A 133,386-nucleotide genomic window follows, 5' to 3' on the forward strand; every position below is an offset into this window, starting at 1 on the left:
AGCAGGGGATAAATGTTTTGAAAATGTTAGCAAATGATTAAATGATGCGTTAATTGCAAAAAAAAACAGAAGCAGAACTGCACATTCATAGGCAGCTTGCCTTGTCCCATGGTGCACAGTCCCATGGGAACACAGGAGATCTGAGTGCTCTTGCAGACTCTGTTGCCATCTTCCTCTGTAACCTTGGAAAAATCAGAGTTTCAAAGTCTAGCACCAATCTGAAGGTCAGTTTTTAAGAGCAGTTTGGCACCAAATTTTCTAATCCATGTGCATCTTTTGGACTTGCTGATCCACAATAGACCCTTGTGATTAATAGCCTCAATGGACTTTTCTCCCTTTAATCTCTCTAACCACTTTTTGAAGAACTTTTTTCTTGAGGATGTACAGTAAAGTCTACAGTTTAAAGCCTGACCTTGTAAGGAACAGGGGTTTTGTTTGAAAACTGTTACTGAAGAAAACAGAGTTAAATCTTAGGACCTCAAGCTCTCAATTGACAAGGAAAAAGGTGGATAATTTTGTTCACCATTACACCTTCTCTACTGCACTTATGACATTGCAGCTTCAACCACAGACCCTTTCAACCAACCCTCTCCCTACTCAGTAAAGTCTTATGAGAAGAGGTCCTGTTCCTATTACTATTCCTGTTGCTTTCTCCACATTTTTTCTACTTTATTTTGGGTTTTTTTTTTTCAGCAAGGAAGTCAAGAACAGCTCTGGGTGTGCAGCTTCCCACCCAGCTGTGAGTGCAAAACATTTCTAGAGTAGCTTGTTATGTTTCTCTTTTTTTTTTTTTTTTTTTTTTTGTGCACTTTCCTATTTGAACAATACCTAACATCTGGTTTGCCACCTTCTAATTTCTGAGCATTGAATTGACATTTTCATGGGGTTATACATGATGAGCTGAAGTTCTTCCTGAGTGGCAATAGCTAATTTTAGACCTTACTGCTGTGCATGGTTAGGATTGTCTTGTTTGCCTTAAGTAAATGAATTGCATCTGCTATTATCCCATTCATCCAATAACCTTGTGAGATCCTTCTGTTAATCTTTACTGTAAGTTTTCATTTTTATTATTCTCAGTTAACCCTGTATCATCCGGAACTGCTGTCACTTCTTTTTTCACTTGTGAATATGTAAGAAAAGCAACACAAGATAAATCTCTACAGCAGTCTGCTAGAAACCTATAATATCCTGAGCTGGAAGAGACCCACAAGGATCTTCAAGTCCAACTCTTGGCCCTGCACAGACACCCCAAAAATCATACCATATGCCTGAGAGCATTGTCCAAATTCTTCTTGAAGTGTCCCTTCAGTCTCCTCCAGGTTGAGCCAAATGGAAGTCCACTTTTTTTTTTTTTTTTTTTTTTTGCTACATATGCCTTAACCAGTCATTAACCCATGGAAGTGGCTTCATATTTACCCCTTTGATTACTACTTCAATCCTCTGTTTTTCTTTTCTACCAATTTTCCAAAGACAATCTGAAGTTCTCTCACATATTTTTCCTGGACCCTTTAGATATTAAGATCTCCAGAAAATCTGCTCTTTCATCACTATGTGTCTTAAAATATTTGAGGAGTGGAAACAATAAATGCTAATAAAAAAGGTCCGTTTATAGGAATGTCACAAATTGTCATGGTAATTGCCGATGATAATCAAGTGCTTCTGTATTTAGAGGCAATTCCATGTACTGAGTCATACATTTCATCAGCTCTTCTGCTGAAACAGATCTCTGTGTTCCTGGCCTAAATATTAAAACGAACACAAAGGTTTTGACATTATTAGAAAAACATTGCTGTGTGTTATGCCATGTGATGTTATGGCATAGGAGACCATTCATGCCAGGCTCTGACAACTGTTGCTGCACAGACTTTTGCCTAATGCTCATCAATGAACCAAATGGGATAAAAATGTCCAAGTAAAAATTGTTTTATCCAGTAAAACAACTGATGGTTAGGCAAGACTCTCACTATGGTTGCTTTGTTTTCCAGTTACAATTATATAAACAAGGTCCCAAATGTTTACATTACAAACACAGTGTCTTAGGCCAGTGGTTTGCTATGTTTCCAGAGAAACAACCCAAATTTTCCTTGCATTATGAGCATAACCACAAAATGCGCTGAGCAAATATGTTTCATTCCCAACAAATTTTGTGGACAATTTATAAAAAACTATCACGAATCTGCATATTACCACTGCTTTATGTGCTTGAGCAGAAGACTATTGTATTGTAGAAATACCTCAAGCATCCAAGGATAGGTTTTGGAAGTTATGTCTTCCTCTTTTTTACATATGAGATACAGAAGTGGAGAGTTAGTCTAAACAGAATATAATTTACCATAGCATGAGCCTCAAGTTATCTGGAAGACCCAAGTTCTCCTTGGCCTATTTATTTGTTGGCCATGAATTCAGCCAAGAAACGGTTCTTAATAAAACAGAAGTTACAGGGATTAGAGAAAGAAATGGTGAACCAATTTGGCACCAATAAAATGGTGGTAAAACCTTTTGTGTCTTTGTTACTTGGCTTTAAACTGAGACCCTTTGGCCTTGGTGGCAAGATGGACATCCTTCATCCAAGAGAAGGCAGAGATACAAAATCAGCATTTCCTTGAAACCAGAGTGGTAAGGGGAACAGGCTGGCTTTATCCTCACAGTGGATCAAACCATGGCCCTATTTATTTACAGCCAGGCATGATATATGCATGTACAAACAAATCAAATATCCCAAGCTACTGTTGAGTAGAGATTACGGGGTCAGCCTTTGTTCTGCTGCACGGACCAGCCTTGAAAGAGAGCCTTTGTGGAAGAAAATGGCCTGCTGTTCATATCAGTTTCCCTCCCCAAAATGAATTCTGCATTTCTCCCAACGACATACACTAGGCTTAAGTTTTGCTCTCACAAAGGGGCTTTGTCTGGGTGCCTTTGCTTAGAACACAGATTTTATTTATCAAAACCGCACATGAAATTTGGTGCCATGTTGATACTTAACATGCAGAACATGCTGCTTCTCTGGAGGCAAGGGCAGTGAAAATGGTGATCTTAGAGGAGAAGGAACCATGCCTGGTCCTGCCATGGTAATTCCATCTGTCCACCACCTTAGGCTGAATCACTGGTAGCTTAGCACTAAGCTGTCTCTGGAAACAAAATCCCATGCCTTGCTCAAAACCACAACAAAGACCTTCTGGGGAAGACCTGACAGCTTTTTGCAGCTATCATATTTTTAATCAGTCTATTTCTAAGCCCCTTAGTTAAAATTTTCATAGGCATTTATTCAAGGAGTGGGCAGTGAACTGTGCTCTGCAGGTGGTGGAGGGCTACCTCTTCCTATGAGGAGCAGGCTGGAAGAAACCCCAAAATATAAAATAAGCTCTACTGGGCCACACCAAAGCTTCCATCCAACTAGACCCACATCTGTTGTCTGTAAGTGGCCAAACAAGATGTTTCATAGTTGCTAGTCCTGTCTAACAATTACTAATACCAACATAATAACAAATAATTATGCTATAATTAATTACAGCATATAGTCATATCCACACCTCCTCTGTCTCCAGCATTTTGCAACTCAAGAACTTCCAGAGACAAAAATATTATCTCCATAGCCCTCAGTCTACTTTTCTTCCACAAACTGGTCTTCACTGATTTTTACTGCTATTAACATCCTGCAGCAGGGAGTTTCCCAATTTATATCACCTAGTGTGAGGAATCATGTCTTGTTATTTGCCTCAAACTTGTCTTCTGCTAGTTGGATGAGGTTTTTTTCTGAAGTTCTAAATCTTTACTGGACAAGGCACAAAATAGGTGGATTCTGTTCTCTGCTGGATCAAATCACAGGATCCAAGTGCTTGCAAAAATTCTTTCCCAGAAATGTGGTGGTTTTTTTCTTTCTTTCTTTTTTTTTTTTTTTTTTTTTTTTTTTTTTTTTGCCATATCTGCATATCTAATATTCTGGGAAGGGTAAAGAGGCAGGAGCTGTGCCATTAATGAGGTAATTTTGTTATAACCAGTTACATGCATCTTAAGCTAAGCTGTAAGCTGTTTGGTCCTTCTTTCTGTGGCAGTGGATTGGTGATCCAAAAGCTGATGGAGGGAGTTTCCATTACAAGAGACAGGCAAACCTACAGAGAAGTTCCTGCCTCAAAGTGCATAAAATACTGCAAGCTCCAGGATGCAAAAGGAGAAGGGAAGCCAACAGTGAACCACAACCAAGGCAAGAGAGGTAGGCTGAGCCTGACATGAGTATTTGAGGAACAAGGAGGGAGTCAAAGGAGGGGTGACCTATCTGAAAGAACCCCTAAGTTGTGAGAGCAGCTGTCCTTGATAACTACCCAAAATAGGAGGGCAAACCATGTACCACAGCTTTTCTTCATTCCTTCAAGCTATAAACAGATGCTTAAGTAAAGGGAAAGGAGAATTTAGGATCAAACACCTTTGTGGTCACTGAAATTGGCATCTGCTGTTGCACACAAATCTGTCTTTAATCACTTTCCATAAAGAAATGAAGCTCCCTTTTAACTCAGCCTAGAATTCTGGCCTTTCATCTCCTGACAGAGATAATACCCTTCTGACCATTAAAACCCTTCTTCTCTTCCTCAGTGTAAATGGTTTTATTTCTTATTAATACCCATTTGTTCTTGTGCTAGCACAGTTCACACACTTGAATAACCAGGGGGTATTTTGCTCCTGCATGGCACAGACACCTTTCCTGAGATATTCAGAGATGCTCACATGCCCTCTCAACCCTCGTTTTGTTATGCTTTATCAGCCAAAAGTCTTTTAATCTAATGCTGTTAAACCCCAATAGCATCCCCCTTCTCAGCATCTGTCCCACTTAAAAGTCACCATTCTGGGAATTATCAAGAATTACACAGGGTTTCAAAGGATGCTCCTAGGTGAGTTATTAGCAATGGGAACCTGAACTCCAGCAATTTCAGCATAAAAGCAGAAGGCTTTCCTGACAGAAGTGGAAATATTTCCAAGCTCTGGAAGAATTAGAAATCTTTATATCACCTGGATAAGAGAAAGGAGGAGGGAGCCAGACATCTCCTGTCTGCCCAGTCTGGCTGACAGATGTGTATCCCACCAGTGAATGGGATACCTGGATAAATACTGTCTCCCGAGTTTGTAATCAATTCCCTCATCCATAGCAAGTGACAGCAAGTGTGGCTTTGCTGTGTACCTGGAAGGATACCAGGAAGAACAAAAAGGAAGAGATTTATAAGAAAACCACAGTACTGATTTAGTAAAAAATTACATCCCGTTAGTCTGTGCTTTGAGTGTGCCTGAATAATCAGTGCCAAAATCACAGTGCTTTAAAAATCCATTACATAAGAAATACAGCCATTAATCCTAAATTGCAATGAGGGGAAGAAGGGAAGGGAAGAAGACTTCAGTCTCTGCTGTGGATGCTCATTCTGAAAGCCTTTAATCTCTACGAAGTCATGTTTGAGATGCAGTTGCTGGGGAAATAAACGTGATGGCACACAAAGGAAAAAACACTGTCAAGTGAGGAAGAGACAAGAGTAGCAGGTGAGCCCTGATGAAACAAAGGACTCTTGCTCTCCAAGTGAAGCCTCTAACAAAACAAAACATGAGGCAGAGTGACTGAAAACATCTTAGAAAAATTGACTGTGCTTAGGTGAGTAGGACATCTGTGAGACTTTATCTAAATTACACAATCTGAGGCATTTCGCCCATTCAGTGTCTCTAGGCTTCTTAAATGAGAGGGGAGGTTTATCTTCTTCCCATTACAACTGCAAATGTGTGTCTAAATCCTCGTGTATGTATGCACCATTACTGACTTACAAATACCACATTGCTTCTCAGCAGTTCTTACTCAATCTCCTGTGGTTCAGGGAACACTAAAACACAAAGATTATTTTGCGCTTGGTATTATAGATAATATCTTTTTCTTTAAGGTTCTCAACTCTCTTGGGGCCTCTTCCTCAGGAAAATTCAACTCTTTGACAACAAAGCAGTGACTCAAAATGAAAAAACACTTTTCTTCTGTGCTCTGACCTTCGCTGTAAGCATTGCAAAGGGCTTAAGTGAAGAAACAAAAGATCAGGAATCCTTCTGTGCAGTACATGCTCTTAACCTTCATCACTGCTGGAAATTAGTCCCACTTTAATCTGAACAGGGACAAACACAAAACCAACTCTCGTCATCAGACCTTGGGACAACAATTCCTGCAGCTGTGCAGAAATTACATTCTCGGCATGGCAGATCTCTGTCTAAAAGTCTGCTGCTTAGAAGGAAAAGGAATGTCTGCACAAACACTCACATCTTTACATTCCTGAGCTCTACTGTAGCCCTGCCTTCATGTCAAAAACACCAAATAAATGTTTCAGCCCTCCTGAAGGGCAGGGCACAACTGCAGGTAAAATATCAGGAACCTGACAGAGGTCTGTGGACAGCAAGGGAAAAAAAAGAGATCAGAAGAAAAAAAACTTTGATTCATATTTTTGGCATTTAGACTAGATGGTCATTTTAGGTCCCCTCCAAATGAAATTTTTCTACTGTCTTCTAATCTATTTAATATTAGCGTAAGTAGTGAGAACACAAAGCATTACAAGCTAAGAACGATTTGAAAGTAGCTTGCTCCACTGAAAAAGTTGCTTTTTAGGACCTCAATCCAGCCAGGGCAACAATTCCCCTGAGCTTCAAAGCCCCATATTCCAGATGCTGTGGTATTTCTTTCCAGCCCTTTCACTGTGGAACCGAGCAGCCAAGTATGCGGATGCTGTTGAATAAAAATGAATTTGCTATCAGCTCTTTTGCCCAAACCAAAGAAAAAAAATGGCCAGCTGGAGGTTAGAAGAGCAAATAGTGGCTCATGGTGTAACCAAAGAAGAATGTGGTCCATGTGGTGGAGTTCTATGTACACATTTCTTTACATAATTGGCAGTGATTACACCAAATAGAAATGGCAATTCAGACCATCCAACAACAAATCAGTGATCACAGCCCCTCCAGGCAGACAGATGGAGAGCCCAGGGGGAGTTCAGCCTGATTATTTGTTCCAAAGTGCAAAGAACACTGCAGACATAGGTCTGGGAAAGCACACCAGCTGCTGCACTCCCTCGGCCATAGCACATGTGGACCAGCTCTGGACATGGATGCACAGCGTGGCTTTGTCCCAACAAAGGAGCACTTGTGTGCTCACTGCTCACCCCCACAGTCATATCTGCTTAGGTCAAAAGGGATTTGGGTGAAAATGAGGGGTATTTACACAGAGCTTCATTTTTTTCTCTTTGCCTTGTCTTTTCTGAGCTTTGCCCCTCGTTCCTACACGATGAAAGCCCTTATGGCCCAGCAGTTAAAATTTGTCCTCCATAAGCAATTTTTACAGCCATGTGTACTGTTCTTCTACTTCCAAGCAGGACAGAGAAGTACTGAGCATTAGAGTAAGAATGAATAAAGCAATGAAACATGGAGGAGGAATAGCTCCCTTGCTCTTCTCCTTGTCTCTCACCTGTCCCAAGTACAAGGTCACTGTGAGCTGCAGGTGTCCTGTGTGTGAGCCAGCTGCCCCATGGCCACACTCCCTGCTCCTATGGACATAACAGGGAAGTGGATTAACAACTGCCCCAACAGTTACAGTCACCACGAGGGACAGAGGCCACAAACCTGATGCTGAAAATGCCTGAAATGAGCATATGAATGAGGCAGCAGGAGGGGAAGTCCCATGGGCCACATCAAGGTGTCCCACCTGTCTGACTTCCATATGATGAACCCTGGCAGGACTCCTCCAGAATACAAAGGCAGCAGACAAACACAAAGAAGAAGAAAAATACTCTCAAGCAGGAAAGATTTACGTTCCCTGTTCTTCTTTATATACCAAAGTAGCAAAAACTTGCAGAGAATGGAAAAAAGGCTAAAGCAAGAACAGCAGCAGCAGCCAAAGACAATTTCTATTTCCTAAAAAACAAATAGTTCTTTCAAAACCAATTTTATACCCAAAAGAGAAAGATTGCAGGGGACACATCCATTTTTCCCACTGTGTAGATTTGTAAAGCTAAGTATGTACCACCTGAGTACTGCATAAAATACCAATTAGAAACATTTGTTTTGGGCAAAAGAAGAAACTATGAGCCACTCTGGTTAACTGCCATCTCTGAGAGCAGCAGACTTTTTCCATTTGTCTTCTCTTCCACTAAAAACAGAGGAGTGTTTTATGAGCAAACAGTGAAAGCTCAGGTCTCATTTTCCAATTTGAAGTCTCAGAAGTACTCAGCCCTGTGTTCTTACCCTGTAACTATCCTCCAGTCACCTGTAATCATACTCAGTGGTCTCAGCTCGGCTCTCAGTGTCTTGCAGCTGCCCTTTATCAGTTATTTCCCCCCCTCCATTATTTTCCCTGACAGGTTTTCTCTGGATGGCAAAGCTGAGTGGCTCTGCCTGAAATCAGAACTGACTCATGCCCCTAATGCCTATAGGAGATAGCACTTCTGACCCACGAAGGGAAACAATTTTCCACCAAATTGTCTCCACTTGGTTGTCAATATTTAGCTTAACTCCACCTGCCTTATTGCTTATCTCTAGATCTGATGTGTTTTACTAATGGAAAAGGCATCCTTCTCTTCTGCTGGGTTGGGTGGCCCACTGTGCCCACCAGAAGTACCACATGCTAAACTTGTACTGACTTTAGTTTTAGGCTAGTCTCTAGTTTTAATATCTAATATCTTGTACTGACTTTAGTTTTAGGCGAGTATCTGACTAGATGTTTACATGGTGATACACTCAAAATCTGTGCAAAATGCTCAAATATTAGCTTTACTAGCCCAGTGCAAAGTACAACATTCAAGCATTGGAACAGGCTATCCCGGGAAGGGGTTGAGTCACCATCCCTGGAGGTATTTAAAAGACACGTCGATGTGTCACTTGGGGATGTGGTTTAGTGGTGGGCTTGGCAATGATGGGTTAACGCTTGGACTCGACGACCTTAAAGGTATTTTCCAACGAGATCGACGCGATGATTCCATGCTAGAAGTGAAGCGCTTACATTGCAGAGACCAGGGTGCCGGGTCCCTAGAGGAGGGTGCGGGATCCCTTGGGTCTCTGACCGCCTGGGCAGCCTGTCCCCATCTTTCGTGATCCCCCCGTAGCTCGCAGCCCCGGGCGGCGGATCGGAACCCCAGGGCAGGACTGAGAGGTCCCAGCGCCGGGCGGGGCTGCGCCGCTCACACCGGGGCAGCGCTCTCCTCCAGGATGCCCACGGGGCACAGGAGGAAGGGGCACACTGGGGAGCCCTCCGGGGTGGGCAGCACCCCTCTGCAGCGAGGGGGACGGGCAGCTCTTCTCCCGGGGACGATCTGCCAGGGCGAGACCAGGACTCGGCAGCGGGGCCGACAAGGGAATACGCCGAGCAGCACGGAGGTTTGGGGCGGCGCGGCGGAACCCCCGGCCGGGAGGAGACAAAACTTCCCCGGCGGGGCCGGTCCGGACCCCCGCCCCGCCCGCGCCCCGCCCCGGAACCGGGCGCGGCTCCCGCGGGCGGCGGAGCCCGGCGGCTGCGGGCGCGGCGCTCGGGGTCCCTGCCCGTCGGGGTCCCTGCCCGCAGCAGGGTCGCTGGCACTGAGGGTCCCTGCCCGCAGCAGGGTCTGTGCCGTCCCCGCCGCAGGAAAGCCGCCGCGGTAAGGCCGAGCTCCGCCGGGGGCGATCGCGGGAGCGGCATCGGGAGAAGTTGGGCTGAAGCCCTCCGGGGGCTGCAGCCCGGGCCGGCCGTGCCCCGCTGCCGCCCGCTGGGACGGGCCGGTGGGACGGGCCGGCGGCCGCCGAGGAAGGAGCTCCGGGCGGCTCGGAGCCGCAGGAGGGATGGCAGAGCGCAGGGGGATGGAGGCGCGACAGCAGCCGGGAAGTGTAGGTGGGACCCAGTTTGGGCTGCAGGTGCGGCAGCATCGCTGGGACGGGGCCCCGCTGCCGCTTTGAGGGTACACGGGAGAGGTGGGAGCCGGTCCGGGCTGCGGATGCAGCAGCGCGGTGTGAATGTGAGTGGGATGGAGCCGGGATTGCAGGTGCGAGAGTGGAGCGCACACAGGTGGGAGGCGGTCCGGGCTGCATCGCTGGCACACGCTGCGGGGTTCGGACACGCTGCGGGGTTCGGACACGCTGCGGGGTTCGGACACGCTGCGGGATGTGGTTCGGGTCGCCGCTGCGGGATGTGGTTCGGGTCGCAGGTGCGGCCGCGCGGTGCACGGGCGTGAGGCGGGCCGCACTGCACGTGTGGGTGCAACGTGTGCGGCTTGCAGGTGGGATGTGCGGGCGGGATGTGGTCCTCTGTGCCTAGGGCTGGCAGAGCATCTCCCAGCGCGGAGTGGATGGATGCTGTGCCTGCGTCTGCGCTGGGCCACTTTCAGGCTTTTATTTGGTAGAATTCTTTTCTGTTCTTCAGTGGTTTTCAGGCGAGGTTTCCCAAGTCCTGCCCGGTTTTCCCACATAGTTCTCTCCAGCCTCTTCCTCCCCTCTGCTCAATAACTCTGCAGTGATTAAATAGCTTCTTGCAACATCAGTATACAGAGCTGAATTCCAGAGCTCGTGGGTGGGGAAGGAGTGCTCAGACATACTGATTTTAGAAGAAATACCCCAAAACGGTGCTTGTGGTTGTCCCTCCCTGTACCAGATCAGCACTGTGGAACTGTACGTTCTTTTTTTGGATTCTTAAGACTGAAGAATTTCTCTGGGTAAACACAGTGCAAAACACCCCAAGCTCCCTAGTAGACTGCAACTCAAATTTCTGGCTTGAGTTAGTTGAAAAGGAAAGTTGGAGTCAGCAGAGTTACAGTAAGGTTGCCATTGTCCTACTGAACTTGCTCAGAATTTGGGCTGTCTGGCCACTAATCTAATTCCTCTTCCATCCACTTAAGCTTATTTTTCCACGAAACAGAGGCTGCCAATACCAGAGGGCAGGGGGGAAGGGATAGCAAGAATCTGAGGATATGAGATTTTTTTTTTTTTTGTCCTGTTATAAGTTAATAATCCCATTCTAGGCTGTCATCCAAAAATATTGCTGAAAAAATGCAAGCAGTGTACAAGACCCATTGTATAAAAGATAATCTATATGTAGGACAGGAAGAGACCTGGCAGGTCAGCAAATCTAAACACAGAATGATATTATGCCTTATTGCACACCACTGTAATTCATTTGTTGCCAGCCTTCTGGGAAGGGGAAATTTCACACCTTAATTGAACTTATATTATAATCCTTTCTCTGATATATGGCTTTCTCTTACTTTGTATTTGCACTATGTCTGCTTCATTCTCCCCGTCCGGTGCTTTTCTCTTATCTGTGTAGAAATAGGAGTTGCATGCTTTTCTCTTTACTGTGCAATGCCAAACAAGCTACAACTCGCTGTCTGCTTTAATGAAGCAAGCTCCAGCTTCTGCTGATCCCTGGCAATTTTGAGCTGGGCTTCTTAATCTCCGAGTTCCCTGTGGATGAGCAGAGCTGCAGGACTCAGAGGTCCTGTGCTTCTCATGTTTTGACACCTCACCTAGAAATAAATCCCTCACCAGGTAGGTGCTGCAATTAACCTCCTCCTCAGGCTCCTCCTGTCCTGTGATGGGGGGTGGGAAGCTGAGATTTTCCTCTCCAGGTGTCCATCTGACATTTGTTTTCTGCTGTCAGCTCTCATTGTATTCCAGTCATTCTGTTGATCCCATTTTTATTGCATATCCCCATGTTCTGTGCTGGTTCAGTATTCCCTCAGCTTTCTCCCACTTGCTCTGTCATGAAGGGAGAAGTTAAGTAGGATGGAATCTCCCTCACTTGCAGTAGTGACCCCTGCTAGACTCAGACTGACTCCTTCCATTTCAATGTCTGTCTGATCCTTCTAGGTCTGTACTCTGTTTATTACAAATCTTTATCTTTTGTTTGCAAACTTCTGATTTCACTGGACTGGATAGAAAATGGCTTCAAATGTGTTGTAAGCTGAACTTTATCCCTGTCTTGTGTGCCAGGTATGCTGGACAGTTTTCCCAGAGTAGCTGAGCAGAAAATTTTTCTTACCAAAGCAAGCTAAGTTTGCTTTTGTCCTTCTTTCCACCCAATTCACTTCCATGGCATCAGTTATTAGATGTGGGGTTTTTCTGCAGTGATTATTCTGTTGATGAGGATGTTTAACCCCACCATTGTACTGTAACCATGAGTAGAAGATGGGTGTAATTCAGCAGTGGGTTGCAGCACAGTAATGCAGGTTGGGCAGTGAGCTAAGCATTCATCAAGCTGAAACAGCTGAAGGAACTTCAGGCAAACTCAGTGCTCATGTCTGAGCTTGGGTTAAGCTCCCACTTGAATATCCTTGCTCTTAATATTTGCAGGAAGGTCTATCAATAATGATTCAAAGAAAATACCACTGAACCAACAAACTCAGGTCATGGGGTCACACAGTGACACTGGACAAATCCAGCTCTGCTCAGTCCAAAATACTGCAGTTGGTAAGTGCTGATAAACATAAGGAGTTATCCCTACTCCATTCATTAACATTGTTGCTTTTTATATAACTAGGTGAAAAATATCTAAATATTTTGCAGAAGGTAGACTGCAGCATGATACCCCTCATGTTCAGTGCATGACTACCTGCTTCTGACCTAATATATCATAATCCCTTTGGCATTATCCACCAAGCCCAGGTTTATTCCAGTGTTTCTCAGCATTGCCTGTGAGCAGTTTATCATGCAGTGTTCATGAGCTTGGTCTTGCAGAGGTTGCCTTCCCCTCCCAATGGCTAGAAAAAGCTCTGAGAGCACCAAGTGCTGCAACAGGATGGGCAAACAATCTCTGTTTTAATTTTACTGAGATTTCTCCAGTCCTGTGCTGCCAACCAAAATGCTAAGAACAAATTTGGGGACAGAAACAAGTCACATCAAATTTTGTGTTTTGACTGTCTCCTTCTAAAGAAGGGCAGCTTCATGCTCACAGGTCTGGTGTGGGGCTGTCACACCATTCCAGTGGTTCCAGTTCTGCAGGCATGCTTTAAGGACTGGAGTGAAGTACAAATTGGGAATGCTTAAAAAAAGCATTTGAGTGACTTTTCAGTGCCTAGCAGATTCCTTGTCAAGGGCAAGTATCCTCTGGCTCCTTTTTCCTAGGAAAAAATAATAATGAGCAACAGATAAGTTTTATGACTGCTACCAGATAATGCCAGTGGTAGATAAGGTGATTTTATGAAACTGAATACAGAAGAAAATAGGGTGTGGGGTTCAAGCATGAGGCCTTGAGTCATTGCCTGGCATCTACAGGAGTGCCCAAAATTAAAAGTGATTGTGTGATGTGGCAGATGAACATTTGTTGCTGCTTTGTCAGTCAGCCTTTCACATCTGCAGAAAGCATCAGGAGGGCATCTAACAGCATGGTGGGTTTTCTGTTTGATGTAATGAACACATATTGTTAATGGATTCAGCTGTTTCTACTATTTTAATACCTGAGCTGACATTTCAAAGTACTAGGAATGCTGGAGCCACAGATCAATGAGAATCTTAAGTAAGCAGTAGTGTTTGCAAAAAGCTCTGTAGCATTTGATGGTGTATTTCAAGGTCTCTGAAAAACCAGCTGAGCTGATACAGGACACCAGACAAAGCCAGAAAGGACTGAGAGACAGTGGATGAAGTCCTCATTCCAGCATTGGAGTCACTCAGCTGACTCCAAAATGTTTAATGACCACAAAAGAAACAGATTGCTTCAGAAGGGACATTGCTCCAGCACTGTGTCCAGTGTCACAAGAACAGACAAATGAAGACCTGCCAAATGCTGTAGTTGGTAAGGCCTGATGTTGAACTTGGCATGGTTGTAGTAATTATCACCAGATGGTGCTACTTGGCATTGACTTCCCTCTTGTTATTTTTACCAGACCTTTATTCAGCTGAGGTGTGAACAGTATTCATTTTGTGGAATGTTAGAGGCCAGAGCAGGGATTTGCTCTTTGCACTGCTGTTCCATCAGTTTGTGAGCAGGTGTCCTCAGTCACTCCTCGGTGCTGAGGACTTCCCCACAAGGTACACAAGGAAAGTTTCAGCTGGTGGTTTGCATTGCTGCTCACAGAGTACCTGCAGACTCTCTGACACTGATTTTACCCCAAACCCAATTTGCAAAGCCATCGTTGCCTCTGCTGCTCCCAGGCTGATGGCTAGTGCTAACATAGGACATCACTTGTGGCAGCTGGCCACCTTGAAACTATGTGGGTCTCCACTTTTCCAGATGGGAAAGCTGAGTCACATTTTAACAAGCAAGGACATCAGAGAAATGTGGAGATTGCTCCAGGAAAGTGTGGGAAAGAAGGCATCCTGCAACCATAGAACCTCTATATTTAGTGGTACTTTAAAATGGAAAGTGTTGGTGATTTTGCCATTGCAGAGGTCAAATGAGCTCCAGTCCCATTTGCTCTGCACAGGGAGCCATAGCCACCTGTCCCACCCCTTCCCTGTGTTCCCGAGGGAGGGAGGGACACTGGCCCCACTGCTGTCCTGGGGATTGCAAGGGGAGCCCTTCCCTTGCTGGGGGCACAGCCCCTCCCCAGCACACCCCGGCTGGCAGAGGGGATGAAGGGAGGGAAGCAGCAGTAGCCCCCAGGGCAGCAGCAGCTGCAGAGCCCCTTTCCTTTCTCCAGATCAATGAATGAGGTTTGCATCATCTTGATTGATTTATTTATTTAGTAATTTATAGTTTTGGTGAGCAGCTCTGCTTTTGTCAGTGCAGCTAAGGCATCGCTGTTAGGCTCAGCTCCGTGGGTTAAGTTGCATTATTTTTAATGAGGCAGCTATCTCCGTGCTGCTTGTGTTCTGCTGGCTTCCCCTTTCTGGGAGCTGTCTGCTCTTTGCTTGTCCTGCTTTTCTGTTAAGTCATTGCTGAGCATTGGCTGGAAGCAGTGAGCTGAGCATTAGCTTTATTTTCTGACAGAGGCTCCAGCTGGAAACAGAAGTTCCCATAGCACAGGACAGCAGCTTTTGTGAGAAGTGCTTTTCTTCCCACAGCCTACTGAGAAGTCAAACCGTGGCAAATGAACTCATCCCACCGTCTGGCCCAGATCAAGGTGCTTCACCTAAATAAAAGGATGGCCCCTGCTGCCAAAGGATTTACTGCCAGGAGTGGGTGCAGGCTGGATGTGCCACGCAGGGGCTGCAGGAGGAGAGGCAAAGCCACACAGCCCTCCCTGGACCACTCCTTGTGCACTGGCTCATCTCTTCCATCAGCACTGCAGTGCTGAGCCCATTCCCTCTGTCCCAGCGGGTCCCCTGGGGGCACGGGGTGGCACTGGGGGGTTCTGGGGTGCAGCTCTGGGGTTTGTCCCCCTCACAGCCCACAGCTGTGTGAGCAAGCTTCCCTCCTGCCCCAGAAACAGCCACAATCTCCTCTGTGTGTTTCTAGCTCAGAAAAGGCTGATTCATTCTCTGAAGCAGATTAATTACTTCTGCTATTTAGAAAAGAAAAAAAAGATAAATCCTTTAGAATTGGTCGGCTTAACTTTCAACTGGGTGCACAATGCAGTGAAGCAAATCTGCTCTGAGCCAGAGCAAAGAAGTTCACACGGAGTAAGAAACTGTAAGAATGCAATATTTACCTGTCATGTCAGCAGTGGGCTCTGCAATTTAGAAAGTATTTGTGAATGTGTCTTCTTCTTGACTTATACGACAAATGGCGCAAATGTGAGCCTGCCATGAAGATGAACAGGGGAACAAATGTTTTTATTCCCTGATACATTTTATAACTTGCTTCCTTTCTGGTTTGTGTCATGCCGATGTGGCAGCAGGCTCCCTGAGTAGCTCTCATCTGAAAACTGGCTGAGCTGCTCCATTTCCCCCTTGGAAGGCTGCTTTCCAAGCCTGCCTGGCTGTGCTCACTTGTTTATGCACTGATGGGCTGTAGTTTCCCATTTCAGAACAAGCTGTCCAATATTCATGAGTTATTTTATATTTATCCAGTTCTGAAGCTTCTTTTATAAGCCTGGGGATAAATTTTGGGTTTTGTTGTTTCCATTACTGGAAATGGACTGAACCTCCATAAACATTAGCAAGCCTTAAATAAGGCCTCTATTTATCTAAAAAGGAAGGGAAAAGACTAACACAAAGCTGAATTGATTTACAAGCCTGTAATTCCCAAACCCCTGTTCTGATAACACGTGTAAGAAAGCAAGCCATATGTGAAGAGATGAATCACTTATAAATTTATATCCTAATATTCATTGTATATTAACTTATCAGACAAATATAGTGATTTTCCTCTTGAAGATTAATGACAGCCACATGTTCAGCTGGCATAAAGCACTGCAACTCTTTGGACTATGCAAACCTGAGGATGTGATTGAAGAACCGATTTGTTTGCAAAGAACAAAACAGTATCTAAAGTGATAAGGAGAAACTGAAAAGGATCAAAATGATAATCATTAAGTATCCTGCCTGTGTAGTAAGGTTATTTTGACCAAGCATGAGACCTTTCCCATGATCCCCAGTTGGTTGGGCCGTACTAAAATCTCTTCACATTAATACAAAGACTTAGCTGGAACTGGAAAGTTAGTATCTAAGGGGACAATTTTAAGCCCTCTCAAAACAGCTGGAATTAGTAGTGCAGCAAAATGAAAGGTTAAACCCGTTAATGTTTTAGGATTACTGTGTTATAAAATAGGCTCTTCAAACTTCTTTACCCAGCAGCAGAGAAAATACTCTGAAGGCATCTCTGGGATTGGATTAATGTTGAAATCATGCTAAGCCAACCTTTTTCAAGGATTTGTTTTAAACAGCTCAAATGCTTAATTTTTTGAATTAGCAGCTGAGCAGGTTCTCTCATTACCCTTGGTAATGTTCATATTCACACAAGCAAGCAGAAAAGTACCTGGCAGTACCTGGCTGTTCTTAATGTGTGCAATACTTGCTTTGCCCATGCCATTAGGAATCCTGGCTGTGGTCAGCCTTATCTGAACAAAAACACTCAGGATGTTTGCATTTGGGCTGTTCACCAGATGAGATACCAACCCCTGTGATTCAGCAGCAGCTGAATGGAAAAGCTGATCCCATAGGAGGGAATCGCATTTGCAACCTGTTTGGAGAACAGCTGGGAAAACACTTCCTCCTTCTGCACCATTCTGGTGTCTTGGTAGCTTTGTTCAGAAGGGATGTCAGTGGGTAGCTCTTTGGCTTAGTGATGCCCTCAACCCTTTCCTCTGTGGGCCTTCAGCATCAAACTGGTTCCTAGGGAAGAGCTCCTGCCTGCCTGAAGATCTTCACCCTTGTGCAGGTGGGGAGGGTTTGTGCTTGTGCTGGAAGGACACAGCTAAACCCTGGACAGGAGCTGCCTGCCTCTCTCCTCTGGGGCAGGGCTCAGAAGGTCTTTTTTCTGTAATTACATCTTTTTGCTGTTGCAGCACCAGGATGTGTACCAAGGAGCAGAGTTCAGCTGCCGTGGCACCCTTTATCCTGGCAGTGCCTAAGCTGTTCCCCTGCAGGCTTAGCACGGGTGCACTACACGTATGCAGGATAAATAAACAAATATTAGGCACCTTACCTATGCTTAGGAGCACATACATCCTTTGGAAACCTGGCTCTGTGCTCTGGGCAGAACTGCTGGTGCAGTTTGGGGTTTTGGCAGAGATTTTTGTCAACACCTTTCCAAATTAAGCTCCAGGTTCCTCACAGCTCATGGTTTAATCTCCTCAGGTGGAAGCACCCTCCCCAAAACACCCTCCCCATGTTTCTTTCTTGCAGAATATTCCTATCAAAAGAATTGCAGAGCAAATGTTATGGATGTTTTAAGCAGATCAGCCCCATTCAATACAGTTCCCAGAAATATGCTACTGGCAGTTGCAGAGTCCTTTATTTTTGTTATCGGAAGTATTCATCAGATAAAGACTACTTCAGAAGGCTTTTTTCCCCCCTCCTTTTAACATCCTCTAAAGTGAATGCATTCAGCCACAAAGCAATCAGAGAGCTGGAGAGATGTCAGTCTTCAAGGAGAGTAGAGAAATTCAGTAAGAGCCAGCAGCAGTCAGCTCTGCAGTTCCTGTCTCGCTCCCGTGGTTTCCTGGGGATGCTCAGATGTCTCTGCTCCCCACAAGGCAGCAAACTGGCTGCTGTCACTGTTGTCACTATGCTGTCCCAATACCTGGGAAGGTCATTATTAGTTCACCCCATTTACATCCCAGTAGCTCTTCTGGCATTTCCTGCTGTACGCAGTGCATAAGGTCGTGTTGCAAAAGTCAGAGGTCCTGTGGGCAGGGGTAGGATTTAACTCTTCCCTTAAATTTTATTTTGTTCTCTCCCTAAATTTGTATGTCTTCATCCATGCCTAATTCCCCTTCAGTGCCATTTTAACACTTTGTTTGACTCTGGTCCTTCTGCTTACTTAACTCAGAGTTCAGTTCTCAAATGAACAGAGAAATTGCATTATCCAAGTTTATTTCCCTAATTTTTCCCCTGTAGACATATAGTTATCACTGGTCCCATAGATGCCAGAATACCCAACAAAATCCATCACAGAGATGCAGAAGTGAATACTGCACCTTGCATTCTTGAATAACATCTGTGCTGATGTTTAGTGAGAAGAGGGATTTTAGACATGATCACCTAGAAAGAGCCATTGCAGCAGACCTCTGGCTGGCACAGGTCTCTGCCAGCCCAAAATGAGCTGGGTGTTCCCTTTCCAAAACCCTTGACATGACTTCCTTGAAAAGACACTGGCACGGGAATAAATTTGTCACAGAAATGTAGAACAGCGAGAAGACACTGATTGCTGTAATTAGGAATAATCCAATTCCTTAAGGCAAATGGGTTGTATTTATGTCTGTTTAATTGGATTTCTGAATTTTGTGGACTGGCCATGTGGGCAGTCAAGCCAGTGCACTGTGATTCAGAGGCAGCAGAGTGATACTCAAAAACTAGAGGATCTCTGCTATACTTGACCTAGCATGGAAATAAATTCTTAATTCTTGATGTAATCTATTTGATTTTGGTGTAGTTACTATTCAGAGGAACCATCAAATCGTCTGCTAGAATATTGGAGTAAAATTGGGCTGATTTACTGGGGGAAAACCATTTAGCCCTCTTTCTGAGCAACTTGAAAGCTCATGTTCATGTGGCCTGCAGAGGAGCAGTGCAGCCTGAGAGCTGGTTTTCCTGCTTTTCAGCCCAATTTCTCCACTTCTGCTTTTTTACTTTTGGGGTTTTTGGTTTTTTTTTTTTGGTTTTTTTTTTGTGGGATTTTGTTGGGTGGGGTTTTTTCATGTCAGAAATGATGGAACCTTTCTAAAAGGAGAAACATTTCTGTAATATTTCTCAGATCCAGGCTTCAGATGAAACGTAATGGGACCTGATTAATAACCTTTCATGTTGCTTCCATGGTTTTCAAGGACGAATTTGCACCATCACAATCCTTTCTTTGCAGGATTTTTTCCTCTTAATTTTTTTCCCCTAAAACCTGCTGTGAGACTGGTCCTGCTCTCAAGAGCCAGATTAGTGACTAATCTTTTGAACACGGGGATTACACTTCAGGAGTGCATGAAATGTAAAGGGACATTCATTTGCTGTTGTAAAACCCATCCTGAATTAACAATAGCCTTGGATTGTATGGGCACACCCCCAGAGTGTTTCCTATGGCAGGATGGGGAATTATGCAGAGTCATTTCCCTGGACATTACATTGTTATGACAAAACTGTTTTAATTAGAAAGCATGGGGGCAATTTGGTTCTCTTAAAGGCCAGCTGAATTTGGACTTAAGGGTAGACAGATCAATGTATTTCTAATATTGGTGGAGTCATGCTCATGCACACAAGGCTGGAGTTTCCCACCTAAGGCAGGAAGACTCTTGATGTGGGTTCCAACTTTTGATCTGGGAGGTTCAGTTCAGGGTAGAACCTCACAGAGTAAGAAATAAACATATGAAGCCTAACTGCTACCCCTGAGCTACACAGGAGGCTTATACTGAAATAGGCCATGTTGAAATATTCACAATTTAATAATGACTGGGTTTCAGTTAACACTTCCCAAGAGGCTGAGTGGATGCATTTTGCAGCTGTGGCTCACAAACTAGTTTTACATGAAATATCAACCAGAAAGGCACAGAGATATCTTCTGTAGAAAAGAGCTTTTAATGTCTTCAGAGCCTGCTCAGCCCATAAAAGCTGGGCTGGAGCTCAGCAGGACCTTAGTGGTGCCCAATGAGAGCAGAATTCTTGTGACTGAGTGAGCTCGGTCCAGAGGACACTGCCTGAGCTCCCAGCTCCCATCCTTTGCCATGTGGCCCCTCTCCTAGGGTAGCAGCCTTGGGTTAGACATCCTCAGTATTTTAGGCTGCCCTGGTTCTTCCAGCATTGCAAAGACCCCTGAGGTCTTGCCCTGTTTAAAGCTCTGGTGCCACAAAGCTGGAAAACCCAGCACAGCTTATGCAAGAGGCAAGGGGCTGTCCCCACCCACACCCGTGCTCTCCATCCCACCACCCTGACCACCCTGCATTCTCTTTTTTCCTTGTCATTGTTTTTCCTTTCCTTTGCCAGATCATTGCCCTGCTTTGGTGATTTCCCTGCTTTGGGTCACCCCATGGCAGGAGTGCTTTTTCATATTGGGACTCGGACATGGAGTGGGGGCAAGGCTCCCACCTTCCCAGCCCACTGGGAAGTGACACCCACAGGGTGAATGAGGGTGACAAATGACATGCAAATGCCTTCCCTGGAGGTTACAGAAAAGTCACTTCTTGGACCTTACTGGAGGGTGGTATTTGCATGCTATCAGACACTGACATCCTGTTGAACTTTCTTAGAGGGTGTGAATTATAAAGACACTCATTTGGGGATTTACAGTATCTTGACTAAAGGTTGCTTGATGAGAGAAGGAGAAAAGGAGCTGGCTGGGGAAGGGAAGGATCACACAACTTGTTGAGAAGTATCCTTCCATGTGGGAGAGGCAATGGAATCATTTGGCTTCAGCTCTGAGGTAGGAATTCTTCCTTCTGACAGTTTTCTCTGTCCTCTTGGCATCCTGGGGAGATTTTTTAAAACATCAACAACAACAAAAAAAAGGCAATAAAAGGATTTTGGCTCTCATATCTGCTTGTGTGACAGCTTCCCACAGAGCAGAAGCCAAGAGTCTTAGAAAGTTACCATTGCATTGTCCGTGTTGCTGGGTAACAGTTTCTGCTCCTCACATGGCCCCAAATGATAATAATAAATTGCATCCCAAAATGCTGAATGGTGCTGAAATCACTGGTAGATGGAGCTGCTGCTCCTGCCTGAGCATGTGGACAATGGAGCAGGGGATTGATGGGACTCCAGACCCACCTTACTCCCATCAGAGTTTTCATGGGATCTGGACCCAAGTCCATTCATTTCTGGCTGGAGTCAGGATGTGTCTCTGGCTCCCAGCAGTGGGGAAGGACTGGGGTGAAGCACTGGTGGCCCCATTTGGTGCAGCCCAGCTGGGGGCTGGCCACCACTCACATCCCTCCAGCGTGGAGCCTGCTGTGCCTGCCAAGGGCTGTGGTGGCACATCAGGGTGCCCAGGCTTCATACCCACCATGGGAAGCTTCTGATACTGGTCTGACTGGGCACTCACACAGTTTCCCTCCCCCACAACTGGCAGTGGCCATTACAGAAACAAAATCTGACAGCTGCACCAGTCTGGTTTAAAGCTGGCTCACCACGTTAAGGGAAGTGATTATTGTATCTTCACACTTATAGTAACAAAGAGTGGTTTCAAACTCATTTGAAGCTAAGCTCATGGAACCTCTGCTATAAATAAGGGTTTAGAGGCCATTGAAGATCCTGACATAAATGTCCTTGAGCATCTCACTTGAGCTGGATTTGTTTGTGGTCCTTCAGCAGCCCAATGAGAAATTTGTTTATTTACTGAGGAAGAAGGCACCGGCAATTTTTTTTTTTTTTTTTTTTTTTTTTTTTGTATGGTTGGGTTAAACCTGGTGCAACTCCAGTGCTACCAATACATATTGAATGGACACATTTACCCATTTTGTGAGACATCACACAATAGTGTAGTCTGTAGTTGCCCAGGAGAGAAAAGCTGTGCTGGCACGTGGCATCCTAATAGTGGTGAACGGGACAGAATCAGAACCATGTTTTTCCTTTATTTGTGAAAGAATAAGCTATACTGGCAAAATACATACAAATTTATACCAGTGTGGCCACTGTTTGTCAATGCACTGAAGTTCTTTTCTGGGAATTTGCTGCCAGCAGAAGCCACTGCCAGCCCAGTGCCAGGCCCAGTCGGAGTGTGGATGGCACAGTTCCTGCCCACCAGCTGCAGCAGGGTGTGTGTCCATGCTCCCTCATTTCCTAAAGATAAAATATTCCCCATAATGGTTTGCAGCACTGCTGAGGCCACAGTTGACCTGGGTTGTGTTGTGAGAGCTCCTGTAGGCTGTGCCAAAGCACAGCACAGCGTGCCAGAGACCTTCTTCAGTACTGAAGAGCAAGAGTGGGCACTCATTCCAAAACCTTTCATTTTTTGATCATAAATCACACATTCTGGCCTCTGATACAGAATATGTAGATCTAAAGACTACTGAGGCCGCTGGCCATGGCAGCAGGAGGATGGAGCAGCACTTGGTTAGCATGCTGGGGCAAGGTCTGTTGTGCAAACCATACTTTTGCTTTGCTTGCCTAAATTTCCCACCATGCTGCCCTGGGAGACTGAAAATGCTGCTGGTTCCTACAAACACTGATGGGGGTCAGGTTGGTGTCTAAAATAGAGATCTGTGGTTTTCCCCAACTCATCTTGGTGCATGGGAGGGTGGTTTGTTGGCCTTGATGTGGGTGAGCTCTTCCGACGCTGCACAGGAAAACAACAGCACAAATGAAAGCAAAACGTGAGGTGAAGGAAGCACATCACACTTCCAGAAGTGATTTTGGAAAGCACAAAGCCAGGATGTTGTTTCTTTTTAGGGACTGAGTAGTCTGACATGTTGCAAAATACAAAGGCTTGGCATATTCCCAGCAGCAGAGGGAAAACTGGAGCTCCCCAGAAGTGAAACCTGTCATTAGCAGTCAGCCAGGCAGAACAGGCTCCTGAGTGCCAGGAACAGGCATGGAAGGGAGGCAGGACTGAGCAGCATAAAGGAGCTTTTCTCACCCTGGCAGTCTTGTGGAGGGGGGCAGAGGGCTGTGAGGGCAGCATGTGGGATTGGGATGCTCCCAGAGTTCTTCAAAGGGCAGCAAGGAGCTGCTGTTCCCCCTTACACACACCAGCCCCCAAGTCCTATTCTTCTACATAGGCAATGGATCTGATCCCCAAAAAATCAGGATAGTTTGACCTGCAGTTTTCCTCCCTTTTGTTTTCACTCAATTATGCTTAGCTGCCCTGAGAAATCTCTTTTTACATGTCCTCCCCAGTCCTTGCTGTGATCCGTGTCATCCTGGAGGCATGTAATAATTTAGACTGAAAGCTGTGCTGTGCAGCTCTGTTCTCCACAGCTTCACAGGATGGAGGAAGTATTGATGTACCCTGATTTATCTCCCACAGATGTCATCTCCCTAGGAGTGGACTTGAAGGACAGAGAGGCACAGAAAACTGAATCTGGGAAGCACCTGATTTAGAAAGAAAGGAGGAGAAAATTTTACAGACCAGGTTGGATGGATGCAGGGAACATTATAACTCTACAAACGCAGTGATCCAAAGAGTTGGCACCATGAATTGTGATGTTGCTGTTGCCATGTGCAAGAACACAAGCTCTCAGGATATCTTTATGTTTCCCAAAGGAACCTCCTAAAATTAAGAGTACTTTTACACTGATGCTCATTTAGACCTTGCAGCAACCTTCCAGTATGTGCAGGGGGCCTACAGGGAAGCCAGAGAGAGACTCTCTATCAGGAACTGTACTGACAGGACAAGGAGTAACGACTGCAGATTCAAAGAGGGGAAACTTTTTTACTGTGAGGGTAGCTAGGACTGTCACAGGTTGCCCAGAGAGGTCGTGGATGCCACAGCCCTGGCATCCAGGCCAGGCTGGATGGGGCTTTGAGCAGCCTGGTCTGGTGGGAGATGTCCCTGCCCATGGGAGGAGGAATGGGACTAGGTGATCTTTAGGGTGCATTCTAACCCCTTAACATTCTGTGATTCCCCATCAGGGCCAACCAGCTTCTGAGGGTAAGAAGATGAGGAGAGGGTTGTATTTAAGGAACGTAGATGTGGCACTTGGGAACGTGGTTTAGTGGTGGGCTTGGCAGTGCTGGGTTAATGGTTGGAGTCAATGATCTTAAAGGTTTTTAATCTAATCTAAAGTACTCTGTGACTCTTTGCTGTGGCTGTGAGTGTCCCCACAGCAGCAAGCACAGACACGCTGTCAGGCTGTGCCCCAGGGAGCAGCACCCAGCCCCAGTGCTGAGCAGGCAGCTGTGGAGGCAGAGCGTGGGTGCTGCAGGCACGGTCAGACACAGGCACTGGGGACACTGCTTCCATCACCACAGCCCCCTCTCTGCCCTGGGAAACCAAAAGCAAAGCACCCCTTCTTCTGGCAAAAGGTGAGGTGTATTCAGCTGTCCTGTCTGGTTTTGTCAGGACACTTTCCTTCCCTTGGCCAACACAGTCTAAATATCCTCTGTGAGCCAGCCAGATAGATGTGTTCCATTTCAATCCTTGTCTGTCTCACTCTGCTGAGATCATTTACCTGCTAACAAGCTCCTGTGGGCAGAGATAAAAGGCAAAACCAGCAGCCCTTTAAGGATGTATCTGAACATCTTTGCAACACTTTGCTTTGTGGAAAATATGGAAAGATGTTGCATTCACAATATATCACTCTCATCTGTGTTTGTAAACAGATTTATCACACCATCTGCAAAGTCGTATTGCCATCTCCATATTCATTTCCTTTCCATTTATATCATGCAGCTCCTGTTTATTTTATTCCCTTTTTACAATTAGATACATTAGCTACCTTTATGCTTTCCTACAAAAAGGGTGTGCTCTCTGTTGGGAAGAATATTTAACCAATCCAATTTGTTCATTTTGGTGCATAAAAACACAAGCCAGGACTGTTTGGAGAGGTGCTTCCCGGTTCTCTTTCTCATCTCTTCACATCTGTGCAGAGCAGGTGGGAGGGAAGGATAATTCAGAACAAATCTGCTGGTAAACAGGATGCTCTCTCAGTATTTCCTGTCTCCTGTTGCACTGGTGAAGCTTAATTTTCAGGAATCAGCTAAGCCTGAGGTCAATAACGCTGTTGTAATTTCACTGACTTGCTGTAGCTGATACAGTATCATACAAATACAATTAATGAGGCATTCATACATCTGGGAGAAAAAAGTCAGCCTGTCTTGTTATCTGGCTGGATAAGAAATGTTTATTCATGTTCAAATGAAAAAAGTGATTTGCTGAGTATAAAAAGAAGTCACACAAGAGAAGAGGAGCTTGCAGTTGGCAGATGCTTCTGCAGCCCCACGGGCTGACCAGCACCCAGGTCAGATGGTCCTCAGTACTGCCCTACACTGGAGGTCCAGCTTGACCCCAGTTCTGGAAAGAGATGGCTGGGCTCCATGCACAGCCTGGAGGAGAATTTGACTGCAGGTGGACCTCTCCAGCCCCTTGAGTGTAGATTTGCAGTCCTCATGACTGGTGAGAGGTGTAGGATGCTGCTCCATCCCCAGGGCTGTGAACCTGGGGCTTTAAACTTTTGCTTCTCTCCCTCCAGTGAGGAAGGATTTCTCTTCTTTGCATCAAGCCTAACCCAGATTCCTGGGCTTGAATACAGGGGTGGGACTGGAGTTGACTAATCCCAAAAAGAATTTTACCAAGAGTGAGTAAGGGCTCTGGACTGCAGGGAGTGATGACAAATCTTGGAAACTCAAGCCTGTGCTTTGGCAGGGAGGTTTGTTTGGGGATTGGTTTGGTTGGTTTTTTTATGGTCCTTTTTATCACTTTTCAGCTGTACAGTGTGTTCTCAGATGGTATATTTGCCACTTCATGTTTTTGGATCGTGACCATCATTTTTTCAGTTAACAGAACAGGGAGCAACTGGGTGCTTGGCCAGCTTCTTTCCCACTGAAGCAAAAGAAAACTCTGCAAGAGAGTTTCTCCAGAGCTCTCTAAATGGATTTTCTGTCACCAAACCCTGCTAACTCTTCCACCCCTTTGACCTCTGAGTGCAGACTTTGATGCTGTGACCTGCCAGAAAGTCCCACCATCACATTTTCTCAGAGAAATTTTTCAGGTGTCCTACCCCATCACACTTTGCATCTTTCCAAGAGGCATATTTAGGCCTATAATATCATGCCTGTCACTAATCAGTGAGCAAATTTTTTGGCTGTATATTTGCCAAGGGGAGATTGCCAGAATGATTCTTTGGGTAAAACAGAAGCCATGCAGCTCTGCTGCAGGGAAGGAGCCAGGACCTTTCTCAATGGCACAGTCTCCAGGAAAAATCACAAGCAGGCTTTAAAATGAGATTTTTTTCCAACCAGTGTAAAGGGTCCATCCTTTATCTTAGGTTTTTGGGGAAAAAAAAAAAACAAAACAACCTTCTGGAGATTACTTAGTTTAGATATTTCAAGCATTTTTTTCTAGTCATTGTTGGCCTAGAAAGCCTTGTGCTTGAGCTATGGAGGGAAAATAAGAGTCTCCTATAATCTCTTCAGTCCCCTAAGTGCTGAGTTTTGGGGCCAACTGGCCCCAGGATATTTTGAGCTCTTTGCAGGCTGAGCAGCCATGGGGAACAGAGGTATTGGTGGTGTGGTAGGATGGTAGCATCAATTTCTGTGGGGCAACCTGTCATCTGTGGGAGTAATTCAGCTTTAAAACAGAATCACAGATTCATAGAATATTCTGAGTTGGAAGGGACCCACAAGGATCATCAAATCCAACTCTTAAGTGAACAGCCTATATGGGGATCAAATCCACAGCCTTGGCATTATTAGCATGGTGCTGTGACCAACTGAGCTAATCTCAGTGGCCAGAGCCATTGCATGCAGCTTTGAAAAGGACCTGCATTGTATGACTTGATCCCTCCTGCCTAAAACCATAAAATCTGGCACCAAGAGTTACACTTGGCTTTGCAGTTTCTCTGTGCTGAATCAGTTCCTGGCCTTCCTTGCTGCTGATGGCCTGGCTGGACAGGCCATGTTCTCCAGGGGGGCAGGCCATCGCTCCCCATCTCCAGAAAAGTGCTCTGCTGATTTTGTAGCCAGCCTCCTGCTGCTGTACCTGCACTCACAGCCTGTCAGGCTCTCACACTATCAGGCATAAACACCATGTGTACAAACATATTTGCAATTGCAGCAGGCAGGAAGGGATTGAGTGCTATAAAATCAACCTCAACATCAGTCCCAAGAAAACAAAGTGAAAAAGGAACACGGTAATCAGATGCTCTTATGTGCAGGATATGCTCAAAATGATTTCTCCATCCCATTACAAATTCTTAGAAACTGCACAGCCTCTCCAGCACAGTGAGATTTTGAAGTGGTTTAATGGGCATTAGGAGATCAGAGCTGATAATGCTGCTTCCAACCTTTTCCTTTCACTGCATGAAAATAGGTAGTGGCAATTGACTGCTGCAAATTGGCTACTTTTAAAGCTGTATTTGCTGGCCTGGATGTGCTAAAAGTCTCTCCACAGAGTCTTGAGAGGCTGAATGTAATGTGTGTGGTTGAAGTGGGGATATAGTGAGTTTCTTCAACACAGGACTGGTTCCAGTGTATGCCCTACATGCTGGAGAGCTGGGACCTGCTGTAGTTGGGATTTACATTCCAATTACTGGATAAAAAGCAAGTCTACTGGATCGTTTTTGGTATTCCAGACAAACTTCTCACTTTGTCTTTTCTTTCAGAACAAGCCAGTCACAATGTCAGCCAAAAAGGAAGGTGCCCACAAGAAGTGGGCTGCCCTGAAGGAGAAACTCGGACCCCAGGAGACCGACCAGTCAGAGGCCAACCTGGAAAATGCAGAGCCAGAGCTGTGCATCCGCCTCCTGCAAATGCCCTCAGTGGTGAACTACTCTGGGCTGAGGAAGAGGCTGGAGAACAGCGACGATGCCTGGATGGTTCAGTTCCTGGAGCTGTCCGGGCTGGATCTCCTCCTGGAGGCCCTGGACAGGCTGTCGGGGCGAGGAGTGGCCAGGATATCTGATGCCTTGCTTCAGCTCACCTGCATTAGCTGTGTGCGAGCGGTCATGAACTCCCACAAAGGCATAGAATACATTGTGAGCAACGAGGGCTACGTCAGAAAACTCTTCCAAGGTGAGGAGACGCCTTCCTGCTTCATCCATCACATGCAGCACTGGGAGGGGGGCATTTTCCTGTTGCTTATCCTCCTGCCCTGCACCAGGCTAGTTGGAAATGGTTGGTCACAAGTGATTAATGAGATGATTTTCTTCTTTAAAATAAAACTGCTATGAAATCCCATTGCCTTTGCCACCCAGTGCTGTTTCCACACAATTATTGTCATAGTTTACTGAGAAGCTGGTAATAAGCCCAGCCTTATCTGTATACAGGCATGAGAAATCTTCAACCCTTTGCTTGTCAGCAGACATTTGCTATTCAGTCTTCGAGAGCCCCAAGGGCAGAGGAAAGGAACTGAAAGGGCTTAAAGTCTTGTAGCCTGTAAAGAGGAGGGAAAGTGGCATGTTTGCATTCAAGAGAGCCTGCTCTCTGTGCTGCTCACTCTGCTCCTCTTGCAACATTGTGGGTAACACCACTTACATTCTCCTGCCATTCACTTGGCTCATTGTTAGCTTTGAAATTCATCAGGCATCTTATGTAGGACTTATTATACAGCACTTAATGGTGCTGGAAGAATAACTTCTGTACCCAGAAACCATTATTAATAGCTTTTGAAAATGCATTTAGTCTGAAAGCTGACTTGCTTCCCTCTTCAGTTTTGAAGTCCCCTTCTTTCCTCTTCAGCCTGTGTTTTCTTACCTTATATAAAATATGAACCTGGCATTTTTGTACTGTGAAAACCGGGGGGTATCCTGGATTTTCAGTGTTGGAGCTTCTTTGTGCTCTAATATAGGAAAAACACAACAGCTCCCAGGGCTCACAGAGAAAGAGTAATGCGAAAAGGGAATGCATGGGACCCCTTGGAACAATTGCTCTAACTCATATGCATATTGAGCTTTTCTGCACAAAAAATAAGAGTCATTAATCAAAGAAAATTGTTTATCTGCTGTTCTAGAAGATAGCCATATGTGAAAATGGGAAATAAATTTTGTGAGTGCTGAAAAATCTTGGCTGTTGTTGCAGCATGTCGCTGGGACATGGAAAAGATTAATAACTACAAGCTGCACCAAAATGCCAATGGGATACCTGTAGCATTTACTGTTCCCACTAGAATTTACCATCACATAATGCTATTGGGATGAGATATCTGTACATTAAGATATTTCTCTTCCTATCTTCCACTGTAATGCGTCCCCTCTTTCAGTCTCTTTTCTACTACTGCTCATAATTCGTGTAGCAGAAGACACTGAGATTCAGAATATTAATGTCAATATAAATTCTGCTTTGTTTTGTTCTGTTTTTCCTACAGCACTTGACACAACTAATGTCATGGTCAAAAAGCAAATATTTGAGCTCCTGGCTGCACTGTGCATTTACTCATCAGATGGCCACTCTTTGGCTCTGGATGCTTTGGACCATTACAAGGCAAGTGTTTGGTTGGAGTAGGAGGAATGGCTCGGCTTTGATCCATGCAGACACATCCATGTACCACAGAAAAGGGTGGAAATAAAGTTTATTTTGGTAACAGAAAGTAGGGGTACCATTGTTTTGGTAAGAGAAGTAGGGGTTTATAAGGTGAAAGCTGTAGGAATTTTTTCGTGGTCAGTGTAGGTCTGCGGTGCTGTTCTGTGACTCGTGTGGACAGATGACTGCCAACCACAAGGTGCTTTCTGGCAGCAAAAGCACCACCAGATCACCAGAATAAATGGTGCCACATCCACAGGTTTCACTGCCCACGAGCTCAGGTACATGCATCAGTTACCAGAAAGCAGAAAGGGATCCAGGAGGTGTTTCCAAGGACTTTCTGTGCCAGCCAGCCCCTGCTCCATAATGCAGGAGTGCTGCTTTTACCCATGTCTTCGTGTCCTGTTGACAGTGGAATAAACTGAGGATTCCAGATGCTAATTCCATCTGAGAGCCTGCCCCACAGTCATGGGATTTAGGTGTGTATAGACCATCCTTGTGATAGTATCAGTTGTGTTACCCACAGAGTGTGAAGAACCAGCAGTATCGATTCAGCATCATAATGAACGAGCTGTCCAACACAGACAACGTGCCATACATGGTGACACTGCTGAGTGCTATCAATGCCATCATCCTGGGGAAAGAAGAGCTGAGAACGAGGACACAAATCAGGAATGAGTTCATAGGTAAGGATGTTTGTTACACCCTTCCCTGGAGAAAGTCAGTGACCAAGTGGGGTTTTTTCAGATGTATCCATAAGGTGTCTGGAGAGGCTGGGGAGCAAAACTGCAAATACTAATTTTCTTCTGTGTTTTGACCTTTATTATCAACAGCCTTTCTGTCAACAGATTTTTTTTTTTACTTTGCTGCTTTTCCATAGCTTTGATCTTTTCTGGAATCCCAGCAGCACTGTATCACTTGAGCTTCTTCAGAGCATTTCTATAACCAACCATCACATCTCTATATATTGCAACTACTTGTAAGAGTTGATAAAATTTCTTCACTCTGTGTCTACTCAGTTGAGCCACAGAGGCTTTCCCATGGTTCAGAACTTTCCAGCTGCTAGAATCCCAGGCTCCTAGGTACCATTGTTGGTATTCACCTCACATGCTGGGTGCATCTGAGTTGATGAGCCTGGGCTCCATTTCTCTCCATGGAGATCAAGGGACATTTGATGGTATCAGACTGATTTTAAATATCTAATTTGGGCTGAGGTCACATGCCTCAAAAGTGCCCGTGTCACTCAGTAACCCCAGGGGGATTGTGCAGTGGTTCACACAGGTGCTGCAGATATGGTGTCTCATCATTTACCAGATGACTCTACCCATTTTGATAGAGCCATCTGAAGATATTTTCACTTTTTCTCTCTACAAAAAGTTTTTATGAGCATAACATATATAAAGATCATAACAAATAAGTACTAAGTGGGCCATAATGCAACTATATATTTTTTTTTACACCTACCAGGGCTTCAGCTGTTGGATGTTTTAGACAAGCTAAGGTAAGGGTCTCTACTTAAATTTTCTTTAAAATTAGATTCACAGTGAAGTAGCTTTGGAAACTTAATACTTACCCAACCTTCTGTTGTGTGAAGTGCAGTGTTCTTGGGTGGAGTGGACCATGCCTGTGTGCACCCATTTCATGGGAGCTACAGGCACTTGGCCAGTGTTGAGATGCTCTTGCCAACCACAGTGTCACAGGGACAGCTGTTGGCACAGATGGCATGCACAGAGCTCTGGGCACAGATGGAGCAGCAATGTCCTCATTGAGGCTGCTTCAGACTGAATCTGAAGCAGTGCTGTGGGTTCACTGAGCAGCTTGCTGTGTTCAACACCACTGCTGCTGTTGGTCCCAAAAGCATCCAGCTAAAACAATTTACTAATGTATATCTGAATGTAATTTAAAAATTATGTTCTATCAGAAACATCTGTGATAAATTCTAAAATGCAGTTTATGTGAGTTGCATTTATTCATGTAACTGGAATTGCTCAATCCAACACCATAAAAAATTAGGGAAGAGAAAATATTTTATTAGAGCAGAAGCTGTAAAATTCTAACACTGTGTGGTCTTGAGAGTACTGAAAAAGTCAGATTTACAGTGTCTGTGCTTTTTAAAATCCAGTTTTGAATAACAGAGAAGGAGGCTTTTCAAAAAAAAACATCACTGAAATATTTTCCATTAGTCTTGACTTTAAAAAAATGAAGGTGGCAGCCTGGTTGCAAAAGGGTCAGAATGCCACTCTGATGTTACAGCTCCAAGGAGAATTCCATAGCAAGCCTGTGCTGGGCCAAGTTATGCCATGAGAAGTCTCATTCCTTTGTATGTATTGATTGTAGGAAGAGGTACATTCTGTTCAGGAAGGGATGCACTGGTGGCATCTCATCCTTTATAAATCATGCAGAGCTGGGTACTTTCAACACCAACTGGCTGAGTCCAAGAGGCAAAGAGATAAAAGCCACTTAACAAAAACAGTAATCTGAAAATTAGTGAAGGGCTCTCCAATGAAAACAAATGCTATAATATTGCAGAGACATCGAGGAGGAGGATCTGCTTATCCAGTGTGACACATTTGAGGAGTTCAAAATAGAGGATGATGAGGAATTATTAAGGATATGTGATGGCATAAACATGAATGATCATCATGAGGTCTTTTCATCTCTCTTCAACAAAGTAAGTCGCCCCTCGCATGGGGTGTGAGGCCCCACAATGGCCAAGTTAATTTTTTTTTAAACTTTGCTGGGAGCCAGCCTTGCTGTGACAGAAGCTGCTCTGTCTTCCAGGTGAGCCGCTCTCCAGTCTCTGTCCAGCTGCTGTCCATCCTGCAGAGCCTGCTGCACCTGGAGCCCTCTCATCACTCCAGCCTCCTGCTCTGGGAGTCCTTGGATGCCGTAGTGAACAGAGCCCTTTTACTCGCCAATGACAGTAAGAATGACGTATCCATCCAGCCTTGCACACTCCTCTTGTTTTCCCTTGTCCCATAAAAGTCTTTCCCCCAGTGTGCAGGAAATAATCTGTGGGACTTGGTGAAAGGTGAACAGAAGTGAGACAAAGCTCTGCCTTCTGTATAAGGTCAAGTGAAGGTTCATCCATGTGGGTGGCCACATTAGCAGTAGTTTGGGATTCCCAGTCTTCTTTTAATGGTAAATCCCTGAGCTTTGGCTCATGGGAGTCAGTGGGAATCTGTCCTCACTGGCATCCTGCCACTGGTGCTGACCTGTCTTGTTGGCAGGCACACTATGAAGTGTTTGTGGGCTGGGCACATAGGAAGGAAATTGCCTAGAAGTGAAAAGTGTAACTGTGTAAAGTGACACCAGGAAATGGACTCGCCATGGCTCCAGATCTACTGCTTGGTGAGGGTTGAATAGCATGAAGCAGCCTGTGGATCTCGTTCCCTTCCCTGACCCTGACTCGTTTCTCCAGTCCAAGGGAACACAGTTGAAGAAGTCATTGAGAGGCTGCTGTCTATCAAAAAACATCCAAACAAGCAAAAGCGAGCTGAGAACCGCCTGTCTGGGAGCGCAGCTGGAGCTGTCCAGGCTGAACCAGAGCCATGTGCACGTGCAGCTCGGTGTCCAGCGGGATCATCAAACCCCACCAGGGCACCAGCAACATCCTCAGGGCCACTGGACAACGAAAAGATCTCATCCTGCCAGTTCACAGCCTGCTGTGCCCTGCCAGAGAAATCCAACCCTCCCTCCAACACTGCTCCCAACCCGGCACCTCCAGCCCCACCACCTCTACCCTCTGGCACAGCAGCCATGACCCCCACATCCCCCCTGACAAGTGCACCTCCAGCCCCTCCACTCCCTGGCATTCCTCCCCCTCCACCCCCATTGCCTGGCATGGGTATTCCTCCTCCTCCTCCTCCTCCTCCTCCTCCTCCTCCTCCTCCACCATTGCCTGGCATGGGGAGTATTCCTCCACCTCCACCTCCATTACCTGGCATGGGTGGTATCCCTCCTCCTCCACCCCCACTGCCTGGCATGGGTGGTATCCCTCCTCCTCCACCCCCACTGCCTGGCATGGGTGGTATCCCTCCTCCTCCACCCCCACTGCCTGGCATGGTTGGTATCCCACCCCCTCCACCTCCGTTGCCTGGCATGGGTGGCATCCCTCCTCCTCCACCCCTCCTTCCTGGCATGGCAGGAGATTACATAGAAGCCGTGGTGGCCTCCCAGTTCAGCTGCCCCCTGGGCTTGGGCAGGCCTCCCCACAAGACAGTGAAGACACCAACGCTGAGAATGAAGAAGCTGAACTGGCAGAAGCTGCCCTCCAACGTGGTGAGAGGTGGGTGCTTCTGGCATAGTCACTAAAGCTGCTTTAGGGGTGCTTTACATGGCTGCTTTTGCTTCCCAGGGGAAGAAATACTATCTTAAAGTTTGTCAGATGTGGTTGGCTCTGTTTACAAAGCTGATATAAAAGTAACATGAAACTACCAATGTAATAGTAGCTATTCCAACTGAATTAGTACTTTGGAATAGCTTGTTTATTACTAAAATACTTTGAACTTAAAACAAGAGAAAGGGAGGGGAATGTTTTCCTGTTCACTATGACATGCCTTAGATCCAGCTGTGATCTGAGTTCCCCAAATTTTTATTACCCAGCTCAATTATGCTTGTATCTGGGTGTATTAAAGTCATGATTAAGAGTGCATGTGAGGATCACATCACATCTCTCTTGATTTTTGGGTTACATTTCCCTCTACTAGTGGATTCAAAGTGGAACATGAAATGTGAGAAGAAACTTTGACAAGCTGTGTCAGCTTTGTCCTAGACAAGCAAGGCATGAAAGTAGGCAGAGGTGAAATCTAAATAAGGCATGTCTGCAATCACAAGAGCAGTAAAATGTTTGGATTATTTCAGTAGAGGCTTCTACAGGCATGTTAGTGTGATTTCTTTTTTAAGATATAAGAAATTTAAGTAGAAGTTAATTCAAGCAGTCCTGTAGCCAGGAGGCTTGAGCATAAAAATGAAAAATTGAGAAGGACACAGTCAGAAAATGTCCAAATTGTGCCCAGTCCCTCTGTTAGGATGCAAGGGAGCAAAAAATATATCAACCAGGGAACTAGAAACAAAATGTCTGAGGTCCTTGTCATGCTGATCCAGTTTGCCCATCATGGAGGAAAACAGTTTTACAGGGAGGGATGGGGCAGTACAGCCTCTGTGTGCCCAGTGCTGCGTCCTCCTAGCAGGTTTAATTGCCCTTCAGCCCCTTTGGATCCCACCTGTGGCACTTGCCCCTCCTCAGTAATGACCATTTATCCAGGACTAATATGTTTCTTATTTCATTCATGTCCTGAAGAGTGTCCCTGCTGGCAGCTCACCTTGTCCCAGGCAGCAGGAGCTTTCAGCTGTGCCTGCAGCCAGTCTGAACACTTTTTCTTTCTTTCAGAGAGCCACTCCATGTGGGCTTCTGTGAGCAGCAGTGGCGAGGAAACGATAGAGCCCAACTACAGCAGCATCGAGCAGCTGTTCTGCTTCCCACAGCCAGCCCCCAAGGAGAAGGCAGCAGCACCAGTGAAGGCAGAGCCGAAGGAGGTGAGGAGACCCCCTCGTTTTTCCGAGTAAAGATCCCCGCAGACAGCTCATCTAATATGAGATATCTTCTTTTTCTTTAATGAAGATCACATTTTTGGACTCCAAGAAAAGTCTCAATTTGAACATATTTTTGAAGCAGTTTAAATGGTAAGATATGGCCAGTTTTCGTGACAGTTGACAAAACTTTGGGCAGGTTTTGCAGTATCTGGAAGGTCCTCAGGAAATCTGTTCTAGCCAATGTGCTTTGGTGGTCTATGCTAGTAAACATTGCACATTTTTTCCTACACTGTCCTTAAAATACTGAGTTTAGGGGTTTATGTTTTTACATACAACTTTCCCTTATGTTGGCAAAGGAGTTACATCTCCATTTTCAGATGAAGTTGGGGCACAGACTCTTAGGGTGACATAGACTATGACACACACCTGGAGGTAAAATCCCTCCTCAAATCAGGGCCAGTGGACAAATGAAGAGTTCCATTTTCTTTTAAGATAAAAAAAGACAGGATCTCAGTTGTAGGATTCATCTCTGGCCTTGAGTCATTTGATCAGGGTCAGAAATAAGATTTGGGTGATAGCAGGGATCTGGGTCCTGATTCTAGGTTAACTGTGGGGAGATACCTTTCCTTTTGGATTATTGTGACTCTTTACTAGGGAAAGCAGAGTGCTTACACAGATAAATCTCTTGGTAGTGTGTGATAGTTGAAAAGTGGTCTTTGGTTGATGGCTGGCTCTGCTCCTCCTCCCTGCAGCTCCAATGAAGAGGTGACTGCCATGATCCAGAATGGGGACCGGACGAAGTTTGATGTTGAGGTTCTGAAGCAGTTGCTGAAGCTGCTGCCTGAAAAGCATGAGGTCAGGAGGAAAACACTACTCTAGGTTCACAAAGCTGAACACATAGAGCAGCCCTGCAGTCTTGATTCTTTATTTCTCATTAGATAGAAAACCTGAAGGCCTTCAAAGAAGAGAAATCAAAGCTAGCAAATGCAGATCAGTTCTATCTTCTCCTCCTTCAGATTCCCAGGTAAGGTTGTTAGTCATAAACTTCAGTCCAGTCTGTTTCTTGATTTACCTCTGGGAAGTTTAAGTTTCTTTATAGGAGCCTCACAGACTGATGGATATAACTGGTGGATTTCCCCTTCCACCTTGGAGCTATCCCATTCCCTGTTACCCTTAGATGAAGGGCTCTTCCTGATCTAGCACATCCTCACCCTCTGAACCAGCTGAAGCTGACCCAGACTCAGGGTCAGATGTGCCCAAGGAGGCTCCATAACTTGGTGAAAGGCAGTACCAAATGCAGTGCCAAGAAGGGGAAACCCTTCTCTTTGCTGATCACAATGCACCAGCAGAATCCCAATGCACCAGCATCCCTGCTGGTCCTCAGGGCCAGCAGCAGCCCCTTGCCTCCCTGCACAGGCCACAGCAGTGGTTTGTGTGGATGTGGCTGACAGCAGTGCTGTGGGGTGGCAAGGGCTTGCTGGTGATGTGGGAAAGGAGCTGCTGTGCTGGCTGAGATCTCAGTGCCTTTATGCTGAGAATCCATCTCCACCCTTAGCTACCAGCTGCGCATCGAGTGTATGCTGATGTGTGAAGAGACCACCGTCGTGCTCGACATGATCCAGCCCAAAGCTGAAGCCATCCGGAGAGCCTGTGAAGGTATAGATCACCTGAGCTTATTTGTAGGTCTGATTTAAGACTGGAAATTTTAACCCCCACAAAACTTCCCTGGAGCTCTGCAGTATTACTACCCAAACCTCAAAGAACTCCTGTGTGGTCTGTTCACTGGTTTACTGCAAATGGGATGCAGCTTTAGGTATTTTCATTATGGTCAAAGCCTGTAACAGAACCAAAGGTTCTTTTCTCTCGTTCTCATCCATTTTTTTCTGCTGCAGATGTATTCCTCTGAAACACTTTGAATGGTGAAGTGCTGGAAGTTCATCAGCCCTTTCAAAGGAGCTGAATTTAGACAGCAGAGCTGGCCCTGCTGCAGCTAATTCATCCATCCAGCATTATTTCCCAAATTAAGAACTTCATACAGCAATTTTCTCTGCTGCCAGAAAACTTCCCCTAAAAGTAGCAATGCTTTAGTATTTCCCTGCCTAGAAATGGAACCAGAAGAAAGAGTTTGTTATTTTGGGTTATATATTGCTGATGCTGCAATATGGTGAGTACACAAAAAGTTTATGCAATAGATTTTGGCTTCCTTAGGCAGAAACCTTTGGTCCCACTCCTCTGAGAGCAGTATGCTCTTCTTAGCACTGTCAAGTGTTGCCTGTCCTACAGAGCCAGTTCCCCTAACTCCTGCTGGGGGTTTCTCCAGCTGGCATTACAGCTGTCTGCTGGCATAAATTGAAGCTTCCCCCAGAGTGACTTCCCAGCAGCCCAGTTGTTCTTTTGGAGCTGTTCCTACCTCAAAGCTGAGTGCTTCAGAAAGCACAGCACTGCAGCACCCTGTCACAAGAGCAAGGACAGGGACTGTACTCTTCACCCCTGCTCGATAATCACCTTTACCATGAGAGACCCAGGAACAGGGTGAGTATGTCTGGTTTTAGCAGGTGATCATAGTGCAGTCAGAACTGGCTTCACAGCACAGCTAAATGAAGTTGGCAAGATTCAATTTGCAGCCCAGTTACCCTTGCCCACACTGGGAAACTTGCAAGGAAGGCAGGACCTTGGTTGCTGTTAGTGGGGAGGGTCCAACTGCAGGTTATTTGCCATTAGGAAATGAGAGACCAGATGTAAAGAAAGAAACATAAGTCAACAAGGACTTTGACAACCCATGGAACTGAATCTGCATGGAGTCAGTTTCTCTGCTGGTTGGGCATTGGGCTGCAAAGCCAGAATACCAAATTTGATTTAGTAGAATTCAGAATCCAAATTTCAGTGCAGTTTGGAAAATGTTCTGGTGTAACAGAGGCTTTTGCTTAAAAGCCCCTTATGTTTTTCAGATCTTCTGACCAGTCATCGCCTGCCAATCTTTTGTCAACTGATTCTCAAAGTTGGAAACTTCCTGAACTATGTAAGGACTTTTTTTGTCTTCTCCTCCCCCCATTACAGTCTGTGAATGATCTCCTTTAGGGTTGTAATTTGGATGAACATAGGAGTTACATCTGCTTTTTTTTCTCTCTTGTAGGGAAGTCACACAGGCGATGCTGATGGGTTTAAAATCAGCACTTTACTCAAACTAACAGAAACCAAAGCCAACCAAACCCGCATTACACTGCTCCACCATATTCTAGAGGTACCACTGCCAAGTCCTGCACAGTAGGGAAGAGGGAGGGTTTTATCACAGATGAAGCATTTCTTTTGCTGGCTAATGCTGCATGCTCATACTCACGTCCTCCCTGGCAAGCCCCGGAGTGTCACAAGTCAGGAGAATTTGAATCACTTTGGTGACTCTGGTGGAGGCTGCTTGTGGGCACTAGTCCTTATTTTAAGACTTGCTCTGCTTCCCTCCAGCATCTTTTCCACAGTGTCTGCAACTTCCTTTCATATTTGTGCAATCTGCACATCAGCAGCTGCAAACCACAGAGCACAAAGCTGTCCTGCCTCATCTGTACCCATTCAGTCTTTTTGCCTTTCCATGAACTTTCCCTTTGCCTCCAGACTGTGCTCAGGCTTTTCATGCTTCTCTCTAAGTCCCCGTGACTTTCCTACTCCCTGCAATGCTGTTTATATCTTTTTTTCTCCATGCTCTGCTCTGCCACCTTCATTCATCAATGTCCCTCATTTCAGTTACTCATGTTCAAGCCCCACTTTAGCTGGTAGTAGCTTCAGTAAGGACAGCTATGAAAGTAAAAAATGCAAGACTCAAGGCCTTTTAGTACCTTTCTGGTACTGTGGGAAGTGTCAGATTGCATCAAACCACGGTCCTACCTCCCTCTATGCTCAAGAAGAGCTCTGCTTTGCTTTGAACTATGAGTATTTCTGAGGGTTTAGTACTCTTCTATGTTTCTACAGCAGGGGAAACACCTTTCCTCTCTGAATGTGCAAACTACAGAAAGGGGGGCAGCAGCAGAACACAGCACAGTCATCCTTCCTGGACACTTCTGTCCCTGTGTCTTCCCCTCAGCTTCCCCTCGGCTCCTGCCACACACCAAATAACATTTCTTTCTCTCTTCCTCTTCAGGAAGTAGAAAACAGCCACAAGGACCTCCTGGAACTGCCAAAGGATCTTGAATATGTTTCAAAAGCAGCAGGGTAAAATTGTGTGTCACTTCCTTTGAATTAAAAACAAAAATAAATCCCATGCACATCAACAATGTACCAGAAATTAGGACACACACAGCTGGTATAGATATTAACAAGATGGCATCTTACATAGTTTTAACTGAAGATTTGGTTGATGAATGTTGAAAGCCCTTTAATATATAATAATTCTACTACAGCTGTCAACACTTAGGACCGAAATTTGCAGAGCAGTCATTTAAAACTGCCTCCCAGGCCCTTCTGAAATGTACTCTGCCTTTGTGGTGGCAGGAGCTGGTGAAGGTCAGCTACCAGAAGCATTTCTGAAGTACCTCCAGGCAGGGAAAGTGAGCTAATACTGAGCATGGGTGGAGAAGAGCCTTTTGAACGGGTGGACCTTTTTTGGCATTCATCTACCCAGTGCACAGAACTGTAGGTAGGCCTGGCAGCCTTTCCATAAGTACTGTGTAGGGAAGCTGTTTTCCCTGGGCTTGGACTGTATACAGAGTTCAGAGCACAGGGTTCAGTTCACTGAAGTGGTGGGAAGCAGAGGGGTGACCAAACCACCAGTTCAGACTTGTCCACTCCTTGGTCAGCTCAAGATGCTGGAGTGTCAAACTAATGGCAGGGTTCTGTGTGATTTCAGAATTAATCTTGATATTATCCGCACGGAGTCCGGTGCCAATTTAAAGAAGTTGCTGGAGCTTCAGCGGAAAGTCTTATCATCAAATGAGGATGTGAAACAGCAGTATGAGAAACCCATCCAGGTCAGTAATGGAGCTGCCTTAGATCTCCCCATTACACACAGAGAGGTGGTGCATGGTACATCTGCAGCAGAGGAGCCTCATGAGAGGGGAGAAAATACTGCCACAAGACATGCTGTCAAATTTGGAAATACGATGCAATGCTGCACAACCCAAATACACATTGGCCAGCTGCACCCCAAACCTAGATACCTTTGGTGAGGCCATTTCTTAGGGTGTGTGCCCCAACTGCTCTGTCCATGCTGCTGTGTGACTCCTCACTTCAAGAGAGGATGGTCACCTTCTGTGTGGATCACCACAGTGAAGCCCTTCACGTGGGATTAAGCTTTGCATGCAGTTTTCCATGTCTTGCTCAAGACACCCCTGTAAACTGGCACAGTGCAGTTGCCAAGAGTAAAGATCATCTGCAAATCTTAATTTCTTCCCACCTACTTTCCAAAAGCTGCAGTTAAAAGCCAGGACCTAGAGTCCTGCTTTAAGCTTTAATCCTTTCTCTGCGAGTGCACTTCACTCATCTTCTGGATGGTGTTTTACTCTGTGCATTTAATGCATTTCAGGACAGCATTGATGCATCCAGAAAGCTGGAAGAAGAATTTGAAACCATTGAAAAGAAGAGAGAAGAACTTGCAAATTATCTCTGTGAAGATCCAAGCAAGTTGTCCTTAGAGGACATATTTAGCATCATGAAGACCTTCAGAGATCTCTTCATCCGAGCCTTGAAGGTTGGCATCTGCACACAGGATGCTGAGCATCCCTAGTGCTGGATGCTGCCTCCACTCCAATGGACAGGATGGGATGGGCACCCCAAATCCCGGGGGGGATCTGGTTACAGCCTTCTCCTTTTGGCACTTGGCATGAGGTCTCCCAGGGAAGTGCTGTCTGATCCCTCCTCCACTGCATCTTCATGCAGTTCTGGTGCTGCTGGGCCTGGCCCAAAGGATTTATGATTTTGTTGCAGCTTCAGCTGCAGAGTCAAGTTTTGGACCAAGTGTGCAAGTTTTAGAGAAAGGGGCTTACAAAACTTAACCCTTTGCTCCAACCTGAGCAAACAGTCTCAGAAGGGGGATGTGTAATATAAAAGCCACCTGTGTGGAAAAAACTGTGGCTTCAGTAGCTCCCAGGTGAGCACACTGCAGGTGGCTGTGTGAGGCATATCACCACTGCCACCTCCGACTGGGACGTGGCAGAGTCCTGGCCAAGTCCTGGTTCCCCCTCATCATTTTCATAAGACAGCCCTTATTGCCAATGCCCATTTTATTTTTTTGCACAGGATGAAGTCAGAATTTCTCTTCCTTCATCTGTAGATCTCCTTTCTCTTAATCAGCTTCTTTAGCAGACATTTACCCAACTTTGTCATGCCACTGTTACCTCCCTGCAGGAAAACAAGGACAGAAAGGAGCAAGCTGCCAAAGCAGAGAAGAGGAAAAAACAGCTAGAAGAGGAAGAGGGGAAGAGACAGAAGGGAGAAAATGGAAAAGTCAGTGAGTATCTGAAATGGCTTAAAAAAATAGAGATAGGAGCTGTTTGGTCGTCCTGTTTTAATGGACCAGTACTAGTAATTTACTTTGTAGGTTTCGAGGTGCTGACTGACTGAAGGCTTTTAGGTGTCTTACAGCCATAGCTAAGAATTGATTTTCCACAGTTGCATCTGGGCAGAGAAGTTAATTTTAGGTTTGCTGACTGAACAGTCAAGAAGAAAGAAAATCACCACAAATTAAATATTTCAGTTAACTTTTCCAGTTTCTAAACATAACTTTTGAATCCCAAACCTAAAAAGAAACATTTGACTTATCCATCATCCAAGGTCTCCATATACACTTAAATAGTCTTTCTTTACCACAGTTGTCCCAAAAATCTTGCATGTTGTTTAAATATGCCTTATTTTGGATGAAAATGAAAGACTGAAAAATGCAATTGGAAGAAGCTGAGAGAAAAGAAAAAACAAATTATTTTTTTTTCCAATAAAAAGGGCTCCTACCAACATTGATAACAAACAGGAAATATTCCACAGTCATGGGACAACCAGGGACATGTCCAGGAGAGCTGGTGCCACTGGTGCCAGGCTGTAGCACCAGGACATGGGAGCAAATCCCTTGTCTTCAGCCAGGATGGGCTGGTGTGGGATCACAGAGCACTGGCTGCTCCTAAGCCTGGTGTAGGTGCCTTGCTCCTGCCCAGTGGCTGCTTGTGCTGGGACAGCAGTGGCATCACTGCAGGCTCCTCCTGGCTTGTCTCAGGGCAGGTATAACATCCATCTCTCTCTCTCCCCAGTCAAGAAGGGGTTGATGAAGCAGGAGGAGGTGTGTGTCATCGACGCCCTGCTCGCCGACATAAGGAAAGGGTTCACGCTGAGGAAGACGAAGAACAGACACGAGGCAGAGGCAGTTCCTAAACCCTTGTCTGCAGAGAGCCCTGAGGAAAGCCAGTCTGGTAAGGACACAGACCTGACTGTACCTGCAGCTAATCATTCCCATCTGCCTCTGAGCCTGAGCCAAGCAGGCACCAGCGAGAAGCCTTTGTCTTTGCATTTGGGGCATATTTAAGAAGGCTTTGCAGCCAGTGCCAAGGAGAAGAGGAGCAGAGAGCCTTGAGCTGTTGCTAGCCAGGTCTGTCCCAGAATTAGCAGGAATTTGGAGCAGCATGGCCCTGCATCTGTGTTGATAAACCCTCTGAGGTGCCTGACCCATGTGTCAGCCATGGCACCATGCTGATGGGGCACTGCTGTGATCCCCACACAAGTCCCCTCCATGCTCTCAAGTCTCAGTAGCTCAGTGTGCTTCTGTCTTGGAGACTGCTGCATCCCGTCTTAGTCTACACTTGGGAGACTGAAGAAGCCCTTTAAAAAACATAAGATACCCTATTTGCAGAAGTACCCAAGTGCTTTAGGTGCTTGTGAGGAGACAGCCCATGGATTTAGCTTTTCTTTGGTCTCTTGACCTCAGTGCCAGTGCAGTTAGGCAAGTCCAAGGACATTGGTCTGTCCATGGCTCTCCTGGACCTGCTCTGCAAGGGCAGGTTAAGGCTGGCTAGTGGACAGCCTTGAAGTCCTCACACAGCCAAGTCGAGCCTAGTCCAGGACCTCACAGGCAGGTTCTCTCTTCTGCTGTAGACTTTCAGGCTTCCTTGCAAGTCCTGGAGCCTCCATGGAAATCAGCCATTTTGTAGCAAAGGCACATTAACAGCTGCTGGAAACAAATCAGGGGCTTTGCTGAGCTGCAGCTTGGAGTCCAGCTGGGCTGACCACATGGGTATAAGAAGGGGAGGTACAGGGAGGATAAACTGGTGCTGCCTCTGCTTAGCTGCTTTAGGGTCAGTGCTCCCTCCACAGAGAGTTGCTAACCTGTAACCTCTGCAGGGTAGGTGCATCTTAGGTGATTCCTGGTAAAACTGCAGCTGTGGCTGACTGTGTATTTTCTGTTTAAAGGACAGAGCATGAAGGATCCACAAGCAGCAGGGAAGCAGACTGATGACAAGACCAAGCAAAACAAGGATGATCATCCCTCAGAAAGCACTCCTCCCTCAACCAAGATGGAGGCAGGTGGAGGTGTTACAAATGCTTCAGCTCCAGGCCAGGTATTGTCTACAAACAGTGCTGGAGGAAGTCTGCCACTGGAGTCCCAGACCAGAAGCCCCTCAGTGAGCATGGGGGAAGCTGATGGAGCCAGTCAGACCATGCTGGGCCCCGGAATGGAGCAGGCAAACAACGTGGAAAGCCTCCAGCCCAGCACAAAGAGCGGCTCCATTGCCTTCTCTGTGGCTGACATAGGCACAAGGATAAGCTTTGTGAGCAGCAGTTCAGCCTCTGCTCTGAGAGACCAGCTCAGCTGGACTAAGGGGTCCATGTCAGCAGGGCAGGACAAGGAATGCCCAGCTGATGGCTCAGAGAGTGCTCAGTCTGCTCCCTGCAACGAGGCTCAGAAGGCAGAATCAAAAGAAATGACAAAGGAAAACGAAGACCCTGGAACAGACTCGCTGTTGGACACGTCTCAAGACAAATCCTTCTCAGAGGAGCCGGCCACCGACTCCTCTTGCTCAGCAACACTTCCCCCAGAGCAAACTCACAGTGACAGGGAAAAGCAGAGGCCATCAGGGAAACGGAAGAAGAAGAAGAGGCACAGCAAAAGCTACTCAGGTAGCCTATTTTATAAATAACCCTCGGGGACTGACTTAAATGTGGGAACCTTCCTGATATATTTGTATATTTCTTTCCACTTCAAAGCCCAATGCCCCTACCCCTAGAGTCACACTGTTTTGTACAGCTATTATATTTTTCAAACCTGAAAGAGCTTTAAAAAGGAAAACAAAAGCATAGTTCATTCTGGTGACATGTATAAGTAGTTTATAAAGGAGTAATGATGAATCAATAATTCAAAAGCCCATTACAGATATGCAGTAAAGATGGCAATAAGCACATCTGTCAAGTGTGCTAAAGACAGCTGCAAGGCACGGTTATGTGCAAACATGAGCTCCATTAGGCTCCAGAGCAGTGATTAAGAGCAGTTAATACTTGGTACTTAATCAGCAATCACCCCTCTGAACTACTTATAAACACATAAAAGCAGCAACATCAATGCTGCCTTGGGGTTGTTTGGTTTTTCCCCCTCATTGCCACAGCACTTTGCCTGACAACCTGCCCCAGGGGTACTTTAGGTGGCTTCTAAACATCAGGCCCTCAAACCATTGCTGCAGAGGGAGGGGGAAAGGTCAGTCACTGAAAAAGAGCATTTGCTGATGCTTCCACCAAGGATCCATCCTCCAGCTGGGCTGCCCTGCTGGGGCTGGGAGGGAGCTCAGCTCCTGGAGCCACACAGGCCTCCCTCTTCCTACCAAAAGTCCTCAGCCAGTCCCAAACCTGAGAACAGTGTCCAAGTTCTTCAGAGCCTACCACCCTTACTCCCAAATTGGAGATGCCTTGTAGTGAAGGCAGATGGGTCTGTCAGCCTTTAGAACTTACAATATGTTTTCCAAAACCTGTTTCCTGCAGGATCCTGAGGTCAAACAAATGGACAGGCAAATGGGAAAGTCTCTTTTTACCAATGCTTGATGTTTTTTCTTTTAAGGAGGGTGGAGGAGAAAGGAAAGCGGGGTTTGAATACCCATTAGACAGCATAGGTTGAGCATCTACCTCAGAGGGACTTAACCTTTTAGTGCAGCATGCCCCAGGGTTGTGGTAATTTACATTTCTAAACGTGTCGCTTTCCCCTTGTTAAAAACAAGCCACAAATGAGAAGTTGTTTCCTGTAATGTTGGCTCCTGACTTTGCTTTATCTGAGGAGCAAAAGCTGCAGCAGTGGGAGCATCCTGTGCTCCCAGCCCTGCAATGCTTTCCTGACACCTGAAATTCTGTCTTAAGAACTGACCCCAGCCTGCAAAAGACACAGGGTTCCCTGGGCATCCAGGGATGGCATCAAGAGGGCTGGAACTGGATGATCTTTAAGGTCCCTTCCAACCCAAACCATTCAAAGATTCTATATTCTTAGAGACCTCTCTGCTACTAGACAGTATTTTCATCATAAAAAGTTCCCTGTTGTTACCTTGGCCTTGCCATGATCTGATATATTTAGTGTCTCTCTTTTGTTCAAAAGCAGAGGTTGAGACTGATACTGGAGATAATAAAACAAAAAAAGATTGTGTGGCACAATGAGGTATGTAAACTCACAAAGATTTTTTTTGTGAACTAACCACAGCACTGGGACTTCACAGACCTAATCAGTATTCAGCATATCACCTAAGCTTTTTGTCTCTGTGTCTAATCACAAACACATCTGAAATAAATTTGTTACTCTGATTTTTACTCTCCAGGGTGTTGATCTTGCGTTGAGTGGAGTCAGTGCTGATCTCCATTCGACACAGGGTCACAGCCCACATGTTTGTCCTCTGTGTCAGCAGCAGCCAAACTGCTTCTCCCTGCAGATAATTAAAAGCCATTATTCTAACCAAACAATCAGACTTCATGTGATGAACAAAGTCCTTGCTTTGATCACATTATTTTCTCAAAAACTGTAAAAATGCAATTTCAGTACCTACCTCCAGCAAAGAACATTTGGTTTGCTTGTGGGTAGCCATTTTCTATAGCACTGTTTAAATATGGGAAAGGGAATAATTTATTCCTGGAAAAGGGGAATAAAGGGAATAAAACACTGGACCCAGGGACAAATACTAGTTGGGGCAAGATACCAGCTCCCACTAAAAGCTAAATTCAACTCCAGAGTTGCACACAAGTTCCCTGCACCCTTCACTAATGCTGGCAACATACGGTTGCCCCTCAAAAGGAGTTCTAGGATGAGACTTTTATTTGCAAAACTTCCCCTGTTTTTACAGCAAGTGGAAAGAAAAACAAGAAAAATAAACAACTTAAACACCCACTGTACTGAAATTGCATAGTTACGCATTGTCCTTTCCATGCTGATGAGCATCTCTTATGAACTAAATCAATATTATCAAATCTCTTTGTCTTGTTTCCTGAAAGGAATGTATTTATTGTCCAGCATCCCCAGTTCCCTGGGGCTGGGAGCCCAGCTGGGAGCCCTGCTCCTGCACAGAGACAGGAGGGATCTGTGCAGGGTTTCTCCACAGGACTGCTTTTGTTCCTGCACATGGAGCATCACTGCTAGCAAGAGAAAATGGGATATGCATTGGGTAGTTACAGTCCTCACTACTCCTGCCCTCCTTTTGGCTCTTTACTTGCTGTACCATAGGATTACATGAAGGTAGCTCTGTTGGTTTAAAAATCCTAAGGAAGATTTCCTGCTGGAACAGAAAACAGTAACAAGGAAGCATAGGTGAGAAGTATGCCACCACCAGAGGACACGCTGCTGAAGGGCAGCTGGAACTATGAGTTAACTCAATTTTTTCTTTTAAGCATACAGGCTTTTAAAAAGTCATATTTGAAAAAAAAAATATACAAACCATAGTTTTGCTTTGTCCTAGGAAGACGTAGAAATTCAGCACAGATAAATGCATGGGCATACAGTACCTTTATGGAGTCGGGCAGGAGTTTCACTGCATCCTTGGAATGCAGTGCCTGGCATTGCATCAGCAGAGCTTGCCTGAGCTTTGATGCCAGGAGGGCAGCAATGAGCTACACCTTGAAACCTGCACTTCTCTTTTTCCTTTTCTTCTTCTGTACGTCACACAGCAAGGAAAGCAGAAGCAAAAACCCGTTTGCTTGTCTTAGTTTCCTGCTGGAGAGCTTCCTCTCCCAAACCCAGCTCGTGTCTTGATGAGACAGATAGGACAGAACTTCTTGATAAGACAGATTCAGCAAGCCTAGAGTGTTGCCAATTAGTATTTTTTCCTAAGATCTCCCACATGATTTTTTTTTTTTTAATTTTATGTTTTCTTCCAAGCATAGATGGTCTGTTCAGGTTCCCACTAGTTCTCTTTTGGTACAGGATATTTCTTTGTCTGGTGGATTTGGTGATGTGGAAGTTAATGGGTCTCAGTGAAGGCACAGAAATCTTCCTTCTTGTGCAGATCCAGCTACAGGGATCAAGACTCAAACCTCTTAGGAGTTTTTAGAGCTTCTCTGACATCAGCAGAGGGCAGGAACAGCCTGAGACTGTGATAATATTTCAGAGCAGTAAAAGACTGTAATCAGCTACTGAGTTCTTGCCTCACCTTAACCATATCTTGTTATGCAGCAATTTCTGTAATAATGTTAATGTCTTTAAATGTCAGCTTTTACATCTAAAAAGTGGTATTCCACATTATCTTCATGTTCTTGAAAGAAATGGTTTAGCCTTTTTTTCTCTGGAATCAAGGCACTGGTGGTGACACTGTTTGTGTGCACCCTGTTAACATCTCAACTAATTTCCAACCAAGTGCAGAAAGAGCTTAAATAATTATTTTATAAAGATGACAGTAAAAGAGAGACATTAAAAACACCTGAACTCAAATGAGCTGCTCTTTGAGTGTGTCTGCCTTAAACCCTAGAGAATTCCTACAGACAAATGTTCACATCTGTCTGTGCAGCTCCCCTTTTCCTCCCCTGTGTACATCACTTGGAATGGTTAGGGGAAGGAAAAGCCTTGAAAGCACAAGTCCATAAGCAACTGAGCTTTGGCAACTGGGCTTTAGTAATTTCCCTGCTCAGAAATCTATTTGATTTATTCCCTAGAAAACAAAAGGAAAACCAAACCAGGAGGACAGACCAACTCAGAGACCACAGCCTGGTGAGGAGTGAGGGCACGTGCAGAAGGGCAGAAATTACTTGCACATGGCACAGTGGCACATCAACCTTCCCCTGCAAAGACACAGAAGGGATTGAAGAGTTGAGGTTTTCCTTTAATTCTTGAGGGAGAGATGCTTCACCTCCCCTTCTGCAGACCCAGTATTGTCTGTGAGCAGTTTTTAAATAGACTGTGAGAATGTCATCAATCTAATGCTCATCTTCCTGCTAGTCCTTTGCCTTCGTGTCTGCCTTCAGAAATGGCATTTGATTCAGTTATGGAGTGAGACAGGCCAATATGCTGCCCCATCCTTCTGACAGACCTGCTAAATCCTGTAGATTTAGTTGGTTCAGCAATTTAATACCTAGAAGGATATATGTTATTGGACTAAACTTAAAAGCAATGTTGCCCAAACTCAGGAGCATCAAGATTGGTTCTGGAAACATGAGGTTTTCATTAAGTACACCAAACTACATGTTTTTAGGTTATCTGAGGAACAGATGAAACCAATTCCCTAGTAGCACCTCAACCATTAGATAATACATGCATGCAAAACCACATCACTTTTGTTCATAGTTGCAAATAATTTGCATTTCCCCCTCTTCCTGCAGGTGTCGTGGCAAGGCAGAAGGTATGAGAGAACCTCTCGTGTGTCCCTGGAGTGCTGCCAGCTTCTGAGACTCCAGGATCTGCATCAATGAAATGCCACCATGGACATCTTCTGCCCCATGAAGACCCACAGCTTCTCCTCATGCAGCCTTTCACTCCCCTCCCCAGGACCTCAAGAGCCTCCCCAGAGACTTTGGACCCCTCAGCCTGTGCCTTGCACTGGGCACCCGTGGGGCAGGGGATGGTTCAGTGCACAGTGGCAGTGAAAGGGTCAGACCTGTCATCCGCTGTCCTGGAAGCCAAGGCTTTCAACCTGCTCTTAGGCCAAACTCCTCTTGAAATGACAGCTGAGTGTGGCCCAAGAGCAGACTGCACTGTTCAGCCCTTGAAGAAGTGTTAAAAACAGCAGTGCCTCGACTAAATTAAGGGTATAAATTAAGCAGTGGCTGTACCATCACAGGTGGAGGTGTGTTAAATCCCTCTGCTCACTGCCCACTGACGACTCATATATTGGGCCAGGTCCAAGACCCAGATTAGACAAATATATTTTTACTCTCAGTCACTTAAATTGGTTACAGGGGGAAAAGCAAGTAAAAGGAAAAGTATGTATTTTAATAAATATATGGCCATATAAACAGTGTCTGGTTCCTACAGGATGCTTATGTGCAATTAAGTTGAAGCACATCAGTAGAGTCTTAAGTAGTCTTGTCACACCCGCTGGTGCATCCATCAACTTTTGGAGAACCAGGGTCCTGGCTTCTCTTTCTAAAGCAAAAGGAAGAGGTTTTCCAGAGTGTTCTATTGGACATGTTTTCAGCTTATCCTGTAGTAAATCTCTGGGTTTTACTTCCATTGTCAGCTGCTTGTACTCAAGACTCTGCATCCAAGCTGCAGAACGTGTGGAATCATGTTACTTTGGCTTTAAAACTGGGACTGTGCAGTACTGTGTTTTCAAAATTCAGAGCTTTATTTCTTAAGTTTTGTAATAACACTGTATAATAATTTTGTACATAGCTGTCCATTTAAAATTATCTATGTTTGTTGAATCTATGGTGTGATATGTGCTGAAACATAAATCCAGTGGAAGAACTGGGTACATTTCAGAACTGTTGATTTAAATGGTAACTCACTGTGGCTAAACTAATGTGCAGACTAAAGCTTATTTTGCTCTGCTTAATAGGATTTGTAATGTCCTTGTAATACTGAAAACTTAAAAAGTGAAACCAAGAATTAAATCACTGGTTTGCTTTAACCAAGGCATCACTATGAGCATATTGAGAACTGGTCAACAGAAGCAGAGATGAGTTGAGAACAGACACGTGGTCAGGTTCAGTGCAGGAGCCACAGCAGAGCAGCACAGCCCTGTTGCAACAGAAAACTCATTCCTGCTGGCTGAAGCAAGGATTCCCCCAGCATTCCCTGTAGAACTGTGCCACCCAGGTTTGATTTGCAGGACTGTCTCTATCATATCTACAGCTATCTCCCCTTTTTCCCCCTTTTCCAGTCTCAGAGCACATCACCCAAGCCATATTTTTGCTCTTCAGTGTAGCTCTGCTGCTCTCAGATTAGACTCCAAGCTGCAAAAACCTGAGTATTAAACAACTTCTCCCAGCTCTGTGTTTCCAGAAGAGCCTGAGCCCAGGCTAGCAGTGCACAGCCAGCTTCCTCCTCACCACCCCACTGATTGATCAATATCATCATCATCATCATTTGGAGATGCAGGAGTGAGGAACAAACAGGTTCTCTGGGTGTTACCTGGGGAACCTTTCCTGCTGATGCTCCACTGGCTGCTCAATTCAGATGCTACATCATGTGTCCATTTCTCCATCTGGATCTTTCAGCTTCCCTCATTTCCACCCAGAGAGAGCAGCTCATTTCCACAGCCAGAGTTTTTATTGCTCTATGTGCTTACCTTGGCCTTAAAAGAGAGGTTTTTTTGGCATTATTTTTCCCCTGCTTTCAAGAGTTTACAAAGAAATGGGTTATTTTGAGCCACCAGAGGCTCTTTGTTCAATAATCATCTGTAAATTATCTATTCAATCACATCCCAATCAGCAGACTCAAGCACAACATTTATAATTTATTTCTCCAGAGCAGCTCTGCTTCCATTACAGTGATTTCAGAAGAACAGAAGAAAAGAATCAGAGCAGGTCAAAAACTGAAACTCAGCTGGGATGTGCAGTTTTGTTCCATTTATGAGCTTGAAATAAAGCTCATAAAGGAGCTGAAGATTTTTCAGTGGCTGCAAGACCAAATTAATTCTTGGTAAAAAGAATATCATGGCCAGTTCAACAGAGCTGTGATCTTCTAAGTCAATCATGAGTACAGACCTCAAAATAGAATTTTTGTGGTATATTACAGCAACTGCACATGAAGTCTGGTATGTAAACCAGGCTGTGACCACCACAAGCTTCTTGCTGCCAAATAAATACATCTTCTGTAATTAAGCATTGGCTATGTGATAAAATGAAAATACAAGAGAAATCAGAAGTCTTTTCTAAATATTTCACATCAAAAATCATATATGTTTAATGAGATGGATTTTCACGGTTTTTGGGGAGTTTTGGTTGTTTTTTTTTTTTTCCAATACTGAAAATATTTCAAAGTTTAGAATAAAAATAAATACTTGGTGAGTTTCCTTTCTCTCGTAGGGATGGAGAAGACCTATAATTCATGAGAATTCATCCATCAAAGTCCTATATTTTCCACATAGGATATAAAGCATAATTGTCATATATGCTTAGTAATTACAAATTGTTTTGCTCTTCTGCCAGTTCCCTCAGTACCTTTGGGTGGATCCCATCCAGCCCCATGGATTTATGAGTGCCCAGGTGGCACAGCAGGTCACTGACCATTTCCTCAAGGATTGTGGGGGACCTATTCTCTTTTCTGTCCCTGTCTGCCAGTTCAGGGGACTGGTTGCTCTGAGGATAACCAGTTTTACTGTTAAAGACTGAGGCAAAGGCAGCCTTTTCCTCATCTGTGGTGATAATGTTCCCCTCCACATCCTATAGAGAATGGGGATTTTCCGTGTCCCTCTTTTATTGGCAGTATATTTATAAAAAAAACTTTTTATCATCTTTAACAGCAGTGGCCAGATTGAATTCTAGCTGAACTTTTGCCTTCTTAATTTTCTCTCTGCATGACATCTCACCATCCCTATAAATGTTCAAGAAACATCTTGATGTGACACTTAGTGCTGTGGTTTAGTTGGCACAGCGGTGTTCAGTCAAAGGTCGGACCTGATGATCTTGGAGGTCCTTCTCCAGTATTAATGATTCTTTGAAAAGAAGGAGATATATAAATGGAGCTGTATCTAGTTCATGAGCACCACCACAGCTTTGCATTCTACTTGGAGCATGGCCGAAATTTCCAAGCTATGCCAGTGTCTCTTGGGCTGAGTGTACCATTTGGTCCTCTCCTACATTCCACACAGCCATGGGGGCTGAGAAATACCTTCTGTTCCTGTTAGAAAGAGGCAGGATAAATTGAAATTAAAATGCATAAGCCTGTTTTAGGAAAACTAACCAGTTTCCATTCCATCTCAATGTAAAGCCTGGATCTAGGGCTTCATATTTCTGGTACACAGTGATCAACCAAGTACAACATGCAAGCCTACCAATGCTAAACATTAGCTCTGTAGAAACCCTGGCTCATTCTGTCTGTGCGCTAATAGTCATGGCCATGAAATATGAGTGAACATGTTAGTCATGAGGTTGTGTCCCCGTAATGAGTCTGAAAGCAAATACAGTCATGAGCCAACTTCATCAGAAACCACATTTTGTTTGGTCACCTCACAATCAAAACTGGGCAGGATATGATAAACAGCTTTCCCATTACTGGAAGTGTGACTACAGAGGGTTAAAAATGGGGCAGTGATAGTGACAGGACCTCTCTAGATGTTTGCAATTACTGCATGGTGTCAATCTTGCAAAATAACCACATGATTTGCAGGATTTGCAATGGAAATGAGGTCCATAATAAAGAAAAATGTTTCCAATTCCTTAGTTCAGAGCAGGTACTAGACCTTAAATATCAGGGGAGAATTTGATCACTGCAAGTTAATCAACATATTCAGCAGCTCTGGAAGTAACTCACCCCTTCATCCGTGCTGTGCTAGCACTTAATTCACATTAGGAGCTCTCTAATGCTCTCTTTGCTGCAGCATCCACAACTCCTGCAAGAGTTGTGTGTGACAATTCACACAGAGCCAGGTGTTGGTAGGAATTAGCAGGAGTCCTCTGCTTCCCTAATGGAGACTTTAGGCAGGCTCAGCTTGCATTATTCAAAGTCAGAAGACAAGAATCACCCTGTGGCAGTCAGTTCCTATCAAGTCAGTTTAGATACACTCCCAAGCCTGTCAAAGTAGGTTTTTTCTCAGATCAGCAGTCTTTGCTGATGGCACGTACATTATTATGGTTATGGTTGGTTTGCCCTGCTCAGGGCATGCAGAACCTGATGTGTTTGTCTGGTACTTATGTGGCTTCATACAGCATAATCTGCTGTAAGTTTAGTCATGAATTAGTGACAATTAATGACCAAATCCATCAGTCAGAATAGATGAAGAAAGAGGAGAAGCAGAATCAGCACAGGCAAAAAGGGAAACAAGTCTATGAAGTCTGGTCCTGTAATCCTTTGAAACCCACAATTTGATTTTGTAATCTAAATGAAACCCTCAGTAGCACACAATTCCCACAATTCATCCTTTGAGACCAACAGTTTTTTTATACACTTTGCCATGTTTTGTACCTCCATTTGTTCAGATATTCACAGCTCAGACAAAACCAGAGCAGTGATGATAATTCTCTGAAAGGGAGCTTGGACAAAATCATTTCTGGTGAACTTTCCAACCAATGTTTTTATGATTCTCTGTTCAGCAAGAAGCAGATACAAGAGAAGTAGAAAAGGTAGGAGTAATAGGAGTCCAGAAACCCTTTCAGGTCTCTGTGTTAATCCTCTTTGGTGGACCAGTGTTATACACAGAAGAATATGCCCCTGGGGTAGTGACTGCATTCACCATACCAACAGTCTACAAACCCATCCTGAATCACAGACAAATATTTTTTTTTTCTGAAACACCCCCTGAATTGGAGAGACCCCAGGGAAAACAGCACAAGAAGAGGTTTTCCCCCTCCAAATATTTTCAACTGCTCTACCTTGGTAGAGGTCTAGAGGACGGAGAACAGACCCTGATCTCCACAAGGCATGTTTTGTGACACACACAGCTGCCTGCAGAGGTCCAGATGCAAACCATAGCACAAATGTGTGTAGATCAAATGAGAGCAAACAGCAATCTCTTCAAACCATGACTTAACTCAAACCTAGCAATTATCCAAAGATTAAAGCTGTTATGTCCTGTCTTCAATCCCTTTAGCTATACAAGGCCCAACTGAAGTAACTGTTGACATTTATTTCAATTTTGAAGAGTTCATCCCTATTCTCTCAAATTTCACTGCTGATCCTACACATCTTCTCCCAGCCTCCTGCTTCTCAGAGTCTGTCCCCATATTTTACAGACACCTTTCCATGGTTCCTTGAACTGCCTCATCACTGCTGCAGGGCCCAGAGACCAGCAAAGTCTTAGCAGCAGGTGCTTCCTAACATCTGCCACCCCCAGCTGCTGCTGCTGCTGCTGGCCCAGGCTCCTTCTGCAGCACATCCCAAGGGTCCTGCCTTACCACCAGCTGCCAAAAAGTGGAGCCAGCTCCCTTGGAGGACTTTTTCATTAACTCCATCCCTAGGGCAGAGTCCACATACTTTTCACAGCCACATTCCTGCCAGCAGCAGGGGCAGTTGCAGAGTGAAAAATGAGTTCTTTCACTTTGTTTCCAACATTTTCCAATTGCTTCCAGCTTTCTGATAAGAGGAAATGGAGGCACAGCAGTAGCTGGATCTTAATGAGAGGTGGACTGCAAGACTAAAGAGGCTTTTGACAGACAGAGCACTGAAATGAAATGCCAGCAACTTGTGCTACTGAGAGAACTCATTTTCTGCCTAAGAGGCAGTTGGCAAGCACATAAGCTTTGCCTCGGTTTCCCCATCTCTAAACTGGGGGCAATGACTTCATTTGAAACACTTGGACAAACACTGATGAAAAATACCACAACAGAAATATTGTTAGCAATAAGAAAAAGAAAATTCCTTTTTTCTCTTTAATGTTTGTAGCTATACTAGAATCAAAACAAAAGGCAGAGGGGAACTTGCAAGGAATTACTATTTCCCAAAGGCCTCTCTGACCCTAGATTGCAGAAAAACCTTGAAAACCCCTAGGAATTTATCTGAAAGAAAAAGAGTGAATCTTATAGTGAGAAGATTGCTTGTGCAAGAAAGGTTTGAGATTTCTATTATCACCTTCTTCTTATTTTTATCCTCCTAAGAATCATAATCATCACAAATAAATTGCACAAGTTGCAAAGTCAACAGTGAGGAATATTACACCAGGAGCATCTTAATGCAAGTCAGTGCCTGAATCCAAAACAGAGCAAGTGGAGCCCATTGGGAGCTAATGAACAACAGCTTTGTTCTAGTAAGGGAGCAGCTGTCTGCATAAACAAGTGACTAACCCTGTCCCCAGGTGGGTTGTACCTTCTCCTGCTCAGCTCCAGCCATTTGGTAAGAAGTACATCTTCATATCCTCAAAACTATCTTACCCTGCAGGTGTACACTCTGTGCTTACCTTGAATGTGTGTGGGGTACAGTTCCTAAACAACTTCCCCCTCAAGAGAAACATTTTATGTATTTATATTCAAGAGGAAATGTCAGGTCTTCTGAAACATTCATTGAAATCCCCATTAATAGTATAATAGTGACCAATGGATGAAATTCCCCATTACAAAGAAAATCAAGTTTTACAAAACAAGGTAGCCCCACATCAGTCCATTAGCAACACAAGCAGTAAAATATTGGAGTGTTTACATAATCAAAATTACAGATGTAAGATATTTATTTAATTTGACTTAAAATTCTAAACCCTCTGTTGTCAAAATACAGCTTCTCTTTCAAGGCTAATGAAAAATGTGCCTATTTTTAGCATGTCAGTAGTCAGATAAAAAAGTGGAACTGAAACCCTGTATTGTTGTGGTCCTCAAGCATCATCAGGTTTCCCCATAAAACAAAAGGTGGAGTAGTAGAGCACTGAAAATATCTTCACAGGTAATTGCAAGTTAACTGATTCAACAGGGTCATCAGAATTGGGCTGATTTATTGAGTCAATCTCTGTCCCCTGCCCTGCATAAGTAGCACAAGTGTAAGTGCTTGTCTGGCTGCATTGAGATGTGTGTCTATTAATTTATATATTTCACCAGGGAGGGGAGGTTGAACTTTCTAAGGGGAAATTTCACACAGAGATTTCTTTTTAATATATACCCACAAGCTCATTTGAACATTATCAGCAATGTAAGTTACAGCTGCCTTGAAGTTAAACCAAAGCTTTAATCTTTTTAAAAGCATGGGTTTCTCTACATAGTCTCTAAAGTATAATCTTTGGAGATCCATTATTATAAGCCTATTTATCATTCAAAGCATATTAGCTGTTCCTTGCATAGTACTACTTGTTAGTAGGATTTTTAAAAATAAGACTTTTCTTTACACAAACCCTGTAGCAATTTAGATGAGCACTCTGATTAAAAGAAAAAGAGCTTCCTAATTAATAGTCTTGCTGATTCTCCCTATAGCTTAATTAAAATAAACAAGCAGCAGAATTTTAATATGAGCATTTCTAATAAGATTTTTTTTTTAATCAGCTCATTTTACTCCTAATACTTTTAGCAGAAAGTGGCTTATTTCTCATTAGGCTTTCTCATTTCTCATTAGGCTTTTTCATAGGGCTGAATCCTTCACTTGTCCTGTTAGGGTAATTACAGACATATGTACAAGTTTACCACAAAGATTTTGAAGTCCTAAAGGGGATACATTAAATTGTTTACTTAAATTAAATGTAAGCCTGCTTTACCTTTGGGGAAACTATTTATTTTTGCAAAAAGAAATATGGAAAACAACGACAAATTAATTCAAGTAAACCGCAAATATGGTTAATATTAATTTTCTGTTATAGGCCTTTGACTTAGTTATTTTAACTGGTACCATTTAGTATGTAAATCAAATGTTATTTACTGGCTGATTTAACATTTAATGTTTCTAATGTAAGCCATTCTTACTAAATTAAGACTGAAAAAAGATATCAAATTTTTATTGCTTTCTTTTGCTTTAGATGCATTGGTTTACAATTGCACTGGGGCTGTAAGAGCTGGAGATTGTCATCACTATGAAGTGCTAGTTTTCAAAGACAAACTATTACAAATTATAGAAGATGCTTTACAGATGTGCTATGGACTAGAGATGCATCAATGGCAGGTTTTAATGCAGCTCACCTAATGAGTTTTTTCTGTGTTAGTAACTGCCCAAAATTGCTGTGTCAGGAGGAAAATGGTTCATAAGGATTATCCTATATAACAATATATCATCATTAGTAAGTATTAACCTAGCTCTTTGAGAACATAAATGTGGTGTATGTACCAAAAAAATCTCTCATGCTGCACTGGAAGTGAAAGTCCCCACATAGTTAAAACTGCTGATGCTATTCACGTGTGTTTTGCTCAAGAATGGGATGTTTCTGCCTACATATATCCTAAAAATGCTGCACCTACTGTGTCATTGATAGTTTGTTCACTGCTCCCCTATTAGCACGTGCTCCTCCTGCCATTTTTGATGGCCATTGCTGTAGAGGTTATAAAGAGAAAAATCACACAGCAGCTCCAGCTACTGAGATTAAGTGTCCCAGGACATTGCTCAGCCACAAGAAATGCAATTGTTTGCAAAGGTTTGCTCAGTCAAGCAAGCAAAGCCAAGTCCTAAAACAGCAAATACTTTACTAACTTTTGTAGGACTGTCTCCATGTTTTAAACTGGGCATACATACAAGATAGGAACTCCTGCAGTCTTTTGCAAGAAGCTCTGAAAGAAACTGTATTGTCTCAAGACAAATATAAAGATTTTTCCCTAGATTAAAATTTGTTTTAAGGGCAAAATAGGTAAGATAATCTTACTTACTGAAATGCTTACAAGTCACTTCCATGTGTAGTCACAAGTACCTAAGCAGCTCACCCTGAATCCTCCTCCTCCTCCTCAGCTGTAGCTTGTTTACTTTATTAGGCTATTTTGAGAGCTTCTCTTTAAATCCCCTGCACCCTTCTGCACTCGAGGCAAATTGTGGCAACATGGTTTTTCAGGGCTGTGTCCCTGCTGTTTGAGATGTCCCTTCTGTAGAACAACTGTAGTAAGTTCTCCAGGAGGCATCTCTCCACCCCACCAAACAGCTGTCAACAGGGGAAAAAACAACCAGGTAAGGGTTTACTATGCTGATAGCATTTGCTCTTTTTTTATGCATTATAACAAGAATGTAGAAGGATCAAGAGAAGTCAAAAATGAACTTTATGGCCTGAAGGACTGCTTTACTCCCCACTCAGCAAGGTGAAACTGCTACAAACTATCACTTGTAAAGCAGTTAGACATATTCCTGTTGCTTACCTTAATGTGAAAGCCACTGTTATTTCTGCATCTCTGTAGGAATTGCAAGTAGAGAGCAGTCGTGAGGAACTTTGCTAATCCATGCACCTCCTTGTTGTCTTGTAGAGCAGGAAAATGGGACCAGGGCAAGCCATGGAGGACCTGCTAAAAAGCATGTGCTGCTCAAATCCCCACAAAACAGTGCCTAGAAGATCTGTTCCAAAGGTGAACAAATGCACTCAAGTTAATATGGATTTGGAAGAGGAGTACCCCAGTTCAGACCTGAGCCTTTCTCCAGCAGCTGGCCTTTCTGGGAAGTCAGAGCATTGTCCAGGGAGCGCATCACCTTCCCAGAAAGATGTTTCCTCTTCTTCCCAAAAGCAGTCTATCATACCAGCTCTGCTACCACAGCTGCCAGCACCTCCACCCCTACCTCCTGGGTGCAAGGTGCCTCCTCCCCCTGTTTCCATGCCTGGCATAAATGCCCCATCACTCCCATCTCCTCAACCATGCAGCAGTCCTGGGTGCAGTCATCTTACCTGTGGACGTGGGGAGCAGCCCCACAGTAAGAAGACACCAACATTGAGGATGAAGTTGCTCCACTGGCAGAAGCTCCCCTCTGACGTGGTGAGACGTACGTGCTTGTTTGTAATGCTGGGCTGATGGGTTCACTCAAAAGTCAGGTCACACGTGTGGTCCCTTTGCTTGCTCTCAATAATAATCCCAAAATTAATATGGAAAGGGAGTCCTCTGCCAATTAGTGGAGGAAACAGTAGTTTGGAAGAAGCTCTGGGCTGAGACTCTGTGGCTACTGGAGTTACCTTCTCTTAATCTCTCAATCTCTGTTATTTTTAAAGGAGTGTTGTGAGTCTGTGCTGATTAAGGTTTGCAAAATACTCTGTGTGGAGTGGAAAGATCCTTTGAATAGTCATGTTCTGTGGTTCTTCTTAATGAACTGCTAGCACATCACCACTGAGTGAACTCTTAGCTGAAGGTTTTGCTTTGCTTTTTATGTTCTTGCACAGCCAAAAGGTGTATCAGCCAAGATCTGAGGCTGAAAGCTCTTGTCAGTAGGGCTGGGGAATGTGTACCCTCAGGGTAGCCCCCAGCTTCATTTCATACTGACCACAGGCATGTGATTTGTGTGGTGTTTCACACACACACACACAAAATAACCCTGAGTCTGTGGTTAGCATGAGCCAAAGGGGCTTAAAAGTCTTGTTCCAGCAAAGAGGCTGGAAACACATCTCCAGTTTTGCTGTAGTTTTTAATATTCAGCTCAGACAACACAGATCTCAGTTGTTCTTCCTTGCTTATCTCCAGGACCAGGAGACCTAGAGGACAAAAAGTTGCTGCTGTGATAAAATATATAAACACAGATGTAAAAACTGAGCCATGGACCTCTCTCTTGTGCAGAAAGACAAACTGAGATTCATCCCCAATGCATTTAATGTCATTGTTGCAATCTCTCCTAAAGCAAAAGGTGATCTTGTCTTAAAGGCTCCCATGTTGTACAAAATCTTGTTTGAAAGTTCTATTTGTTTTTTGCATAGGTCCTGAGGAGTCTGCTAATAATATTGGGCTTGGGAGTCTTGGTCTCTTGCAAGAAGAGTTGTTTACCTAAGTGGATGCAGCATCCCCTGTTTTGGTACCACAGTCCTCTAATGTGTAGCTGGTCAGCAATAGCAAAAACAATTTGAAGCAGCCCATTAAGTTCATCTGTTGCCTTCAGCTCAGTGAATTGAATGTGGCACTAATCCTCCAGGTTTAATTAGGCTTCAAACCTTTGGGATACTCTCTGTGGGAGCTGTCACTCTTAAATAATTCACATTTGTCCAGGGCTAATGAACATCATATTTCATTCATCCTTGGAAGAGTTTTCCCTCTTACAAATCACACTACCTTAAAAGTGTTCCTCAACCTCTGTGGTCCATCTTGAGCTTTTATTCTCTTCCAGAAAGCCACTCCATATGGGCTGTGATGCCAAGCAGCAGCAAGCAGCTTGTGGAACCTGACTACGCAAGCTTGGAGCTTCTTTTCTCTGTCCCACCAACATTCCCTACAGAGAAAACAGAGCCAAAAAGAAAGAAAAAAAATGAGGTACTTGGACTGCCCACTTTTTGTAGAAAATGGCAAGGTTCTTGGAAGTTAAAAGCTTATTCATTCTTTATTGTTGGCAATCGTTTATAATAAGAAAGTTTGAAATATTTTGAGATCCACTGCCTGAGGCTGCCTTAAAAAAAACACAGGGGAGGTTTGGAATGAAAGAAGTTGAAATAACTCTCCTGAGGGATAGGTCTTCATCTGAGGCAGGAGGATGTGGGAATTTCAATATTAATTCTCATAAACTGGAATAAGCAAATCAATTTCCTTCTCTCTGCCTTTGCCTCTTTCTCAAATACATCTAAAAACCTGCATTGTTGTCAATTACTTGGGATTTGATCAATTAAGGTTATTGATAATATTATTACCAAAAAAGAATTAATCACAGCCAATAAACAAACAAAAGCCCTAGAAAATCTGTTGAATCTAAGGTAAATGTATTTCTGGCTGACCAATTTTTTTCCCTTTTTACAGATCACATTCATAGGTGCAAAGAAAAGCCTCCTCCTGAATATATTTCTGAAGCAATTTAAGTGGTAAGATTTGGAGAATAACATCTGAATGACTGATTTGATGTATCTATGGGTTTATTCAGATATTAAATTAATTTAGCAGAAATACTTTTCAAGTACTATCTTTCTTTAACAAAAAGTCAACTTTTCTTCCCCTTTTTTTTTTAATAATGAGAGGTGGCAATCTCTTTCCAGACAAAAAATATCATTCTTCAAACTGGTATTAAACCTAGAATGCACTACAGATTCCTAAAGAGACAATATTCATCAATAACAGTACAGTTATGTAGAAACATGTTTTTCTTTGGTATTATTGTCATAAATATCAAATTCTGGCAGGAGCTGTTAGGGAAGACTGTTGACTGGAAGTTTCAAGTCACTTTGTTACATTTAAAGTGGCATTTCCAGGGGTTCAGATCCAAAATCATACATAGACTTTATGTGCAGTTTTTCTATAAATAGGAAACAGTTTGAAAAACTGAAGAAATGGAAATTTACCAAGTCACAGCCCTCATGGAGGGCTGGGGGAGGAAAGGAATTTGTACTAGTTTTTGGGAAAATATCTTTGCTCTTAGATTTCCTAAAACTATCGTAGGATAATGATGGATGTTCTGCTCTCTTTCTGCCCTTTGTGTCATGGCCCATGTTAAAAGGGTTTCAAGAAGAAAACTCAGCCAAGAAATCCCTTTTCATTAAGAATAAATCAGGATCAGTCAGAGGGATGTTTTTAATTATTATTATTCTTTTTCCATGACAAACTGCTTCTCAGTGGGGGAGAACGGTGCACAGCCTAATGCAGATGCTATTTCCTCTCCTGCAAGATTCCCTGGGCAGTGGTTGAAGCTCTCCTGGGAGCAGCTGGTGACTGTGGGATCAAAGAGCTGAGCCCCACTGCACTTGTGAGGGATGAGGCTGCTCTGAGCTGGGTGATGCCTCTGTTAGTGCTGGTGGCCGAGGGAGCCCAGCTCTCCAGAGCCCAAACCACAGCAAATGATGGAGGAATTCAAATGTAAATGCCTTCTCAGTGACACTGGACATCCACAGTAAAAGCAGAGCTTTGGGTTTCTTGTGTAAATATGAACAAAGGCCAAAAAGCAAACCTAAATTATAAGGAATATTGCTTTAGGCTTAAAAGAAAAACCTTTGCATTTTCATATCTCCATGTATTTTTGAGGACTAAGATCCAAATATTATGGGAGGCAGGTATAGTATGTGTGCCAGCAGAGAGATTGAGGTCTTTACTCCCCCAGTGCTCCCCACCATTTCTCTCTTTCTTGCAGCTCCAATGAAGACATTGCTGCCATGATTCAGAAAGGGGATAGATCCAAGCTGGATGCTGACATACTGAGACAGCTACTTAAACTGCTGCCTGAAGAACAGGAGGTATCCCTTAACATGTCATTCTGGTGGAGTTCAGTGTGTTGTGTGCTCAGCTTGAAATACTTGCACTGCTAGAACAGGAAGCTATGCCTGGATCCCACATCCTTTTGCTGTATCTAGGTCAATGAAATTCCAAGGCAGAGTGATGGGAAGTCCATCCCAGCAACAGTCTGACCTCTTCACACAAAATTGAGTAAAAACATTTTGGGAGACTCAACAGGTGTAGACAAAGTGCTGCTCTCTATCCTGTTATTTTAATTAAGTGGATGAAACACAGTAGGATTTGTAGACTTAGGTGAATAGAGAGCCTTTCAGAGCAAGTTTCAAAAAGGAGGACGGGAAAGGACCCATCTTTTTAAAGGGATTCTGGGTGTCTGTGCATTATAGCTTCCTGAATCTCTGCCTACAGATCAGGAATTCATCCTAGGAGATGCTGTACTAAGGCAAAAGACCTTCCAGTAAAAAAAAAGCCCTACATTTTTGCCCTTGCAAACCAGTTCATACCGAGAATTTATTGTTCACCTGCTTCATTCCCATTGCCTGTGCACACAAAGTTTAGAAAAGCAAGTTTCATGCCTGTAAAAAGAGAATGAAATTATTGTGTGTTTTTTTCCCTGTTAAATGTGTGGTTATTTTGCTCTTTGATTCCCTGTTAGATAAATGGCCTGAAATCTTACAAAGACAAAAAATCACAGCTGGCAAATGCTGATCAGTTTTATCTCTATCTTTTGGCAGTTCCCAGGTAAGCAAAATTTTCCTCATCTCTTTCCATGAGTGTGGTTCTTTCAAGACTTGTCCATAAAAATTAAGGCCTCTGTTTCTTGTGCTAGAGGGATGTTCTTGACATCCAGTCTTCAGGATAAATCATCTCACTGCTATTTGCAGACCTTGTATGAGAATATTTTTTTTTTCCTTCCAAAAGGCCAGAGAGACTTTCAGACACCTTTGGCAAACTACAGTTAAAATAACCTTGGTATGAAAGAACCCTTGACTGTTGAACAGCTATTCCTGTGTGGCGTGAAGCTGCAGACTGAATCCTGTCACCAGGCTGCTGATTCACTCCACCCCTGGGCTACAGATCCCAGTTCACCCACTGGAGAGCTCACAAATCCAAGAGTGAATCACAGCAGAGCCTGTGCTTTCACCACCTCCCCAGTTTTTACCAAGTCAAATGAGGTGCACGCAGAGAACTCTTTCTGCTGTTCACAAAAAGATGGTGATACATTATAAGTAATAGCAATAGCCCTCCATAAATCTGATCAGTTGCCATGCCACAACCAGAGACACGTTTTTGAAAATGTGGTGGTGAAATTGGGGCTTTTAATTTTCTCAAACTTCTAGCTATATTTAAAAGTACTTTAGAAAAAAAATTCCTTTCACAATATTAATCTGTGATGAAGTTAAATGTCATTAAAGGACATCACTGCCAAAATATTTCAGATTTGTTTGTGTACTTAAAAAGAACTAAAATCCTGGCTAGTGTTGCCCAGGAATTGTAAAAATTATGGCCTCATTATGCAAGGTAGTCACTGCCAGATGTCAGTCCAGCATCGCACTCTGAAAGAAGAGATGATAATAGTTTCTAGGACATCTTTGGAAATATCTGTGTTTGATTTATTTATAATGCAGTTCTCATGTCAGAGCATTAAGGAGGCCATAAGAATGTTGGTACTGCACTTTGCCTAAAATGGATGATGCTCTTGCTGAACACAAGTCAATTAATCAGGCCTGTGGGGTTTGTTTTTTGTGGTGTTTGTTGTGGTTTTTTCCACTGATCTCTTTTTAGCTACCAGCTGAGGATTGAATGTATGCTGATTTGTGAGGAAACAAGAATTCTGCTGGAGTGTCTGTGGCCAAAAGTACAAGCCATCAGGACAGCCTGTGAAAGTAAGTACATCAGTGCTGCACCAGTGCCCAGGTTCAGCCACTTTCTTCTACTTGATTAGCATCAGTGGTAGTCTATGCCATAATCTAATCAAAATTAACCTTTTAATTGTTGAGTGTGTAGTGAACATCAAAATTATTCTGCAAATTCCTGCTCCTAGAATACATTCTGAAGAATTGCAGTTTGTTTTGTTCTGCTCTGAAGTAGTAGTTCTGAAGAGAAATAAGAAAATTTCCTTCATCAGAGAATCACAGAATGGTTTGTTTTGGAAAGGGCCTTAAAGATGATCCTGTTCCAACCTCCCTGCCATGGGCAGGAACACTTTGCACTAGACCAGCTTGCTCAGAGCCCTACCCAGCCTGGCCTTGAACACTTCAGGGTTCACAGAATCATTTAGGCTGGAAAAGATCTCTAAGATCACTGGGTCCAACCTTTGACCCATCAACACCTTATCAACTAGACCTTAGCACTAAGTGCCGAGTTGTTTCTTGAACACCTTCAGGAGTGGTGACTCTGCCTCCCTGGGCAGTTCATTCCACTGCTTAACAACTCTTTCTGTGAATAAATTCCTCCTGATGTCCAACCTGAACCTTGCCTGGTGCAGCTTGAGGTTGTGCTCTCTCATCCTGCCACTGGAAGAAGAGGCTGAGCTCCCTCTGACAACCTTTCAGGGACCTGTAGACAGCAGTACGGTCTCTCCTGAGATGGAGATGTCAGTGACAGATCCTGTATTTGTTACATTCTTGTGTGCAGATGAGATTTTTTTTTTCCATAACAATGAATCAAGCCCAGTTTTTCCTGTAGTGTGCGCTGATGCAGTCCAGATTAGTTCTGTGGTGGAGCAGGACATAGTGGCATACCAGAATCTGATGTGGCTGCCAGAAAAAGGCATCCCAGATGATGTTCACCAATATTTCAGGAGACTCTTCCACCCAAAATTAGCTCTGGTTTTAGTTTGAAGTTGTCTCTTTATTGAAGATGCTCTTGCACTCCGGCTTCACTTCAATGGTTTTAGAGAGTTATTGATCTCCTGTTAAACACTTAAACTGCAAACTTTTATGTTTACATACAAAACAGGACTATACCTGGTGTCTGATGTCAATACTATGGTTGCTCTTTATTGGGGTGCAATCAACACCTCTCTGTAGTCCCACCCTGGCAACTCTGTTCCCCCTCCATCCCATTCTGAAGGTCAGCATTTCTGTTCTAATTCTGCCAGAAATGTTATTAAAATGTGCATCTTTTTATTATTGCTCTTGGTAATAATGATAATGAGGCACAAAGCCCTTTGCTTCTCTTAACTAGAATAATATGTACTGGGAATGAGAGCTATAGACTTTCACAAGTTTATACACTTTCTTGTATGTGGTTCTCTTTCATAAGGCAGCTGCAGGGTTGACACATCTATACTCCAAACTTGATGGAAAAACTGTTTTTCCATTCACTTGTAAAGAAGAGATCACAACAGAATGTTACTCATTCCACTTCCATTCAGCTAATTTATTTCTGTACTGGTATTTTTCCAAATACATAATAATGACTTCACATAATCTTGGATGGAAGTTTTGTTACCATCACTGTCAAACCTAATGAAAATCCTACTGACTTATTGAAAATGTCTGTCTTCTTATTCTTTAGCAATTCTTACCAGTCACCAACTGCCAGTTTTCTGCCAATTAATTCTTAAAGTTGGAAACTTTCTGAACTATGTAAGTAAAATTATTTCTTTATTTGTTGTATTCTAAAGATAACAGAAAATAATGCAAGACTTGAAAACTGAAGGAAGGAAATTTTTTCTGTATCTTCTAGGGGCGTCACACTGGAGATGCTGGAGGTTTTAAAATTAATGCCTTGCTCAAACTAACAGATACAAAAGCAAACCAAAACAACATTACTCTGCTTCACCATATTTTGGAGGTACAACAAAACTGAGAAACTAATCCTGTGTGCATTATTCTCAAATATTAATTCCCCAGAAGCTAAGGGGCTTTTACCTCAGTAATACCCCACTATAGGTACCCAGAGGGTGAGTCTCTGTGCTGGAAATACCATGAAAACTTTTCCACAGCTCTCTGTGCAGATGAGATCACATCCACACCCAGTAATATTTAGAGAGGTAACACTAGGTTTCCTTCTTCAAGTTCACTTGACTTGTCTGCTTGTTGTTTTCTTTCACTTCTTCAAGTGCTCCCTTGTGTTGACACATATCCCAAATGTATCTGTCAAATGAAATTTATTTTTATGGTATGAAGACAAAATCTCAGGTCAGCCTGCACACTGTGGCAGCCCATGGGATGTCAGCCTGAGCACTTAAAATGAGTCTTTTCCTTTCTTTTTAACTCCCTGTAGATGCCAACATAAGAAAAAGAATGAACAAGACTAAATTTATCCCTACACTTATAAGAGCAAAACTGAAGTGTTAATTTTTCAGCCCTGATGTTGTCCAGCTGAAAAACTTACATGCTCTTTGACAGCCTGTATAAGATAACAATTTTTTCTCTTCAATTTTAGGAGGTTGAAAAAAACCACAGAGATCTCCTGCAGCTTCCCAGAGATCTTGACTTGGTTTCCAAGGCAGTGGGGTAGGACATCATTGTTTGTTTTTGTCATGTATGAGTTGCCAACCTTTTTAAAGCCAGCAAGGAGCTGACTCATTTTATGGTGGTGTAATAGGGTCACAGGATTTCTCTGCTGTAGAAGAGAGTGGTTCTCTTCAACACCAAACAGTGTTGAAATTTTTATAGTTCAACCTGGTTAAGACTTTTAGTTGTGGCTCAGTGTGATTTTTTTTTTTTCCTGTGGATCCAGTACTACTTTAGAAGAAAACTGTATAGATAGTGAATTTCCCTCATTTTCAAGGACCAGAGTTGTCTTCCACATATTGCAATATAAACATATATTCCCTGAGGTTTCTCAGTCAGTTCAAGAAGTGTTTGGACAATATATTTGGGGCACACAATGTGACTTTTGGGGATGGTCCTGTGCAGGGCCTGGAGTTGGACTTGTTGGTCCTGGTGGGTCCCTTCCAATTCAGCACATTCTGTGATTTTTAGGTGAAAGCCCATTTGAAGGTACAAAGCTTATGTAAGAAGGGAATGACTGGGGTGATTTACTGGCAACTGGGGAGGACCTCCCAGAATTGACCATCAGCATACGTTTGTAATATATGTGGGCAGAAAGAAAAAACCTGTTTCTGGAGACTTTTGACTTTCTCCCATGAAAGCCTCATGTGTCTCTTGCCAGCCTTTTAACTCAATGGAATTACATGGAGATATGTTCAATACACCAATCAGAATTCACATTTGTAGCATCAGGATTAGCATTTTTAATCCTGTTACGAATTCAGAGGATTCACAGGAATCTTGTAGTGATTTAGACTTTATTGTAACTCAAGAAAGGAGTAACTTTTAAATCTATCAATAGATTGACATTTATTATGTACCTGACAAATAATTTTTTGAAAGTATTTTAATTCCATAATTAAACAGAAAAATGCTGTGGCTGTTGTGAGTTAGCTTTGCAGAAGCTAAACAAAATGCTGTTTTCAACCATAAATTTCTGTTTGGATTGTGTCATAAATACTTTTCTTGACTGAAACTAGATCTTTCTGGCCAATGATATAAATGCATTCTTTGTATAAAGAAATTGTCCTCTACTTTAACTGAACTCTCAAACTTACAAAATTGATTTGCTAATCAACCTGTGGAGAACTGTGCATGGTGCAAATCCTGCAAGGGACTCTCCTAATGCTGTCACATCTGGATGCACCATGAAACCAAGTCAGGTTTTCCTGATTCAGTAAATTTTGTCTGGCCCAGAGAGTAACTCAGAACTACAGATGATGTTGGTTTGGCAGTGATTGTTTGGATCTCCACACAAGCTAAAGCAGCACAGAGAGGAGATACAATTTTGGACTATAAATAGATTGGGGAGAAAAGACAAAGAGGGAAAAGAACCAGATAAATAAGGACAGCATTGGCACAGGGGAGATGAGCTTGTGTTGCTTATGAATAGAAATAGGCTGGAAATTTTTTGGAGTTTTTTGAATACCAGGACAGTGAAACTCTTCCACAGTCCACCCAGGGAGGTAGTGAGGGCAAAAGCACAGAGTCTTTCTTAGATGAGGGCTTGTTCACATGGAAAATAATTTACACAGAAAAGAACTACCTGCAAAAGCAGGGTCTGGGCTGGACAATTAATTCCATGTTCACTTGCAGAGATGATAATGTTTATAATAACATTTTAAGTTAATGCAAACAAAAGATTTATCCCTTCAATGTACTGTCCCTCTTGTGGACTTTTCAGAATCCACGTTGACGCCATGCAGGCTGAGGCAGGTGCCAATTTGAAGAAACTGTTGGAAATAGAGAAGCATTTATTTTTGTCGACAGATGATTTAAAAATACAGCATGGAAAATCTGTGCAAGTAGGTAATGTGAGTGTGACATGTTTCCCATCTTTCTTCCTAAATACTTTCTTCTTAAAGGCAGTGTAATTCAGGTTACAACTGGATATCCCAAGCCCTGTGGGAAAGGGGTCATTATTACCCTCCCGCTGTGCCCTGATGGGAGGAGTATCTCAGATTTTCCTCCATTTCTGTGACGTGGTCCTGGGATATGGAAACAGCTGAGGACCAGACAGATTTTTCTGTGGGTGAAAGAGAGGAAGGCCCAAAAAATGGAATGTAGGCTGCAGCTATAAATGTGTACAGTGCAGCACAGAAATATGTTTTGTGTCACTGTGCTTTATGGGGAAAAAGTGGATAGATTGCAATATGTTTTCCCCTCGCCTCCCCCCCAGCTCTCAATCATATTTTCTAACATTCTAGATTTTTGTTTTCTCAGAGCATATCAGTTAACTAAAGCTATAAGATAGAAATCCTGGTGCTGCAAGTCCTTTACTCAGTCATCCCAGGTTGTGCCACGTTTCCACATGGTTGTACAAAGAAATGAGGGAAAATGCAGATGATTCAATTCAGAAATAAATATCACACATTGTAAACCAATCTTAGCTGTTAGTTTTGAAAAAAACTGACCTCTCTCTGTTAAGTGGCTGAAGTCTTCTGGGCAGCTCAGAATATGCTACTTTTTGATATGCATAAATTATGTTACAAAATGTGTCTCAGGACAGCCTGAATGCTTCAAAGGACCTGCAGAAGGAATTTGCCACCATTGAAAAGAAGAAGGAAGAACTTGCAGATTATCTTTGTGAAGACCGAAAAAAACTGTCTTTGGAAGATGTATTCAGCACAATGAAAACCTTCAGAGAGATCTTCCTCAAGACCTTACAGGTGGTGTGCCCTTGTGACTGTTTAGAAATAGGTTTAGAATTTTTTTTTTAATCAAGCAATAATTTCTATTTTCTTCTACTCTAACTTGGGGTACGTAACCCTGGTTGCAGAAGTAAATGAAAGTAAATTTATGTGCTTGCAAACTGCAGCAGAAAATGAGTATGTGGGCAAATATAAAATCTGGGGCTTTTTTTTCTGTTTGTTCATGGGGTTTTGTTTTGTTGCTTGGGTTGTTTTTTCTTTTGGATGGGGCAGGGGGGTGGATCTTTTTTTAGCTGTGGAGAACAGTTTAAGTAATTTTTTCCCACTGAAAATTATTAACCAGACCTCAATGTAATAGGACCTTTGTGGCATGTGAAAGAATGAACAAGCTGACATGCTTTATAGACTTTGCTGTTAGACAAAAGGTAAATTTTCAAATTGGCAAAGCCTAACTGGAAGGTGTGATTATGTGTTGGAATTTCATTGTACTAGTTAGCTCCAAAGTGTGTTTTATGTGTTCCAAAAAACCCTTCAAAATCTCCCAATGGATTATATTTCTTAATTTATAGGACTTCACTCCTTGCAATAAGGAGTAAGAGAACAACAACTTCACCATAAAAGTTGTGTAGAGCACCTTCCAGTTCGTAAACTCTCTAGTAAACCTCTATTTAATTTCCCTTACTGCACACACTTCATACCTGGACTAATGTACTTCCTTTAGGGTTTTCTTAGTGCCAGGTGACAGTGGCTTCACACTCATACACATCTTAGCAAGAATCACCATTTCTTGTGCTGACTCCAGGAGAGCCCCAGCCTGGATCAACCTTCTGTAGAGAACCATCTGTATTATAAGAACTGCAAGAATACAGATGGCTCTGCTGCCAAGAGAGACTGGAGGAGTGCTTCAGGGCAGATCATAGATTCAGATGAAAACAATGATGTTTCTGAGGAAGTTATAGAAGATGAAAGACAAAAAATATATCCTCTACTGTTCTCACTAGCTGCTTCTCCAGTCAATTTCAGCTCCACTGAGCTGAAATTTTTGGAGAAATGCAGCTACCTAGGCTCTGAAATGATGTGATAATGCCACAGACAAAAATTAACTGGAAAATTAACCCTAATAACTACAGATTGTTTGGCAATATGTTTGATCCTTAAAGTTCCCAAAACTCTAGGCACAAAGGAAAGAACTAAGACAGTCAAGAACATAATGGCTCAGCATCTGCGGAGAGCTATACTGGAAATTTACTGTGAAGGGTAATTCCAGCAACTGCAGTTCTTTCAAGAAACAGTCCCAGTAAATGTTATGGAGTGTCTTAGCATAGCTGCAGGAGATTCACACTATGTTTCTGGGTGCTTCTTGCTCACAGCCAGGTTAGAGCCCCTAGAAAGAAGCTTATTTTGATATCCCAAAATGGAAACTCCCTTTCATCTTATTTTGAGTTCCATTTCTCAGCAGCACCTCACCTCATAGGTATCATAGCTATTAGCCATGTTGTCTGCACCTCTCTCCTTTACTGCAGATGTAGAATTAATCTCCTTTTCCTCTTGCCTTGTTTTCTTACTAACACCACAGAAAAGATACTATTTGTACTTGAAACAGAAACATGCTGAAAAGCTGAAGGTTTTTATTTTTAAAGCATATTTTTATTCTGTGATTTTGATTTTTACACTACAATCAGCTGCAGGCATCATCTCTTCCCAGTGCCATTTATTTTAAGCCTTAATGCTAAGGTGTAACTTTTATTTTGAAATTAGTCTTCTGTATAAAGCAGGTCTCTTAGCTCTGCCAAAATTGCTAGTGCTATCTTTCCATTCCCACATCAAATAAGAAGGGAAATAGTTTCGATAAATAGTGATTCTTCATGTCTCCTAAGCTTATCTACAGAGATTTGAGGTTTGTTATTTTGTTCAAACAAAATCTTTCTCCCTTCCCTGGGGGTTCTTTCTGATCTCTCATCCTTCAGGTAACAAAAAATGAGTTACACAAATGGAATTACTTTAATAAGACTCTGCCATCTTTCTCTCCATCTGTCTGGAGGAAAAAAACCCAAATCAACAAAGTCTTTTGAAATACCCAAATGATACCCAAACTGACACAGTGAAAGGAAGCAAGGGAGCTGGTTTGTCACCCAGGGCTGATGACTGTTTCACCAATTCTCAAAAAATGAAAGAAGCAGATGGCAGGAGGAAGGAGACAGGGAGAAAATAGCTCCTCAGCTCAAAGACTAAAAATCAGAAATGGAGCTTTGCTGAGAACCGAGTGGTAAAATTGTGGGGAAGAGAATCTCTGTGTGATTATAGGGGATTGTGGTAAACATTTGATTGCCCTTACATTTGCAGCTGTTCATAGAAGGGACCTCCCAGCCAAGAGATGGTCTAATCTCAGGAAAAGGAGAAAATAATCTTCCACAAAATCTGCTCTAGGAAGTATTCAGCTGATTACAGAGGTTATACAGACAGCACTGCACAGGGATAGTTCCTCTGTGTACTCCCCTAGGACAACCACGCTGGAGCAGCTGCTCTTCAGCAGGGTGCATATGGTGTTGGAACAGGATGTGCTTTAGATAGTGTGGGGATAAACAGTTGTCCCGGAGCATCTTTTAATTCAAAAATCAAGCAAATATCTAACATCCCACAAAGTGCAAATCCAAAGTGACTCCCTCTTTCACTGAATCGCATCCTTGCAGCTGCCTCCACTAATCCAGGAAAGTGGAGAAGGGGTTGTGGGTATTCATTCCTCTCTCCTACTACCACTGTACCTTTTTGGGTTTCTTGTTTTCAAGAAACTTTGTTAGGTGTGTTTACATTTAATTGTTATGTTGTTTGGGTTTTTTTTTTTACAGTTTTTCTGAATTAAAAATTGGTCCAGGCTTGCTCAATTGATACATTTATTCCTAATATGTTTTAGCTTGTTCTCACTACTGTGTGTGCTGTGAATATCCCTGAATTCACCTCCTTAATTTCTTACAACATATTACATAGAGACATTCTCCCAGGGCCCACAAATCTGCAAGTCTCCCAGCAGCCGTAGTATCTCAAAGATATTATCGTAAGACACAGCAGGAATTTATCAGGCAAGCACATAGGAGCCTTGTACTGATGGAAGGCTTCTAGCCTCTCCCTAAGACTTCACCACCTGGGCCCTGTTCTTTCAGAAGCACCCTCTGTTTGGGGAAAATGTATCACTTTCTTTCTCTGTCAAGAGTGGATAGTTTTTTGTTTTTGTTTTTTTTTCCCAAGGCACAGTGACAGTTTCCATAACCTTGAGCTTCTAATGCTCCTATATTTCAAACAGACTAACTCTGTTACTGCTCACAAGTCTTCTTTGTTTGAAAGTTCCTTTGGACCAAAGGATCCTAGATTTTTACTTTCTGTAAAGTCTTGTTCTATAAACTTGTGCACATTTTCTTGGGCTTGTTCAGCTCACCTTATGGAAATAGTGGCAGATGATCCATAGCAATCAGATTTATCACTATCATGGGAAACTGTATTTTCTGCTTTAAACTCTCTGCAAAGCATGAGACACATGTTCATCAAAAATCTTACCTGCACCGAATCATCAGCATCTTCCTGGATGTTATTAGTTTTTGTCATATAACATAGCAGTCTATTAAGTATTGATCTACCCACAATGTGTAGATTAATTACTCACTGGTTGCAATCAAAAGCAGGCAAGCTTCCAGGTGGGATGGCAATGTTCTAGTGACAAAACAAGTCTAGAACAAGAACTGCAGAAGCATTTAAGAAAATGGCTTTTATCATCTTTATGTTATACTGTATGTTATCTCAGTTGTTCAGAACTACCTTTTACCACTGTTGTGCTAGTTATCAAAAGCCAAAAATACTCTTCCACTGAGTAATGGTCTTCTTTTGCTAGCAGTAATCATTCCAATCCTTTTTCTTCCTCCATATTATTCTGGTGGCAGCAGCTCTGTGGAAACCAGAATCCTGCCTATCTGCATAAATCCCAACAGGATTTATGCCATTCTGGCAATTGTGTGAGTGGTACCAATAAACATCCAGCCTGGACTCTGGCCCTGAACTGTAGTGTAGAAATACTACTGGCAAATTTAATGAGAGACTGGAGAGAAACTCTGAATTGCTGTTTAACACAGCTGAACAGCTCCTGAAAATTCTGGTAGGAATCCCTGAATACAAACAAGGTTGCTATGGGATAAATCTCTAGAATGCTAATTAAGTTAAACTAATGTTCTCTTTTGTGGACAAAGGGACTAATTAAGAAGAATGCATTTCAGTCCATAGTTGAAAGCTGCAGTTAAAGCTGGTGAAATAGTTTGCTGGTAACATCATCACATGGAGAAGGCCAAAGGGACTGACCAGGAAGCTCTGTTCTGGTATTTACCCTCAAACCCCAGCAGCTGAGAGTTTTTAAATACACACAGGGCATGTTCAGAATACCTATTCATTGCAAACTGAGAGTTTCTTAACAAGCTTTTCCTTCAGAAACTCTTACTTATAATTTTATTTTTCATTCTGTCTGAATGCAGGAAAATCAAGAAAGGAAGGAGCAAGCTGCAAAATCTGAGAAAAGGAAGAAATGGTTTAAAGGAGAAGATGCAAAGAGGCTAAAGGGAGAGTACGGAAAGTGTAGTACATTTAAGAATTAATTGTTTTTGTTAGCCATCTTTTGTTAATGAGAAGGAATTTATCTGTTAACTCTAGCTGATCTGATACAATGAGAGTGACTTAGACATGGATGACGTAGCTGTCAAGTAGATGGATAGTAAGACATCAATTATCAATTTTCAAGTGCAAATGAATGTTTTGAAGAAATCATGAGAGGGATGTTAGGAAAAAAATACCACTCCCAAGTAGCAAGTTTGTTTCTCTGACTTTGCTCAGAAGTGGAGGATATCCTGCTATTGTTCAGAATAGTTCTTGGGAGACTTCTAGGGTTATAGAAAGCTGCACACACTTGAACTCCAGCAGCACAGTAGGCAAGTTGTGTCTGGTGTTATTGTTACCACATTATTTGCTTTCTTCTGATCAGAGATCTGATTCCCTAATGGAGTTATGTCGGAGCTTAAAGAAGTCTCTGTGCTGATTGATGCAGATAAGCACTTGCTGTGCTGGGCCTCCTTGGGTGTGAAGCATGTCCAGTGCTAACATTGGCATGTGTATATTTTAAATTTTTATATTGGGAAATACTTGGCATCCACTTTTATTGAAGATTTCTGCTAATAACATTACTTTGCAATTCTTAGTTCTTCAGAGCACCACTGCAAAGAAGCCATCAGTAAATCTGAGTGGAGTTCATGTAAATTTTATGCTAGATGCTCAACCCTTGGAAGACTGTTGTTTTTCTTGTATCTGGTGTCTAAATAGATGGCCTCCTTTTAGATCCTCTTTCACAGTTATTCACTTTTAGAAATACATTTTTAAAATATATAAAATCTATTGAAAACTGACAAAAACAAAGTTTTCAATATTGTCTTGTCAAGTTCTACCGCAAATGTTTTACATACTTTGCAATCACAACATACTTAATGTAAAGCTGCAGGTTAAAATAAAAAAATACATTTTTGCTATAAATACAAAAGAGTAACCTAGTATATGATAAAATAAAATCAGAAAGTGACATTTATCAGCTGTAAGAATTAAAGGTTTGCTTCAACCCTGTAAAGAAAAGGAGCACCAAACCAGAAGAACCTTCTGTATTTTCAGGAGATAGTTTAGGCAGAACTGTCATTCTTTTTGTTCCTTTGTGAGAAGGTGGATTTAATTCTTGGGGAGTATAAACTTGAACATGAAAGAGCACTTGGAGTCTGAATTATTTTTCAGTACTGATTTTAGAGAACTGTGCATTGCAGTGACAAAGACAATCAGGAACTTTTAAAACCTATTTTAATCTCAATCAAGGTATGGTGACAAAATAACAGAAGGTATCGTATCTGGCATGGCAGGATGCTGATATCTTAACATTCTTTATTCTATGTAAAATGGGTTCTATGGGGTTTTTCTAGTCATATAATCAGCAAGTTAAGTAATTATTTTCTGAAGAAGGGAATGAAAAGAGTAAATCTGATGAACCCCTATCAGCCTGTGCTTACAGGATTGTCAAGGCCTGGTTCCACAAAGAATGAAGTAATCCTTTAACTTTGCAGGTACCTCCCTCAATGCCAGTGCCACACAGCACACAGGGCAATCCTGTGCAGGGATCTTTAAAGGTCCCAATCCTGCAATCTCCAAATCTCTGACCTTAAGTCCAGTCACATGCTCTGTCAGTGTGAATATCTGGTTAGTCCAGTTGTCTGAGGATCATTTCTGTGCAGCTGACAGATCTGCCAGGGACAGCACACAGCAGCAATGTCTCTTAGGGCCAGCAATAAAGCCAGAAGCCCCCATTGCTGATGTACTTAGAGATTACTAGTGAGGACTTCAGCTGCTGAGAACAAAACTGAGTCAAAAACTGTAAAATTCAAGTGAAGGGTACTATTTAGACAACTGAGCAATATCTTACTTGATTGCATATATTGAAAACAGCTTTTCTGTGAATAAGATTTAAGGTAAGATTTCCAAAATAATTTGGTGACAGGCTTATGCTGATTCCAGGGACTCAGGCATTCTAGGGTTGGGTTTTTTTTACCTCCTCCGGACATGTTTATATATGTATGTATGTTGATTTTATTTTTTCCCCATGCTTCAGAGTAAATTAAGAAATTCCCCTGCATTATTTTCTTCAGATTCTGTTGCAGCAGCTTCCATTACTTGGCATTCAAATTCTTCTGAGGAATTATATCAGATAATTGCAAGGACTATATTTTATATGTTACTTCAAGAAAAATAACATATATTTTATATATATTACTGCAAAAGAAATAACATCTAGAGGTTTCTTTAGCTAATCAAGTGGGAAAATTAGCTGCTTCTAATGGAAATTTGAGGATACAGCTAATGACCAGAGTAAGCAACAGAACAAGAACGCTTAAGAACAAAACATGAAAATATGCATTTAAATATCTGGTAAGAATTTACATATGCCACTATAATACTGTAACTGCAGCAGAAAATTAAATGCTGTTAAAAGGTAAAGAGCAGGTACGTTTTGATGAATAGTACAGAAGTTCCAGAGCATAACTGCTATCATTACACATAGAAAGCAACTGCAAAAGCAGATTCCTAATTCAGTTCCATATACTGATATATCCAGGATCAAATACAAGAGCTTTCCTCTGGAAAAATTCTTATTGTGTGTTCTTACACAGGACTGACTTGCTTGGCTGTAAGTAACAAGCTGATATATGATAAAATATCACCAATACAAATTGATCCAATAGTAAAAGCATCTAGTCTTCAAGAGCTGGGAAAATCAGCTGATATTCTGCTGCAACATCTTACTGGGTCACTGTTGTATTGATTGAGTTGGCTTTTATAAAGCATGTAATAATGATTTAGAAACTGTATAAAGTATAAGTACAACTCTTCAGTGCAGAGTTTACATACAACTGCATTGTATTCCAGGATGTAATCCAGGATGTATTTTACTTTTGTGTACCTTCATTTTAGTAAACAGAGCTAAACAAAAGTACCTGAATTTATGAGGCTTATTAGCTGCAGATTTAAATCAGATACTAGCAAGTGAGATCCTGAGCAAGTGCTTTTCTTGTGCTGAGAATGAATACAGTAATGGTACTTTTATTTTATTTAAGTGCAAAATGGCAGGATAGATTATCTGGATCTTAATCTCCTAAAAAAAAAGGTGAATAAATGAGAAAAAAAAAGCTTCTTAATTGCATCTGGCAATATAGAACTTCTAAGCAGTTAAATTAATTCCCCATGAGCGCTAAAACTGAAAAAATTCTTAAAAAAAAAAAAATCTTGACCCTGTGCCTGTAATCTTGTACCCTCTTGGGTACCACTATGTACCCCAGAATTCAATGAGCTTACCACAGTTTTTTTACCGAGAGTCTGGCAGACTTCAGGCCATGCTCTCACAGGCATAAATGGGCATAACCATATTGCAATGCTCCTTTAATCTCTCTTGAACTATACATACCCTTTCATAATCTCCACCTCTTTATTGGATGGAAAGATTCAAGTTGAGCTCATTTCATTGAAATGTGTCTTTAAATCCTTCCACAGGTTTTATGACATCTTATTTTTCTGTATAATGTTTACACAAATAGCTGAAATGATGTGAAGAAACCTCTATTTTTGGTATCAAAGCTAGACTGGTATCAAAACTTGATTATTTGTTGGGCAGAGAGAAAGAGGTTGTGCACGTCCCATCCCTGGGAGTGTTCAAGGCCAAGCAGGATGGGGCTTAGAGCAACCTGGTCTGGTGGCAGGTGTTCCTGCCCATGGCAGAGGAGTTGGAATCAGACGCTCTCTAAGGGCGCTTCCAACCCAAACCATTCACCTATTAAAGGCTTCCATCTAGAATGGCAGAGACTAAAAAATGTTCACATCTCTAGCCAGCAAAAAGATATCTGAAGCAGCAATGTCTGTCACATCCCACCTGAAACCCATAAATCCTCAGGCAATCTGGGATGACAGCCCAAATAAAATTTTGTGGGGTATTTTCTCCAGTTTATACATTCAATGTTCATGAGGGAGGGATCTGGTAGCAAAGTGAGAGCTTATTGCTCAGTGTGGGGCACACTCACAGACATGGAAGTGATTGCAGGTTTAGGTGGCAACTGAACAACTTCTTAAATGTTGCTCAACTATTTGACCTGTTGCTCTAAACGGGTGTACCTCTCAATGTACCTTTGGAGAGTTTGGGCCAAAGTCTCCAGAAAATCCCCACAACATTGGGACATACACAGTTATTAAAGTTGGTCTAACTCAAAGCAGTTAATGTTGAATCATTTCTGCCTAAACTCTTCTCAGAAATACCCAAGGACAACAGAAATCCTGAAGTCTAGACAAGCTGCTGCTGTGCCCAAATGTGATCCTTATGAATAGTGCTGGAGCAAAGATGCTCTTATTCACAGCTTTTGTTTCAAGCTTACTGAAGCTTTACACACCTGTCCATTCTTATCTGATTAGTTTGTTAATCTAATAAAGCATGCAAACACTTTTCATTTCATCCTACACACCACAGAGAAAACACATTACCCCTCCCTTGTAATTTGCAGCATGCTTTGCATATTTGCAGGCTGATATCATGTCACCTTTGGTCTCCTTTTTGCTAGACTAACAGCTTTTCAGCCTAGGGCTTTCCTAGTATTTGCATGCCAGGATTTCCACACCTGTGTTCATGCACTTGTGGATCTCTTCCTGATTTTCTTCACCTGGATCTCATCTTCCCCACTGTGCAGTGCTGGATCTCCAGCTGGGCTCAGGTCAGTGAAAGGACACCTGCCTGCCTTTTACAGGTTGTTCTTCCATCTCAGCAAGACATTTGGCTTCTTCTGCAACCATGTTAACATTCTGACCCTTATTCAGAGAGGCATCCTGCTCTCCAGCATGATACTTGTTGCTTTCATCTTCAGTCACCTGCACATTCAATAAATACATTTTTTTGCATGCTTCAAGTCTTTCATGGAAACAGAAAATAAAATGGAACCACCTATACTGCCTTTCTGATGATGTGTTCTTTATCCAAATAATTAGTTCTTTATTACTATCCAAGTACAGATCTTCATGTGTTTTTGCAACAATTTACTATTTTTATCAGGGCTGTAAATGAACAGGTGCTTGGTAAATATGCAGTTCTGAAAAGAAACATTATCATTTGGGTTAATTTATTCTGAAGTAAATCTAAAGTGCACTGCTTTAATAATGTGCACGTATTTTGCTCTTATTAGTCACCCAGAATAAAAAGCACTGCTTTTTTTTATCTGAGAAGGCAAATGCTTGATGTTTTTCCTGTGAAATTGCAAAGGTCAAGTATTGCCAGATGATTTAGTTTTAATGGAGGAGCTCTGAGGAACAGGGAGCCAATCTGAGACACCAATTCTGATTATGGAGCTAACAGCTCATTCCCTTCTTTAGCAGTACACAGCACCAGGTGACTCACAGGGGACAAGGCTGCTGCCTTCCTGTGCCCCTTACAAGTCTCATGGCACTCTGTGTGACCTCAATGTTAATATCTTACTCAATTTAAAAGTAAAAAATTTGGTTTTAACTGAGCAAAACCTACCTTGGAGATCTGTTTGGTTTTTTCCATCTCTCACATCAAGATGTATTTAAATCCATTTATTTCAGTGGACTTAAGTTTTCTTTTAACTTGGTGTTAGAAGTGTGGCACTTGGTGTCTCACTTCAGGTAATTAACCTGCTTCATATTTTTTCTATGCTGTTAATTAATTTGAATTTTCATAATGGGAAGTGTTCCCCTGGTTGATTAGTCTGCTTTCAAAGTGTCCAGTATTTTTGCATGTAAAACAGTTTACAGAAACAGAAGATTTGGCCTTGGTGGCACAAGAAAAAAAATAAAGATGGAGTTTATGGCCATCTCAGAAGGACAGAGAATGTACCTTGTTAGAAGATTTAGGAAAGTTATAAATGTATTCTTTGTGGCTGAGGTCTACAAAGACCAAGTAGTCTGTCATCTGCTGTCAAAAAAAAATTGAAGTCTGTCCTTAAGCAGGGCAATTTACATGTGATCACATCAGGATGACTTAAAAAAAACAGACCATAACCAAACCCAACTAAATGCAAGAACAGTAATAACATTAATCTGGAAAAATATCTGAGTTCTTTACTAGTAGGTATAGAGTACCATTAAGAAAGAAAAAAAAACAAACATGCAAGAATGGCAATGTTAAAGGCCATAAAAATAATATTAAATAGAACACCAGCATCCTCTCTGACTCCAAAATGTAGCTGTAAAAGGCTTCTTCTGCAGAAGAACACCACCAGGAATATGTATTTTTGAAGCAAAGGATGTTTTTGTACTCTGTCTGTGGGAAGCTGACTCGCAAGTCATCAGTTTTGAGGAGAATTAGAGGAGAATCAGTGAGGGAACTGAGTGATGCTACTGCTGTATTTCATTCTCCTCGGGGCTCCTGTTTTCAAATTGTAAAAACAACCATAAACACAATGCCTGAAAAATATTTATTCCACAATGAAATGACACATTTTTTGTGACTTAATAGACAAAATTATTTTGTTATTAAGTTGCAAAAAAACTCTGAAACATGCTGGAATAGTAAGGGAAGCTTTAGAGGAAAATATGACAGAAAATAAAGCCTGGAGGTGAATGAAACCAGCGTAAACTACAAAATGGAAAAGCAAAAGCCAAACCAGATCACTCTGGCACTGGCTCCCTTTGACAACTATCAAGACAGATGATATGCAGTAGTAATGGACTTCATTAAGACTTTCAATGTAGTGCAGAGTATGGGCTGAGAACAATTACAAAGGCAGCTAAAGAGAAGTCATTAACAATGATTTCTGTTGCTCAGCAGGACCAGACTGGCTGCATATGTTTAAGGGGATGACAGACCAGTGCAGAAATTTTTTAGATGAGGTCCACAAACTGTCACTGTGTAGCTGGGAAGACAAAATGGCCAGTGCTAGGTGTTCCCATATGAGATGGAGCAAATTTAAGCTCAAGTGGTCTGGTGTTGGGCAGCTTTAGACTGCCTAGTACCAGGGCAAGAAGCCCAAAGAGTAAAGCCTGTGCTTGAGGAGTTGTGGTGCACATTAGACCTCAGGAATCAAATGTCTTAAAAGGATTCACAGTAACTATTCCTGTGTTCAGTCTGGTTAAGATGGAATTAATTTTTCCCATAGCAGCCCTCCTAGAGCTGGGCTTTGCACTGGTAGCTGGCAGAGTGTGGATAATACACCAGTGTTTTGGCTACTGCTGAGCAGTGCTCACACAGCATCAAGTAGAGAATTACATCTTTTTTGTTTTTCCTTTGCTTGTGTGCACATGACCTTTGTTTTTGCTTCAGAAAACTGCCTTTACCTTGACCCACAAGGGGTTTTTATCATCTTATTTTCTCTGCCCCCATTCTGCTGAGGAGGGGAGCAGTAAAGCAGCTCAGGAGGCAACTGGCTCCAGCCAAGGTCAATGTACCACACATCCTTCAAACTGAAATAATGTTCAAAATAAAGATAAAGGTTAAATTTGTACAACACAAAATTCCAAAACCCAAGCTGGAGTCTCATCTCACAGGCCACAATAGATCATACATGGCATCTGGCTGTGAATATATGCATTAAATGGCAAGTAGCTGAACTGTTCATATGAAGTGTGAATGGCAGAAAGAGTCAGCAGTATTTCTGTGTATGAGATACCAGCACTGCAGTGAGGTGTGAGAAAGGAGCTGACTCTCACCATGTATGTGAAACTTGTCAAGTCCAGGAATATCTTAGGTGAGATACTTTCATGTGAAAAGAGAAGACTAATTGCCTGGTAGAAGGTAACAGGGAACTTGACATGGACCACAGTGTACAATGCTCTCTGCCCATATTCAAGAAACATGAGCAAAAATCAGAACAGGTGCAGGGCTGGCAGGTGAGAATGATCAGCAGTTTGAGAGTCTGCCTTGAGAAAAGAGCAAAAAAACCTTGTCTTTCTGCTGAACAAAACAAAGCTGGAGACTGGATGTAATTCTGTCTATAAATAAACACACAGGGAAGGGAAAGGAAGAAGTATTTGAACTAAATGGCAACATCAGCATAGAACATATGGATATAAATCAGCCAGAAGGCTGGAAATTAGCAGAGGTTCTATTTAGAACAGCTCTGGAACTTATTCAATAGGAGCTGCAAGGTGTGGTGTGATTTCACTGACTGCAGAAGCCAGAGAACTAGGCTCTAACATCAGGAGCTCCCTTCCTGTCTTCCACATTTATTACCTCCACTGTTACCTGCTATACTCAGCTGGAGCATACACTATGTTGAATCTTCTCTACTTCTTTTTCCTAGGAGAAATGCTGCAAATGCTAGAATTGAAGTAAAGCAAATATCTTCCTTTTTTGCCATCATGAATCCCTACAAGGTGCTGGAGTATGGATTATGACCTACACATGCATATACATAAACATCCACATATGTCTGCGGGAATGGGTAGAACTTTACCTGCACACATACAAGGCACAAATATGCATGTTTGAAGTGGGCTGTACACACTGGGTATTTTTATTTCTCAGGAGTTTATTACAGTATTCCAATGGTTTATTTTCATCCTTCTTCCAGGGTAATAGGTTGTGGAACTACCCTTCTGCATTTTGACCACTGCACAAACTATGTGCTTGTGTAATCTCGTAAGTATCACAGCATCTCATCTGAGTCAGAGTGTAAGAGAGGGAATGTGTCACTGGAAAATGCTGAATTTCTGTCCCTTGCTCTCTTGGTAGGGATCACACGCACGCAATTGCCAGGAGGAGCATGGGAGCAGCAGCTGGTGCAGTTTCCCCTGCACTGAAGCTGCAGCCTGGTATGTTCTGCTGTTTTGCCTCTGCGTACATGTGTGTGTGTGTGTGTGTGTGTGTGTGTGCTGGTACATACATGCATTCATACACCTCACACCAACACCGGTGCATGTGCCTCAGACTAGTCTGTTAACCTTACACATTTCAACTCACTTTTATAAAGGACACTGTGCCAACATGCCTGGAGCTACAGGGCACGTGCTGCGGAAAAAGCCAAGCCTAGCCCATGATCGTGCATGGAGAAGGTGTTATAGGTGACAGGCATGCCCTGTTTGCCTGTCACAACAGAGAAGCGGGTGCTTAAATCTGTCCTTGTGACAGCTCCACGTGCCTTGCTTGTTTATCTGTCTCAAACGGATGGCCCTATGGGTTTTTTTCATGTCAGTGTGTAAGTGTATGTGTGGGTGTGCATGTGTGCCTCGCCAAAATAGTCTCAAGTGTCTCAGGCCATGGAACAGCTATGTATGTGCCTGTCAACAGGGTAAGTGCCAGTGCAGTAACAACAGTCATACGTATTTTAGGCTAATGTGTGTGTCAGTCAAACTCAGAGTGTGCCTGCCTGCGTTTCTCAGGCCAGCGGGTGGATGTTTGTGTCTCATGATCCCTGTGTGCTGGAGCAGCTTGTGTGCTTGTCCCTTTCCTTCTGATTGTCACATATCACAGGGTACTCTGAGTGTACCTGTGTACATGCCAGGATTCTCTGAGTGTGCAATTCCCTGCCTGTCTGACAGCAACAGTCCCAAATGCCTCAGGGCAGCATCCCTCTTGCTGTGACAGTGGCCTGTGCTCCTCGTGCCAGTGCCAGTCTGTCTGTCTGTCAGTGACACAGGGTCATGCACCTCAGGACTCTGTGTGTGGGTGGGTGTGTGTGTCTCACAAGGACAACAGCTCCTGTGCCTAAGACCCTGGCACCTCAGTAACAGTGACAGCGCTTGTGAGTGTCACAGTGACAGTCATGCACCTCAGTACGACATGTCTGTATATCTGTGTGACACGGCCCCACAGGCCTTGGACTGTGTGACAGCCACATGCCTTGAACCCGTGTGCTGTGACTGCCATGGAGCCCAGAGTGACACAGCTTCAGACCCCTGCACGAGAGCGCCTCACAGCCCAGTGTCTGTCCATCTGTCTGTCCGTAGCTCAGAGCTCCTCACAGCCCAGTGTCTGTCCATCTGTCTGTCCGTAGCTCAGAGCGCCTCACAGCCCAGAGTCTGTCCATCTGTCTGTCCGTAGCTCAGAGCACCTTACAGCCCAGAGTCTGTCCATCTGTCTGTCCGTAGCTCAGAGCGCCTCACAGCCCAGTGTCTGTCCATCTGTCTGTCCGTAGCTCAGAGCGCCTCACAGCCCAGTGTCTGTCCATCTGTCTGTCCGTAGCTCAGAGCGCCTCACAGCCCAGAGTCTGTCCATCTGTCTGTCCGTAGCTCAGAGCGCCTCACAGCCCAGTGTCTGTCCATCTGTCTGTCCGTAGCTCAGAGCGCCTCACAGCCCAGTCTGTCCATCTGTCTGTCTGCACCTCATCTCAGACTCAAGTGTCTCCCTGAGGGCGACAAGGGCCTGCATCCCTCTGAGGTGCCCATTACACGCATGCCCTGGGGCTGTGCATTCCTCACAGTTCCACAGCCTCTGTCAGCTGTGCCTGCCTGCAAGGGGACCCTGAATGTGAGGGGACCGTGCTTGTGCGGGGTGCTCCGTGAGCATGTGAGTGAGGGGACTGTCTGTGAGGCAGTACGGTGCGCGGTGTTTGTGTGAGGGGACTGTGGGTGTGAGAGGTGCTGTGAGAGTGTCCGTGTGTCTGTCCGTGTCTGGACCGTGCCTGTGAGCGCGGCCGGGCGGGCGAGGCCGGGGGCAGCGGCCCCTCACGTCAGCGCGGCGCGGGGCGGGCGGCGGCGCGGCGCCCTTAAATGCCGGCGGCGGCGCGGCGCGGGCAGCGCGCAGGGCTCGGCGGCAGCGGGGAGCGAGGCAGCGTGAGGCGGCGGCTGCTGCGGCCACAGCCACCCACCCACCCACCCACCCAGCATGTCGGGCACCCGGGCGTCCAACGACCGCAGCGGCCACCCCGCCGCCGGCGGGCTGAAGCGGGCGCGCAGCGAGCCGGGCGGTAACAAAGTGACGGTGGTGCTGGGGGCGCAGTGGGGGGACGAAGGCAAGGGCAAGGTGGTCGACCTGCTGGCCACCGAGTCGGATATTGTGTGCCGGTGCCAGGTGGGTGCCAGGCCGGCTCCTTCTGCCGCTCCCTCGGCGCTTCCCCCACCCTGCGTTCCCTTCGGCTGCCGCTTTCCCCAGCTCGGCCCGGCGCTGTCCTCCCCTCCGGTCCCCTCCGTCCCCCGCTGCTCCGCCTTCCTCCCTCCAGCGCTCTTTCCTTGCGGTGCCGCTCCTCGCTGCTGCTGCTCTGCTCCCTCCCGCTCCCTGTCCCCAGTCCCCGTCCCTCTCCCGCAGCCGGCGGCGGAGCGAAGGTGCCCGGGCGGGCAGCCGTGTGCCGCACACACCCCCCGGCCCACCCGCCTGCGCCTCCAAATGCCACTCGGAAAGAAACAAGCCTTGAGCTATAAATATAAATAGCTGACCCCTCACGATAAGCGACACTGAATCCCGAGGTGCGGGCGGGGCTGCCTGCCCGGGAAGCCGAGCCCCGCGGCCCGGGTGCGGTCCGGGCTTGCGGGGATGTTCCCGTGCCTGTGCCGCTGTCTCCGGGCGTGCTGCTCCGGGGAGAAGCGCTGGGAGCCGGCCTGAAGGCCAGCCGTAGGGAACCTCAGGAGCCTGATAAAGTTTTACTGCAGGGGCTGTTTCGGATGGGCGGGCTGTGCTCCCTCCAAAGCGCCTGGAAGTTTATTATGAAAAAAAAAAAAAAAAAATTAAAATTGAGCATGAGTAAAATGGAGGGGGGGGAAAACCAATTTATGTAAAAATAAGGATTTAGAGTTGCATGAAAGCAGGTAGCATCTTGCATGGCTTTGTTTATATATATTTTTGAGTTGAATATATTGTAAGGATTTCCAAAACAATGTATTTACATAATATAAACGAAATTAGACATATAGGTGATTCCAGATAGAATAGTAGAATGGGTTGAAAGGGACCTTATAGATCATCCAGTTCCAATCCCCCTGCCATGGGCTGGGACATGCTCCACTAAACCAGGTTGTTTAAAAACCCTATCTAGCCTGGCTTTAAACTCCTCCAGGGATGGGGCATCAATAATGGTAATAACTTCTAAAGAACTTAACTTTTTTCAAACATTAGTTATGAACAGATTAGACCAATACAGCTAATATTCTGTCTGTTGTCCCTTTAAACTATGTGCACATGTTAAGAAGTAGTCGGTTTAGTCCAGCTCGGCTAGTATGTACCATGAAATTTATTCAGCTTTAAAATGCATGATAGCTACTAAAAAGCTACAGACATCCTTGAATCCAAGGTAATAAATCCAAGGACGTTTTTCTAATTAAGTATGTTATGTAAATAAATGTTATCATGCAGGTTAAATATTTAGAAGGTGGAGGAAGTATTTTCATTTGGGACATTAAACTCCCAAGATCTTGAATCACCTTGGGGAGAAGTTTCCCTGCAAAAGGTAGCTAATGAATATGCGTTACTAGGACCATACCTTTTTTTTTTTTCATATTTATTTCCCCCTTCCCTCGCCCAGTAATGTGTTACTAGGAATTTAAACTCAGGTCTTGGGATTGCTTTGGTGAGAAAAAAAGATTTAAAAGTTTTAGCTGAGGAGGAGCATTTCATAAAGGCCCCTGTCAAATAGTGAGTTCTCATGAGATTACTACTGCAAGGAGTTGGTTCTTTTTCAGGCTCAGTTTTGTGGGGTGCCCTGAAGCTGCTTTCAGGACAGGTCTGCTGTCCATGCAACGAGCTACTTTACAAGTGTGCCCCCCAGGTGCAGCCTCAGGATGCCCTCTGAAGGATACAGGAGTGGGTGTGTGAGTATGCCACAAGGGTTTGTGTGTTAGCAACAGGCTGATGGCTTGGATGGTTTAATGTGCTGCTGGGCAAGTTGGATTGTCTTCCTGCAGCCTGATGAGACCAGGATGGATGGAAGGCAGGTGAAGCTAGAAAAGCACTGGGCTCTTTTCAAAAGTGTCCCCCAATACGTGGTGTGTGAGACTACAATAGCTACACTGGTGAGACTACACTGGTTAGAAGGAGATGCCTTCAAGATTAGGGCCAACTATAAAGCATTTGAAAAAGAAAATATGAGTCATAATTTACTTTTGAATGGCAAATATTATGTAACTTTAAAGAGGACTGTAATTTTTTAATACTTCAATGGGTGTTTTGTGCTTTTAACTATGCTGTTTTAATAATTTAATATTTCATATTTTCAAAGCCAATCATGCAAGTAGATAATGGTGTATGATTTTTTTGGCCTCTGTTAGAAATCTGTTAAGGTTTAGTAAAGATATGCACATACTTAAGGAAGTAAACAGTACTGATGAGTTCTCTCAGTGTGATAATGGCAGGTCATTAACTTACAGGTGTAATCAGTTTGAGGGGAACTTCATTAATGCTGTGTAGTGCCATGAAAAAGCTCAGTGTTTGGATCAGAACTTCGCTGCTTTGCATTGCCCCTGGAAATTAAGACAGACTTTCAGTGCCTTAGCACTTGTGTATTAGAAGCAATTTCTTAAACAAGAAATACTGCATGACTGACTTACTAGAGATTTTAGAGAAAATGTCAGAAAAATTTGCACCAGACTTTTTTTGTTAGAATATGGTGATTGACAACATTATTTATTACCTGATGTCTTGTCCACTCAATTTTCCAAGACATTGATGGAAAGGATGTTGAACAGCTTCTTTTAGTCCTCAATGAAAAGGAAGTAGAGAAAACTTGAAAATTAATATCTCAAAAATAGATTTTCAAGTCTTCTGAAATCATGTCCCAGCTAGAGTAATTCTTCATCCTAGTAGGATATTCTTTGAGCTGACCTTTTAAAAAAAGTGCAACCACCCTCCTTTCTCTGTAGGGATGTAAAGTCTGTGTAGGGATTTTCAAATTTGAGTTTGAAAGGGGTTTTAAAAAACAATAATTCCTTAATGTTTCCATGAAAGGAAATAACTTTCATTAAATGTTTCTCAAGTGTTTTAATGTGTTTGGTGCATAAAAATAATCTGTGACATCGATTTCTGCAGAGGAACTGAAATTCTGTTTTCTAGGATACTAGGAAAAAAGACAAGCAGGTGAATGGCAATAAAAGTCCATCACAGGCACAATGGAAGCTTTAAAGTGTATTAAAAGAAAAATCTGCATTAAAACCCCAGCCTTTGTAATTTTCCTGGGCATTCAGAATTTCACATGAATTGATGACTTAATTTGTTGACCAGTGCTTAGATTATACAGTCTGAGTTCAAAATAATTAGGTACACACCCTTCAGTGACACTGAAATATGTGACATAATTTGAATATGAAATAATAGTTCACCAGAAGGAATTGATTTAATTTCACCTTTATACTTACAGCATTCTTTATGAAAGAGGATGTTTCGAAAAGGGTGAAAGGTCTCTGAATGCTCTTATGGATGGTGCTGTACACAACTTTTTACAGGCTGCTTTCATTAAAATACCAGATACACAGGCGCAGAAACTCATATAAAGAAGCAGAAAATGTATTTCTAAATAAACTAATAACAGCCGGCTAAGGAACAGTTAACAGTTAAGGAACTGAGTAGGTTTAATGGAGAACATAAAGAACATTTTTTTCCTGTAAACTGCTCTTTCAGCAAGCAAAGAATTTCAGAAGAAAAACGCTAGAGGCTAATATTTCTTTCTTATTGTGGCCTCCTGAGGCATGGAGCTGTCACATGATGCCATGCAATACTTTTAATCCCTGATATATTTTTAGGAAAGGGTAAAACCCAAGATTTAGATGGTAAATATTTCATTTTGATGTTTCTTTAAACAAATATGCAAAACTTGTTTTTAAAGCTTTTAACTAAGAGAATATTTGACATAAAGATGGGAGTTCACTTTTTATGTTGCCTCTTAGCATGTTGTCAGAGTATCAGATGAAGTAATTTGGATACATCTAACATAGGAAGAGAGCTTTGGTGTTGTTCAAAACATGATTTCAGATTGTGACTTTATCTGTGGTAGCTCTCATTCCAGATGTACATTTCTTGCCTCACCCCTTCCTTGTTTTGTGTCTACGTTCAAAGCTAGGGCTGGTGGCTGGTGTTAGCTACCAGGGTTTTAATTAGCTGATTTCTCAGATCAGTTTTGGAGGATGATCAAACAGTCACCTGTCCCAAGTGCCAAGGGGCCAAAGGTGGTGTGCTTCCAGAGGGCCTGCTTGGACTAGAGCTGTTCCTAAAAAGTCACACATCATAAGTTCTCAGTTAACTGAGGCCAGCTGGTTGTCATGCATTTCTAGCTGTTTCCTTAAGGTGAGACTATGTAAGGTACACTGCAAAAATAACTTTTCACTAAAAATGCCCCATAAAAAAATTTGATAAAAAATTCAAAGGAAAGGAAAGATTTTCCAAAAGCCTAATGTGAAAGACAGGAATGCCATTGCTACTAAGTGTGTAGAGGCCCTGTGATAATCACCTCTACCTGTCACAGGTCACATCATTTTTACTGAATAGATTGTAAGCCAGCTGCAACACAAATGCATGCTTTTCTTCCCTTCACACCAACACCAGTGGCAGTGATTCAGCAGCAGGGAGTAGGTCAAGGCAGTTTTAAAAAAATTGTTCAAGCTGTCATTTGTCACTGCTGTTCCAGCGTGCCCATGACAATGTTGGATGTGTCAGTCCTGTGACAATTCTGCCTTCTGGAAATCTGGAAACAATCTGCCTGATGTTATCTGCACTCCCTTAAGAAGTGACTTGTAAGAAGCAACACCAAATAGTAAGAATGTGGCTGCATTAAGAGGTGTTACTAGATTTCTTAAGCTTCTCATATTAAAGTTTCTGTTTTGCATTAAATATGCAGTCACTTCTTAAAATATTTCTTCTATCAACACTATGTTTCAGGTTAAGAATTGCTTTCTTTTCAAAGATCATCTGATCTTTTGAGGCACATGGACAAAAATGACAGTTCATGTTAATAGTGAAGAAAGGCTGAGGAGGTTGAAAAGGGTACCAGAAAAAATGGCTGTTAAGGTCTTTTGTGGTTGAGTAATTCAGAGTTACTTGGACTGAGAGGTTTAACCAGGTCATAAACCAAGGGTGTGGAGTGGCATATTTTCTCTGTGTAGTGGATGTTAACAAGTTTGAGAAAGTTTTACTAGTAAGAAAAGCTTGGCAACGTTTTGGGTTTGAGGAAGCATTGCAACATTAGGGAACAATTTAAGCAAGGGTGAAGGGATGTGCCTGATGCTGTGTGCCCATACAAGTAACTGTTGTATATTATTGTAGGTTTCCCTAATTCCTTGTGCTAGTGTTTAAATGAATACAATAAATGCCATCTGTTTTAGTAACAATGCTTTGAGGAATGCAAATGAAAATACTGTGGGCGAGCAATTGAATAATAAAACCCAAACGTGGCAGAAATGCCGGACCAGTAGTTTCTCTGGGCGCTTTAGGTGCGAGATGGGGAGGTTTCCTTTGTTCCCCTGTTGCTGCTGACAGGGCAGGGGAAGCAGCCACACGTTGTTGTGACTTGTTCCTATTGATCATGGGCTACTGGAACTGTTTGCAACAGGGATTAAATTATGGCAGTTTTATGTGAGGTTTGTATGGAGTTACAGGAGCTTGTTTGCTGCTGTTTTTCTCTGTGTGTGTCATGTGTTGCTCTCCTTTCAATGAGATTTAACTGTGATATTTAGTGTAGTTTTTCCCTACAGGATAAAGTAGCATGGAAAGGCTTTAATCTCCTAATGATTTAGTGCTTGATGATCTTCAGTGAAGAGATTGATGACCTTGAAGTCATGAGTGTACAGTGACTGCAGGACTGTTGTTTTGATTTCTCAAGTGTTTGGGAAGGTTGATAATGCCATTTGCATGTACACTCATACAGGTTTCTAAGTAATTTTTTGCAAGATTCCCTGCAAAAACAAGTAGGTTTTATTTCACTATTCAAAACAGGAGAGGATTTGTGTTGTTTCTTTAGCTACAATAAAGTAGTCTACCCTTCCAAACTTGAAACTTTTTTTGTAGCAATCTGTTGCTTCTAAGGTATTTTATCCAATTTTATTTTTCACTATGCTTATACATACTTACATGCCACACTAAATCATTTTAAGCTTTAGAACAACATGGTGACACTGCTATTTTAAACTAGCCTTTCCTTTGGGCATCAGCAAGATCATCTCAGGACCACCAGGATTATAAATACTGTATGAGAAGGTCAGGTTTAAAGTTTCCAAATCTCCATAAGAAAGCAAGCTTAATTTTCAATCCCCTTTATAAAGCCTGATGAATTTATTATCCTCTACAAGCATCAAAAGAAAACAGCTGAAAATTAAACTGAAATTATATCTGTTCTATTTCATTCCTGTCCTTAACTTGTTTACAGATATAAGAAAAGTTATGTTCATATCCTTGGATCATATTACTTCCCAAAGGGACGTGACTATGCCTCTTCAGCAGAGAGAATTAAAGACAAGCAGACTTATCTAGGTTTTTTCATGTTTGATTTTATTTATTTTAGCATTCTGCTAGCATAAGAATATTTTTTCCACTGTAGCATTTTCTACTAATACACCTTGAATTTATATTCTTTGCATCTGTTGCTGGAGTAAATAGGTATTTTGTTATAGTGGTCTGTTGTGGCATGTTTTGATGTGACTTGACAAAACAATGAATTCAGTTTGAGAGAAAATCACCAGTGTCTGAGTGTCTAGTTTGCCTATGCTGATTGTTGATTGACACCTGAGTTGAATTAGACTTGGCTTTTCCAGTTGCATTTTTCAGATGCTTAGGAAGACCAAGGTATCTGTATAAGTTAGGGTCATTTTCTGCAGTAAAGAAATAATACTACATTATTGGTGCAGTATATGATATAAGCTTTGGGGTTTTTATTTGTGCTACAAATCATGTTATGTTTCTTTAAGGGATCAAAAATCTTGCTCAGTTCTTCTGAAGAGTGTTTGTGTTTATAATCATGCTAATTATCTCATGAGGTTATATGAGGTCTCCTCCCATTGGAATTTGAGACTTTTTGAAAAGATCACTGTTTTAGTTGGGACAGTGGGATCCTATGGATTTTGCCCCTTCTTTGAGACAGCAAAGGGGCACACTTGAACAGAGCAGGAGTCAAGTTCTGTGCAGAGTCATTACTGCAATATAGTCTTGGGAAAGAAGAGCTAAACAAACTAGATTTGGCTGAGGGTGGTTGGGGTCTGGAGATAAACTTGCAACTCAGACCAGTTGTTTGTCACCACTACAGCTTTAAAAATCAGCATTCCCTCAGTTCCTGTGGTCTTAAGGATACTTCTGGATAGTCTCAACCCACCTCTTTCCTATCGGTTGGGCTAAAAGATAAAAAAACATTATGGTCCACCTCTTGAAACCCAAGTGGGAGCGAGCTGGATGTTACTTGTCAATAATTAAACTGGAAAAAAAAAATTGGAAAAAGAATTCCAGTAAGGGAATCTAACAAGCACCTATGGCAACAACCTTCCAGCTGGAATGTGCAGCACTTCCAGTCATTGGCAGGAGCGTTCACACACAGGTGATTCAGTGAGATTGTGTTGACGGGTCTACATGTACAAAGCAGTTAATGTATTGCACTTGTCTGACTGGATTTTTAATACCAATGATGCTCAAACCTCATTTGCAGTGGTGTAAATAACAAGAAATCCTATGAAAGTCAATGGATCTATATTATTATAAAGTCCACATCAGAGCCAGCCATGCTGGTAGCACTTATTAGCTACATTTATTCAAATTAGTTCCAGGCAGTTGCTGATGTAAGTTAGAAATAGCCATTGTTAATTAAATTGTAAAGAGAATAAATAATTTATGTAAAAATGTTCCTTCTTGTTTATTCACATAAAAAAAATCCTATAATAAACTGAAAAAAGTTACTCAATTCAGGTAAAAAAAACAGAAGTGTTTTGGTAGTCTGATGAGAGGTATTTGCCCTGCAGATACAGTTGAATTTCAGAAAATGTTTTGCTCCATTGATGGATGGAATTTGTATTACTGGGACACTTATCATGAAGAGAAAAAGACAGGAGTCACAGCATTTGTTTTCAGATGAAGGCTTCCCATGCTAGTGGCTGGTATTTCAATTCATAGATTATAAATTCATATAATAATGCCAGAGGGGATCAGCTTGTAATCTTGTCCCCGTACCAAGGACACAGTATTCTAGTGGCAGTTGCACGACTGCCAAGAGGAGAGGTAATACAATCTTTCTACTCCTACTTGATATTCCCATTTATACACGCAAGGTTTGCTTCAGGCATATCAGCCAGTACTGAAACTGTGTTCAGATAGCCCCATGTGCTTCCTAGCACAGATATCTCCTTGAACAATGTTTTAGTTTATTCAAAACCTAGTTGTGACATTTCATACATTCACTGCATGTAGCAGTGAAGGAGCTCTGCGTGCTGCTGGTGTGTCACTCACACCATGGTGATGTTGGCTGCAGATCTTCAGTAACCAGTTTCTGTTGTTTCCCCATTGTTAACTGGAAAAGGATGAGACCTCATCACTGTAGGACCCATCAAAAATAAACCTGTTTCTTGTTCACACTCTAGTTATAGTTTGAAACAATCATCTGGTTTTAAGGTTTTTATATGTGATTGGATGATTTTTTCATATTAATCTATTTAATCAAATTGTGTTCAGGCATTGTGAGGAGCACTGGGCAAATGAAGGATGTGCCAGCCAGGAGAGTATGTAACACTCCTCCACACTACCTGCCTGGCAAGAGCAGACAGAAGCACCTGTGAACATAGGACATATTTCCTTCCTGTTCAAACATGTATCATTAGGCTAACTGGGAGAATTGAGCTCCTGCTGCAGGTACTGAACAGCCTCACTGCTGCTCCCAAAAGAAATTCTCTGTCTTGGGATGTTTTGGCTGCAGAAAATAGAGATGATTTTAAAAACAATACAGGCCAAAACAGCAGCTTTTAAGCAGTTTGGGAGGTGGGTCTGTTTCTTCATGGCTTTTTTTAAGTTCTACTATGAAGACAATGACTGTCCTCTGGCAACCTGTTCATAATAATTATCAGTTCCCTGGTGCTGTTTATGCCAGCTACTGTTGTTAACACTGGTAAAATACAGCTTCTCAGTTTAGTATATTGATATAGTTCTGGTGTTCAAGCACTCTGGAATAGTAATCAATGTACATCAGTGCATCAATCCAATACCACAAGTAGATAGTACATTAAAAGCTTGGATTTTTTTTTTTTTTTTAAGAAAGTGCTGTAGTGAAAAAAGACTGTACAATGTTGTATGGGATAGTTTAGTTCCTCTAGTTTCTCCTAGTACAGGGACAATATGTAATTTTACACCTGGATTATAAAATTTCAGAAAATATAGATTGAAATCTTAAGGAAAAAAAAATAATCTGAGTACAGTGTAATATTTTTTTTTTAATTATTTAAGTAAACCCCAGACTCCACTGCATCTGTGGAAGGGGCACACCCCGGAGCAGGGGAAGAGTGTGAGTGTTTATGGATGTCACTGGAACAGCTTCCCTCATGGGGCCTCCCTGGGAACAGCATTTCCTACAGCAGAATGGTTTAGTGGGGATGCCCAGACTATACAATAACTTACTTCTAGCCATACTATCATTTCACAATACAGATCATGCCAAAATGGTACTGATGATAAATCTATCATAAGTTGTTGCCTTAACATTCCCTTTGTTAGAGATAATTTTTAAGAACTTCAGAAAATACCATCTTTAGGGACCTAGGAAACTGAAAATAGTTGAAGAGAAATAAATTTCAGGTGGGCTCACACAGTTGCAGTGTACTAGGCAGCACCTTCAAATGTATAGTCTTCAAATAAACCCCATCTAAGATTTTAGGTTCATTATATTTTGTAAGGAGAAGAAATGGCTCATACAAGCCATATATTGACTCTCAGAACTGGAGTAGAATTAGAAAAGGAGTAGATGTCTTTAATATCTCAGCTGTTAGGCTGCCAGTATGCTGTTAGAATATCTATGTAACTGAACATGAGAAATTACTGAGATGACCAGATAATAAACAGGAAGTATCTCATCAGACCACTGTAATGTTTTGCAAGTGTGGTCATGTCTCTTGGGTAATTCAATGCTCTGCTATCACTTCAATTATATTTATAAAAGTATAGTTAGTTGAGCTGTAAAAATATACCTGGGAAACAGTTTAGGAAACACAGAACAGCAGGAGCAGTGCAAAATGCAGTTCCAGAGATGTCAATAGTGAAGAAATGCTGGTTTAGGTGGTCTGTCACTGAATTTTTGATGTGTGTTATCTATCCAGAGGGACTTAAACTGTATCAGAGATTTTGGCCATTAAAGGATGTACAATATCTGATGGTGTTTCTGTGCTTCAGCATTTTTTTATGTATGCCAACTTTCACAATCTGCTTGATTAGCATTCCTTTTTAAGCATTTGCTAAAGAAAGAGCATTTGTCTGGATCTCAGTTGTTCAGGAAACTTTCCAAAAGCATAAACTGTCTTTCATAAGCATTCTCATACTAGTGTATCCCACCTTCTGAAATTTTAGGATACAAGAAAATGCCTTTGACTGTAATTTAGGAATGCTGTTACCTCAGATTGTGAGTCCTCAAGCCTGATTCCATTTGTTCATATTCATGTTGGTTAAGAAAAGCAGAGTATAACTTCAGCATGGTAACAACAAATAGTTTTGAAGCAGCCTGGTTTGCCATTTTCTGAGGAAAAGAGGAAACTGTTATTTGTAGTAGAGGTTAAATTCGTGTCAAATTATGGAGTTTAATTCTTCTAAAGTTTCCATCTTGCCATTGTCTATAAGTGAGTAGAAAAGGAAAGTGGGACTCCCAGAAGAAGTTACTAGCTTTTTTTCATCTTGGTAATAAAATAAACTAGTGTTTCAACCAGTGCAATCCACCAGAGTCAGACCTCTTAAATATCATGTAAAGTACTCTCCTGCCTGATTAATTAACCTTCTAGATAATAGAGTACTTTTAACTAGATCCAGATTCCTACAACTGATTTATTATATCTGGGAGGCAAGAAAACTAGCCAGGATTCTCTGGACAAGTTATAATTATGCATTAGCAAGATATCTCGAAATCATTCCCATCCCAAGGATGAGCTATCCAGCAGTTTTTAAGTCAAATAAATCTGTATGTACTATTTTTTTTCTGTGCTAACTCCTCAGCTCTCCCTTAGCAGGTTATCTATTTAAAATTAATTATTGAGCTCAAATGTTCCAAAGCATGAAAATTGTTTTTATCACGTTTGCAGGTATATTTCCTAAGGTTCTCCATCACACTGCTTAAAAAACATTCTCTTTTTTTAAGCCATAGTTCTTATATTCCTAATGTTGTGTTTCAGCATTTATCCACATTTTGAAAGAATTTTCATTTGCCATTTTCCTTTGTTTTACATACAAACAGGCAAATGAGTAAATGCAAAATAAGTTAAACTCTGGTTAAAGTGTGTTCTAGTATTCATTTTCATAAATGACTGTTCTTTCTCAGCATTTTCATGTAACTCTACTCATTCAGCCAACACTCTATTTTCTGCAAATTACCAGTGGCAGTCTGTTCCCCTTCCAGCCCTCTTTCTAGACAGTTTAAATCATCCAGTTCTTGTATCAAACCCACAAAGATTTGTAATCATTTGGGAAAACAGAAGGCCTGTAGCACCACAGCAAATGAGTAGTCAGGTTTCAACCTTATCAGTAGGAGACAAATTTGCATTAAGACACAGCAGGAAAAAACACTAAGCCTAAGTTGTGTAAGTCATGAATTGTTGCAGACTCCATAAAGTGGTGGTGGTGGTTACTGGGAAGATCATCTCTTGACCATTTTCTGGGGTGGTCCTGTATAGGGCAGGAGTTGGATTCCTGTGGATCCCTTCAAACTCAGGATATTCTGTGACTGACAAGGTCATTTAGTGAAGCTGCAAAGTCTGCACTTGCCTCCAACCTGACAAGAGAGGCTCTGTTTTGAACAGCAAGAGAAGCAGTAGCTGCTTATGGCTGGGCAGGTAGGAAGAGCTTCCATCCAAAGGGAAATACTGGGCTTAAACTCAAGGAAATGTCCATGTACAAAAGATGCCTAAAAAGGATGGGTTTGTGTAGGCATGTCAGAGACAGAACTCCAAGGGTGGCAGTTAATTCCAGTTTCTTTTCCCAGAAAGCTTCAGTTCTTGCCTAGCTTATGCCACCACTCCTGTATTAACTCCTGCTCTGGCCCAGCCCTGCCTTAATTTCATTATATCCTTCTGCTTCAATATTCTACAGTCCTGCTGAACTTCTTTAACTCCCTCACTGTCCTGTCTGAACACTTTTTACAATGCTACAACATGTTAAGAAACTGTAATGTGGAGAAAGCAGTGACCAAAGGCATGTATAAATAAAAAGAGATGCTCTTGCCAAATAATCTGCTTAGAGTTTGGACAATTATTCTTCACATGTTTCTTTCTGTTGCAGGGTGGGAATAATGCAGGCCATACTGTGGTTGTTGATGGGAAAGAATATGATTTTCACCTATTTCCTAGTGGCATCATTAATCCAAAGGCAATCTCTTTTATTGGTAAGACATTTTAGAAATTATTATAAAAAAAGATACTGTGTAGTGGATAGCTGGAACTGTACTTTGCAGTAACAAGGAAAGAAAAACATGACTTGCAGTCAGGTTTGCTTTAGCTTCAGCTGTTTGACTTTTATTTCACTGCTGCTTTAACATGAAGAGTTACTCTACTTTCAGTGCCAATTTAGTTTCCACTGTTAGAAAACTGAAAGCAAGAACATCTTATGTTCCTTCTTATACTTTATGGTAAAATTTGGACCCCACCCTCTACGTGGACTCTCTTTTTATACTTTCAGAAATATATGTGCTATTCTTTGAGCACACAAATGCCAGGACTTAGCTAAATAAATAATAAAAATTATATCTCACAGTTTTTTACTGACTTCCAGAAATAGGCCCCAAAATGCAGGGCTCTACTTAGGAGGCCCCCATCCAATCCCCTTTTTGTTCACATCACCAGCTGTTAAGGATGATATCGTGTTTTGCTATAAAGATACTTGATGCAGATGGCATCATAAAAAAACTTGCAGCATTCACTGGACATTAAATTCATATTTAAATGGTAGGCAAATTTAAGCCTCTTGTCCAAAGTTTTGATTCTTTCTGAGAGAAATTATGTACAGACTGTTAAAGATATGAGTATAAGTTCTAGTGAGTCACAGAGTTTTAAGTTTTGTTCCATTTAATAATTTCCAAATTAATAACTGGAATCTATTAAACATATTTTTTCTCTCAGCTAAATATGGTGTGTTGTCTTGCTTTCCTATTTACTCCCTTGTCAATTAGTAACGACTATAACTTGAGTTATGCTAAATTTAGGCTGAGACAGCCTCTTGCATATATTTCTGACATTCCCAAGAAGGAGGCAGCAGCTGTTTCCAGCCCACTGCATCACTAATCCTCCATGTCTCGCCAGCACTGCTCTTTATCACTCGTGGGTTCTATTTTGTAGCTCAAAAGCAGGGGGAAGGCATTGCTAATGTATCACAGCACTAGTTTGGGCTGAGTTTAAAACAAAGACCTGAATATCGAAGAAGATTTAAGTGTTATATACAGAGACTTATTGTGGTAAGGCCAGGGACTTCTTTGAGCTTTTCCCTGTGAACAATTGAGGCTGAAGTTGCAGGGCAAAGTCCACCGTGAACAAAGACAAGAATCCGCTTACCTCAGCTGGCTGTGCAGCAGCCTGGCATTCATGCCTGAAACAAGCCAGCTCTGCCTTTCCTGAGTTTAGCAGCCCAGCAGCTGCTTACCCCAAATCAGGATTTATCCAAAAAATTCCCAAGATCATTTTGTGTGAACTCTAGTTTTACTTCTTAAATAAAATTTTACACAGCAAGTGTTTACAGGCCTTATATCCTAAAAATAAGTGGTTTATTCCTTGCTTTAAAATAAATCATTTATGTTCCCAAAGGTAATGGAGTGGTTATACATTTACCAGGCCTGTTTGAAGAAGCTGAAAAGAATGAAAAGAAAGGTTTGTATCAAGTAATTTTTAACCTACCTTTATATTGGCAGCCAGGTTGAGGATTTTTGTAAGCTATTTTCTGACCATAAGTATTCAGTGCAGTAATAACATTCTGGATTTGAAATGAAGAAACAGTATTTAAAATGTTGAAATGTGTGGTAGTCTTTAGGCGTATTCCAAAAGCAGTCTTTTCATGGGTTTCATGGAGTTTTATGGCATTTGATGCCACATTGAAAAGAAAATAAATGCTAAAATGTGTGCTAAGCTTCCTGTGACCTCAAATAGGGGTGATTTAACCCAAAATTTCTGTGCCCAAATATAAACTTAGTTGGTTCTGCTTTGAGCAAAGCTTTAGACCCTATGACCTTCCAAGATCCTCTACTTCTTAGATTGTTTTATGTTTCTATATAGAAATTCTCTATTTTCTGATGCACAAACAGAGTTTAAGTGATGCATTTTGTAGCAAGTTAAACAAGAATATTTATTTAAAGAACTTTGTGTAAGCCACAGCACTCTGGCATTTAAGAAATATCTTTGTCCATACCAAAATGAGAAAGCTGATAAGTCAAAAATGGAAAAAATTCTCAACAGAAACATTGTTGCTATTTGATATTGTCTTGTGGTTTATCCATTTTGTCTACAGTTATCTTAACAAGAAGCCAAGTAAACTAGCAAAAATATAGAAAAAGTGATGGCAAAGCTCAACCAATCAGCACAGCTGAAATCCTACCTTTTTTCATTTTTTGACAGGTTTGAAAGACTGGGAGAAAAGACTGATTATATCAGATAGAGCACATATAGGTAAGTGAAGAGTGAAGAGGAAAGAACCCTCACAAATGATTGCTTAGCTCATGAGGCTAAATTAAATTATTATTCCACAGAGTCGCTATGTATTTGATCTAACACAGCTTCTTATTATGTTCTGTAATCTGAAGCATGATAATGGAATCTGTGTCCACTGAAGAGTGATGTTTTACATGTTTTTACAATGTTTAAGGAATACTCCCTCTGTTTTCACTTGAGGAGGCCTGTGCACTGTCAATGACAGCAGAGGCACCTTGTCTTGAAATTATGGATGTCTGTGATTTAAAGAATATTTTTCTCCTTTGTTCTCTCACTATATCCATTTGATTTTCCACTGCAGTGTTTGACTTTCACCAGGCAGTAGATGGGCTCCAGGAAGTGCAACGTCAAGCACAAGAAGGCAAAAAGTAAATATTTTCAACACCCTCGTTTCATTAATAGCTACGCAAATTCGGAAAATCAGTGTAATTTTGGAAAACAGCAATGCTGTGTGTCTCTGAAGAGCCTTGTTGATGTTAATAATTCTGTGCTTCTGTTCTGTTCCTACTTATGTTAGTGAACAAACTGTCAGCCAGACTCAAGGCCTCATGCTTTACTAAATACCACAAATATTAGCAATACTTACGCAAAGCCTGAAAGGTGCAATATATTTATTATTATAGAACTTTAATATCTTTTTATGTCTCAGACATCCTTCCCTGGTATATGATTTACTGAAGAGCTTTGATAAAATTACTTGGTACAAAGTGTATTTTTGTATGTGTTTATACATATTGAGGGGGGTGTTTCTTTTTACTTAGTATTGGCACAACAAAAAAGGGGATTGGACCAACATATTCTTCCAAAGCTGCACGAACAGGCCTTCGGATTTGTGATCTCCTCTCTGATTTTGATGAATTTTCTTCAAGGTACAACTATTTTCATTTGTAAATATTGTTTTAAAGAGTGATACATTTTGCCTGACAGATTTTCTTTTAAGGAGATGTTTTTAAATATGTGTCGGATTTTAATATATAAATTGTCTAGAAGGAGAAGAAAACTGGAAAGACTCTGTGTGTGTGTATCTCCTGTACTTCACAGGGTTTCTCATTATTTAAAATGTAATTTTGAATACTGGGAAATGCACTGGTTGAGGTGTCAGAGTCCTGAGTATTTTCTCCCTATAGCTTTCAGTATATACTGTGCGTAATATAAACTGAGTTCTTGCCAAAGGGTCTGTGATTCTGTGACTATGTTCCTCATAGGTACAATTTCAGTTCAATTTCAATTCTTTACAGATTTAAAAACCTGGCACAACAGTACAAGTCAATGTTTCCCACATTGGAAATTGATACAGAAGGACAATTGAAAAAGCTAAAGGTAAGGATTTATCACTCTAAATATTTCTTTTAATTTTAAAAGATAAAAAATGAAGTGTACCAGACATACACTTATTGCGCTAATTTAAATGAAAAATGTATATGTTCATTATTATAAAAGCTTTTAACAAACAGTAGATATGCTTTGTAGTAGAATGTTCTCTCTTGCTGTAGGCATTCATGTAAGCTCTGTGGAGGATTTAATTCTCCTGTAATATTTTACTTTCTTGAATGTTGTTTAAAATGACTGTGGTGTCAATGTAGTCAAGAGAATGCAGGGTGATGACTTCAATTAGTCCAGTGTGTCAGTGGGACTTCCTTGCTTACTGAAGAATTGTTTGTGGAAGCATGTTTCAAGATCCTGATATTTTTTTAAAAATTGTCTTTTTACAAATAAATCCAGAAGAGCCACTGGTAAAACAGCTTTCAGGAATATGTAGGAAAAGCGGACGTTAAAAATATCTCTTACCTTTCCCAAGTTTTTTCTTATACTTTTTTAGAGCTGACACCCTGAGGATATTTTTTAATGTTCAAAAGGACTGATATGTTTTTATTTTGGTGCTTGGATTAGTTCTAAGTCCCATTCTCAGTGTGGCCTGACTATAGACACACTATCTAAAGACTACAGCAACAAAATTCAGTAGATATACCACATCTCTGTGAACAGAAATGACACAGAAATTATGGCATTCTAATGCCATAATAGGTCATGTTTTCTTATATGAGTGGTTCAGTAGATTGAAAGGAGTATAAATTAATGGTTGTATCTTTCAGGAAAACACAGTTATTGAGGCTGGAAGCTTAGACTTATCTGTATGTTTTGTCTTTCAAAAGTGAACACAGTGTTCCCTGCTTCCAGCTACTGTCTGGGGAAGCTGACATTTGTACTCAATTTGCAGGGATATGCTGAAAAAATAAGACCCATGGTTCGAGATGGTGTGTATTTTATGTATGAAGCTCTTCATGGCTCCCCAAAGAAGATCCTTGTTGAAGGAGCCAATGCAGCCTTACTTGATATTGACTTTGGTAAGTTGTATTCTAAATTCAGCTTAACTCCTAAGAGATCAGCTTTTATTTTGATTTGTGTTTATATTGACTTTGCAAACAGCAGGAAAATAGAGAAACAAAATAGTCTTTCCTTTATAGGAACAGATCTCCCAGAAGTAAAGCTCATTAAAACAGAAATTGTATCATTAACAGGATTAGTGCTTAGGGTTTAAATATTGATTTTTACTGAAGTTTATTCCAGTGCAGCTGAAATTTCACTGCAGATACTCTTGTCTTGATTGCTTTTAAATGTGTATGCACATTGCCAAACAATCCAGGTACTCATTGCAGTTCAATTTAGGTAATTCCTCTGCCATGGGAGGACATTAAACTGGTGCAGCAACTTATAAGTCTTGCCACTACAACTTGTCTCTGGTCTGCTTTCTTACCAAAAGTCTAATTAAATCAATGAAGAAAAAATTAAGGACTGAAGAGATTCTCCAGCCCCAAGTCACTGTGTAGAGATCATAAGTAACCTCTTAAGACTTAGACAATTTGTGGCAAATACAGCCACTTGTGCAGAGCATTGGGAATGCCAGACTGTGACCTTTACACCAGGCTCTCCATGAATGTAATGGAAATAATTTCTGTGATACACAGAACATTGAAAAAAAAGCTTTACACAGCAGAAGCCTCATATAATAGATCCCATGCCTAATGGAGGTAGTATTGAGATGCTTTTGAATTTCTCCCTGATGTGCAATCCTTGGTGAAAGTTGTAAAGGATGAATGACACATAATAAAAAGAATTTGCCTCCCTCTTTGGCTACTGTTCCAGTTTAGCTTTAAAGCCAAACATAGAAGCGAAAACCTTCTTTGAACTGATAAAAACCAGTCTTTGTTTGCTACCATTGCTGACAGAGGGCTGTGCTGCTGTGTTTTCCTGGCAGGCACGTATCCCTTTGTGACCTCCTCGAACTGCACCGTGGGCGGCGTGTGCACGGGGCTGGGCGTTCCTCCGCAGCACGTGGGGGACGTGTACGGCGTGGTGAAGGCTTACACCACCCGCGTGGGCATCGGCGCCTTCCCCACCGAGCAGATCAATGTAGGTCTAGTGTTACACAATGGGGGGGGCACAGCTGGCAGCAAGTGACAGCCAGTGCGGCGGGCTAAGGGTTATGCCACTGAGAAATAAGCACGGTGGTAATAATGCTGAGCAATCACACCCATGAAGAGAGGAGAATTACACTGTGAACTTAAGGTGTTCGTCATGAGAGGAGAGAAACACGAGTGTGATGTTGTTACATTGCAGTGACCACACTTCTGTTGTAATGATCAACGTGAAAACAGATGTCATCATCTTATGTAACATCTTTAGGTGTGTTTCAGTGGCGAGAGTTTGTTGTGGACTGGAACTGTCAGTGATTCCCAGAAGAGCTTAAATTACAAGAACAACTGTGCTTAACAGCCTGTGTTCTTGATGATTTATAGAATAAATGTGGTGTGTATGTCAGCCAGTCATGCACAAATGGGTCAATAAAAAGAAGGGGAGAGATTCTGGTTATTTTAAACTGCCTGCTGTATTTTCATTATCAAGAAACTAGAAACTTAGGATATTGATTATGAGCTATGCATGCAGCAATCTCTAGGGCAGTGCTCCGAATCTAATTTAAGGATTTAGTCACTGAAATCCTTTCTCTAATAGCTCAGATGAGTTGGTAGTATCCTTTGGTTTTATGAATCATGAACATAAAGTTTCTTCCTTCTTTATTTTTACCAGTGTATAGCCATTCCAGTCTGAATGGAACAGCTGGCAGTCTCACACTGTGGTAGAGGCAAGGAGCCCTAGGTGTTTTGACCTAGACATTGTACAAGCATTGGTCTTGTCCCAAGCATTTACAGTCTTGTCCCCAAAACCAAAAGATGTCAAAAGACCAGATGAAGAAAGTAAATGCAAACAATATTTTATAATGGACTGAATTGTCAAGAAAATCTTCCTGTTCATTGAAGAAGTGAGAAAAGTCTCTCCTTGGAACACAGAAGTCGTATTAAATACATGATTTGAAATGCTAGTGATTGTAATACAAAAATCCTATGCACAAGGGAATGTGTTATCTGCCTTAGTCCTCTCCTAGTGATTTTTTTTTCCTGAAAAATATCTTTCAAATTGGAACAATTGTATTTTTCTTGCTATTTATCTATATTTATTTGTATTTGTTTTCAAGCCGTGCTTTCAGTGAAGCACCATCAGCATTCTCTCTGTCTTATTCTAGGAAATTGGAGATCTTTTACAGTCCCGTGGCCATGAATGGGGGGTGACTACGGGCAGAAAGAGACGCTGTGGCTGGTTAGATCTTGTCATTTTGAAATATGCTCATATGATCAACGGATTCACTGCGTAAGCATCACAGATTTTGCGCTACATTTGGAAGTGATAATTTTGTGCTTCGCAGAATAAATATGTAGGTAACATTAATATAAGTCCAGTAAAGTGTCACATTTTAAGCAATACAATAATGCAAAGTGGGCAACTGAGAATTGTCTTAATGCTGATAATAATCTAATTCCTTTGACTTTTTTTTGTTTTCAAATTAAGTGATTTTGCAACATGATAGCTGTGATTTTTTGGTACGTTTTCACATTGCTTTCATCAGATGGCCAGTGTACATAGGATCAATATATTGGTTTTCTAACAGTTTACTCTAGTGTTTTTGATCCAGTGCTTTCATACTGACTTGTGCCATGGTCTAAAATCTGTTGGGTTTGAGGTTTGGTTCACTCTAATGGATCCTACCTGTATGACCAATTCTGCATCATTTGGAGCCACTGCCTTGATAAGTGAAATTAATGGAGTGATACAAGGGTACAGCAACTGGCACAGCTTTCATTCCAGTTTCAATAGGTTCATTTATTTACAAAGGTGTAGTGAAATATTGTGTTATAAATTCTCCTTTTAATGGGCTAAGTTTTATTTTCTTTGAGACCAAGTGGCTTCCTTGGTTGATGCATTCAGGCAAACTTATCCATATATGCAAACACGTGACCCTGAGCATTTTAATATATTACAGACTGAAACATAATTTAATATCATTTATGCTACTAATGTTACAAAGGAATGAAGGTCTTGTTCATTAATTTATCAAAAGGGGTTTTTAGCTTTGGGGTTTTTTTTTTAAATTGGATTTATATTTTGCTTTAACTTATGTAGCTCTAGTTTATGTGGAAAATTTTAAGAAGGCATTAGGTTTCTTTCCATTTCAGCTCTGTACAATTACTGTACTCATCAACAAAACTATATCCTCTCTGATAACTGTGATAGCTAAAAAACATGGGGAGATTTTAAAAAGTTGAACTGGCTCTATGGTGCTTCTTTCTCAAAAAGTCTCTTCACTTAATCCTTTCATTCATCATGTACTTACTGAGCACATATAACCTGGACTATTATGCACATGTCTGTCTAAATCCTTAGCTGCTCAAATTTTTGCCAGGCAACATCTAGAATATTGTTTTGAACAATTTTACTAGTTTTAAAATGCAGTTCTATTCAGACCAGTGAATACTGCAGTGTCTTTTTGAGGTTCCATTTTTGTCTCCTAATGTGTTCATTCACAAAATTAATAAGGTTCATTAAACTGACAGCACTGCCCAGGGACTGAAAGGCAGGATGGGATCCTTCCTAATGAACTGCACATGTGGTTTTAATAACCAGACTCTGCTTGTTCTGTTACGAGAGTGTAATCAGTCAATAAGTCTGTCAGACAGTTGTTGTGAATCAGTAGGAATGACAGAAATAGTCACTGTCAGTGATGTCATGGGTCGTACCCATCCAAACCAGGCCCAGCAGGTGCCCCTTGCCACAGTCAGATGCATTTTCATGCACTGAGCTGAATACTGAGCTGAACCTGCGTGAGCAGCCAAGCATTTGGAAATGTGTTGTGGTACCTCAGTCAAGTATTCCTCCCAGAGGTGTGAATTCAGTTAACAATAGTTTAATACATTTGTGTATTTCTGCTGGCTGGGCTGCTTGAGCTGGATTTGTGAAAGGGGAAAAAATAGAATGAAAGTATTGAAAAGGAGATTCATCATGTGTGTAACTAACTGATGTTTTTGTGCAGTTTGGCATTAACAAAACTGGATATTCTTGATGTCCTTGATGAAATTAAAATTGGTGTTGCCTACAAATTGGGTGGAAAAAGAATTCCATATTTTCCAGGTAAGTTAAACTTCTATGTTCATTTTTATCTTTCCTGCCTGTTAAGCCAATTTTGTTTTTTAAAATCAGACTTGATTTCTTTTTCACTAGACATTCTATGGCAATTTATGGAGCTGCAGTCTCTGTATAAAGATTGCCATACCATTATATAGGCATTTTCCATTTACCTTGCATCTCTTTAAAATGTCAAGAACTTCAGAACAAATAAAATCTTGTGTTAGAGCCTCTGTGTTGTGCCATTAATTTTTTTATTGGCAAAATTGAGGATCTGAAAGTCAGCAAGGCTTGAGTCAGTGAGTGTTTATCATTGGCAATAGCATTTAATGAAGCAAAATTGAAATAAAAGCTGTACAAAAATGAGATGGAAACAAGCAGAATAAAGCTGCTTCTGAATAGCTTTATTAAGCTTTATTAACAGCCACAACACTGTGGTTAATAAAAACATACATTGCCCCCTCAATAATGATTCACCTTTTAGATGTAATGATACATTTTTTTTTTTTTCCATTAATGATGTTTTCAAGATATGTGTAACAGTCTCTGCCAAGAAAAGGGCTTTGTTCTGTTGAGCTATGGGGGATTCCAGAGGCACAGGGTGGACTGGCAGCAGCCAGCTTTCCCATCACTCCTGGGAGTGGTTCCTGGCTGTGGACACAATGAGAATTCCAGTGGGGAAAAGCTTGTAGACACCAGTTTTTAACAAGACTGATTTGACCTTGTTCTGTACAGATGAAACTCTCTGAGACAGTAATGTCTTCTCTACTGTTTTATTCTGTGCAAATATGAACCAAAAAGTGGAAGTACTGTAAACCTCAAAAAATCTTATTTCCTCAAAAATAAAACTGCAGTGTTGCTATTGGCTCCATGTTGATAGCATAGAGTACTTTCTACAATTTTTGGAAGAGGAAACTGTATTCCTAGATCCTCTTGAATCAGATTTATCTTCCTAAGTATCAGAATTTAACCTCAATTAAGAATAAAGGCGTGAATGACTGAATAAACCAGTAAAAATACTATTTCCTCATATATCAGATTTTAATTGTTGTCATAAGACTTTATTGGTCAAGAGCCATAGGTCTGTTCTCTTAAGGCAGAGCAGCTAAAACTAACTGTGACAAAAATTTTCTTCCACAGCTAACCAGGAGATACTTCAGAAGGTAGAAGTAGAATATGAAACAATGCCTGGGTGGAAAACTGACACAACTGGAGCACGAAAATGGGAGGACCTCCCACCCAAGGCCCAGAATTACATCCGCTGTGTGGAAAACCATGTTGGTGTGCCAGGTACATTTCTTTGTAGATGTCCATATGAGGATGCCACAGCAGACAGACACAGCTCTGTCAAAGTGCTCAATTTGGTAGTTGGAAGTCGCTTTATTTGGGCAGGAGGGAATTAAAGTACCTGTGGCAGGGCTGATGGGGATAAATGACAGCTTGCCAAGAAGCAGTAAAGGGTTGCTTTCAGCAGGCAGGTCTGCAGTGCTGCAGAGAGCTCCAAGCTGCTGCTAGCAGGTATTTAACCAGAGAAAAGATAAACATGTGTTGTTCTTGGCAATTGGCCACCTTCTGTCAGTGAAAACTTAGGGGTCTGTGCACCATGCTTCAGTATGTAGTTAGGCTGATGTCTTCATCTCCCCCCTTTTGCTTTGCATCCTGCACTGCATCCTTGTTTGAACTTAAATGTCTTTGTTTTGGTTTGTTGTTTTTTTTTTTTCCATTCTTACTCGTATAAGGAATTGTGTTGCATAACAGATACAAGATTGCTTAGACCAGTTCTTCCACTTTGGAAAAATGAGAATCTTAACATCAATCTGCAAAGGTCAAGCCACCCGGTTTTCTTCAAATCTAACTGCTAGAGCTGTTGATGTGCCAACAGTTAGGTGTGGCATGAATGGTGGAGTCTGCAAGAGACTTTCCACAGTAACAAGCATAGACAGCTGGCATGTGTGCTTTCGTTTTCCATAAAGCACCTCAAAGGTCACATCAGTGCAGTACAGGCTGGTTACAACCATGGCAATTCCTGTATCGGTCACGGATCAGGAAACATCTGATAGCAGAGACTGAAACTCAGAGAATGGCCTGTGTGTGGTTAAGGCCACACAAGGGATATGTAAATACAGCTCCCCTTACCTTTATTCCTCTGGTTTGCTGTGCAAAGTCAGGGTGCCTTGCTAGGTTTGATGGCTAAAAGAGACCTACTCACAGTCAATTCTGTAGAAACCACGGGCAATAAAACTGCAGTGGAACAGCTACAGTGTGGAATTTGGGGTGGCTGCTCACACTGGATAGTGTTTATAGTTAAAGCCTTACATTTAAAAATATTGTAGTATGTAGGCACCACTATATCCTGTTCTACATCATGCAGATTTCAGAGTCTGGCACAGCTCTGGCTTCCTCTCTGCAGGGATGTAGCTAAACAGCCTGTCACTCAAAACAATTGCATTTAAACCTGCAACAAACATTCCTGACCTTCTATTAGGCCTTCCATCTGCAATGCTTTGTGTTTATGGTATCATTATTTCATGCTTTCAAACCTCAGTATACTGCACTTTTAGTTCAGTTGTGCAGCTGGAGTCGAGGGATTTTTGACAATGAAACTTCCTTCCTAAAATGGGTCAGTCTGTAGTGAAGCATGATGAAAGGTGAAAATTATTCCAGTTCATTGATTATAGTATTTACTCTCAGTAATTGTTCTAACAGATGTGTTTTCCTCCCTAGTTAAATGGGTTGGAGTTGGGAAATCAAGAGAGTCAATGATCCAGCTGTTTTAAACAAATGAAGAACTTCAGTGATGAGAAGCACAACTTGGCGTTCATCGGTTCCTTACTGCTTCCTCTTTAAATGGAAATGCTATTTAAAACAAACAAATTCTTCTAGGAATTAAATAGAAAAAAACCCCATATATTCTGTCTTGTAACGTTTTATTTAATTTCTCAGTAAATTCATTGTAAAATCTCCTTGGTGTCCATCATCAAAAAAGTCAAAAAAATATTCCTAACAAAATAGGGAAATCATTTTTTTCAATTGATCCATGTTACTATTTGAAAGTATTTTACACCTATATAGTATTTCTCCTTGCTGAAACCAGTATCAAGCCTTTTGTAGTAATTATTGGGTAACTTTAGAATTGTGAGACTTAGATTTTTTTCCTCAAATGTTAAAATATCTGTGTATCTGGGATGGCAGTACTAGAACAGATACCATGCACTGAAATTGGTTGAATTATAAAGATTTTCAGTTTATAAAATACAGCAAAGTTAGATGGGTATTTTTGACTGCACAAAGCAAGGCAAACACAATTACATATAATTTTTTATATAATATTTTTGATAGCCTACTAAAATGAATGGAGAGCAGCTAAAATATAAAATTTATTTATCACAAAGCCTATTCTAGTAACTGAGATAACATCTGTAAAGGGGCAAAACTGGAGAAAGCTGACCTGTTTAATAATTCTTTGAACTATTCTGTGTACTAACAGGCTGGAGACTGTCAGGTGTGTGGCCTTCCTTTTATGCAGTAGGAAAAGGAGTGAGTGAAGGTGGAAGGAAAGGAGTCCTCAGGATACAAAACACATGAGGAGAGTGGAGCTGAGACAGCTGTGTTTCTCCTTGAACCTGGGACATTTCTCCCTGCTAGCCCTGTGATTGAAGTTTCCCAAGTTCTACTGTGGTACTCCGTTGAGGAACCTGGGACTTGTGGCTCTGTATGGCACTCGCTTCCACAGCTCACAGGTTTCCAAGAATAAATCAATGCATGACTCAATGATGACTGCTGCAGTATTTACACCCCTCATACATTTTGACCTTCCTCAGCAAAATGTAATGCCTATTTATAGAAGGGGATGACACGTGGCAGCCAGGGTTGGGACATGCAGAAGCTGTGGAGAGGTCCCAGAATCTTCAAGAATGTTTTTGGATTTCTTTGTGGATCTTCTGATTTGTAATGGTTATGCATCAAGAGCTCTCAAAAAACGCCTAGTTCTTGTAGAGGAAAAAGATCGTTCTAGAGGCAGAGTTACTCCCTAACTGTGAAGTTCTCCAAGTAGATGTTCCTTTTTTATATATGTCTCAGAGAGCTGTAACAATGTTTTTCTATCATTCCCATGGGCTGTGGAAATGGCATACAATCCTCAGTGATGCCATTATGCAGCGTGTAAAAACAGCCCTTTTCTGATATGGTAACTCCAAGGGTACAAAACTATCACACTTGGCATTAGAAATGGGGAAAAAAGGAAGATTTGTCAGGAGATGTTGTGCCATACTCATCCCCTCTGTCTTGTCTCACCCAATATCAAATAGCAGATAATGTTCAAAGCCATTTGTGTCAAGAAACACTCTTAAAATGACCAGTGCAAAGCCCTAAATGCAACTTTTTACAGATGTTTTGCTGCTTGTATGGCAGAATTCTTACACCATCCAGCTCTGGTGCAGTCTCTCCATGCCCCAGTTCATTATAGAGTCTGGCTTAATGCACAAGCAAATACCTTTTTTCTCTAAAAAATAAAAGCCAACAAAGAAGATCCCAAAGCTGTAAATCCTTACTTACTTCTGTTTTAACTCCTCTGTCCATCTTTGACAAATAGTTTAATCTCACTGCTGCTGGTTTGGCAATCTGTAAAATTGCAATTAGTAAAACATTCTCACCTCTTCAACACTGCCTTTTGGAGTTCCCGGGGTCAAGCCCTGCAGTCCATGATCTGAATTGAGGAGGAAGTTCTCCCTATCATAGTGATAGCTGTTCTGATGAAAGACCAATAAGACTTCTAAGCTTATTTATGTTTGCAAAGCACTTCTGAAAGGTACTTGCTAAGTGCTAATTTTCATAAGCACTGTGAAGTGTGCCTCATTCATATGAGGTGCTTTAAGCATAAAGATGTTTGGAGATACAACAATTAAGTTTTGTTTTCACATGGCTTAACCCTGTGACATTTGCCTTCTGAATGATCTAGAGCTGTTCCTTTTCTTGGCCTCATCTTCCTCAGTGCAATTGTGCTGGGAGGTATCCACTATATTTAAACTTTGCTTGATTTATAGGCAAAGTCCACAGTGACTAATGAGCCACTTGGTGTGCTGAATAACTGGATTAAATGACCAATCTAAACTGAGTATTTGGCATATTGGAGACAATAGCTTTGATAGCATAATTTTCATAGGATTACTTTCCACCTAATCTTTTTATTTTCCATTTTTTCCATTAAGTATCCATTAGATCCACATGGCTTGTCCTTGCTTTCAAGGATTCATCAGAAAACCCAGTGATGTTGTCAGTGAGCATGATGTAACAGGCAATTATCCCATGACTTATTCTGTTACCATAAAAATAATATCATGCATTTCATTTCATAGCATGGATATTTTAAATAAAAGTTATACTCCTATTAAATTTTACATGTGCTGTCATTGAGTTAAATAAGTTAAATAATTGAGTGAATAAGTTCAGGCTTTTATGAAAAAGCTCTTTAATCTACTGAGAGGCACACTGCTTAATAGGAACATTTTAACATAAATTTCCTTTAGTTTTGGCTGTTTTCCATGTATGTTATTTTGTATTGTTTGGAATTTAATTTCACAACAATCACTGTGATGAATTTAACTACTTTCTCCCCAGCCAAATTCAATAATAATGGCTAAAACTGGCTGATGCATCATCCTGTTTGATATCTGAATGGAAGAATAAGGGAAAACGTTTACTGAAAAGCCGTAATTTGTGGTAAAGATTATAGTTTTTTAAAAGTAGCAGTTATGGGTTCACTCCTGCACAGGAATGTTCTTGGGATATTTTCTGACACATACCCTTACAATATGGCCTTCCTAGTCAGATATACACTTCCTAACACATTCAGGATAGGGTTTTGAAGCTTTTGTATTTGGCTATATATGGTCTTACAGTTCTGGCATAATGCACTTTATAATAGGAAAGAAAATGAAGCATTTCCATAGTAATGTGCAATCTCTACTTACACCTTATGCAGATTTTTTCAAATTATTTTTGATCCACACCTGTTTATTTTCTCCTTGAAAATGTATTAAAATAGATTTGAAGTAACAGTTCTTGGTCTCTATTTCTCTTATTTTTTAACAAAATAAACTTCATACAAAACCTGGTTTAATAGTTCATGAATTTTAGAAAATAAGTAGCAGCATTAGTGAATGAAGGTATGTTTTCTCTCAGTCTACAAATTTTCAGGTTTTAGCCTTTTTTCACTTACTTCACAAACTTTGTCTCCCTTTCCCATTTACAAACGGAGTGGGGATCGACTTTTACCACTGGGATTCATGGTTAGTCGTCTTTACTTAGCTCACCTGAGTGACCAATGGTTTTATGAAGGAAAAATACATTTTCTAAGTGATGCAGAAATTCTTGCAATAAAAGTTAGTTCAAAACAACTGATGTGAACTCTGTGAAGCTCTTTATCATCAACACTGAGAGAAAGCAAAGGTTGATACTGGCTCAGATAAACAATTATCACCTCTAAAACTGACTGGCCTTCAGACAAGTGTGTTAGGGCTTCCAGAAACCTCCAAAGAAACCATGGCTTTCCCCCTCTGTTTTAGAAGGAGTCAGAAACAGGAGGTAAGTGACCTCTAGTAAATTATAGCAGGTCAGTGCTTCACAGACCACTCAGGCCAATGCCTGAGACCTAAATGAGAATTGGTCTGCTAATTAATTAGTATTTTTTATTTCCTTTGCATCAGTTATATACATATACACACACACATATGTATAATTTCACATAGAATGGTCTTCGGTAGCTGAAGCATCTTAGGTAGTGTCATCTAAATCCATGTCAGGTTGACAATGTCCAAGTCAAAAAACCAAAAACCCCCCAAAAAACCACACCAAAAAAAACAAAACAAAACAAAACAAAAAAAAACAAGCTGGAGAGCTGTGTCTGATGTTTGGGGTGGAGGAAAAAATACATTCTCACCCCTAACCTCTGACAGTAATACTTTAACATGGGGTCAAGCTCCAGCCCACTAATTATTCCCTGTGGAAGTGGTCTTGCCTCCTGTACAGTAACATGTCATGTCCATCAGAAAGCTGGTTTAATAAGTGTCAGATGGTGGCAAAAAGGATGAGCTCACATTACCCTTTTAACTGGACATCAGGCAAGAAAGGAAACCCAGCTCCAGCCATCTCATTTCTACAAGTGCTTGTTTGTGGCAGTTCATCAGGGGTGCAACCTGGTGGTTTGTTGGTCACTAATGAGTGTGTCAGTGCTTGCTTTGTCTCTTTATTAGATCCAGACTGCCAGTGACAAAGAGGATGCCTGAAGCATGGAGCCTGCTCAGCTGACACAGTGCTACATGGATCTATGGCATGAGGGAAGTGGGATTGTACAGGCTGTTTCAGGGAGGTAGGGAACTGGACCCTTTTGTTCCCAAATCACTGATCCATCACAAACGAGCTTTCATAAAGAGCGTGTTTTACAGAATGATTGCAAGATTTTGCCATTTAAACTCTTGTATACTTACAGGAAAATAGTTGTTCTGAAATACTTGCATGTGTTATTAATATCTGTAGGTTTCTGGAGCAGACATTATTCATTAAATATTTGCCCATCAGCTCTATGAGATGGTAACAAAAGATAAAACAGGAGAGAAGGTCTTTAGTAAGCACATATACTTTGTATCTTCCATTAATGTAAAAAGTTTCGTCCAATTTTTCAGTGATTGAAAGCAGTACAAGTTTGAGCACTGTCTAAATAAATATATGGCAAGAAAAGGTCTTTGTCAGGAAAAAGGCCCCAAACACTTGTGTATTTTAATGTTTTCACAGTCTCAAGATAATGCACCCTTCCTGTGACAGGCATTACCTTTCAGGAGCTGAGCGTAGACACCAGAGTTTACATTGCAGGGCTGTAAATAGTGCCTCAGACAGCAGTGTTGGGTTTCAGGTGATATCTTTCCAGTGCCTGAGGAGTGGCAGAGCAGACAGTTTAGGTGGCTGCTGAAATCCTTAAAATATCCTGGGCTGAGTCACTGGAGACAAGTTTTCTTAAGGACTGCAGAATATATATAAAAGATTGTCTTAAGGACAGTCAATTATACATGCCCTCTCAGCAGAGATGTCAGTGTCCATTTTCCCCCATAGAAGACAAAATTTTTCCTGCTAACTGGACCTAATTCTTAAAATGTGAGGAAATGGTGTTTGCTGCTGAGGTTTGTGAGCCTGGCTGGCCTGCAAATGGGAAAGATCCCAAGCATGTGGTGTTGGAGTCAGCTTTTGGTGAATCTGACAAAATTATATGCATGGAAATACAGTGTATTACCAGTCATGATCATAAAGAGGTGTTTCATCATGTTCTTTTCTTCTGAAGAGGAAACTCACTGTGTCAAACCTATAGTAATTAGAGTAGTGTTTCCATTGAGATTCTTAAAATAGTGCAGCCCTCTACCATGAATGGAAACCTGCCCTTTTAGCTTTGAATTCCAGAATGGCTGAAAAATTTAAAAGTTTGGGGGGTAGTCCAGGGAAAGCTCCTGAAGCTCAGGAAAAGGCCCAGGGTTCCTCATGTCTCTGTACTGACTGGGAAGCACCTGCTTAAGGAGCAGCTCTGCCAAGAACGACCTGAGGTTTAAATGAGATGTCAGGATGAGTGTGAGCCAACAGTGCACATGCATCTTGAATAAAGCAGATGGTCTGCTGGGCTATCCTGAGGGGGATAATGGCCAGGAGAGGCAGGGAAGGTGGTTCCCATTACTGATGTTGATGAGTAGTACCACAGATTACTGCTGCATGTCCACTGTAATGCATCCATCGTAATGTCATGTTTTGCTTCCTAAATAAATGGGTGAGGAAGAAAGGGAGAATTGCCAAGATGATGTAATATTCTAGTTTCAAGACTATGCCTTACTACAGATAAGACTCGTTTTACTCCCAGTGCACAGTCACGTGTATGTCAGTACCACAGTCACAGATTTGCTGCTCAGTTACCACCCCATAGCGTTGAACAGTTCAGATTTTGCACTCCAGTTTTCTTCTGCTTCATTCCTCACAGCCATTGAGGCTGTGCCCTTGTGGTGACCTTGGCAATGACTCTTATCACTGTTTCATGCCTTCATTGGAAGCTGGGTTCTTTCAGAATTCAGGAATGCAGTTTGTAGCTGTACCAATGGGGCCTCAATCATGTCTGTCTCAGATAAAATATAGCTTAAAGACATTTACTAAGTTCATAAAAGGTTTGCCTTGTCATTCTGAAACAGCATTAAGTTTCTATGTATAGCTTCCAAAGGAGATTATTGGAAAAGTGGACTAAGACATCAAACCCATTCCCTGAGTGTCCACTGATTTTCAGTACTGTATGTTCTTCAGAAAAAAGAATATGCCTTCAGTGATCTCTACTTGCATATATTGGGTACTGGAATAAATAACATCTCCAATAAGTAACACCTCTCTTCTTTGCCAGAAGAACTGAAATTGGAATAAAATGGCAGGAAGCTTATGTGCTGGGTGCTGGACGTGGCCTGAAGAACAACCTGTGCCTGGGACAAACTGGGTGGGGGCTGTGAATTTTGAAGAGCTAGGAGGAATGTCAAGCTACTACTCTTCATTATTCCATCAATTATTCAATGCTAGTAGCACAGTTTTATACTTGAGACAGTTACAGTGGTGATACATTTGAATATTTAAGCTTCCTACAGCTTAGGTAGGGTAATGGATCAGTATTAGAAACAGGCAATACTGAACACCTTCACCAACAATCTGGGGATCTTCTAAATCTTGCAGACAGGAAAGAAGAAAAAGACAGGATTGTGACACAATATCTTCTCTGATATCCTCATTCAGAAAAAAAATCAAAAAACACTAATGTAAATATAAGAAGCTACTGAGCATATACATAAAGTTATAATAGATTCTAATATACATGGAAAAGAAGTCAAGTGAAAGAAATAAAAGAAGTTAGTTAAGGCATTACAAATAGGATAAGGCATTTTGTCTATTAGAGATTGATTTGCCTCACACTATGTAATTAAAATACTAAAGCTGGTACTGATGAAAGTCTGAGCCCTATGCAAAATGCATTGATGTTTTCCATGCAGAGGAAACATGCCAGAACCACAAAAAAGTCTCATTCTATTAATTGGCACCCTGGATGGTAGGCCTAGGATTGAACATTACTTTTACAGCTTGTACCACACCACTCATGCAAACTGCTCAGGAGAGAGCAAAGAGAATGAGTGCCTTCAAGACTTCCCTGCATAAATGGATTTCAGCTGCAAAGGCTGTGCTCAGGAAATTTCCACATTAGCATTTGTGATGGTCCCTGGTCCCTGAAGCTGTGGCACGTTATCCTGGCAACATTCAGGGAATTGCCTTGACTCTGTGCAGCTTCTGTTCTGTGCACAGAGATCTTCTCTGTGCAGGGCTGACAACACAGCCACACATATTTAAAATAAACACACTTTGTGGGCTGCTGCTGGGGATGGTTTGTTAGACATGGTGAGTGCAGAGCTGGGTTCTTGGCCAGCCTGCACTGACACAGCCCCTTTGAGCTGAGCAGATGCACCCTGAGTTATTCCAGCTGAAAGCTGCTCTGGGCAATGGAGAGGGGAGAGCACATGAGGAACACCAAGCTATCTCAAAGCAAGGATTCCCTTCCACAGCAAAATAATAACAGCAGGGCTGGAGGCAGCTGCAACAGGGAGGGAGGAAGGTTTTGCCCATCCCTTCCCAAGCCATGTGTGGGAGGATGTTTGTACTGTGTGGGGATAGTGGAAGGACAGAGCTATGTCTCAGAGCCTCTCCCACATAAATCCATACTCAGCAATGGATAGCACTGCTTGGACAAAGATTTAAAGAATTTTTAGGACAACCTAGCATTAAATCAAAAACATTGTTTCCTGCAGAGAAAGAAAACAGAACACTTGGCACTGTGTTAGGTCAGTGATAGCAGTTCTCACTGTCAGATTCATATTCCTTCTTTCATGACAGATTAAAATAATCTGAAAAGAAGCAAACTGAAAGAAAACAGTGCAACAGAAAAGAAAGCACATTATGGGAGGGCCAGGAACAACAACAACTAAGAAAAAAAAAACAGGGAAAGCAGTCCTTTTGTAAACCCTTCACAACAGAACAATAACATCTCTGTAACAGCAAAAATAATTTATAGTTTTGAGGGTGCCCTCTAGTGAGTGGGACCCTCGGGTGCTCTGATCTGCTGAGCAGCACTGGTGCATCTCAGGGCTGGCAGGAAAGAAACATGCTCTGAAACTCAACCATGCTGTGCTAATTTAAGAGCAAGCACTGGCTGGAGTGACAAGATAGCAGAGTCTTCTCTTAACAGCAGCATGTCTCAAGAGCCAGCCCTTAATCCTGCATATCGCCGGCTTGTCAAATATCTTTTGGATGCATGAACCTCATGAAGAGCTTATCAAGATGAGGCACAAACTTTGTGCTAGCAGGTCCTCATGAAACAACATGCTCTTGTGAACAGATTATGTCTGATCCCAGCTGTAAACATGTCTGTTAAGGCTGATGTACTAAGAAAAGGATACAGAAGAAAGCAAATGGCCCCTTAGCCCTTCAGGTAAAAGCTGACTTATGCAAGGAGGGTTTTTTTATCTTCAGATCCACACTGCAGAGCAGAGAAAGGACAGTGCAGTGGGACTGAGCACATGGGGTGTGGCACTTTTCCCTAGGCCCACCAGGGGACCTGTGCCCATCCTGACAGCCCATCCCACAAAACACAAACTGCATGCTGGCACATGGCCAACTATATCAGCTACTATCATATAATTTCCACTGAAAAGAATTTCCAGATTATTTCTTTAACTGTTTTAACATGAAAACATTAAAGAACCAGCGAGCTGGCCAAAAGCCACTCATTTTATACCAATTCAACCAAGGAAACTCCCCATTTAAAGATGTGTAGGAGGAAGAGTCCCACCTCTATGTGATGTGCTTTGAGGTCTTTCTAAATGGCCTAATAATGGAGGAATAGAAAAAAATGGGAAATTTTACTACAAGCACATGGAGAGGAGGACTTCGATATAAGTGAAGCTGAAGGGATAGATAAAGTATTTTAAGGCCTGGATCACTATTTGTCTACTTCTAAATCATCAGTGGATCTTCCTCAAGGCTCACTGCTCTGGAACTAAGAAAAAAAACCACTCAGCACCATTCTGCTGGGTAACAATTCAGAAGACTGGCAAGTGAACCAGTTCCCTCCCTGTGAGGTGCTCAGGCCTGCTGGTGCAGAGCAGGCAATTATTTTGCCTTCATAGCTTGCAAAGAGAAGAGAGCTGGTCAGTAGCAGATGTTGGTAAGGTGAATCTTACAAAACAATTAAGAGATGTCACCACCTGAGGCTGACTCAGAGATGCACAGAAGAATCCTGCAGTGGGTTAGTGGTGGTAATGTGTCAAATGTGATCAGCCCTCAGCAAAAGCTGGACTTGATGATCCTTGTGATTCCCTTCTAACTCAGAATACCCTGTGATTCTGCAAAAGTGTCCTTAAATTTACTCTTCAGTGACAGCACCAGCACCACTGTTTCACCATGAGCTACTCCCTTTCAAGTCTACTTCATATTTGAGATCAGTGTTTCAGAGCACTCCTTTCCCACAAGTGGAATAGTGCTTTTAGCTCTTTCTTCATATTTCATCCAGCTCTCAGACAGCTGAGCTACATCCATATTTATCCCATGCTATGTTAATGAAGTATGTGTGATCTGCTGTCCTCTATCCTGACAGGGCTCTTTCCAACTACAATTACATTCTGCAATTACATTCGCATTAACCAGTATTTCCCAGAGAATCCAGAGAACATCAGGGACATCAGAATATTTACAAAGTTGTGAATATTTACAAAGTAGTTTCCTTAGACAGAAAGAAAAGGCCATGAGTTTTCAATGTGCAGTTGGAAAAGTCTGCTGAACATACTTAAGCATGGCATTTGCAATTATGTGCAGAAAAAGCCAAAGCAGAAATCCTTGCAGATAAAGAAAGAGTGGCAGGAGTAAGATTTTGGAGCTCAGAAGGGATTTTTGGGAATTGCTGTGAATTACAATCATAGACCAGAAGGCTGGGCTCATCAGCTCTGCAGAAAAATAATTTAAAAATCACATTAACCTGTATGAAACCAGAATGGTTGTATGTGCAAACTATTAGCAGTTCAGCAAACTCACACTCATCATTTTGGTGTTTGGACAATGCTCTCAGGCATTGGTGTGAGTTTTAGGGCTGTCCTGGGCAGAGCCAGGATGCAGAGCTTGATGATCCTTGTGGGTCCCTTCCAGCTCAGGATAGCTGTGATCCTACAGGCATAGTCAGGCACCGTGCCCAGTACTACTGGTCTTGGGGTTTCAGTAGTTTTGGAAGAACTCGAGCAATGAAACCAGACAAGAGTTAGTCCATTAGGTATTGTGGCCCATTTTCAGCACATTAATCCATGCCATTCTAAATCTTGTGCTAGTATTGAAAATGTAAATTTTTATGATTTTCTGAATGAAAGGCTTTAAAAAAAATACTGATTCTATCACTACTTTTTGAGAAGGTTGTTATTGTTTGGGTTTTGGTGTTTAGAGGTTTTGGTTGTTTCTTTGTTTTCTTCAGAAGAACTTTTTTGATCAGAACAAAACAAAGAAACCAAGAACAAGTCCTCTACCCTTAGCAAACTGTAAGTTCATTCATGGAAAAATCGCTCCTGTACTTGGTTGTGATTCCACAGTACATAGAGGGGAAGTTTTGAATTCAGAGACCTCTGGAAGAAATAAAACTCTCTTGACAGATCACCTTCAAGTGACACAAAACATGGCACCTAAACTCCAACACCATTTTAAACTTTTTTGCCCTGAGGAAAACAATGTATTTTCAAAATATACATAGTATGCAGACTGGTTGCCACTTGGAATGGCTCCTGATACTTTTAACCATGTAACCACACCTGCGGTGCTATAGAGCCCACTTGTAAAAAGCAAATTAATTGCAGTAATTTCCTTTCACAGCAGAAGCTCTTGGAGAGCGTCAGTCCCCAAAAACTCATTGTGCCCACAAGTGGTGAGCCCATTCATGATGTTGGCTGGTGCTGAGGAGCCCACCAGAGTCCTCTGGCCAGACAGGGATTCTCTGGCCTCCCTGGTGGTCTTTCAAAAAGGAAATTCTCAAGCTTGTGCCCATTTTTGTTGGTCCCACAGCATTCAGACAGCCCAAACTTGGGCAGGGGGTTTAGACTGCACAAAGAGCTCCATGAGCCCAGCGTAGTGTGGGGGCTGCCAAGAAGGGAAAAGAGAGTTCATAAACAAGTTGGATGCAGGACTGGAAAGGATACTAAGTAAGTTTAAAGATGAAACAAAATTGGTAAGAGATGTCGATTGCCTGAAAGGAAGAGGCCTTGCAGACACACCTCAACACATTAGAGGGCTGGGCAATCACCAACTGTATGAAGTACGAAAAGGACAAATGCCAGTTTCTGCACCTGGAACAGAGCAACCCGGAATGTAGAGACAGACTGGGGAACTAGGAAAGGGACCTGGGTGTCCTCATTGATGGGAAGTTGGGTCATTGATGAGCCAGCCTTGCCCTGGCAGCCCGGAGGGACAATCCTGTCCTGGGGACATCACATCAGGAGCATCATGGCCAGCTGGGCAAGGGAGGGGATTGTCCTGCTCTGCTCTGCACTGCTCTGCCTCACCACAAGTGCTGGGGGCAGTTTTGGGTGCCACAATATAAAAATCTATTAAAGCTATTAGAGAGGTTACAAAGGAGGGCTACGATGACGATGAAGGGTCTGGTGGGGAAGACATTGATCTCTTCTCTCTGGTGACCAGCGACAGGACGTGAGGCAATGGGCGAAAGCTGTGTCAGAGGAGGTTTAGGAAAAGGTTCTCCACCCAGAGGGCGGTCGGGCTCTAGAACAGCTCCCCAGCAGGCGCTCACAGCCGCCAGCCTGACAAGAGTTCAAGAAGCGTCCGGACAACGCTCAGGCACCCGGTGCGAGTCCTGCGGTGTCCTGCGCAGGGCAGAAGTTGGGCTCGATGATCCCCGCGGGTCCTTCCAACCCCGCATATGGGTGACTCCGAGTTTACACAAGCACCGGCCCAACGCCGCTGCGGCTGTGCCGCGGGCCCGCCGCCGCGGAGGCGCACGGCGGTGACGCCTGAGGGGCGGCGGCGGCGGGGCCGGGCCGGCGCCTCTGCCAGCCCCGCCGGCCGCTCGGGACGCGGCGGGAAGAGGGATTTAGCGCTGCGGACGGAGCTTTCCCTTCCCTACGGAGAGAGCGGAGCGGCCGCGGGTCCCGAGCGGCCGGGCCGGGATGTGAGGGCGGCGGCGGCGCGGCCGTGACGCGGCGCGGGGCGGGGCGGGGCGGGCGCGGGTCGGTCCGGCCATGCCGAAGCGCTCCTGCCCCTTCGGGGACGCGGCCCCGCTCCAGCTCAAGACCCGCGTGGGGCTGCGGGAGCTGAGCCGCGGCGTGCGGGGCGAGGAGTACCGGCGGGAGGTGTTCGGTGAGCGGGGCGAGGAGCGGGGGGCGCCGGGCCGGCCGCCCCGCCGGGGGGATGTGCCGTGCCGCCCCGCCGGGGGGATGCGATGTGCCGGCCCGCCGGGGGGATGTGCCGTGCCGGCCCGCCGGGGGGATGCGATGTGCCGGCCCGCCGGGGGGATGTGCCAGCCCGCCGGGGGGATGTGCCGTGCCGGCCCGCCGGGGGGATGCGATGTGCCGGCCCGCCGGGGGGATGTGCCGTGCCGGCCCGCCGGGGGGATGTGCCGTGCCGGCCCGCCGGGGGGATGCGATGTGCCGGCCCGCCGGGGGGATGTGCCAGCCCGCCGGGGGGATGTGCCGTGCCGGCCCGCCGGGGGGATGCGATGTGCCGGCCCGCCGGGGGGATGTGCCGTGCCGGCCCGCGGCCATGGGGAGCCCGCCCGTAACTCTGCTCTCGCCGGCAGAGAGGACCCGGCGCCTGCTCTTCAGGGGTGCCCAGGCGTACATGGAGGGCGCGGCGGCCGCCGCCCGAGCGGCGGAGCCGGGGCCGGCCGGGGAGGCGCAGGACGAGGGTTCCCGCTGGAGCGGGCAGCTCCTCATCGGACACGACGGGAAACTGCGGCGGCGGCCCGCGGACAGGGGTGAGTGAGTGCCCGGCCGGGTCACGGAACCGCGCGATGCCCTGAGCTGCAGGGACCCGTCCAAGTGCAGCTCCATCCCAGGACACCCCCGGCGTTCCCACCATGAGCCTGAGAGCGTTGTCGGAATGATTCTTAAACTCTGGCACTTCCCAGAGTTTAAACCTTAACCACTTCCCTGGGCAGCCTGTTGCAGTGCCAGACCACCCTCTGGGTGAAGAACCTTTTCCTAATATGCAAGCCAAACCTCCTCTGACGGAGCTTGAGGCCATTCCCTCTGTTCCTGTCCCTGGTCACTACAGAGACCAGTGCTGCCCTTTGGCTTCCCCTCCCTAGGAAGTCTGTAATATGATGAGTGGTTTACTGCTGTGTAGTTCTTCTTTATTGACTTTTCTTAAAGGAAGTGTTAGATTTGAGCTGACAGATTTCGGAACTGCCGCGTGTTGTGTTCTGCTTTAGATCACTTTGCATCTTGCCGCTGAGCAGAGAAAGAACCAAGGACGTTCCAAGCGGCGCTCCCTGTCCCTTCTCATTTCCGAGCATCCTGTGGAGTGCTGCCACCTGTAGCTGTGCACGGACGCGCTCTGCAGCTGCGGGGACTTCCAGCTGCTTCCCCTGCCTTGCTGTAGAGCTCATCCCTTCTTTTCCGTGTCTTTGCCGAGCAGTTCCGCCGGTGGGAGCGTCCAGAGCCTGCTCGTCGTGTGTGAGAACGGCCGATGTGAAGGAGGCGTGTGCGCAGTGTGACCGGTTCGTGTGCCAGAGCTGCAGCAGGCTCTGCAGCTGCTGTAACACCGTTACCTGCTCTTTGTGCTCCGCTGTTGAGTAAGTGCCTTTCGAGTTTGGAAGCTTATTTTAATTACACATGGCCTGGTAGCTGGGTGCAGCCGATATCTGGCTCGTACCCATAAAGGAGTTAAACAATTCTCTTGCTTTAGCAGCAGTAAAACTGTCTGAAACATGCAAACTAAAATGCCTGTGTGAAGCACTCTAATCAACCGTAGTACAAGTCTAGTTCAGCTTCTTACTTAAATGCTGTAGGAGGCAAAAATTTCTCCTGCTTCCCCACCAGCAGGATAGCATGCTGGCCAGTGCTGAATGCATGCACTTCCAAGGAATAATCTTAATTTTTTTCTCTCATTGTTAACAGTTCTGTGGATAAAGAAATACTGAGTGTGCTGTGTGGGAGTCCCATGGTTGCAGTTGATAATGGAATAGTATGCCATTGTTATGTTCCAGAAACAGCAGGCGCTCTGACTTTTGTTTCTTCTGTTTTGTTTCTTTTTTTCCCTAGTTATGGTGATGTGGGAGAGCAAGTTCTCTGCAATGGTTGTTCAGTATTTCAAGTCTGAAACTTGATGAAATAACCCTTGTGGCTAAAACATCCATGAATTTCATGAAGTCTTCTCCTTACAACTGGTTAAATAATCCTTTTAGCATGTGAATTAGTTATGGAATTTCTATGTTTTATACATTATATTGTACTTTTAATATTGTAGCTAAATAAACATTTATATTTTAAAGCTTTTTAGATTGAGTCGGCTTTTTCCTTTTCCCTAGTTGTGATGTGCCTGTCTGGAAGGGACCACTCTGTGCTTTTACCTGGTGTTCCTGATGTGATACAGGATTCCGAATATTCTCTTCACTTGTTGGTCATGTTAGGACACACTTTTGTGGGATCAGAATAGAAATCAGTTGCTCCTTCTGTGCTTTCAGGTGAGTGTGAATCCATTCTGGACACACAACATTTTCTTTGCAAGCTATCTAGGAAAATCAGCCAGGCCTAAGGGCTTTTCCAAATAAGAGAATTTGCTGATTCTGGTTAAGTTTTTTTTTTAAGCTATCACAAATATCTTGTGGTTACTGACAGCTTGAATGGTTTTAATCTTTCTGTGGTAACTTTAATAGAAAGAGCAATAGCACACCAGGCTTGGAGCAGAAAAATTTTTCTCATTAGTAAATTTTCCAGTACGTTCACTGAAAGGTCTTTCTTGGAAAGCAAATTATCTGTATGAGTTTATCACCCACTCTGTAAACTTCATATTGTTCTGAATGCCCACTTAGAAATAGCTCATGAAGTGGTCTGAAAAATGGTCAGCACTCAGGGACACCTCTCCATAAACCAGCTCATTCCTAATTTTCTTTTCAAATTACTGCAGAGGCTTATAACAATACGCAAACTGTATTGTTTGTGCTGTAAGAATAAAGTACTACTGAACAGCCCCTCAAAGTAGTTTTCTTTTACTGATTTTGCTATGTTTCTTTAAAAAAAGCCACTTTTCATCTGGCAAACCAGCTATGCCTAAGAGAAAACTACAGTGGTCTTTACCTCATGAAAATGCTGACTTGAGTGGCTGATGTCAGACTGTAGGATAAAAGGAATAGGTTTGACACAGAAAAGAAATCCTTGTGGCCCAGTTAATGGTCTGTTTCTCAAATTCTTTGCCCTGAACTCCTGAAGCAAAGCCTGCCATTCATGCTTCCCAGTCTTCTCTACTGTAATTAGTGTGTTTCGGGTGGAGTAACCTTGTTTTACCTGTTTCCCTCCACTTTAGCCATTTCTCTTTGAAGAGATGGAAAGTCCATTGCAGTGCAATTTGAGAGCCTGATTTCTCCCTCGTGGGGACACCTTTATTTGACATTCTCTGGAGGCATTCTGGGTATTTCCCTGTCAGAATCCTGCAGCCACCCAAAGAGAATGGTAAATGCTTTAGCAAAGGGTGGGGTGGCTGTTGCTGGAGACCAGCTCTTCTTCATAGCTGCAGTGTCAGGGCTTTGGGTGTGTCAGCCACAGGGAGGTGCAGGATGACATCCTCCCTCGCCTGTGTAGCACTTTGTATAACTATGCAGACACACTTTGAAAGCATTTGTGCCCTTCAGGGTTTCCTGAGGGGTGTCACTTCACTCTCAAGCATCTGTGCCAGCTTAGACTGACCATATGTGCCAGCCTAGACATGCTGATGGATCTGGTTAGTTTTCCTGTTCTGCATGTTTTGGAGCCAGTTAAAATGGGGGACTTTACTGGTTCTTACTCCAGTCTTCATTTTGAGCAGCTGTGAAATGTTGTCTTATCTTCATTCCCATAACAAACAAAATAAAAAGTCTCAAGTCAGGGGATTTACTAGTGAAAGAATTAGTTGGAATGTGCAGGAATTCCATGGCATTATCTGTTCTTTCAAAGCTCTAATAGATGAAGTCAGGATGGTGGCAGATCTCTGGTGCAGCTCCCAGCTGGTGTCACAGGGCAGATAAAAATGTTGCCCCTGTGGCAATCAGTTTAAACCACAAAGCTGAGTTTTATGGATGGAAAGAACCTGTGGTTTATTGCATTTAGATGTTAGTTTTAGGAAAGAGTTTTAAAACTTGGCTTTGTTTCATTTGAAGCTTTAAGCAGTGAACTAAAGTGTTTTTCAGTCAAGCATATTTTTCAAAATGAAACCTTTAAGTATGTGTCTGCTTTTTATTACTCTCTCCTGAGGGTGAGAGACTGAAAATAATGTTTTGCTTCTAGGCTCTGGGAGAGATGAGACATGTTGTTTACAAATGATTTGTGTTTCAAACTAGTGATGGAAATGGTTTTTTGGCTCATTTAGTCACTGCTGTATTTCATAGAAAGCTGTCCTCTGTAAACAATGACATAAATTTCATGGCTTAATGTTCTTATTTGTTATCCTCTAGCTGCTTGAAAGATGCTTGTACATTAGGATAGATACCCAATGCAGCGTGAAGAGCTGAGAGAAGAAAAGCAGGAGGGCTGGAAGAAGGTTAGAGGCTGGGAGGGGAAGGGCAGGAGGAGCACAGAACAGCATAGCCAACCCTTGCACAGGGGAGGTCCTTCACACGTGTGAGAAATGGGGTTTAGTGGTTACCACAACTGCTTCTCTGGCTTCAGAAGGTAAGAAAACTCCCTGTGTCTACCAAAAGACTCAAATATTATTCAAAAAAGTTCATTTTCTAGTCCTGCAGTTCTCAGATAAACAATGGGAGGTAAGACTGGAGAGTGTTTATAAATCTTTATAATGCCTACAAAAAAGAAAAAAAACCTATGTGAAGGGAAAAATCTTACGGTGAGAAGTACAAAGATTTTTCTCTTTGCCTAATTAACTCCTCCTCACAAGGACTTGTCTGTTGCCACTGATCATTGAGCTGTAATAGAGTTATAATACAACACATAGGGTACCCCTAGGACTGTAAATGAGAGCCAGAGAAATTGTCTGGTTTATTAGCTGAGCAGGAAATTGGGTTTAATCCTGTGCTTTTTTGTTGTAATTGCATGTTCTTCCCCTCCCACTCAGTGCAAAGTGTCAAAAATCAAAGTTTTCTGGCTGTTCCAAGGGAAGGAGATCCCCTGCGGAGCCAGCAAATTGATGGGTAAAAATATCCTGCAGTAATGATTTTACAGATGGATGAGAAACTTCTGAGGCCTGTGTATCATTACTGGTGACATATGTCTCAAAGAGCAGACCTCTGTGTCCAAAAGGAAGTCAGCTGATCTGATCAGGATAAAACAGTTTCTTTTAAGACTAATAACTGAGTCAATTCTAGAAATGTGTGGTTTCATAGACACCAAATATTTAAGGACAGTCTAAAGTGGTAAATTACTGCAGTAGTCTCCAGTAGATTCAGACTATTAGAACAAACCCACAACATTGTAAAAAAGCTCACTGAAAAGAGCAAATACACTTGAGCTTTCTCCTTCAATAGCATTGTACAAAGGAATTCCCAAATATTTTGCAGTTCAGTTCAGAAGTCTGCTTTCTTCTAAGAGAAGTGAGCCATTCTACAGATGATCCAGACAGTGTGAAAATTAAAAATAAATAAATGTCAGTTCTCCATTCTATGATTGATGTGTCTTTTGTTTAATACAGCCATCACCTCAGCCTCTTCCCCTCCTTTTTGTTTTAGTGTCCTACACTTGTAGCCAGTTCAGAGGTTTTTGTGTTCCTTTCTGAACAGGTGATAATTAGATGCTGTTGTATTGTATCTCAGGACAGGGTATAAACCCCAGATAATGCAGGTGAGAGTGAGAGACTATGTCCTTTTCTTCCTTACAAGGATGGGTAAGGAAATTATGTTTTGCTTCTGTACTGAGTTTGCTGTCATCAGCTCAGAAGTGACACTCAGAAGTGGCAGCAATATGCAAAGGGCTTAAATCTTCTGAATCTTCAGAATCTTACCTTGAAGAGATGCAGCCAAGAAGTAGAAATTGAAACTGTTATCTTTGTCCCCAGGTTTGCTGGGCTGTTTTCTTTTGAAAACACTCAGCTGGCCTCTGGCTGGATTGGTGAGACAATAGGAAATGCCAGCACTATGCAAGGAATAAATACTTCTCTCTTTCACCATGCTCCCTACCAGTCATTGTGTGATGGCTTTGGGTTTTGACAGGATCAAACTGGATTAAAAAAATTGAATCGCAGCAAAACAGAGCTGTCAATAATCTCCCAGGTATGGAGTTTATATACAAACTTGCTTCTACTACTGCTCTGTAACTTTTGGTTGGGTGTGATACTGTTTCCTCATGGCAAATTCTGCAACTAAAAGCTCTTTGTGCTGCTTTTACTGCCCCTCTGGATTCCAAGAGCGCTGACTACCTGCACATGAAGCCCTGTGTGCCTGGGGAAGCAGCTGGGATAGAATGTGCAAATTCCTGTTTGTTCTGTGTCTGTCAAGCTCTGTCCTTGCAGTGCTTTACCATCAGTTGTCAGACTGAGCCTAGATCCAGGCTCCTGCAGGAACATGTGGGGTTCTCCAGGGAGAGGGAGCAAAACCTCAAACCAACAGCAGCACTCAGACATGTGCTAAACAAAACTGCTGCAGCAGCACAGGGACTCCAGAGCCCAACCTGGCAGCATAACCTCGGGTGTGGCAGCTTGGAAGAGGAGAGGGATGTGGGGGGCTCCTCCCAGAGAGCATCCTGCTCCCAGCAGGCTTTTGAGTGAGGCTGAGAAAAATCACCTGCTCTTTCCTCCACTCTCTTTAGGGTTTTTCACTACTGGGAAGGGGAAGGTAGCAACGCTTTGAACATTGTTTTCAGTGAGGTAGATTGGGTAACCTATTAAAAGCAGCCAGAAAGTGTTAATGATTCTTTAAGAAATAAATAGGAGCAGTGTAATTTAAAGGCAAATACATGTGGGTAGAAAATTGGAATAAAATTCTTCCAAATTACTTTTTATTTTACATCATTAATTGCAATAAAGTGAAAGTGATCACACAGTGTTGTGTTGTATATTTTGATGGCTAATATGCATGCATACACATATATAACTTTTCTTGAACAGCTATTGAAATACCATAGCTTTTACAGTTTGATTGCATTTTGAACTGCTACAATTGTAATACAAGCTTTAATATTTGCTGGTGGTTTGTATTCTGTGCTTTTGTTATTTTGTTTTCTTCCTCTGGGAAAAAACTCAGCTGGAATCAAATTATTTTCTCTTACACTTTTATTAAAAGTTTTTATACTCATGGCTGTGATTTGCATTAAAACCCTGTGATAGATGTTAAGTTACTTATCTCTTGCAGAGCTTATTATTGCTTGAACATTTTGTGGTTATAGGATTTACTTTAAATTTTAGGATTTATTTAATTGTATTTTCTTACATTGTTTTGCTCAAGTGTCATAGTTTAAATCATGATCCCCTTCTCATTTATTTGTTCTGTAAGATGCAGATGTTTTTTCTGTTTCTTCTTTCCCTGACAAAGACCCAGTTTAGGGTTTTGAGGGCAGGTGTCCCCTTGATAACCTGCACCAGTACTGTCCTGATCTGGTCTGTATTTCTCTTAAACTTGCACTGAATTCCACCAGCTGCCAGCGGCTCCTCGTGCAGAAATGCTCTTTAATCTGATTAGAGGCTTAAGATAAAACAATCCCTCCTCCAGCCTTCGCAGCAGAAGTTTCATCTTCAAGTCACAGGGTGGCAGCACGACGTTGGGTTTATGTCTATTGTGACCCAAATTCTTGGTGTTTTTCTGAAGTCTTCACTCAATTGATACTGTAATAACAGGACTGCTAATTTGGAGAGGAAGTATGTTTTAAAATATTCCCCTCGTAAACCTGTAGGTCAAATGTTCACAAAACAGATTTTTTTTTTTTAATCCCAGATATTTTGTACCGTTCATAAAATATGCCCTGAAATTCTGAACAGACTGTTTTGCTGCCTGCAAAGACAAGAGCAAAATGTAAATCAAATGCAAGAGCATAAATTGTTCCCATTTTTTCATTGAATTCTAATGTATCATTATGACAAATAAGGGTGATTATATACCAACATGTAAGTTATGTCACACTTTTCTTAAAAAAAAACAAAGCCTAACCAGAAAAAGAAAAACCACAACCAAATATTCCCATTACACATTTCTTTGCATTGAATTAACATCCTATTCAAGTTGTTTCTCATAATGATGTGAGAGTTCAGTGATGTCCATGCCAAGAGTAGGACTGTGAATCTGGACCAGGAAATGTGCAGTGGGTGCTGGCTGGCAGTGGCACCTGAGGGATGGTCCTGGTGGTGGTGGTGAGAGTTGTGCCAGTATTTGAGGAGAACAATCTGGGGAACGATGGGCTGGTCAGTGTGACCTCAGCCCACAGGCATGTTATGGTGTGAATCCTCACAAAAGCTGTGTCCAGCTCCACATCCCAGCACAGGAAGGGTGGGAACAGAACTGGGAACAGTCACACAGATTTATCAAGAACCTATTACATGTGACCAACCTCACTGGCTTTTCTGATGAGATGAGATGAGCAGCACTGGAGGAGAGGAGAGAAATGAAGGTGTCCTTGCCAGGGGAAAGGCAAACCTTGTGGGGCTGCAGGAGCTGCACAGATCCCTCTGTGCCAGACATCCAGAGCTGCTGCTGCTGCTGCTGCACACGAGGCTTTAGTGGCCTGGAGACCCTGCAGTGCAGAGAAACCACGGAGGGGAACAAGAAGCCTGGTGACTTCCAGGTCACACACAGGGCACATCTGTGCTCTTCTACCAAAGCACAAGGATTTCATGAGTTTCTGGGAGCTCAAGGCTGTGTGTTGATTTTGGACACACTTAGGAGTTAACAGTACTGTTGAAACTCTTCAGCACTCTGAGATCTGCTGCCTTCTTCTGTTCTCCTGAGCATTGATTGCTGCTGCCAGAAGTGAGGAACTGGTAAAAGGCTATGAGTATGTCCACTCTTACATCCTGTTTACTCTGCTAGAACTACTGATACGATCAAACTTACTCATATCCTTAGGTGTTTTGGTGGGATGTGCTGTAGAGTGCAGCACTTTGCTGAATATTGATTTCTGAACCTAAAGAAATGATTCAATTTTCAACCAAGTAGTTTACATACAGAATTTGATGCACTTTTATGCATTTCATCCCAGTGAGTTTCATTTCATTCACTGGAGCTTGGTTCTCCCACACTTTCTTGCACTGAGTAATACCTCCCCAAATGAGTAATCTGGTTGTTCTCATTTTGCTTTCCATGATAGAAAGATTACTTACTGCCCCTAAATAGATTTTAAAGTATTTTTAAATGCAGTAAAAACAAGCATAGAAACCTGGGATCAGTTGGGATAACCAGTATAAGGAGTTAAAGTACAGTAAAATTTAAGGTTGAAAATATGCAGTCAATATGCAGATTTTCGTGGTCTCCTCCCAAAAATATTAAGAAAGTCCATTTGCATATTTCCTTCATAAATTGTTTTCTGTTGAGTGGTTTCACTCCAGGTTGTTCTGGAGGTCCTCACGTCTCTATAAATGAGTGAGCTTGGTCTCAGTTGGGTGTAGTCGCCTGTACTGCTGCTTACAGAGCTGGTTTGAAGAAATTTGTGTATTTATATGGGTCACAGAAATGCAGGATCTTTCTTGTTCAGCCAGGGCATGGAGTAAAAAGTATTACAGAAAACTACTTTTTTCCTGTGACTTTGGATCAGCACTGCTGAACACAAACTTCTATAAGTCCTGAAAATACCTTTTGTTCCTCACCTAGCTCATACTGGAGTGTGCTGTCTTGATGAAACCCAAAACCAGAAGTTACTGGAGTTAGAGGGCCTTCCTTTCTTGCCTGGTACAAGACCTCACTCTGTTTACTCTGTGCACTCTCTTACACCCTCCCTGTCATGTTTGGGATCATTGCTGGAACAGTTTTTCTTGCATCTTGCACTGGCTTTGTCCCTTCTGTGCTGTTGCTGCTGATAAGGACACAGTGAGAGCCTGTGCACTTCTGTTCCCCTTAGCACCAACAAGTTTCCCATTTGTGAACTGCAGTGCTGTCCTTGTTCTGCTGGAGAAATAAATCAGTGCTCATGATCCTGTCCCTTCATTGCTGCTGCTGCTGCTTGTAATCTACTGCAAAACAACACAACTTGGGGTTCTTTCCTCTTTTTCTTAGTGCCAGACATTGTGGCAAGTGCAGCTTGATGTGCAGGAGTCGTGGCTCTGAGCTGTACCTGAAATATCTGTGATATTAATTCCATACGTGGTTGCTTCTGCCCAAGTTAAATGACAACTTCCACCATAAGGAGTGCTGCCAGAAATGAGAGTACCCTTTAAAGTTTAGTGGCATACATCACTTGGACATGAAAACTAGTTCCAACCTTAACACTTGTTCTCTGTATTTTCTCAAGAATTTCAGTTCTTGTGAGGCCTTTAACTTAGAATATTTTCTTAGTTTGCTTAACTCCTGCTACCATCTGTTGTTCAGTAACAACTCGGAGCCAAGGCGGCTGATGGAGATCTGAGTTCTCCTAGATCAGCACTTGGCACCACAAGCTTTTTCACAACCCAACAAGCAGTTCCAACAGCTGCATGCATGAATCACTTAAGTTATAGTACCCTGCAGTACCCTGTAAGAATGGGTTTTGACAATCTGGTCAGATGCCACACAAGCAAAAGTGTGATGAACTGAGCTCCTTGGAAGGTGTAAAATAAATTTAAGATGATTATTTTGATACATATTTTAATGCAACATGCTCCACAGTTTCATTACTGTTCAGAAAGTTATGAGATTACTTAGATTGCATGTAAGAGTTTATAATTACTGAAAAAATTCAGTGGGCTGGGGTGTATGTGTGTTTATTTGTTGTAGCAAACTATTCTGACACATTCCCTGTGGCATTTCATATTACTGAGAGACAGTTTGCCCCAGCAGTAGGACAGCTCTTCACGTGCTTTTGAGTCAGTCTATATTTAAACCTGTCTCCAGCAGTATTTTATTTCAGCTGTTTTACTCTGGTTTGCCTAGCTGTGGATGCTTTCTTGATTATGATCTGTGTTTATTGAAAATTTGTTGCCACAGAACCATAGAATCATTGAGCTTGTAAAAAACATCAAATCCAACCAATTCACCCAGCACTAAACCCTGTCCTCAGGTTGCCACATCCACACGGCTTTTAAATACCCCGGGATGATGAGTGACTCCACCATTCCCTGGGCAGCCTGTCCTGGTGTTCACATCCTGCTCTTCCACAAACACTGCAGAACATCCTTTCATTCAGAGCCTGGCCCTGCCTGGGCACCCCTCAAAGCTTTGCAGGAGGGTTGTGTGGATTCCAGGTTGGTTTCACAGCAGGCAGCACCAGCACCGAGGCAGCAGTGTCAGTGAGCCTGGTGTCACTGGGCAAACTGGGCTGCACAGCTGAGCATCTGCCCCCGTGTGCCATTTGTGTTCTGCTCTAGTGGTGTCATTATTTGTTTAATGACAACCATTGCTTTGGCTCAGTGTTCAACACGAGGCCATTTACAAAGGATTTATGGAGTCCATATGTTTGGATTTCACTTAGCTGCCCAAATAAGTGGGCGGGGGAGCAATGGAGGTTGATTTTATTTTGAACCTGCATCTGCAGACTAGCTGGAGCCAAGCAGGGTAACTATAGGATGGGACAATATCATCCAGAAATAGGGTGTTAAAACTTCTTGGGCAACTTCCACAGAGCTGCCTGGCAGGAATTCCCCCTCAGTTCCTCTTCGAAGATGAGATCAGTGGGTACCCAGGGGATAATGTGGGC

General features: G+C 42.5%; 4 protein-coding genes across 10 annotated transcripts; all 4 read left to right on the plus strand.

Moving 5' to 3' along the window:
• The first annotated feature begins 9,492 nt into the window (after positions 1-9,492).
• INF2 (inverted formin 2) lies at positions 9,493-50,119 on the plus strand. 4 transcript variants are annotated; one of them, XM_085580832.1, is made up of 23 exons: positions 9,493-9,626; positions 27,738-28,146; positions 29,438-29,553; positions 30,119-30,278; positions 31,060-31,093; positions 32,122-32,263; positions 32,374-32,515; positions 33,014-33,880; positions 34,985-35,130; positions 35,216-35,277; positions 35,880-35,982; positions 36,066-36,151; positions 36,683-36,783; positions 38,076-38,146; positions 38,261-38,368; positions 39,257-39,327; positions 39,962-40,082; positions 40,637-40,801; positions 41,458-41,560; positions 42,351-42,509; positions 43,504-44,211; positions 45,665-45,724; positions 48,862-50,119. In XM_085580832.1, exons 2-22 carry the CDS (start codon positions 27,753-27,755, stop codon positions 45,721-45,723), a joined length of 3,918 nt encoding a protein of 1,305 aa, XP_085436958.1. In that variant the 5' UTR covers positions 9,493-9,626; positions 27,738-27,752; the 3' UTR covers position 45,724; positions 48,862-50,119. The 4 variants fall into 4 exon arrangements, with proteins under 4 accessions (XP_085436958.1, XP_085436960.1, XP_085436961.1 ...); XM_085580834.1 differs by having other exon boundaries at positions 45,668-45,724; XM_085580833.1 differs by lacking the exon at positions 9,493-9,626 and adding an exon at positions 10,239-12,426.
• Positions 50,120-51,500: 1,381 nt separating this feature from the next.
• Positions 51,501-79,059, plus strand: LOC144246457 (inverted formin-2-like). Of its 2 annotated transcripts, none has more exons than XM_085580836.1 (13): positions 51,501-58,198; positions 58,489-58,996; positions 60,320-60,462; positions 60,940-61,001; positions 62,258-62,360; positions 63,014-63,099; positions 64,144-64,244; positions 65,881-65,951; positions 66,052-66,159; positions 66,754-66,824; positions 68,548-68,677; positions 69,368-69,532; positions 74,026-79,059. In XM_085580836.1, the coding sequence occupies exons 2-13, from the start codon at positions 58,498-58,500 to the stop codon at positions 74,143-74,145; spliced, it is 1,659 nt and encodes a 552-aa protein (XP_085436962.1). In that variant the 5' UTR covers positions 51,501-58,198; positions 58,489-58,497; the 3' UTR covers positions 74,146-79,059. The 2 variants fall into 2 exon arrangements, with proteins under 2 accessions (XP_085436962.1, XP_085436963.1); XM_085580837.1 differs by having other exon boundaries at positions 68,548-68,668.
• Positions 79,060-84,796: 5,737 nt separating this feature from the next.
• ADSS1 (adenylosuccinate synthase 1) lies at positions 84,797-112,395 on the plus strand. Its single transcript, XM_021528922.3, has 13 exons — positions 84,797-85,073; positions 97,416-97,518; positions 98,930-98,992; positions 99,734-99,784; positions 100,128-100,194; positions 100,588-100,695; positions 101,065-101,146; positions 102,045-102,171; positions 103,083-103,237; positions 104,406-104,530; positions 106,248-106,345; positions 107,480-107,629; positions 109,064-112,395. Exons 1-13 carry the CDS (start codon positions 84,888-84,890, stop codon positions 109,114-109,116), a joined length of 1,368 nt encoding a protein of 455 aa, XP_021384597.1. The 5' UTR covers positions 84,797-84,887; the 3' UTR covers positions 109,117-112,395.
• A 9,249-nt stretch (positions 112,396-121,644) lies between these two features.
• On the plus strand, positions 121,645-128,871 carry SIVA1 (SIVA1 apoptosis inducing factor). 3 transcript variants are annotated; one of them, XR_014955787.1, is made up of 5 exons: positions 121,645-121,792; positions 122,232-122,408; positions 123,071-123,227; positions 123,963-124,118; positions 124,958-128,871. XR_014955787.1 is itself a non-coding variant. In XM_021528933.4 (4 exons), exons 1-4 carry the CDS (start codon positions 121,675-121,677, stop codon positions 123,752-123,754), a joined length of 510 nt encoding a protein of 169 aa, XP_021384608.1. In that variant the 5' UTR covers positions 121,645-121,674; the 3' UTR covers positions 123,755-128,871. The 3 variants fall into 3 exon arrangements, 2 of the variants coding, with proteins under 2 accessions (XP_021384608.1, XP_085436967.1); XM_021528933.4 differs by having other exon boundaries at positions 123,697-128,871; XM_085580841.1 differs by having other exon boundaries at positions 123,963-128,871.
• The last annotated feature ends 4,515 nt before the right edge of the window (positions 128,872-133,386 follow it).

This window comes from Lonchura striata, chromosome 5, assembly GCF_050655825.1.
Source record: "Lonchura striata isolate lonStrDom1 chromosome 5, ASM5065582v1, whole genome shotgun sequence".
NCBI classification, from domain to species: domain Eukaryota; kingdom Metazoa; phylum Chordata; class Aves; order Passeriformes; family Estrildidae; genus Lonchura; species Lonchura striata.

What these genes read in the sequence shown, in the direction of transcription:
- INF2 (XM_085580832.1), top strand. Translation starts at nt 27,753, where the DNA reads ATGTCAGCCAAAAAGGAAGGTGCCCACAAGAAGTGGGCTGCCCTGAAG. An exon ending in CATCCGGAGAGCCTGTGAAG is followed by an intron (nt 36,784 to 38,075) that starts GTATAGATCACC and finishes TATGTTTTTCAG; the next exon opens with ATCTTCTGACCAGTCATCGC. An exon ending in TTGGAAACTTCCTGAACTAT is followed by an intron (nt 38,147 to 38,260) that starts GTAAGGACTTTT and finishes TCTCTCTTGTAG; the next exon opens with GGAAGTCACACAGGCGATGC.
- LOC144246457 (XM_085580836.1), top strand. Translation starts at nt 58,498, where the DNA reads ATGGGACCAGGGCAAGCCATGGAGGACCTGCTAAAAAGCATGTGCTGC. An exon ending in TTTCTGAAGCAATTTAAGTG is followed by an intron (nt 61,002 to 62,257) that starts GTAAGATTTGGA and finishes TCTTTCTTGCAG; the next exon opens with CTCCAATGAAGACATTGCTG. An exon ending in TGCTGCCTGAAGAACAGGAG is followed by an intron (nt 62,361 to 63,013) that starts GTATCCCTTAAC and finishes ATTCCCTGTTAG; the next exon opens with ATAAATGGCCTGAAATCTTA.
- ADSS1 (XM_021528922.3), top strand. Translation starts at nt 84,888, where the DNA reads ATGTCGGGCACCCGGGCGTCCAACGACCGCAGCGGCCACCCCGCCGCC. An exon ending in TGAAAAGAATGAAAAGAAAG is followed by an intron (nt 98,993 to 99,733) that starts GTTTGTATCAAG and finishes ATTTTTTGACAG; the next exon opens with GTTTGAAAGACTGGGAGAAA. An exon ending in TTTGATGAATTTTCTTCAAG is followed by an intron (nt 100,696 to 101,064) that starts GTACAACTATTT and finishes AATTCTTTACAG; the next exon opens with ATTTAAAAACCTGGCACAAC.
- SIVA1 (XM_021528933.4), top strand. Translation starts at nt 121,675, where the DNA reads ATGCCGAAGCGCTCCTGCCCCTTCGGGGACGCGGCCCCGCTCCAGCTC. An exon ending in GTACCGGCGGGAGGTGTTCG is followed by an intron (nt 121,793 to 122,231) that starts GTGAGCGGGGCG and finishes TCTCGCCGGCAG; the next exon opens with AGAGGACCCGGCGCCTGCTC. An exon ending in GCGGCGGCCCGCGGACAGGG is followed by an intron (nt 122,409 to 123,070) that starts GTGAGTGAGTGC and finishes TTTGCCGAGCAG; the next exon opens with TTCCGCCGGTGGGAGCGTCC.